At 44.3% G+C, this 121,839-nt stretch overlaps 4 protein-coding genes across 23 annotated transcripts; 3 read left to right on the top strand and 1 right to left on the bottom strand.

The window, feature by feature from the left end:
* Positions 1-5,486: 5,486 nt before the first annotated feature.
* On the top strand, positions 5,487-42,597 carry LOC110490765 (myosin-binding protein C, slow-type). 20 transcript variants are annotated; one of them, XM_036944791.1, is made up of 35 exons: positions 5,487-5,770; positions 13,177-13,200; positions 14,449-14,526; positions 15,428-15,622; positions 16,406-16,807; positions 19,377-19,427; positions 21,560-21,601; positions 22,230-22,271; positions 23,242-23,352; positions 23,610-23,758; positions 23,853-23,970; positions 24,071-24,119; positions 24,908-24,964; positions 25,496-25,504; positions 27,087-27,250; positions 27,434-27,566; positions 29,908-29,916; positions 30,369-30,493; positions 30,646-30,751; positions 30,902-31,068; positions 31,198-31,363; positions 31,595-31,701; positions 31,794-31,930; positions 32,500-32,764; positions 32,849-33,037; positions 33,678-33,812; positions 33,931-34,098; positions 35,795-35,883; positions 35,985-36,180; positions 36,478-36,617; positions 36,790-36,949; positions 37,400-37,536; positions 38,707-38,893; positions 39,638-39,676; positions 41,728-42,597. In XM_036944791.1, the coding sequence occupies exons 1-34, from the start codon at positions 5,749-5,751 to the stop codon at positions 39,652-39,654; spliced, it is 4,146 nt and encodes a 1,381-aa protein (XP_036800686.1). In that variant the 5' UTR covers positions 5,487-5,748; the 3' UTR covers positions 39,655-39,676; positions 41,728-42,597. The 20 variants fall into 20 exon arrangements, with proteins under 20 accessions (XP_036800686.1, XP_036800680.1, XP_036800682.1 ...); XM_036944785.1 differs by lacking the exon at positions 39,638-39,676; XM_036944787.1 differs by lacking the exons at positions 29,908-29,916; positions 39,638-39,676.
* Positions 42,598-43,048: 451 nt separating this feature from the next.
* LOC110490419 (cholinephosphotransferase 1) lies at positions 43,049-61,272 on the top strand. Its single transcript, XM_036944805.1, has 8 exons — positions 43,049-43,521; positions 54,086-54,233; positions 56,278-56,419; positions 56,578-56,662; positions 57,228-57,359; positions 58,605-58,763; positions 59,051-59,176; positions 59,379-61,272. The coding sequence occupies exons 1-8, from the start codon at positions 43,282-43,284 to the stop codon at positions 59,493-59,495; spliced, it is 1,149 nt and encodes a 382-aa protein (XP_036800700.1). The 5' UTR covers positions 43,049-43,281; the 3' UTR covers positions 59,496-61,272.
* Positions 61,273-61,301: 29 nt separating this feature from the next.
* gnptab (N-acetylglucosamine-1-phosphate transferase subunits alpha and beta) lies at positions 61,302-86,913 on the bottom strand. The gene is made up of 21 exons (XM_021563801.2): positions 86,596-86,913; positions 86,413-86,498; positions 86,147-86,266; positions 85,710-85,760; positions 85,025-85,227; positions 84,813-84,877; positions 84,476-84,610; positions 73,162-73,323; positions 72,678-72,857; positions 72,361-72,531; positions 70,623-70,746; positions 70,299-70,496; positions 68,628-69,808; positions 68,182-68,381; positions 67,795-68,014; positions 67,488-67,601; positions 67,303-67,388; positions 66,946-67,044; positions 66,421-66,588; positions 63,598-63,688; positions 61,302-62,907 (listed from the first exon to the last, which is right to left on the bottom strand). The coding sequence occupies exons 1-21, from the start codon at positions 86,725-86,727 to the stop codon at positions 62,836-62,838; spliced, it is 3,858 nt and encodes a 1,285-aa protein (XP_021419476.2). The 5' UTR covers positions 86,728-86,913; the 3' UTR covers positions 61,302-62,835.
* A 1,885-nt stretch (positions 86,914-88,798) lies between these two features.
* Positions 88,799-92,015, top strand: LOC100135998 (VHSV-induced protein-6). The gene is given in 7 exon segments (NM_001124335.1): positions 88,799-89,125; positions 89,858-89,925; positions 90,704-90,846; positions 91,240-91,417; positions 91,510-91,568; positions 91,714-91,806; positions 91,903-92,015. Coding segments are annotated over 7 exon segments (717 nt in total). The 5' UTR covers positions 88,799-88,994; the 3' UTR covers positions 91,948-92,015.
* The last annotated feature ends 29,824 nt before the right edge of the window (positions 92,016-121,839 follow it).

A 121,839-nucleotide genomic window follows, 5' to 3' on the forward strand; every position in this document is an offset into this window, starting at 1 on the left:
CTACAAGGTGTTGAAAGCGTTCCACAGGGATGTTGGCCCATGTTGACTCCAATGCTTCCCACGGTTGTGTCAAGTTGGCTGGATGTCCTTTGGGTGGTGGACCATTCTTGATAAACACGGGAAACTGTTGAGTGTGAAACACACAGCAGTGTAGAAGTTCTTAACACAAACCGGTGCACCTGGCAACTACTACCATACCCTGTTCAAAGTCACTTAAATATTTTGTCTTGCTCATTCACCCTCTGAATGGCACACATACACAATTCTTGTCTCAATTGTCTCCAGGCTTAAAAAGTATTCTTTAACCTGTCTCCTCCCCTTTATCTACACGGATTGGAGTGGATTTAACAAGTGACATCAATGAGGGATCATAGCTTCCACCTGAATTCAACAGGTCAGTCTGTCATGGTTAGAGCAGGTGTCCTTAATGTTTTGTACACTCAGTGTAGTATCCTATAGCGAAAGCCTACACTACATGCCAGTCAGAACAGTTGAAGTCGGAAGTTTACATACACCTTAGCCAAGTACATTTAAACTCAGTTTTTCACAATTCCTGACATTTAATCCTAGTAAAAAATCCTTGTCTTAGGTCAGTTAGGATCACCACTTTATTTTAAGAATGTGAAATGTCAGAATAATAGTAGAGAGAATTATTTTTTCAGCTTTTATTTCTTTCATCACATTCCCAGTGGGTCAGAAGTTTACATACACTCAATTAGTATTTGGTAGCAGTGCCTTTAAATTGTTTAACGTGGGTCAAACGTTTCGGGTAGCCTTCCACAAGCTTCCCACAATAAGTTGGGTGAATTTTGTCCCATTCCTCCTGACAGAGCTGGTGTAACTGAGTCAAGTTAGTAGGCCTCCTTGCTCGCACATGCTTTTTCAGTTCTGCACACACATTTTCTATAGGATTGAGGTCAGGGCTTTGTGATGCCCACTCCAAGGCCTTGATTTTGTTGTCCAAAAAACATTTTACAACAACTTTGGAAGTATGCTTGGGGTCATTGCCCATTTGGAAGACCCATTTGTGACCAAGCTTTAACTTCCTGACTGATGTCTTGAGATGTTGCTTTAATATATCCACATAATTATCCTCCCTCATGATGCCATCGATATTGTGAAGTGCACCAGTCCCTCCTACAGCAAAGCACCCTCACAACATGATGATGCCACCCCCGTGCATCACGGTTGGGATGGTGTTCTTCGGCTTGCAAGCCTCCCCCTTCTTCCTCCAAACATAAAGATAGTCATTATTGTCAAACAGTTATATTTTTGTTTCATCAGACAAGAGGACATTTCTCCAAAAAGTATGATCTTTGTCCCCATGTGCAGTTGCAAATCGTAGTCTGGCTTTTTTATGGCGGTTTTGGAGCAGTGGCTTCTTCCTTGCTGAGCGGTCTTTGAGGTTATGTCGATATAGGACTCATTTTACTGTGGATATAGATACTTTTGTACCTGTTTCCTCCAGCATTTTCACAAGGTCCTTTGCTGTTGTTCTGGGATTGATTTGCACTTTTCGCACCAAAGTACGTTCATCTCTAGGAGACAGAACGCGTCTCCTTCCTGAGCGCTATGTCGGCTGCGTGGTCCCATGCTGTTGATACTTGCTATTATTTGTACAGATGAACGTGGTACCTTCAGGCGTTTGGAAATTGCTCCCAAGGATGAACCAGACTTGTGGAGGTCTACAATTTATTTTCTGAGTTATTGGCTGATTTCTTTTGATTTTCCCATGATGTCAAGCAAAGAGGCACTGAGTTTGAAGGTAGGCCTTGAAATACATCCACAGGTACACCTCCAATTGACTCAAATTATGTCAATTAGCCTATCAAAAGCTTCTAAACAACTTCTAAACAACTGTACCTGTAAAATCTCACACAGCAGGCATAGCTACTGATACAAATCTATAGCCTATAGCCATGACATCATTTTCTGGAATTTTCCAAGCTGTTTAACAAGAAATTTGTGGAGTGGTTGAAGAATGACCTAGGTGTATGTAAACTTCCAACTTCAACTGTACCTGTAAAATCTCACACAGCAGGCATAGCTACTGATACAAATCTATAGCCTAAATCAATTAATGCTTTATATACTCAGTGTATATTTGGGTAATAAGACTCGAGGGGGTGTGGAATATGGCTAATATACCACAGCTAAGGGCTGTTCTTAGGCAAGACGCAACCCTGGATACAGCCCTTAGCCATTGTATATTGGCCATAAACCAACGTAATTAGAAGAGTAAAAATAAATGTTAAACCCTTGGTATAAGGTCTGTTATAACCTGGGTGGTTCGAGCCCTGAATGCTGATTGGCTGACAGCCGTGGTATATCAGACCGTATACCACCGGTATGACAAAACAAATATTTGAACTGCTCTAACTATGTTGGTAACAAGTTTATAATTGCAATAAGGCACCTCTGGGGTTTGTAGTATATGGCCAAAATACCACGGCTAAGGGCTGTATCCAGGCCCACCGTGTTGCATTGTGCAAAAGAACATGTCTTAGCAGTTAAATATTGGCCATATACCACACCCATGTGCCTTATTGCTTAAATATACCACGGATTTCAGCCAATCAGCATTTAGGGATCGAACCACCCCAGTTTATAATATATATTTAATCATATTTATGTTTCATAATGTTTACTTAGGTTTCTTTCTTGTTAAATGTTAATAAAGTATAATAAATCTCATGAAAAATTATACCACGGTTTTCAACTAAATGTAATTATGTTTCTCGAGTCAAATTTCAACATTTGTTGTATTTTGTTTATCGGATAGGATTAAATGAATAAAAAAAGAATGGATTAATCATTGTCTTGAATGGAGACCCGCCTTCTATTCATTCTTTTTTTTTTTGCATTTAATCCTATCCGATAGCCGAAATCCGGATAGATAACATTTAAAAAAGTTTGCCCTGAAGTCAGAGAGACATTTGATCAGAGCATGGGGAGTTCCATCACCATAAGGAGGAAGAAGTGAGTCTATTTATAGTCGACTTTCCATCCTACCCTCAACGTTTAAAATGGGCCATTCTCCTCTGGGAACAGAATTATGCGGTAATGAGCATCACTGTAATAGCAGTCTCTTGGCTGAGTGGGATCCTTTGCCTGGTCTGTGTGATTGTCATCTCTCCTTTTGTGTGAGGTTAATAATTTGATGTAATCATTGACTAGAGTATGTCTACATACTATTGGTCTGCATGTGTACATGCCTGGGAGAATGTCATGTGTATGTGTTGGTGTTAGTTTCATCATGTGTTTATGGGTAGAATGGTAAGAGCTGTTATGCCCTTGTGTGACCAGCAAGGGTCAGTGTAGTTCCACTGTGGGGCGCTGTTTACCCCTGGTTGTTCCTATCAGCTCTCAAGGGTGACCTCATGGCTAAATCTCCCCTGTGATGCCAACTCCTGCCCAGACCAAGCAATTCCAAATGGTTTTGTGTGCTCTTTGTAGCAGACCCACATGATACTGCCCTAAGCCTTGCATTTTCCACTGGAGCCCACTCTGAGTTATAAATGGGGTACAGAGCCTGTGTGTGTCTGTTACCAAGAAAGGCCACATACTTGTTAGGTGAAGGCAGTCACCTAACACTAGGCCTAAGTAAGGACACATTTTTTTCTTCATGAAATCTGTCTGGTGTGAATCATTCAAGTCTTTCATGTTATTAGGAGACAATGTGCGTAGTAGGTGTGCAGGACATATGCAGAGATTCAACAAATTAGTTGCAGGGTTTCTTTTATGAAGGGCTTTACGGTCCCATTTCAATAGGATAGCCTGAAAGGCTGCAGGCAGAGATGTTGTTTCAGATACAGTAAACAGTCTTCTGTGGTCTTTTGTGTTCAATGGACAGGGGCAGCACTGCGCTGATATTGGTCACACCTTGGTATGTTGTTGATACAGTGAATGATAGCAAACAAATGAAGTGTTGGGGAAATGGGATCCTGGTGTTGAGTGGTTATGTTATGTTAAGTCTCAGCAGGAGCCTGGGACTGCCCACAATAAGAAGCCCTCATTGTGTGTTTTATAAAAGCTCAAATATGACCTCTCCTTTTAAGTCCCAACAGCTTTAAGCCTTGTTGACCGAATCGTCACAGCCTCTCTAGAGACCACTGCCTGATTTATCACTCCCCCGACGTGCTAAAAGGTTAATTAGCCTCCTAGCAACCGCACCAATCTCAAAATTCTCTATCAAACCCTCTTTCCATGTCGGATATGTCAAATGTCAAGGTTCATGACAGCTTTCTATCTATAGGCCATATAACCACCGCCCAGGCAGCTCTCCAGTATTTATTGGCCCCGCAGGCAGGCCTACTTACTTGGACAGCATCCCTCGAGGACTACACAGATCTGACACTTGGCATAAAGTCTATATAAGCTTGTCTTCTCAATCTTTTTATGTGCAGCGAACCCACAAAGTCACTCAAATAGCTCTTGGTATAGGCGTAACGAATGTGACTGAATCATCAGGAACTATCAGATTAATCTCACGCCCGAAATGTCTCACTGGCTTTACTGCCCTATTTACCACGGTTCCTAACTGACCAGTCTCCTCCCTCATTGCCTTATTTTGTTCCCTACTGTTTGCATTCCGGAACCCTGACAGATGCGTAGGGTTGCAAAATTCCTAGAACGTTCAATAAATTCCCCGGTTTTCCAGAAATCCTGGTTGGAGGGTTCCAGATTACGGCCTGTCTCTGGGAATCCTCCAACCTGGATTCTGGGAAAACCAGGGAATGTATTGAAACTTCCAGAATTTTGGCAACCCTACTGTTTTTTTGCCACACACACACAATGTCCACCTCATTCAGGGTTGATAGCCTGGGAAATGGCGGCACAAAATGTTGTATTCCCAATGTGCTGTTTATTTTGATACTGTATAGGCAACGGATGGTCCAAGAGCCTCTGTCTGCCTTCTATATATTACAATAATGAATTAAGCCACAGTTGAAACGTTCTGTCCCAATTCTGTTTTTTGAACGTGCATACACGTATTACTCCTAAAAGTGTATCTATTTCGCAAACAGTGTGTTATCTGTACCGGTTTTGACATGGTATTTTAGAGTTCCAGGATAGTAGCGTATGTACCCCTATCAGATTACATCACACCTGTACAGCAAGACATTTGTTGCCACACAGCCCTCAGGGGCCAGTGTGAAATTCAAAGTATACTGGCGGCTGGCCAGTTATGTATGTCATAGTGCTAACCTCAGCATCCTTTCATCTGACAACCTTCAGGAAATCATTAGAAACCAATCATTTGGATCCACCACTGTTTGGACGAGGAATTAGAGCCTTTAGAATAAGAACCACACCTCTGCTAGAGTCTCCCCACCCAGCACCACACCGAATCCCTGGGAGAGTAGCCCATAGAGCTGGCATAGAGGCCAGTGAGGACAGTGATGCTGGGGGCAGGATGGAGCTGTACTGTCAGCTAGAGAGAGGAGGGGCCTGCTGCCCTGCTATATAAAGACAGGAAGCCCGACTCTTCTAGATGTGTCACTGTGCCGCCTCTCCCCAATTGAGATTCCCATACTGTCCCACACTGTGCCCTCCTCATCTCTTCCCATCACTCTGGTCTGAGGGTCCCAGAGAATTTCCCTGGTGGTCGCCCATCTTTATCTCTCTCCCTCTGGACTGAGGGCTCCCACGTCCCACCTGGCCTCCCGTACAATCACGCTGGTCTGAAGGCACCTACCTACCTGCAGCTTTTCATTCGTTGATGCTTTTCTTGGGACCCGGCTCAAGATGCCAGAGCCCACAAAGAAAGGTAGGAGTGCCCCTGTTCTTGTCACTGAGTGTACAGAAAGGATTTCAGCAAACTGTACTGTACAAGCTGTCCTGAAGCAACGCTGCATCTAGGATCCTGCTTGTTTAACGTATTAACAACAACTGATAACTGGGACTGATAATTGTAATGCACATGTTCTTTTACATTCATGTTGTAGTTACTGGTTGATTTTCTCTACTGGCATATACTATGAGGAAAAGTTCCATTAACCCTTAATTCCTGTTTCTTCTGTAAATAAGGGTAAAATATAGATTTTTCATGGTTTATTTTGGTGTTTGTTTTATTCGTTTGTTGGCCTTATTGACTAGCTATTTAGCACTAGACAAAAATAAGTTCTCCAAACTCTACTTTGAGAGTTCCCAGGAGTTTGCTCACGGTAATTGAGAAAGTGTCTTTGGCGACAACTGTATTGTATTTATGCTCGGATGTTTCTACCTCATTTGTAGAGATGGAGATTCAGGAGGTTTATAAAAAAAACTGTTGTTGTTGCTGCTGTTGGCATGATGGACAGTGGTCTCATGGTGATTAGGAGCCCACTGGAGGGAGACGTGATGAGCCCTGTTGGGAGATTGTTGATGATCCCTGGTGCTTGGCGCTGTGCTGAGCTGGACACTAGCAAAGAAGACCCCTGAAGGGTGATGCAATCTGGATGGACTCTTGGGATCATATTGGGATGAAGATGCCTTCCGGATGATGGATACATTCTGTCCTCGATCTTGCTGATGACTGATGAATAGATGGCAGGGTGGATGACATGTTATTGTGCAGCAGAAGCCAAACAAGATCCCAAACCCATCCCCCATATTCAACTCCATATTAATCTCACTCCTCCTCTCTATGGCAGAGCCCTCAATAGCATATTGCTGCTTGTCTGCATAGACCTAATCACTCGGTGTCCGTCTTGTCTGTAATTCTGCTATGCTAGCACTTCTTCTCCATTAGTTCAGGTCTTTAGGAACTTTAGTAAGATATGCCCATGTACAGGAACAGAACAGTATATTCATCGCTTGGACACCACCACAACGGAGGGAATAAAACGTTTTATTATAAACCGTTTACCTTCTGGTGGACTGTAGCTTTATCTGCAGCAGTATTCGCCACATCAGAAATGGTACACACTCTCTTCTCTCCACACATACATCCAAGCCACTCTACCTGTGTATTCTCTCCCCTGCAGGACAATGGGGCCTATAGGCTGGAATGAGAGGGCTTTGCAAGATTGCGTTCATGGAAGTTATTCAATAAATAAGGTGGCAATAAATTTGAGGACTAGACCAGTTATGCAGCAACCGGTCCAATCCACCTTTTGGCATCTTTAAACAGTCAGCTGTGAGCACAAAAACATACCATTCACTTTACTGGCCTCAATCAGATTTCTGTACCAGTTTATTGTTTGCCCGTGTTGCTTTGATAGGGCTCTCAATAAATGTCAACATCTCAATGTGGTGTAGCAGAGGCTGGGTGAGCTAGGAGAAGTTTAACATCTACGACGTCTCTTTGGGGTGAGGTACCATGAGATTGTTGGACAGCTTAGCTTCCTGTTGTACACGTATAACACACACTTTACTATAAAGTGGGTTTTATTAGTACAGGAGAGATGCCTGCAGAACATTTATCCACTATAATAAACATTCATCATCCCGTCTGAGACAAACACACAGGGGAAGGGGAGGCAGTTGCATGCCAGTCCACCGCAACCGCCTTCCATAAATAGCTGCTCTGTTGCAGAAGACTAGATAAACGACTGTGAAAAAAAGTATTGTTGTTATAAATGACTCTGAACAGCTGAATAGGAAGAGGCTGCTGGATGTGGTGTTGGTTTAGACTGCAGACCCAAGTCTTTTAAAAGCAGGATGAGAGATGACGGACTGACTGACTGGCTGGCTTGCTGAGTGACCCTTAGAGCTCCTGGGACCTGGATTCCTTGGTCCCTGAAATAGTTCATAATGAGCGGACTTTTAATCCTCTCTCGCTCGCTCTCTCTCTATTGCGCTCTCACTCCCCCACTCAACACCCGCCATTGTCACACCATCATTTTAGATGATGATTCACTCAGGCCACTCCCACTCCCACCCAAAGTCAAAAGACCAGCATCATCCACTACACTGCCTGCTTTCAGCAACAGTCTTGGGTTTCAGTGGGAAGAAAGCCCACATCCTCACCTCGGTATATTTACAACCGCTCAGCCCCCATCATTCTCCCTGCTCCGTTACCTCAGACAGCATGGTCGTCGCTTTCCGAATTCCACTCCACATAAATCAAGCCTTTAGGTAAACAACACAGGGAGACCCTGTTGGCTGCTAATCACTAAACCACAGCCCCACATCCACACTGAGGTCGTCAGCAGTTCCTTTCTGTGGCCTCTTCACTTCTAGCAGCACTCATTCTCAGCGCTCCTAGGAATCAAGAGTGTCATTCTGCAACGAACGAACACTATCCCTTATGTGGACCGCCGGTCCGACTGACACACAATAGTCACAAAGAAGGGGTGTTGATAAAAGGTGTGCATTCAAAAGTTCTGGGGGTCTATATTAAGAAGAGACGGCAGCTTGGCTCTCGTTGGGGTCACCATGAGCCCATCTGTCTGCACAGCAACAGGGGTGACAGCTGAAGATACCTGCAGCGTGGTCAGCTGCACTGGGGAGTTCACTGAGGTGAAACAAAACCTTTCTCTGTGGTCAAAGAATGCCTCCCTGTAGTGCACATCGATGCGTGTGTTTGTGAGACCCGATAGGATTCTGATGTGATGAACCAACATCAAGTTTTTGGTGAGGTGTGACAATGTCTAAATTTGAACTGGAGTGTCTGATGGGAATCACGAAAGATTGGCTGGACATTATGGTTCTAATAGTGTATGGACTTTGGATTACAGTGTGTACAGTGTTACTGTAATTAGGCATACAGGGATTTAGGAATGAGATATGGATGGGAGTTACTGTATATTATAAAGAGAGGAAATTGGCAAAGGCAATAGATGTGAAGAGAGAGGGGAGAGGACAGAGAAGTCACAATGGGGCATGGCAGACTGTCTTCCAGAGAGAGAGAGAGAGAGAGAGAGATGCTTCAATGGTCCTAGGACTTTGGACAGGAATGGCACAGTAATGCACAGTATTCCTCCGGATCATTAACAAAGGACCGTGCCTGCCACAAGGCAGGGTGGCAAGGCTGGCATCCCTGCGGAATTCACAGGCTGTGGTGCCAGACCCAGTGCTCATCGATGAGTGCCACTCTCTGTGGAAATGGACAGGCTAGCAAGAGCTGTGCAAGTCCACTGTCATCACCTTCCAAAAATCCCCCTACACCCCCTCTTTTTCCTCTCCTTCCCTTAGTCAGTCAGTGGCCATGTCCGATATCTGGCTTGCCTACTACTTGTTTAAACTGCATACTGTGTACTAATTGTACCACACACTCTTTAGCACGCACTGTTTGGTAAACAGTATGCAGTATGCCATGGCCGAAATGTACTACTTTTGGTCCGTTCAAGACAACTGGGAATACGGAAACTAAATAAGCTCTGACTGGGAAAAATCGGAACATCGGTGATCTTCAGATCAAAGAAGTCGGAGCTCAAAGTTGATGCCAGAATTTCTGGCTTGTAATTCCGAGTTACATATATTTTTCCCAATCGTAGCAGGTTTTTTCTCACGTTCCCCGCTGTCTTGAATGCATCGTCAGTTACGTCTTCACATGAACTAGAAAGGATCGTCTGTAAACCCACCCAGTGACTTTTCCGTGTTGTTGTTTCGGGCTTACGTTAGCTAAAAAGTTAGCATTTGGAACAATATATTTGGAGTAAACTTTTAGTGTACCGTAGGCCTATGCATGTATTAATGGAAGAGTCACTTGAAGCTTGAAAGTAATGAGAGATGCAGTAGAGGAATGCAGTGCTGAGGCAGATGGCTCGTAATAAGGAAGACTGGCTACTACTCGGGAACTGTGTGTGGTGAGATTTCTGGCACACAGCGCAACTGAGGCATCACCCAAGTGGGTGCTATACATTGTGAAGGAGAATTCCAGTAGCTACCCGACTCCCAGAGCAACCCACAACAAGATCGTTACCAGACTATCTTCATCAACCATGTCCCTGACCTCCTTCCTCTGATCAAGCCATGAACTTTCCCTCCATCTTTGAAGGATGCATGCACTCAGACTTGGCCTCTATTGGTTGACCTAGCCAACTATAGCTAGGCTACTCATGATGATGTATTGGTTGACCTAGCCAACTATAGCTAGGTTACTCATGATGATGTATGTATTAGTTGACCTAGCCAACTATAGCTAGGCTATTCATGAGGATGTATTGGTTGACCTAGCCAACTATAGCTAGGCTACTCATGATGATGTATTGGTTGACCTAGCCAACTGTAGCTAGGCAACTCATGATGTATTGCTTCTTTGTTTTTTACTTTGTACGCTCTTTGAGATTATGGAAAGCGCTATTGAAATGTAATCAATTATTATACTAAAGATGGTTTATTTAGTTTAATAGAGCAAAAACCTCCGACGAAGGCCGAGAGGCCGACACGTAAGCTTCAATAAAAAAAGTGCTATTAGCGAGAGCACTTTTCGGGTTTCTTTTATTCATCATAAACAACAGTGAAACTAGTGAGAGCAGTGTGCGGGTATCTTTTCTTTCAACTTATTGAATTGTTACCATGCACCTGGAACTTTTAACTCCTGAAAAATATGGAAAAGGATAGCTTCAGGCATTTAACATATTACATGTAAAAGCCTGTAAAAGGTATTATGCCAATTGCAGTATATTTCTCTGGAATACTTGCACTTAAAATGTATATCTTCACATTTACAGTACATGAATGTGCCAGTGAAGCATAGGAAATAGATGGGAACATGTTGTTGCGGACACGACATTCGGGTATTCAGACACAGCCACTCTCATAGTTCCTTTTGTCAATTACTAAGACTCCACCATTTTAACCATCCTATCTACTTTGTGTGATGCAAGTACCCCCCCCCCCACACACACACACACACACAAAAAGTCTGTGTTTTCTTGTACTGTATGCAGATGTGAGTGGTATAAGCGTGGTTATCAGGCTCAAAGTAGAAATCTGTTATTTTTGATGCCAAAGTCCCTGTGGGCTGATATCACTCTTGGTGAAAGTGTTCTTCTTGTAACCTCTATCTGTCACTGTCTGCTGGAGTCTCCATGTCTGTGTTTGCCTGTTACTATGTAATCCATCCTCAGTCTACCAGGCTAATGTGACGATTGGGTGGAATTCCCTTTCCTCCAGTTTGCATATTGACACACGACATCAGAATGGGACTTTGTGAAACTTTCAATAGGAAGAGGAAAGAGGAATAAACACTGTGTTGTGCAAGAGTGGATATTTTCTATCTAACCTTCTGGTAAGAACTAGACGGGAACACACGTGACTCTGTTTCACTAGCCCATTAATAACATACAAGGTAAACGTTCAAACCCGATAGGCTAGGGCGTACCAAGGGATGTATAGAGACTTTGATCCACTGAGGCCTAGCTTTAGGTCCATTAATAGGTTAAGATTGTAGTCTCCAAATAGGTGCCATGACCCGCTGTGCGGGTTTGATCAGTCCAGACAGTGCAGAGTTCAAACAACGTGTGTCAATTGGTACCTTTATAATCAGTTACTACTATATAGTGTCCAGACACAAGGTGCTGTGCACCACAGGGATGATGTGGCTCACTGGGGACAATAGACATAGGCTTATAGCAGTAGCATCCTAGTCATGACACTATACATTAAACTGTGTAGCAGGTGCCTTGTCTTTACTATCATTAACTGAAGACTTATAGTTTTTATCAAAGATTCTCTGTAATTAGTTATTACGCAATCAACTGATTAATCACGTAACTAATTAACTAGGAAGTCGGGGCACCAAGGAAAAATATTCAGATTACAAAGTTATCATTTCCTAAAATAACTTTTCAGATATTTTATCTGATCAATTAGTCTTCGAATTAATGAATTATTTACTTTACCTCACTGTTAGTCTCATTCCAAACGTCGTAAATTGTTGGTTATCTGCACGAACCCAGTCTTCACTATGAGTCATCCATACATCAATTGTCTTAAATCATTTATTTATTACAAACTAAGTAATTCACAGAAATGCATAAACAGACAAACAAACAAACAAACAAGGTAAATGTAATGATAGGAAAATGCACCCTAGTGAGCTAAACCGGCATGGCGGCTTGTTAGACAAAAGGGGAAGTGGGGTCGACTAAGAAGTCACTACAGAGTGATAATTATAACAATTGAAATGCTAATCCTTTACACATGAATGCTCACTCATTCGGGAACTATTGCAATCAATAAATATATATATATATTTACGCTCAGTGTGTTGTCTTGATCGCTGGTGAAAAGTTCATTTATTTTGTAGAATTGTCCATCTCTCTCCCTCTCTCTCTCGGTTGTGGTTAGAGGGGGTGTTCAGATTGACATTCGTTATAGAATGGATGTTTCGGTGGTTGTCGTTCTTCGTGTTCAAAGATGCCTTATTCCTAGCTGCAGCCTAGTAATCAATATCAAAGACTTGTTCTTATTCTGTCGGTATCGATAGTCTAAGAGTTTAACCACGTGGTATGGTTAACAGAATGAGCAATGGTCTACAACCTTTGTTCCCCTCCTAATGGAGAAAAACATGGTCTGCAACCTTTAGCCATCTCGTAATTGAGGTAAGCTCGGTCTGCTGATAATTTCTCAAAGTTGGGTTTTATTCGGAAGGGCCGAAGAGGGCTGTCCCAGGATGTCTGACACTAACTGGGCTCAGGGGCGGTCCTCTGATTTAGTTCAAATCAAAAGGGAATTGTATTTTTCTTCATTAAACAGTCCAAAACCATATTACACAATTTATACAAACAGCATCATACTCACTCATTCATCTAATACAACAATTAGATGTAAACCTCATATCTGAGGCTATTATATAAACAGCGTTATGGTAATGTAGCCACACCGTCTCCCATGAGCTTCCCCAAGTTTATACTTTCCCCGGAACATGAAATGTGTTCGTACCTCAAGTTCTGTGAGGTGGAAGGATTTAATTTGTCCTCTATGAAAGTTTACCCTCTCTCTACTATGTGGCCATGTGGCAGGGTCTTCTCAGGAATTTACGACCTCTGACCACAACAGCCTAGTTGAAGGAGGCAAGGGGGAGGCAGGGAGAGGGGGATGGGCTTGCTCTTCCTAAAGAGGCCAACGTCATGACACAGGTATATATCGGACCTTCTCAATACTTTCAGAAAAACGGTCACATGCTACTCTGATTTGTCCACTTACAGTATCAACATTTTGATAGTCGCTGTGGCGCGCAACAAATTGACTAGATCAAAAATGCCCCCTTTTGAATTGTTCTCTTTTGTCTCTGTTTTGCAGATGAGATGTCCAATGGTGAGAAAGGTCAGTAAAGGGTGATGCCCAACAATGTTCTTTCACCTCACACAGCACTGGCTTTGATCAGAGAAGTTGGTATGAGAGAATTATTATGGGATACTTTAATTATGTCAGGAAGGAGAGAATGTATCCCATATTATGTTGGCAGTTTTGCTCTATTGGATGGTGGAAACCATGTTTGTGCAACATGTGAAGGCACATTAAGGTACTACTGAGGCTGCATGTAATGTGACCATTCCACCTTCGACTTCAGTGTGAATGTGGAAACACGGTCGCTGGTTTAAACACTGTAAAAGTGTAAATGTGAAGGGTCTACATGTCCTTGGCAATATAACTGTTGTACTACTGTGGCTCAGTGGTCAGTGGTGACGACCGAGTGGTCAGAATCTACACATTCCCCCTAGCGGACCGGCTGATCCAGGCCTGTTGATTCAGCTGACGTTCCAGCTGACGTTATTGGCCGCCTGCCGACACCAGGCTTTGACCTTGGGAGCAGTGTCTTGGGCCTGTGGCTTCGTACAGTGGAGGGAATAGCTCTGCTCACACACAGGTTTAGGCTAAATGTATCCCTGGCCGGGCACTGATTTCATTTTATGTACTTCTATGAAAGTATTCAATCGTAATTGTGCCATAAATATTGCAATTGACATAAAGATGAATTCTGAATAAACCTGTCATACAGTAAGTGAAGAACACATTTGAACCCTGTAATATATTTCATCCATCAACTTTGGGGCTGCAGGTAGCCTAGTGGTTAGAGTGTTGGGCCAGTAACCCAAGGGTTGCTGGATTGAATCCCCGAGCTGACAAGGTAAAAAATATTTTGTTCTGCCCATGAACAAGGCAGTTAACCCACTGTTTCCCGGTAGGCCTTCATTGTAAATAAGAATTTGTTCTTAACTGACTTACCTAGTTAAATAAAGGTTCAATTTAAAATACAATTTAAATAAATTCCCTCATGGTCAAGCACCAAAACAATGAATCTGATTCCAGGCAAATGGCTGTAAAAATAAATCTGCATTCAGAAAATATCCCACTTGATATTGTGCATGCGTATGTACAAACAAATTCAGTGGATTTACTGTATGTGTCCCATTTTGTGTGTGACTGAATGGAAAATGGCGAGTGAGGTTGAGCATACAGTGAGTAAGTCTGCCCATTGGTGGGAGAGTGAGTATGTTAAAGGCTAGATGTGGAGGCTTTGCGCTATTAAATGTAGCTCTTCCATCCCTGCTATATTTGTCACATACTCAGAGAGTGTTGCCACAGACAGTAGTGAGGTGCCAATGCCCACACCTGAGATATCCCTCGAGGTCTCACCTCCACCCCCAGGTGGGTAACCATGCACTGGTGTCATGCCCCTCTTTTCTCTCTTTCCAACACGCGTGTTTGTTGTTGTGTGTCCACCGTTCTTGTTTTTCTTCTTTCACAATGGGATTTCTCAACTGTTCCCTCGACGACACACACAAACATAACGCATTTTAGTCAAAGTAGTCTACGTGCAATCCAAATAAGTCAACTTCCTGATAAACAGCCCATATGATGCACATCATTCCGTAGTTGCACTGTTGTACTGCTGCTACTGTAACACAGTCCCGTGCTCGGCGTTGCTGTGATGCTCTGTCCCCAATACTGCCTTGTGCTTTCTTTACCAAGTATGTCACCATTGTGTGTGTGTGTGTATCTGTATGAGGTACTGAAGCATTGTTTTGGAATATGGAGTCATCCACAGGAAGTACATTCAGTGTGAATGAGGAAGTATAGCTTTAATTGTTAGATTCAGCAGGTAGCCGTCATTAGACTTATAATAGATTCCGATGACATTGTCACGTTCAAATTTCTGGGAACTGTTATGATTGGCTATGTGAAAAAATGAAAATCGTTTTTTTTTTGGCTTGTGGTACATTGTAATGAAGTCTTGTTCAAACTTGCTGAATAAGTAAAACTATACTTCCTTGAAGCCTCCAGGACTAGCTATAGATATGCAATGACCAGATTGGTAACGTCCCTCAATTTTACTTGGTAGTTGGCAAAGATAACTTTTTATAATTTCTATCAATTTTGATTGCCTGTCAAGCATTCAGACATGACTGTCAATGGAACGACCCATTCTGGTTGCTGGCTATCTATTCTCATCCATGTCCAGCCAGCACCTCATATGTGTTTTGAGAGGCTGCTAGTGCTTTTGCTCAAGGCTTGCTGCTCCAGCCTGGCACTGTTATCTGCTGTACAGAACAACCGGTAGAGACTGAGGGGAAGGATCCACAGCCCATAGAGGTGATTAAGCCTGTACAGCCAGAACCAGTAGAGAATGGGTCTAAAGAACCAGAACCAGAGGCGGTTGTGGTCGGGGCTAAAGAGCAAGTCGAGTCTGTGAACTCTGAAGTAAAGGAGGAGGCCCCGTCCCCTTGCTCACCCCCACCGCCTGGTAAGTCAAATTCACTCAGTCTCAAGCCATTCACAGTAAAAGTGCATGCTGTTTACTATAACTAAAGCTATAACTGAAGTCCCAGAGTTTTTCCTGATCAGGTCATGTGGTTAGGAAAAACTCCATGCCCTACTCATAAATAGTAACAAGAGCTTCCGTTCAATTGTCCCACTCAAACCATTGATTGAAGCAGTTTGACTCTAGTCTGTAATAGAGTCAGATCCATAGTTCTGGTCTTTACTAAAGCCCTTTATCTTCTCCCAATAGATCATCATATGGGCCAAAGTTCCATTCAAATCAGGCAATGGACTGATAGAGTCTGTATGAATCAGGGTTTTATTTGGATTGAAGAGCTGTTTGAAATGACAGACAGAGACACCTTTTGCCTCTATGACCCAATGCTGCTATGACCCAATGTGATGAATTTCATTGGCATTTACACTACAACAGCCATACATTGGTTCATGCTTTGCTTTTGGCAGATTGTCGACTAGTGCATTTTTTATATACGGTAAGTTCTAATTCTTCTAAGGCGAAAGTGCGCCCAAAGTCGTGTCTGATAGCTTTGTCATGGTCAAACAGCAAATATAGGCTACATGTAAATGCAGCGTGTCTGCTGTGTGCATAGTTCAGTACAACAACTTTACGGCACATACAGTTGGAGTTAGCAGTATTAGTTGGAGTTGTTTGTATTAGAAATTGATGACTGAAAGAAACTTAGTGCTGTGTGAGTGGAGGAGATGGACGGTAACTTTAATCTATGAGAGCCTTGTCCCAATTCAGCAACCGTGACGGAGGAAGCAGAGCCAGTTGTTACGGAGGTTACACAACCGCCAGAGCCTGTTGGTACAGTGGTTACCCCACCACCACCACCACCACCACCCCCACCTCAAGAGCCTGTTGTTACAGTGGTTACCCCACCACCACCATCACCCCCACCTCAACAGCCTGTTGTTACAGTGGTTACCCCACCACCACCACCCCCACCTCCAGAGCCTGTTGTTACAGGTGTTACCCCACCACCACCACCACCACCCCCACCTCAACAGCCTGTTGTTACAGTGGTTACACCACCACCACCACCCCCACCTCAAGAGCCTGTTGTTACAGTGGTTACTCCACCACCACCCCCACCTCCAGAACCAGTTGTTACGGTGCAGGTTACCCAACCCCCACCTCCAGCAGGTCTGGAAGAGTGTGTGTCTGTGCAAATGCACAAACATGTGTATGTGCATATGCAAGAACATGTGTGTATATACAGTGGGGCAAAAAAGTATTTAGTCAGCCACCAATTGTTTATTTGAAAATTATGGTGGAAAATGAGTATTTGGTCACCTACAAACAAGCAAGATTTCTGGCTCTCACAGACCTGTAACTTCTTCTTTAAGAGGCTCCTCTGTCCTCCACTCGTTACCTGTATTAATGGCACCTGTTTGAACTTGTTATCAGTATAAAAGACACCTGTCCACAACCTCAAACAGTCACACACCAAACTCCACTATGGCCAAGACCAAAGAGCTGTCAAAGGACACCAGAAACAAAATTGTAGACCTGCACCCGGCTGGGAAGACTGAATCTGCAACAGGTAAGCAGCTTGGTTTGAAGAAATCAACTGTGGGAACAATTATTAGGAAATGGAAGACATACAAGACCACTAATAATCTCCCTCGATCTGGGGCTCCACGCAAGATCTCACCCCGTGGGGTCAAAATGATCACAAGAACGGTGAGCAAAAATCCCAGAACCACACGGGGGGACCTAGTGAATGACCTGCAGAGACCCGGGACCAAAGTAACAGTCTACCATCAGTAACACACTACGCCGCCAGGGACTCAAATCCTGCAGTGCCAGACGTGTCCCCCTGCTTAAGCCAGTACATGTCCAGGCCTGTCTGAAGTTTGCTAGAGAGCATTTGGATGATCCAGAAGAAGATTGGGAGAATGTCATATGGTCAGATGAAACCAAAATATAACTTTTTGGTAAAAACTCAACTCGTCGTGTTTGGAGGACAAAGAATGCTGAGTTGCATCCAAAGAACACCATACCTACTGTGAAGCATGGGGGTGGAAACATCATGCTTCGGGGCAGTTTTTCTGCAAAGGGACCAGGACGACTGATCCGTGTAAAGGAAAGAATGAATAGGGCCATGTATCGTGAGATTTTGAGTGAAAATCTCCTTCCATCAGCAAGGGCATTGAAGATGAAACGTGGCTGGGTCTTTCAGCATGACAATGATCCCAAACACACCGCCCAGGCAACGAAGGAGTGGCTTCATGAGAAGCATTTCAAGGTCCTGGAGTGGCCTAGCCAGTCTCCAGATCTCAACCCCATAGAAAATCTTTTGAGGGAGTTGAAAGTCTGTGTTGCCCAGCAACAGCCCCAAAACATCACTGCTCTAGAGGAGATCTGCATGGAGGAATGGGCCAAAAAAACAGCAACAGTGTGTGAAAACCTTGTGAAGACTTACAGAAAACATTTGACCTCTGTCATTGCCAACAAAGGGTATATAACAAAGTATTGAGATTAACTTTTGTTATTGACCAAATACTTATTTTCCACCATAATTTGTAAATAAATTCATTAAAATCCTACAATGTGATTTTCTGGATTTTTTTTTCTCATTTTGTCTGTCATAGTTGAAATGTACCTATGATGAATTACAGGCCTCTCATCTTTTTAAGTGGGAGAACTTGCACAATTGGTGACTGCCTAAATACTTTTTTGCCCCACTGTAGGTAGACTACGTTTATGTGCGCATGCACAAACGTGTTGGTGTGTGTGTATGTATGTTTGTGTGTGTGTGTGTATTATTGTGTGCGTGTGTGTGTTTTCTGTGTCTATTCTTCTCAGTACAGTTTACAGACAGTTTAAAGCGGAGGGTCTAGGATTCATAGTGAGGCTATACTGTAGCAACAAGCACAGTGCTGTTGACGGTCACAGCAGCAGCAGCTGATTTAGATGTATGGAAGGTTATAGCTCTCCGATAGTTGTCACTCATCACTCAGCATTGCTCCAGAGCCTTTTTACCACAACAAAGGTCCAGTTTCATATGTCGCTTCTGCTTTACTCAATCCTCACCCCCCTTGAACGCTCTCTCTATGACACCTTTATTTTCAAGAAATAGCACCCCTTGTGTGGACATCCGGTATTATCGTTTACACTGGTACTCTACAAAAACGGTATGAAAATCTGGATACCGCCCAACGCTACTCTCTTTAACGTCTCTGGAGGGGAAGCTGAGCTCAGTTACTCTTTTGATCGACGACAAGCAGAGGGTTTCTCAAGTAACAGGGCTTTTCTTGGATAGTTAGGTCTTTAATCTTTCATTACCCTTGTGGACATTCTTGTGTTCTTCTGGCCGCTGCTTGTCAACTTCAATCTCTCTCTTCCTCTCACAGTGCTTCTCACTTGTGCTTACAGCTTTCCTAAACCAAGCTTGTGGTGTTACGCATAATTCCTTTATCTTACGTACACGTGTGATCTCTTACATCACCGTCCACTCCCATCTCATAGACACTGGTGTGATCTCTCACAGGACACGCTTCGATCTCACCATCAGCACATTTATGGTCTCGTACACTTCATCTATCCATTTCAAAGACATGCATATGTGGTGGTGTTGTGTCGTGTCGGTCCCATGTTCTGTCTTGTCTTGCATGCTTTGTCTTGTGGCTTGTCTTGTTGGCTTGCCTTGCCGGTGATGGACTTGGAGCTTTTAATAGGTGGGTCTGTGTCAATCACACCTTTATTGCAGATAAAGATGATGACGCTACAACCAACACCCCATCACCACCGCCCCCACCAGGTTGGTAACCATGACAAACCATCCTCATTTCTCCCCCCTTTCCCATCTTGTCAAGTCGGTTACCATGGAGACTCCACTATCCATGGAGACTCCACTATAGGACAGTGCTCCCATCAACACCCCAAAAGTACATTTTGCAGGAGTCAGTTACTGTGGGGAAGAGTCTAACTATAGAGAACACTATGGCTAGATGGTGGATGGGTCTCTTACCTGTCTTTTAAACACAAGGTTTTTCTCAGACCTTTGGAATATATTCCTGATATTAATTTAATACTTGCACATGGCAAGTGGTTAGAATATTGCTGGGTAGAAATATTCAGGATCATCTCCTAAACTATTGCAATATATGTTTGTGCATATCACATACGTATGTTGTTTACATGCATGCCAATTCAAAAATGGCAAAGCATAATTCCTACAAGCACACAAACCTTTATTTATTATCATTTTAAAATAAAGGTATGGATGTGAAGATCACATCTGACATGCACACCTTGACTTTTTCTACATTTTGTTGTCTTACCCCCTGAATTTAAAATGCATAAACTTTAGATTTTGTGTCACTGGTATACAATGACAATGATGTCAAAGTGGAGATGTTTTTTGAAATGTTTACAAATTACTTAAAAAATAAAAGCTGAAATGTCTTGAGTCAATAAGTATTCAACCCCTTTGTTATGGCAAGCCTAAATAAGTTCAGGAGTAAAAATGTGTGTAATAAGTCGCATAATAAGTTGCAGGGAGTCACTCTGTGTATAATGATAGTGTTTTGCAAGATTTTTGAATGACTACGCCATCTCTGTACTCCACATACAATCATCTGCAAGGTCCCTCAGTCGAGCAGTGAATTTCAAACACAGATTCATCCAGAAAGACCAGGGACGTTTTCCAATGCCTCGCAAAGAAGGACACCTATTGATAGATGGGTGGAAAAAAAGAAAAGACATTGAACATCCTTTTGAGCATGGTGAAGTTACTAATTACACTTTGTATGTGTATCAATAGTACAACCCGTCAGTACAAAGATACAGGCGTCCTTCCTAACTCAGTTGCCAGAGAGGAAGGATTCTGCTCAGGGATTTCACCATGAGGCCAATGGTGACTTTAAAGCAGTTACAGAGTTGAATGGCTGTGATAGGAAAAAACAGAGGATGGATCAACAACATTGTAGTTACTCCACAATACTAACATACATTACAGAGTGAAAAGAAGGAAGCCTGTACATAATACAAAATATTCCAAAACATGCATCCTGTTTGCAGTATGGGAATAAAGCAAAACTGCAAAAAATGTTGCAAATAAATTAACTTAATGTTCTGAATACAAAACATTATGTTTGGGGAAAATCCAACAGAACACATCACTGAAAACCACTCTTCATATTTTCAAGCATGGTTGTGGCTGCATCATGTTATGTGTATGCTTGTCATCGACAAGGATTAGGGAGTTATTTTAGGATAAAAAGAAACGGAGTAGAGCTAAGCACAGGCAAAATCCTAGATGGAAAACCTGGTTCAGTCGGCTTTCCAACAGATACTGGGATACAAATGCACCTTTCAGCAGGACAATAACCTAAAACACAAGGACAAACATACACTGGAGTTGCTTACCAAGATGACATTGAATGTTTTCACTTTATCATTATGAGGTATTGTGTGTAAATGGGTGAAAAAATAATTTAATCCAATTTGAATTCAGGCTGTAAACCAACAAAATGTGCAATAAGTCAAGGGTGTGAATGGAGGCTTGGAATATACACACATAAGATCCATTCATGCCACTCATGCTCATCATGTATACTGTATGTATATTATATGTTATGTATATATGATGTTATTATATTATACATGTTTTGGTTTGTTCTAGACCTCAACTATGTTGATACCATACCGGTTCTCTTGTTTGGAATTGTGTTATATGTCATATTTAATTCATTGGAGATTGTTGGTAAGAGTAATTGGAAGTTTCATTTCATACTTTTTTCCAATTACAAGGCCATTAAGAACAATTTGTCATACTTTATTTCGTCAATCATCACAGAGGGTCAATAGCAATATTCTTCACCAGAGTCAAATAAATTGACTAGATAAAAACACAAATTAATTTCAGTAATACTATGCTTTCTTTCACAGAGGATGCCAATACAGTCAAGAAACTCTCTATTGAGCTGCCTAGTAAGATCTCTCTGTTATTTATACAACTATAGCTCTGACCAAACGGGTCTTTTTAATCAGAATGTTACAACTGCCTGGATGTAGGAAACATGTTTGGAGACATGTATATTTCTAGAAGGTGTTTTGTGTGATTTTTGAAGTTAATTATTTTTCCAACCGTAAGAGGTCAGATTGTCAACGGTGAAACATGTTGCAAAAACATCATAATTGATTTTTTTGAAAAAGGAATGATAAGAACTTAAGGATTTTAAGGGTCTCCTTTTCTGATATTTTCTGTCTGGCACATGAATGTTGTACATATTTTATGTGAACACATTTGGAATTCTGATCGTAATACAATGATACAGTTTGTATAAAACTTTATTTTACGAAATACAAAGGCATGAAAGAAGATTCAAAACTGATTCTCCTCACTGGTGAAACCTAACAATATACAACAATGTACATAGTTACAGCTTTTGCTTGGCAGATTGCATCATTATGTCAGAATTCGTCAGGGCTCAGCTTGCTTACTGTTAGATGTCTTGTATTGCTTGCTGGTCCTGAATGTTTGTGTGTGCTTGCTTCTGTGGACTTTACAGTACTATTTCTTATAATATGCTGTAAATTTCTCTCTGTCTTTGTTCAGATGATAGCGTCCATGTGTCAGCCATGGGGAGAAAAGACTCAGGTAATACTATGTAACAAAAGCCGTAATAACCATCCTAGTAGAAGCGACGTTTTCAATAGCTTGAGCTCCAGAATAGCAGTATCCTCTCTGGAGCAAGCCCACTCACGAACCGTGTTAGTCTATTAGCTGGCTCTTTTCATTTTCCCCGCATAGCTGGTCCAATGGAACCTGGCTTGGCATACTTTTAAAAGCTCAGGTTCATTTGGACTCATTTGGATGTTCTGCTCCATGAAAAATACTGGTTTCCTAAAATGTCATAGTTCAACTCCCACGTTCCCCTCCAATGCTTGTAGGAAACTATGGGGCTTTTGAACGTCAACATCTTTTTCAAACATTGGAAAATGAATGACATTTCACGTAAGTAAGAAGTCAATTCAATGAATTAAGTGACCTAGTTGAGTGTTAGTCTTTGAGTCAGGGATGAAGTAAAGTGGGGGAGGGTAGCTGGGTCTTTGCAGTAGGTAGCGAGGGGTGGGGCTGAAGGGACTCCCTATGTAGGTATGTCTATAGCAGTTTCATCACTTGTTGAGCATGGTGACTGCTGGCATGAGTCCTATTCCACTTAGTCCTCTGAGATCTCAAAGAAGACCGGAGCATCTAGAAATTGAAGAATGTATCAATCGATACACTTTTGCACACGGTAAAGGAGTCTCTTCCGATATGGTATTCTATCAAAACCCATAACGCTTTTCCCAGTACAGGTATTTGTTCTATGTTCCATGTTCCTATGCTTTCCATGTTGCAAAATGTTATGCTTTCCATGTTGCAGCTGCCATGAACAGCTGAGGAACAGTATGAATGTATTTCTGTCTGTCTATCTACCTTTGGAAGTATATAACTTTCAGATGAATACAGAGAAGTGTGGTGACGGATTGTTGAAGCCATTGAGTACAGTATACAAGGAGTGTGTTGGTCTGTTGGTGTTGAGTCTTTGTGTGATGGTGTGTGTCCGTCTCTCCTGATCGACCAGTGTGGTCTCTGGGAGAGGGACAGGCTCCAGAGGACCTTGACAAGCCCGTAGACACCCCACCGCTGTCCAGCCTGCTCATAGAAAGACCCCAGGGCGGATCCATCACTGTGGGTGAGTGCCTGCAGAGTGAGCTCTCCTCTCACAGCTGCTGTAGACCATAGATGATATCTCACTGCCTCTCTCTCTCTATGCTTCTGTCTCCCTCTATCTCTCTCTCTGCCTCCATCTCTTTCTCTCTCTCTTTCTCGCTCATGCAAATGAATTTATTCTCTCCAAGAGAAGGGACCTCTGGTAACCATGTGTAGGACATCTTTCCACCTCAAAGGCTATTCCCACCATGGACATGCTGTGTTTTACATGTTCACAAGGTGGAGACATCTCCTTTGTTGCCAAGGTGGAGGCCCAAGACCTGCTCCGTAAACCCACCATCAAGTGGTTCAAAGGGAAATGGATGGACCTGGCCAGCAAGACCGGAAAGCACTTGCAACTGAAAGAAACCTTTGACCGACGCACCAAGGTAGACAACCTCCCATGTATACCTCTATGTATGTTAACACACACACACATTGGTCCCCTAGCTGTCCTTCCAATACCTATGTATCGCCCCGCAGATTCACACATTTGAGATGCATATCATCAAGGCCAAAGACAACTATGCTGGAAACTACAGGTGTGAGGTCACCTACAAGGACAAATTTGACAGCTGTTCCTTTGACCTGGAAGTGAAAGGTTTGTTGCACTGTTTGAGTCTCCGTCGTACAGCAAAGAACACACACTGAAACACGAGCAGTAATATACTGTGTTATTGTTTTGCATTATTGTCTTTCAGAACTGGAACAGTCACAGAGTGTTGATATTCGATCAGCCTTCAAAAGAAGGTAATGAGAGCAACACAATCTGACCTTGTTATTTAGATTTTTGAAAACAGACAGTTAATAGACTCGTTTTCAGAGTCAACAACAGAGTGATATTTTTACAGTTAGTGGTTAGATTGAGCATTTGAATAATGAGTATCCTTTTTTCTCATAATGATAAATATGACAAAAGTCTCATTAAACACAAACTTCACTGGTTTCGAGCAAGATTCAATACACATGGCAAATAAACCTGAACATGTACATTTGAGCATCAGATACATGGGACATTGTGGCTCAGTAGGAAATCCATGGCTCTTATCACAAACCAACATGAGAACATAGTGTCTGAAACATAATGACCATGAAATCGGATGTGATTAACCTTTATTAAGGTAATTACCAATCAACGTGTTGAACAGCACAAAGGCCAATGCTTGCATTTGAAACTCCCTCCCAACAATGTGTCAGAAAGCAACGCAAAACATCCCAGCCCCATAGCATTATCCCAACGTAGCTGCTCAGTGATGCTCCTGCAACACAGCAGAAACATTGTGGAAATGTTGTCATATGCTGGCTGGGATCGCTCTCAATACTCCTTACACAAACCAGTTCGTTAGAAGCATTTAATTGGAAATCAATCGAAAGGGTTTTTGTGTAAGCCACCAATCATGTGTTAGTCTGGACCTAATGCATTTGATTGAAGTCAGTAGCCACTGCTTTGCGTTGTTCTTTTAGCATTGTTTATCTAGTTGCCTGTTACTGTTTCTACTCTGATTAAATCTCCATTAATCTCTTCTTGTTAACAACAGCAGTGAAGGACACGAGGATGCAGGGGATCTTGACTTTAGTGGTCTTCTTAAACATAGGTGAGAGTCACTGTCCGTCCTCAAGGGGACAGTCTTATTTTGTTTTGTTTTTTACTATGCCCTTGTTTTGGGTGTTGACCTCTTTTCTTTTGCCCCAGCAACCACCATTGAATCTTTTACTCTTCCAAATTGCTTTCCTATTTTGTTACATGGTTATATGTGCATTACAATATAGTATAATATGTTAAAGTGTATTAAATATAATATATGAAATATAATATAGTACAGTATATTATAGGTGAAGTAACATGTACTGTAAGAGTACATCATTTCCTTAATATTAGGTTTTACAGTGAATCACATACAAAGTTACTATCTAGCACACTATCTACTCTCACATATTGATTTTTGAGTTTCTTTTTTCATTTGTAAATACAAATCTACATTTTTTCTTGGTTCAAACATCAAGACAACAGCATGTTTTTTCAATGTACTGCCAGTACAATAGACCTAGACAGACCGTGACACATCACTGAGGTAAAAATTACACATTTATTTGGGCTTGTCTCTTCTTCTTCCCTACACATTCAGAAACCAAAGGTTAGTAGAGAGAATAACCTAGGTAATTAAACGATTAGACCTTACTGCGGGGTAAGTACTATAATCCTGTAGCGTCCCCAGCATGGAATGTAGCTCTAGGATCTGGAACAAGCAAGAGTGTTGGCCTACTGTAGTACGGTAACACTTCATTTACAGCCGACATTCTCAAATGCTCCATTAACAATCAGTAAGGATGGAAATGGACTTTGCGTCATAACGTCTCTCTGCTGTTTGGGATGACCACTTTTTTGATCAACAGTAGGGGTCAGTAATACTGTGTTTATGAGGCAAAAGGACTCCCATTTCGGATCATTAATGATCTGCTAGTGGACCATTTATAAATGATGCTGTGAAATAGTGTTATCACTACATTGTCATTTTATTTCAACTTAGAAATACAAGACACATATTACAATGTTTATTTCAGTCTACAAAGTAATTGCCTGAAAATAAACAAGAAGAGAGATGCATAAGAATGAAATAATAATTCCATGCTTTTTTACCTCCAAAGCTTTCCGACATTTGGGAAAATGTCCATGAAAGAACGGCCTGATTGAATTATCTTTATTTCGCTGCCTAATGGATCTACTCACGCCCAGGGCAACATGCTTATTAACCTGGATCTCACAGATCTAACATCCCCTATGGACGCCTAGCCTTCCATCTCTAACACGGTCAGAGCGTCTCTGTAGTGGTGATGAGTGAACATACTGAGACACAAGGCAAAGGGATGGGCAATGTGAATAGAAAGAGAAGGAATGTAGACATTATCAGCAGCACATCTTGGAGTAAGATCTCCCTATATTCCTGCATGCAGCACCTAGATCAGTAGTTCTTTCCCAAATTGTTTCATTCTGTTTACCCCCCCTTCCCCAAGGAACAAAAGTAGCCTAATAGCATTTATCCGTTTATGACCTTTTTTGTTATTCATTAATACAGCACTGGTTAAAATGTATTTTCTCTTGCAAAATCTCACCCTAAAGGCAAGTAACAATATCCAGACTAAAAGAACTCGACCCTGGTCAAAACCCCTACCTGAAACATATTCAACTCCCTTGTAATAATCTGATCCCTCTACTTTCCTCAGCAGTAAAACCCTTCCTATAGTATATAATACATATAACACCTCATCCTCTCCCCCTGTAACGCCTCATCCAGAGAGGATGTCAGAGGACAGGTACAGGGCTTCAAACCACGCCCATCCCTTTGTGTGACATGTCCTGAGGAACTCTGTAGGGAGAGAGAGATGGGAGGGAGAGAACGTGTGCCTGATATAAGGAGCGAGGGAGAGAGAGAGAAGAAGATAAATTACTTTTAGAAACACAGCAGATCAGTAGGACAGCGGAGGGAAAACACTCAGTACACACAGTAACACACAGTAATTCAGTAGGAAGTCCCTATCTATAGTAGATACAACTGAGAGTAGTCTTCCTTCAGCGCAGTCACGGCCCCTTTTCTAGTACCCTCTCCAGAACCTCCTTCCCCACCCAATTCCCCCATAGGGAGCAGTTCCTCAGGACACGTCGCGATAGCCCAGAACGTGGCCCCAGCCCTCACACCCTCCCCTCGTGTCCTGCCCCAGGGAGCCCAAGCAGGATGAGACGCCCGAAGTGGACGTGTGGGAGATCCTGAAGTCGGCCAGGCCAGACCAGTACGAGAAGATCGCCTTTGAGTACGGCATAACAGACCTGCGGGGTCTGCTCAAGAGGCTGAAGAAGACCAAGAAAGAGGAGAAGAAGAGTGAAGGTGCTGAATTGAGTGTTTGTCCATGCGACTGTGTATCACTGTTGGGATTATGCTGCACTATGGATTTATATTGTTTAGCTCATAATCAGCTAATCTGTGATTATTCAGGGGAAAGGCTCACGTTTCACTGGTTTTCTATAGGATGCATAACCATTGTCATGGGATATTATCTTTTTTGTAAAGCTTTTGCCAAGAAGTTGGATCCAGCATACCAAGTGGACAAAGGAGGGAAGATCCGCTTAGTGGTGGATCTTGCAGACCCCACAGTAGAGCTGAAATGGTACAAGAACGGCCAGGAGATCCGTCCAACTCCAAAGTATGTCAAGCTTTTTCTTCTCTTCATGTGTTAGTCTTCTATATCTTTTCCTCTCTTTCGTCTTCTCACAAATGAAAGGCATTTTTGGGAGTTCCTCATAAAATGTGTTTCATTCGTGGTTTGGTCCTCATTGCCGGTCCCCTGGTACTTGTAGTTTTTATCTGTTCCTTGTCACATCTCTCAGCATTGAAAAGCAATGGTTCACATGCTAGTGTTTCTGATGGTCTCGTGGTGCAAGTAAGGACGCATACACCCACACGTGCTCATCAAAACACACATTGTTTTACACCAATGATTGCTTTCACATAATGACACACACATACAGCCCTGTGTGAACCCTGTTATGAACAGGGGTTTTCCTCTACTGCCTCAGCTCTTGTCAACCAGGGACAAGTCTGACCCTACATGCCCTTTACACCTATACAGAGCTCCCATTGTGTCCAGACACACACAGCTACAGGACCAGCCCAGATCTCTGCACTGTAAACCATTGCCAGCTGATGCCCAGTGAACAAATAACGTTCTCTCAACACTAATGTGGTGTTGATAAGATGCCACATGCATCTCACCAACGCATCAAGAACGTTATTTGTTTTCTGGGCAGTGCTTGGCGCTGAGCTACATTTGAGTGGAAATGCACTGTTTGATGATTTAAATAATGGTCCTTTGCTATTAACTACAGGTCCTTTTCTGTACAGGGAAATGGCGGTACCTTCTCCACAGGTCTTTAACACTTGGCTTTGTAACAATCAAATGATGATCTATTGTTTTGATAGCTGTGCACTCCACTAATGTTAGTGTACCATAAATATAATTTGGCGTAGTTTAAGTGTATTGATCTTACCACATTGTGTTGTTTTCTTAGCTCTCTGGAAATCATTTGTATAATTAAGTGATAATGCCCGAGAAGCCAGTGTTTCGAGGATATATTGGCACGGGTGTTGTGCAAACTGGCTTCGAGGGTATTATCATTTTTATACAACGGATTACCGACATATTCAAATAATGATTGACATATTTTAATTTTCAACGTTATTTTGATGAATTTATTCATACTATTTCATCCTTCCACTAGATATAGTCCCGACACAAATCTAGGGTTGCTACCCAAGCCGGCTGGTCGTTTGTTCTATTGGATTGGTTGCCAGAGACTCGACCCAGTCGTTCAGTCTTTCTGTTCTGTATCTATGGACGTGACCCAGTTGTTCGTTCTAAATGTTCCATTGCCATACTGGCTGGCAAAGTTCTTATCCCTTGCTTGCTAGCCAGCCAACTACGGCTAACTTACAGTCACATCAAACAGTGCAGCCAGAATAACAACAGTAGCTGCATTTGCATTTGTTTAAGCTGCTTTCTAGTGACATTTATTCAGACACAACCATAACACTGAGCTAATGAGGCGCAATTCGCCTGGCATAGAAAATGTGCTCTCTCGTCAGGACACTGTTGTTCAGAGGAGCTAGCCAACAACAGACTGCAAACTAGCTGCACTTCGTTGAATTTTTTTTGCATAAATCCATAAAAATGATGCCAGCTGATTCATGATTTTGACTGGCTAAGAAACACTGCCTGCCTGTCTGTCTCGTCCCGACTTCCCGACACGTTCATTACTATGTAACAGCTGGAGATTGTTTCAATATTCAAATTCAATGTTGCAAATGTCAGAGAGACAGACAGCAAGGTTTATACACATCTCTGCTGTTAAAAACTAAGTGTTAGTCTAAAATAAATGTGAGATAATGTCTAGATGCTTTTTATAGTGGAGATCCAGTTTATAAAGTGCCTGGTGGGCTGATGAGACAGTGGATTGTGCAGTCAGTCATGGAACAAAGTAAATAGGCATTTTAACATCATAGATTTAGCCATTGGTGATTTGTGGAACAGACACAGGATGGAATTAGACCCACCCATTGTATAACTACTGTTAATACACATACTTTTGAAAGTTAATCTCCTCACTCAATCTAACATCTGTATTACTCGATGTTACAAGACCTCTATGTACCCTCAAAATGGCAAGTGTGTACTTAGATTCTAAAAAGTGAAGGGTCAATCTCAGGCTACTCTCAGTTGAGGTTGTTCGAAGCCAAGCCGAGTTAAAGCCATCTGGGAGGTTATTGCAGTTTTCTGTTCCCTGGTCTCCGGTGGTGTATTTCCCAGGATTCCCTGTTATGAAGATCTCTCGCTCTCTCATTTTGTTGTAACACTATTGGCTGTTACAGTCCCCTCCTCTATCCTTCTGTCCTATTTGTCTGTCTGTCATGCCGTGGTGCTCATCCCTTTCCTCTGCCATAACCACTTCCTCCTCTGGCTCCATTCCGGCTCCACTGCTGACCTTAAGTCAAAGGAAGTAAGTCCACCCGTCCTACATCCCTGACCTCTGGTGTGACCCCAACCCTCTGTCTACTCTATTCCTCTGGGTGTGCACTGACAACCCACGCTGATGCATGTTGGGATGTGTTTGTTTGTGAATGGGGACGGGTCTCTGTATATGAATTTGTCTGTATATCTTCACATTACTATGATTTCAATGACAAAGGTTTTTGATTAATAAACTAGCACAACCTTTTATTCTTAAAATAATAAAATATAAAATAATAAAATAACACATCTATTTCTGCTTTTGGAAGACACAAGTAAGCAAAGGCAACTGTCTGTAGCTCAGTGGATGATATGAAGTCTTGAAATAATTGCCATTCACAAGCATATATGGTATAATATAACTTTCTCTCCAAGCACATAAAGCCAGTCACAGTATGTTGATATCCAGTGATTTGATTGATTGATGCACTTGCTGCATAGGTTTATCTTTGAGCAAAAAGGCACACAGCGGATCATGGTCATCAACAACTGCGGCCTGAATGATGACGCTGCCTATTCCGTAGCCGCGGGAGAAGAGAAGTGTACCACAGAGCTGTTTGTCAAAGGTACCCCTCTCCATTCCATCATCCTTCTCTCTTCATTTTAATGTCTCTTTGAGGAATTAGTGGGACCAGAATGTGGTCTCTCCACAATTTCCCACTTCACTGTTTCTAATTATATTGATGCCTTTTATGATTTGTATCTTACCTTGCTGCAGAGTTACCAGTGAAGATTACTAAAGAGATTGAGGCGGTGAAAACGACAGTGAACGAGAGGATTGAGTTGGCGTGTGAAGTGTCTGAAGAAGGAGCTCAAGTAAAATGGTAGGGCTATGTCAACTTATTGTGTATGTGTTTTTCCCCCCTTGTGTCCCTGTGTGTTTTCCCTTGTGTCCGTGTGTGTGTGTTTTTTCCCCTGTGTGTGTGTTTTCTCCTTGTGTGTGTGTGCCTCTAACCTTTCATCTTCCCCCTCAGGTGTAAGAACGGCGTGGAGGTCCCGACCGGGCCCCGGTCACGCTACCGTGTCAAGTCTGAGGGGCTGAAACACTGGCTAATCATTGACGATGCCTCAAAGGAGGACACTGGAACCTTCTCCCTCATGGCCTCTGGGGGAACCTCTGAAGCCAAAGTCCAGGTTGAATGTGTGTATTTCACTTCCCTCTCCTTTCCTCACACGTTCTCTCTTACTGAGAAACTGTAGATCAACTAAATTGATGACTATTTTGTATTTCTTCTATCCTCTTATTTCTTTCCATTCTTCCCTTCATCAGTGAAGCCACTGAAGATTATTCAGGATTTGCAGGACATGACAGTGCTTTTGGGCCAGCCACTGAAGATGCACTGTGAGATCTTCCCTGGGAATGTTCCAGGTCGTTGGTACAGGAATGGACAGCTGATCCAGTCCAACGACCGCATCAACATCCTGCAAAGAGCCAAGTATGTCACTTCCCTCCCACTCGCCCATCTCCTCAGCCCCATACCTGTGTTCATGGGGGTTTCATACCTGGTCAAGTAACAGAGGAAAAAATTCTGGGCCCAAATCAGGATTCACCATTAGGCCCATGTAACCTGAGCAAGAAAAACTCTGGGCCTTTGCCCTTCCCTCTGTCCTCCTGTCTTTTTCATATTGATTAAGCTGTCTTCTCACTTGTTTTCTTGTTTTGACAGGAACCACCGATTAGAAATTGTGAACAGCACCATTCACGATGCCGGGGATTATACCTTTGTGCCAGAGGGATACTCTCAGAGCCTCTGTGCCAAAGTTCATATCGTTGGTACAGTCATTTTAATGATACAAAACCGTCCGTGGGTTGATAGGAATATTATAGAGCACTTACTTGTTTTCTTCCTTGTCCCGTTCTTACAGATCCTCCCAGGGTGCACCTGGAGAGCTTGAACTTCCCTGACAACACAGTGACCATTGTGGCAGGAAATAAACTCCGCGTGGAGATCCCCATCAGTGGAGAACCAGCACCCAGAGTGGTGTGGATGAAGGGAGAGAGGGTGAGTGCTGACCTGGGTCAAAATAGGCTTCATTGGGCCTCCCGGGTGGCGCAGTGGTTAAGGGCGATGTACTGCAGCCCCAGCTGTGCCATCAGAGACTCTGGGTTCGCGCCCAGGCTCTGTCGTAACCGGCCAAGACCCGGAAGGTCCGTGGGGCGACGCACAATTGGTCTAGCGTCGTCCGGGTTGGTGAGGGCTTGGCCGGTAGGGATGTCCTTGTCTCATCGCGTACAAGCGACTCCTGTGGCGGGCCGGGCGCAGTGCGCGCTAACCAAGGTTTCCAGGTGCACGGTGTTTCCTCCGACACGGCTGGCTTCCGGGTTGGATGCGCGCTGTGTTAAGAAGCAGTGCGGCTTGGTTGAGTTGTGTATCGGAGGACGCATGACTTTCAACTTTCGTCTCTCCCGAGCCCGTACGGGAGTTGTAGCGATGAGACAATATAGTAGCTACTAAAAACAATTGGATACCCCGAAATTGGGGAGGAAAAGGGGTAAAAAAAAAATAGGCTTCATTGTGCTCAATTGTTGTCATAAGTACAGTACAGTACAATCTACTATTTGCCATCGTAGGTAATCCTTGACTCGGGCCACCGTGTGCGAGCTGAAACCTTCTCGGACCACACCAGCCTCACCATTGACATCGCAGAGAAGGAGGACACAGGAAACTACAAGATAGTCCTGCAGAACGAGGCTGGGGAAGCAGGGGCTAGCATCAAAGTCAAGGTGGTGGATATCCCAGACCCTCCTGAAGTTCCCCTAGTCACAGAGGTGGGAGGAGACTGGTGCTCTATGACATGGGAACCCCCGATCTATGACGGAGGCTCACCCATCTTAGGTAGGTGTGTGTGGGTGGTTTTATGCTAACAAGTTGGATATTCTGGTGTGTGTATATGATATAGAACTATGCTTTTTCCCAAAGGCTACTTCATCGAAAGGAAGAAGAAGCAGAGTTCCAGATGGATGAGGCTGAACTTTGACCTGAACAAAGAGACCACATTTGAGCCTAAAAAGATGATTGAGGGTGTCCCGTACGAGGTGCGCGTCTTTGCTGTGAATGCCATCGGTGTGTCCAAACCCAGCGAGCCATCCAAAGCCTTTGTGCCGCTGGGTGAGTTCTGAGTACGCGATGTTCGCTTGGCAATGTAATCTTTGTGACAAAGCCAGTGAGGTGACACTTACAGTACAAAGGCGTTATCCTCTTATGTAAGCCAATACGGTTTCTCCTGTGGTTATATTATATCACGATAGTGGGAGAAAAATGAAAGAGCCGGTACTGTGATACTGTGTGATAGTGCAGGCCATTGTGTGGGCTGCCCTTCCCCTTTGCAGCTGTTCCTCTGATACCCAACTATTCCAAGCATTCCGCATTCTGACTGTGACCTCCACTGGACGTGGCCGGGGCTTTAGGAGATATTAAATATGTCTTTATAATGGCTGCCAAATCATCTAGGGCTTATAGGTTTAGGAGATCAGCCTCCCACAGGGTTCAATATGAGTTAAACGTGATGCAGAATATAAGAATAGACGTTAAGAGCCGCCCCTAATCAGATCTGGTGAACAGATTGATGACATACCAGCGCCAGCTAGAGGGGTGTCCCACACACATGGGCATGGAGGTGTTTCTTACATTGTATGCATTATACTGTTATTATGGCAATTGGAGATCCACTTTTGACAAGGCATACTATGCAAGGAAATGTTTGTGTGAAGTCCAACCGTTGTAACACTCTCACACTGATTGCTCTCAGCTGTGACCAGCGAGCCCACCATGCTGGTGGTGGATGATGTCACAGACACCACGGTGACCATGAAGTGGCGTCCCCCAGACACCATCGGAGCTGCAGGCTTAGACGGCTACCTGGTGGAGTATTGCATCGAAGGAAGTAAGAAGCATTCGATTTTATAACTAGAACCCACTTGATTTTTCATGATCAGGAGAAACTCCTGGCCTGTTAATAAGTATTACCTGCTGTGTTAAGTCTATGGACATGTTCTCCACAGCTGATGACTGGAGAGTAACCAATAAGGAGCTGACAGAGAAGACTAAGTACACCATCACTGGCCTCCCTCCAGAGGCTAAGATCCTGGTTAGGGTAAGGGCTATCAATGCTGCCGGCGCCAGCACTCCCAGAACACTTCAGCACTCTATCCTGGTCAAAGAGGTCATCGGTGAGTCCTAGCCACTCTCCACTTCTCTTTTTGATGTCTGTATGTATTATTTATTAGCAAGGCTTAAGCAACAGGGCTAGGAACATGACATTTGATACACAAGTCCAAAAGACAACAGTTCATCAAATATTTACAGTGCCTTCGGAAAGTATTCAGACCCCTTGATGTTTTCCACGTTTTGTTACGTTACAGCCTTATTCTAAAATGGATTTTAAAAAAAATAAAAAATCAGCAATCTATACAGAATACCCCATAATGACAAAGCGAAAACAGGTTTTTAGAAAAATGTGTGAATGTATTAATATAAAAAATAAAATAACGTATTTGCATAAGTATTCAGACCCTTTGCTATGAGACTCGAATTGAGCTCAGGTGCATCCTGTTTCCATTGATCATCCTTGAGTTGTTTCTACATCTTGAATGGAGTCCACCTGTGGTAAATTAAATTGATTGGACATGATTTGGAAAGGCACACACCTGCCTATATAAGGTCCCACAGTTGACAGTGCATGTCAGATCAAAAACCAAGCCATGAGGTCAAATGAATTGTCCGTAGAGCTCCGAGACAGGATTGTGTCAAGGCACAGATCTGGGGAAGGGTACCAAAACATTTCTGCAGCATTGAAGGTTCCCAAGAACACAGTGGCCTCCATCATTCTTAAATGGAATAAGTTTTTCCTAGAGCTTTTCCTAGAGCTGGCCGACCGGCCAAACTGAGCAATCGGGGGAGAAGGGCCTTGGTCAGGGAGGTTACCAAGAACCCGATGGTCACTCTGACAGAGCTCTAGAGTTCCTCTGTGGAGATGGGAGAACCTTCCAGAAGGACGACCATCTCTGCAGCACTCCACAAATCAGGACTTTATGGTAAAGTGTCCAGACGGAAGCCACTACTCAGCAAAAAGCACCTAACAGCCCCCTCTGAGTTTGCCAAAAGGCACCTAAAGACTCTCAGACCATGAGATACAAGATTCTCTGGTCTGATGAAACCAAGATTGAACTCTTTGGCCTGAATGCCAAGCGTCACGTCTCGAGGAAACCTGGCACCATCCCTACGGTGAAGCATGGTGGCGTCAGCATCATGCTGTGGGGATGTTTTTCAGCAGCAGGGACTGGGAGACTAGTCAGGATCAAGGGAAAGATGAACGTAGCAAAGCACAGAGAGATCCTTGATGAAAACCTGCTCCAGAGCGCTCAGGACCTCAGACTGGGGCGGAATTTCACCTTCCAACAGGACAACAACCTGAAAATAGCTGTGCAGCAAAGTTTCCCATCCAAACTGACAGAGCTTGAGAGGATTTGCAGTGAAGAATGGGCGAAACTCCCCAAATACAGATGTTCCAAGCTTGTAGTGTCATTCCCAAGACTCAATGCTGTAATCGCTGCAAAAGATGCCTCAACAAAGTACTGAGTAAAGGGTCTGAATACTTATGTAATGTGATATTTCAGTTGTTTGGTTTTGTATAAATTATCCAAAAATTCTAAAACCTGTTTTTTCTTTGTCATTATGGGGTATTGTGTGTAGATTAATGCGGATTATTTCATTTTTTTTAAATCAATTTTAGAATAAGGCTGTAACGTAACAAAATATGGAAAGTCGATGGGTCTGAATACCTTTCGAAGGCACTATAGATAAAAAATAATCACAAAATGTAAGTAATCACATTCCATCCACTTATCTGACCTGTCCTCTTCCCAGAACCACCTAAGATCCGCATCCCCCGTCATTTGAAACAGACGTACACTCGTAAAGTCGGAGAAGCAGTCAATCTCGTTATTCCATTCATGGTAAGGCAATAACAGAAAATGGCTCAACTACCTTCAGTGAAAGCCCTTTAGTAAATCATATGTAGTTAGATTCATGCTCCTATGCAATATGTGACATGTAGGGCAAGCCCAGGCCAAAGGTGAGCTGGCTGAAGGAGGGCCAGACGGTGGACCCCACGCAGGTCACTATCCGCAACACAGACTGTGACAGCATCATCTTCATCCGCAAAGCAGAGAGGAAGCACTCTGGGAAGTATGATATGAAGGTGGAGGTGGAGAACCACGTGGACACCGCCATCGTAGACATTCAGATAGTAGGTGGGTCAAAGGACACTGACAGGAAGGATATCCTGATCTCACAGTTAAAGTTGTTTAGACATAGATCAATTAAGCACTTGTATCGGTCATTTTTACAGATTGAATCAAACAGAAAGTAGAAGGAAAAAATACTATAAGAGGGAAAGATCTCATTGTAAAGAGTTGATCGAGTTGAATGTTTTTAGCTTTGTTCTGCCCTTTATTCCCTATCAAATTTTTCACAGCAGCTAATGTCTAGCACATAAATAAGACCCATACTGATGTTAATGATGTCAACGGATTAATCTCTCCACTCAGACCTCCCAGGGCCTCCACAGTGTGTGAAGATAGATGAGGTCTGGGGAGGAAACGTGGCTCTGGACTGGACCCCTCCAAAGGACAATGGCAACGCCGCCATTACAGGCTACACCATCCAGAAAGCAGACAAGAAGACCATGGTATGAGTCTGCTGAATGCATCACTTGGTACTGTACTATATGGAATCAGTATGAGGGAGAGATTTTTACAGGAAAAGTACCTCTGTATGTATTATGCATATGGAATTCAAGTGTATGTGCTACTCAATGTGATCCCCTGCATGTTTAAACGAATCTGCTCTCTATGGGACAGGAGTGGTACACGTGTATTGAGCACTACCACCGCACCTGCATCACCATCACAGAGCTGGTGGTGGGGAATGAGTACTACTTCAGAATCTACTCTGAGAACATGGTGGGTCTGAGCGAGGGTGCCACCCAGACCAAGGACAGCGCCCTCATCGTTAAAGAAGGTATGTGTGAGCTCCTGTGTGTGTGTGTGTGTGTGTGTGGGGGGGGGGGGGGGATACCATATGGAGAGCAATGAAAAATATGAACAGTATGTCACCCCCTCTACTTTCTAATATTATGGACCAACTCGTTCAAAAAGCAGATGGACATGAACATCAGTCACTTCTTTTTTCGTTTTCTTCTTTGTTTTTTTGTCACAAGGTAACGATACATAGTGATAAAATATTCATTTTTACAGAATTGGACCAGTTGCTTTCCTTCAGAGCTGGCTTATACACTACATAGCATGTTTCATTGTACTGTTAATGCCGATGTTGCTGTCTCTGACCGCAGATGATGAATTAAAATACTGTCTCTCCTTCAATCATGATCACAAGGGAAATTCCCCCATGATACAGCCCAGCGCCTGTATCATGTACAACCCCATTCTTCCTCCCTTCCTTCCTCTGCAGGCATGCAACTGAAGAACCCCGAGTACATCGACCACGACTTCAAAGAGCCTCCCAAGTTCACCCAGCCCCTCATCAACACCTTTGCCATCGCTGGCTACAACGCCACCCTCAACTGCAGCGTCCGCGCCAACCCACGGGTAGGTGTAGCCCGGGTCCCAGATCTGTTTGTGCTGTCTTGCCAACTCCATTTCAGCAATTGGAGTTGGCAAGACGACACAAACAGATCTGGGACTCAGGCTAGGTGTGTAGGACCGTACTTAGACAGTGCCTACACCAATTCTCTGGGAATGTTCTGTCCAACTAAACTCCTGGACATGGTTGTGGTATCATTGCTGCTGATGTTCAGTCCTGCCTATTAATTAGTAATTGATTTAGACATGGAAAACCAATTATGTCTTCTTTATTGACTCTGGCCAATCAATGGCATGAATTGATACATTAGGAGTCAAACCTAAAGACTGCAGCCCTGAAGCTGGGACATCCAATGGCCTGGCCTAGTGGGTCATCTTAGGCCTTTAGTCAGCCTGTTCCCCATACCCCTCCAGGCTGTTCCCCATACCCCTCGAGCCTGTTCCCCATACCCCTCAAGCCTGTTCCCCATACCCCTCCAGCCTGTTCCCCATACCCCTCCAGCCTGTTCCCCATACCCCTCCAGCCTGTTCCCCATATCCCTCCAGCCTGTTCTCCATACCCCTCCCGCCTGTTCCCCATACCCCTCCCACCTGTTCCCCATACCCCTCCAGCCTGTTCCCCATACCCCTACAGGATGGACTAGGTCCAAATGGTCCAGGCCCCCAGCTGTATGCTGAAAGCTTTACACCTGCAGCCTGCTCTTTCTGACCGCCTCTCAACCATGGCAGCCTTTACACCTGACAGCTATCCTCTCTCTAACAACACATCTCTAGTCAGCTGCCTGAAGTTTTTTGTTGAGAGGTTGAAAAACTGCTTAAATTAACAGACCATGGGCACCATGTAAATATAAGGGCTTATCTGATTAATGCACTCTTGGTAATAAGATATGACTGTTCATAACAGTGTATCTCTAACTTGAACAATATGTTGGCCCTCTCACTGAGAAAATAGTACCACAGACCAGTAAAACATTGCAATGTATTGAATGCTTCTGAAATAATGTACTACAACATATTGAGTTGACAAATGTTTTAATGATACAGTGGCGAGGACTTTTATACTACTTGATAAACATTATGGGGAGTAACTTGCGAAACATCCCTGACTTAATTGAGTATTGATATTTTAGAGGCTTCTCTGGGAAACGGGCTAACCTTCTCTGTTTTTGACTTCAGCCCAAAGTGATTTGGATGAAGAATAAGATAGCCATCATTGACGACCCGCGCTACCGCATGTTTAGCAACCAAGGGGTCTGCACCCTGGAGATCCGGAAACCCAGCCCCTACGACGGGGGCATGTACTCCTGCAAGGCCATTAATGACCTGGGTGATGCACTAGTGGAGTGTAAGCTGGAGGTTAAAGGTCAGTTTTGGCTGGAGGGTACCTGGTAACCTGCGGTGTATGTTATCCACCTGTGTACAGTGTTAGGTGTCTAGACTCTTTGGTGACGTAGATCAGTACATAGTTTGTTTCAGTGACTACACCACCAAAGGCCCGTCCATATCAGCTGTGGTCCTGTTAGTATCCGTCGTACATATATCGTATATGATATATGCTTATATTGTCATATACAATATCCAGGGGGTTTGTCATTACATCACCCCTGCTACTCCAATGAGGAACAACGTATTACATCACGTGGCTGAATTCAATCTATGCATTTCCTTCTCATTTTAAACATGTTCATCTAGTTACAGGTGTTCATACAAGACTTCAGTAATGTCACTTGTGTTCAGCCAAATCCTGTTCATCTGACTACCACTGTTGAATTTCCTACCACAACTTCAAAGTCGCATCGTCAAATGTAGCATGCTTCACCAATACAGCATGGTCCAATTCTTCCTAAGGCGTCATCACACATCAACACCTCATAACTCAAACGCGCACCAATACGTATTGTTCTAGATGTAGTTCCCTTGTTCGATGAATACTATCTTGTGGCTCCATGTTTTAGTGTCTCCCCTCAACAGATGATGATGTCCCTTCAATTGCGTGTTTAACTCCTCATATAAAATGAGTTCAATAACTGACCAGTATTCCCTGGAGAACACATAACTCCCCCATGTAAACATTTGGATAACCCCTCTTCTCTTCTCTCCCCCCCAGTCCCCACTCAGGAATAGTGAATGTATGTTCTCATCCAAGGTAAGCTTTCATATGGTTTTGGCATATGAAGCTTATGTCATTCATTCTGCATCTGTCAAATGCCAATAATACAGCTTTTCTCAGCAGTAATAGGTGGTCTATTTAAGTTCACGCCCACCCGTCTGAAAGAGTACCAAGGGAAGGAATGCAAGAGTTCAGGGCTTGCCTGCTTTAGTCCAAATGGATGTGTGATATGTACAGTAACATAATAGATTGTGTATGTGGCTCTAGACACTGTATGGACAGTGTTCATTGGAGCCAGTTACTTTCCAATAACACTCTAGGGTTGCTGTCTAGGGTGGCTGTCTAAAGTCAAGCGTACCCCTAACATTTCAGAAGTCTATTTTAACGGTTGGTGTGACGTGCCTGCTTGTATGACCTGTGTTTCCCTGGTAACCGTGTTTGTTCCTCATCTAACATATGCCACACACAAAAGGTGAGTAACCTTCAAAGTAGTGCAAATGGCCTGATTGTGACATCAGAGTAAATACCAACATTTGCAGAGCATGGCTCTTTATTGAAGATTAAAGGTTGAAATTATGCTTACATTATTTTCCAGAAGTCGTTACTCCAGGATGGTGTCCTGTACATATGTGTTATATTTACTGGGGTAATAAGATACAATTCATCCATAGATCACTTTCTGCTGATTAATACATACAGTGGGGCAAAAAAATATTTAGTCAGCCACCAATTGTGCAAGTTCTCCCACTTAAAAAGATGAGAGAGGCCTGTAATTTTCATCATAGGTACACTTCAACTATGACAGACAAAATCACATTGTAGGATTTTTTATGAATTTATTTGCAAATTATGGTGGAAAATAAGTATTTGGTCACCTACAAACAAGCAAGATTTCTGGCTCTCACAGACCTGTAACTTCTTCTTTAAGAGGCTCCTCTGTCCTCCACTCGTTACCTGTATTAATGGCACCTGTTTGAACTTGTTATCAGTATAAAAGACACCTGTCCACAACCTCAAACAGTCACACTCCAAACTCCACTATGGCCAAGACCAAAGAGCTGTCAAAGGACACCAAACACACCGCCCGGGCAACGAAGGAGTGGCTTCGGAAGAAGCATTTCAAGGTCCTGGGGGGGCCTAGCCAGTCTCCAGATCTCAACCCCATAGAAAATCTTTGGAGGGAGTTGAAAGTCCATGTTGCCCAGCAACAGGCCCAAAACATCACTGCTCTAGAGGAGATCTGCATGGAGGAATGGGCCAAAATACCAGCAACAGTGTGTGAAAACCTTGTGAAGACTTACAGAAAACGTTTGACCTCTGTCATTGCCAACAAAGGGTATATAACAAAGTATTGAGATAAACTTTTGTTATTGATCAAATACTTATTTTCCACCATAATTTGCAAATAAATTCATAAAAAATCCTACAATGTGATTTTCAGGATTTTTTCTCCTAATTTTGTCTGTCATAGTTGAAGTGTACCTATGATGAAAATTACAGGCCTCTCTCATCTTTTTAAGTGGGAGAACTTTCGCAATTGGTGACTGACAATACTTTTTTGCCCAACTGTAGATGATATATCTATAGTAGGCCTATATTTGACACAATAGGGTTATTATCATTTGTGTCAATGCACCATCTATTATGTACTAGAGAAGGCTTTAATCCAGTTAATGTTCCTGAGCTTCTTGGTGCATTTTGGGCCTACTTAGTAAATGGCCATGTCATGGCTCCTATAGCTCTGCCACTGTAAGCCTAGGCAGATATAGATTTACTCACAGACTCAAAAGTGACGTATTGCACCTGTCCTTTACTGACACTGTCTCTATTTTCTCTCCTCACTACTATCCACTTTGGTATCTCTTCTTTTTTGTACTGTATGGTGTCTCTCTTCTGTTTCTTTGTTGCAGACTCACCCTCTTTTCGCTGTTTCAGTGTCTGTTTCGATGTTGCACGCTGACCCTCTGCTATTTTCCTGTTGGACTCTTACGATCTTCTCTCTGTTAAAGATTGATCGTCTTCGCTCTCTTTCACTTTCTCTCTATAGCTCCTAACAACAAATTGAGTGTCTCTCCTTTCTCCCCCAGGGGGCTTTACCTTCTCTGAGCTCATGCAGCGTGGAGTGCCTTTACACCTGATCGATAAGTACATGAGCGAGACCAAGGTCGTGGAGCAGCCAGAGAAGTAGTCGGACTGAGCAACCACTGATACGCCTAGGCTGCCCGGAACCTGTTGTCACACCACTAGTGATCTGCCTCTCACCAGCAGTCGAGGGAGGGGCTGGAGGGGGAGGGAGGGTTGTACTGGACTTTGGCATGGCATGCTGTGTGCGGGAGCTAGTTACCATAGAAGAAGCCAATTCATCACCAGCTTTGTGTCATCTCCTAGTATTCAAAAGGCTCTGTTTAAGCTCAGTTGCATGTTGGCAGTGTTTTGGCTGTAGCTTTTTATTTTAGATGAGTAGTGCAGGAAATGTGCAGTAGGACAAACTGTAATTTCCACCTATCTGGACATGTTTTTGTCTCTGTTGGGATTGGGAACTGTGTTTGGGGGAGGGAGCTAATGTTGAAATGTATAAACAATATGGCTTGATGTCTGTAATGCAATGTCTTGTGATTAAAGATTGAACTTCAAAAGATACAAATATTAAACAATTTCTGATCAGGTGATTTACAATAAGAATTGACAGTATTTCGCGTTCTTACAAGCATTTCGCTACACTCGCTTTAACATCTGCTAACCATGTGTATGTTACCAATAAAATTTGATTTGGGCTTTCAAACAGACAGTTATCCACCTTTTGTTTAAGCCTTACACTGCATGACGCTGTGCTTTCTCTGCCCATACTGTACTTCAGGCTTGAGCATATTCTCAGCTGTCAGGCCATCTGCGCATGCTTTCATCTTAAATTTTTTGTTTATGACTCCTGGAATAAAATAAAAACATGTAACATAGCATCCTTTATGTGTAAATATTTTTTGTAAGTGTTTTTCAGTACATAATAGGAACAAATTACAGTATTAAGATGCTTAAAGAACACGCCATATTAACTTCAGAGTGCACTCGAAACTTAAACGTTGGACTCTTACGATCTTCTTCTGTTAAAGATTGATAGTCTTCGCTCTCTCTTTTACTTTCTCTCTTTACCTCCTAACAACAAATTGAGTGTCTCTCCTTTCTCCCCCGGGAGGCTTTACCTTCTCTGAGCTCATGCAGCGTGAAATTACAGTATTAAGATGCTTAAAGAACACGCCATATTAACTTCAGAGTGCACTCAAATGTTGCAACTACAGAATAAAATGTTACAATTTTACGTTCAATGGAGCTATGTAGCTGCAGTAACCTACTGCAGTTGTAGTTCACTGCTCCTAGTGGTCAAATGACTACATTTTATTTGAAATTCCCGGCCTCATTCCCTTCCGGAGACTTGCTTCCTGCTGAAACGCAATTCTCAATCACAAACGGAAAAAATATCGACATTCATGGTTCCGCTCTAGAAAAATTACTATTCACACGTAACTGCCAAATGAGCAAGTATTTTCTGGGAGATCGCGAGAAGATATCAGTGCCTGAAACCCACAGGAACGTCAAAAGTATCGCTGGGTGATTGGCTACTTTTCGTAGCGCCGAAGCTGAAAACAATGCCACATTTCTTGTGGCCGGAGCCGCTGTCAGCCGCACAACTCAAGCGGCTAGAGGAGCACAAATATAGCGCGTCGGGTCGATCCCTGTTCGAACCTCCTTGTCAGATATATTGGAATTGGCTGGTCCAACAAATTCCAACTTGGGTAGCGCCTAATACTCTGACTATAATTGGACTGGTAATAAATATAGTCACAACTGTAGTGTTGGTGTTTTACTGCCCAACGGCAACAGAGGAGGTAAGTGCTTTGCGACCTTGGGGGGAGAAACTTTCGAGTAGCCATGTAGCAATACCCCATGACAGCATTGTAACTCTGAGATCATGTGTAACATTGTTGCAACTCGAATCCATTTACAGCACTTTTGTTATTTTACAACTGCTCAAAGCATCAGAATAGTTGGTGGACAATGTGCACAGTCCACTATCTAATGTTTTGTTCCTGGAAAGTTTGTCTAATAGCCTATGGTTGTTGACTTAATGCATTTGCTTGATTCAAATGCCAAATAAGAGTTAGTGTCAAAGTTGCCACCATGTTTGCTCATCCACTCACAAATCAAGTGAATATTAATTTTAAGGTAACTGGGAGAAAGTCTGGCTGAATGTTTGTTCAAGGAAAACTAAAGTAATATTAACTTTACCTATTGCAAGTTTGAACTTTGATTGGATCATGTAAAATAAGCAAATCGATAACAATAGGTATACAACTTCAACCATAGTCAACAAACCAATAACAGAGCGAATACGTAGGTTTTAACAATGCCACGTGTTCCTACTATGACCTGTCATCCACCTAGGTCGATTCTCTGAAGAGAGAGAGAGGGTGTGGGTGAACCTACCCTTTGCCTGTTTGGCTTCTTTTCTGTCCTTTGTATAGTGTGCGTTCAGGCGCGTGTCTCGGGTATTCAGAGACTAGTTACAATATGTTTATGAGTACTATACCTTTGTCCACCCATCCCACAGTACAGATTGGAATCTCACCACGGACACAAAGTCCAGATTCCATCGAGCTCCAGGCAGGTTTGTGCAGCAGACAATTCAACAAGGGCATTTTATATGCAGCACAAGCTGTTGTGTCAATGCAGCCATGGACTCACATGTAACCTGTCGCCATCTGAATTCTGTACATTCAGTACAGCTTTGAATAACTAGATAAAAGGGCTACCTGGCCTTGACATAAGCTGCAGCATACACCACTGTCACTGACCAACTAAAAATATGTCAAGGGTGACCCTGTACGCCTATACTCCATACCGAACTTGCCTGAGAGCCATGTGACTAAGATGACTACCTGTGTACAGAAAGGGCTTTTTTGGGGGGGCAGGGGTTACTGAAGAGCAGTTTGTTGTTGGTAGAGGAAGGGACTGGAAAACAGCAGGATATCTAGAAAGAGAAAATAACTACTGTCAAAATAGTTGTGGGTGACACACAGGCTAATACAGTAGTGTTGTGTTGAGAGAACACAGGCAAGTACAGTGCAGAGAGAAGTTAGACCAGTACAGTACATTGCAACCGCGTGGGCCCGGGCCCACCTACTGGAAGGCCAGGCCCATCAAATCAGATTGGGCAATAAAAAATGCCAATTTCTCTTTGCCCCATGGTAACATTTTGTAGAATTTCAGAAAGCCGTTTTCATATATATATATATATATATAAAAAATGTATTTATTTATTTAATGAAAAAAAATGTCCCACCCAAATTTCTTGAGGCCCACCCACCAACACATTTCTGGCTACACGACTTGTACATTGTTGTATAGAGATGATAAACACTGACTGTTAGCTCACCCCTAATGTCCAGATGGCTGGGAATACTTCAAGTCCCAGTGGTAGGAACTCACACAGTTAGGTCATCTACTTTCCTTTACCATTCTTTCACTTTTTGTTTCTTACACACTCACACGTGTGTTTGTGGGGGTGTGGGAGGGTCATTCAAATCAATAAGTTATTGAAATGTCTTTATTGAGGTATCAGGGAATGCTGTGTGCAAAGAGAGCATCGCTGTCTTGAAAGACTACAACTTGTCCCTACACTTCCAGACGAAGCATGCAGAGAAATATAGGAATATGTCTTCTTGCCAGCATACTTGGGGTCCAACATGCACGCTGCGGGGGTCTTCACGCTTTTTGATGTATTTCAGAACGGCAGTTTCCTCTGCTTGGAGCAACAGTGAAGTGGGCAGGGCATTATGGATTTATTATTTTACATCTGCAAGTAGAGTCTGAACTCGAGGTCGACCGATTCAGATTTTTCAACACCGATACCGATTATTGGAGGACAAAAAAAGCCGATAGCGATTAATCGGCTGATTTTTAAAGTGTGTGTGTGTATATATAATAATGACAATTGCAACAAATATACATTTTTGTAATAATGACAATTGCAACAATACTGAATGAACACTTTTTTATTTTAACTTAATATAATACATATGGGCTTTTGGATGGGTGTTCTTAAGGTGATTCCACAGGTTGGTGGTATTTTTTGATTTAGCCGTTGCTGACCCCATGCTTACATCTTTATCACAAATAAGACACCTTGCTTTCCCTGGTGCCAATTCCATGTCATTGTCCTACACTGGTGCTCTGCTTTTCTCTGCCATCTGTAGAACACACAAACAGCTCTTAAGTGACAATGATACTGAAGAGTCTGCTTAGGAGACAAATACTCTCAACTGTTTGAATAAAAATAAGAGTTTAAGTTGCCTGTGATGAATGTTGAAAACAAAAACTGTAATTTCTATATGCAGGAAATCCTATTTTAATAATGGACATGGTAAGAATTGACTACCAAAGTGCGAGTCATAATTCCCATGACACCTAGCAAAATCTGAAAAGCGGTTCCTTCATTTATTCCATAGGATATTTTTTAGATTAACTTAAAATAAGGTCTGTGTTTCGTGTAGGCTTACACCACCTTGCCTTTTTTATAACTGTGTAGATATCCATAGGACAAGGTAACTCTGATCAATATTGGCTAAATATAAGCGAAGATCATATTTTTTTTTTTGTGGATTTATGAAAATATTTTAACAAACGTTACTTTATCCTAGTGAGAGTTACACGAGTATCAAAACGCTGAGGCGGTTTAAGCCTGCACGAAACACAGACCTTATTTGAAGTAGATCAAGACATTCTCTATGGAAGACATGAACGGCAAAATAACGAAGGAACCCCTCTCAAGTTCAGCCGCAACTTATTACAGGAATTATAGCGACTATTTCTCTCTAAACCATATACCTTTGACTATTGCGAGCCTGCTGCTGCTGCCACCCCTCAGTCAGACTGCTCTATCAAATATCAAATCATAGACTTAACTATAATAAACACACAGAAATACGAGCCTTAGGTCAAATGGAAACTATCACCTCGAAAACAAAACATTTATTCCGTTCCGTATTTTATCTAACGTGTGGCATCCATGAGTCTAAATATTCCTGTTACATTGCACAACCTTCAATGTTGTGTCATAATTACGTAAAATTCTGGCAAATTAGTTCGCTGCCCAAACTGTTGCATATACCCTGACTCTGCGTGCAATGAACTTAAGAGAAGTGACACAATTTCACCTGGTTAAAATTGCCTGCTAACCTGGATTTCTTTTAGCTAAATATGCAGGTTTAAAAATATATACTTGTGTATTGATTTTAAGAAAGGCATTGATGTTTATGGTTAAGTACACGTTGGAGCAACGACAGTCGTTGATTGTTTTTTTTATAAGATAAGTTTAATGCTAGCTAGCAACTTACCTTGGCTTACTGCATTCGTGTAACAGGCAGGCTCCTCGTGAGGCAGGTGGTTAGAGCGTTGGACTAGTTAACTGTAAGGTTGCAAGATTGGATCCCCCGAGCTGACAAGGTAAAAATCTGTCGTTCTGCCTCGTTCCTAGGCCGTCATTGAAAATAAGAATGTGTTCTTAACTGACTTGCCTAGTTAAATAAAGATTAAATAAAGGTGTAAAAAATAAATACATTAAAAGAATTGGCAAAATTGGTGCCCAAAAATACCGATTTCCGATTGTTATGAAAAACTTGAAATCGGCCCTAATTAATCGGCCATTCCGATTAATCGGTCGACCTCTAGTCTGAACATCAGACAGAATGGCATTGTCTCCCTCAATCTGTGCAATGGCTACTGCTATAGGTTTCAGGTGTTTCAGGCTGCTTGCCACTCTCTCCCGAAATACATCACCCATGAGGATCCTCTTGATGGGGCTGTCCATATCGCCAGACTGTGATATGGCCATTTCTTGGAGACTCCTTCCCCTCTAGGAGACTGTCAAACATGATGACAACGTCATGCTAGGCAGCTTCAAATGTGGTGCTCTTGTTCTTCTCACTTTGCTTGGTGAGGTAGATTGCTGCTATAACTTGATGACCCTTCACATACCTAACCATTTCCTTGGCTCTCTTGTAGAGTGTATCCATTGTTTTCAGTGCCATGATGTCCTCGAGGAGCAGATTCAATGCATGAGCAGCACAGCCAATGGGTGTAATGTGAGGATAGGACTCCTCCACTTTAGACCAAGCAGCCTTCATGTTCGCAGCATTGTCTGTCACCAGTGCAAATACCTTCTGTGGTCCAAGGTCATTGACTGCCTTCAGCTCATCTGCAATGTAGAGACCGGTATTTCTGTTGTCCCTTGTGTCTGTGCTCTTCTAGAATACTGGTTGAGGGGTGGAGATGATGTAGTTAATTATTCCTTGCCCACGAACATTTGACCACCCATCAGAGATGATTGCAATACAATCTGCTTTCTCTGTGATTTGCTTGACCTTCACTTAAACTCTGTTGAACTCTGCATCCAGAAAATGAGTAGATAAAGCATGTCTGGTTGAAGGGGAGTATGCTGGGCAAAGAACATTCAGAAATCTCTTCCAATACACATTGCCTGTGAGCATCAGAGGTGAACCAGTTGCATACATAGCTCGAGCAAGACATTCATCAGCACTTCTCTTACTACGTTCCTCCATTGAGTCAAAAAAAGTTCTGATTCCAGGAGGACAATTAGCTGTTGCTATCGATAAGATTCATCATCATTTTCACCTCGAATAGAAGTAGAGGGACTTTTGTCAGAGGTTGCTTGTGAGTGCTGAGGGTACTTTATGCACTAGGCCAGATGCTTCTGCATCTTTGTTGCATTCTTCATGTATGATTTGGCACAGTATTTGTAAATGTACACAGCTTTTCCTTCTATATTAGCCGCAGTGAAAGATAGTGCCCGTGGCATTTTTCTGTAATGATTAGGAAAAAATGAGTTAAAAAATCCAAATACAATTCCATGTACAGATAAATAGTTAAGCAGTTAGATTAAACAACTCCTTTGTAAGATGCATGTTTTAACCTGTTAGAGCTCTAGGGGCGCTATTTCATTTTTGGATAAAAAACGTTCCCGTTTTAAGCGCGATATTTTGTCACGAAAAGATGCTCGACTATGCATATTCTTGACAGTTTTGGAAAGAAAACACTCTGAAGTTTCAGAATCTGCAAAGATTTTGTCTGTAAGTGCCCCAGAACTCATTCTACAGGCGAAAGCAAGATGATGCATCACCCAGGAATTAGCAGAATTTCTGAAGCTCTGTTTTCCATTCTCTCCTTATATGGCTGTGATTGCGCAACGAATGAGCCTACACTTTCTGTCGTTCGCCCAAGGTCTTAGCAGCATTGTGACGTATTTGTAGGCATATCATTGGAAGATTGACCATAAGAGACTACATTTTCCAAGTGTCCGCCTGGTGTCCTGCGTCGAATTCGGTGCGCAATTGCCAGCTGCTTCTACTTTACCATTTGATTCAGGGGAGAAAGCATGTGTCCAAGAACGATGTATCAATGAAGAGATATGTGAAAAACACCTTGATGATTGATTCTAAACAACGTTTGCCATGTTTTCAGTCGATATTATGGAGTTAATTTGGAAAAAAGTTTGCGTTTTGAGGACTGAATTTATGGATTTTTTTTGGTAGCCAAATGTGATGTATAAAACGGAGCTATTTCTAATACACAAGGAATCTTTTTGGAAAAACTGAGCATCTGCTATCTAACTGAGAGTATCCTCATTGAAAACATCAGAAGTTCTTCAAAGGTAAATTATTTTATTTGAAGGCTTTTATGTTTTTGTTAATGTTGCGTGCTGGATGCTAACGCTAATGCTAACGCTAAATGCTAACGCGAAATGCTAACTCTAGCTAGCTACTTTTACACAAATTATTGTTTTCCTATGGTTGAGAAGCATATTTTGAAAATCTGAGATGAGTGTTGTTTACAAAAGGCTAAGCTTGAGAGATGGCATATTTATTTCATTTCATTTGCGATTTTCATAAATAGTTAACGTTGTGTTATGCTAATGAGCTTGCTGATAGATTTACACAATCCTGGATACAGGGGTTTTTTCATAGCTAAACGTGACGCAGAAAACGGAGCGATTTGTCCTAAACAAATAATCTTTCAGGAAAAACTGAACATTTGCTATCTGAGTCTCCTCATTGAAAACATCTGAAGTTCTTCAAAGGTAAATGATTTTTTTGAATGCTTTTCTGTTTTTTTGTGTAAATGTTGCCAGCTAAATGCTAATGCTAAATGCTACGTTAGCCATCAATACTGTTACACAAATGCTTGTTTTGCAATGGTTGAGAAGCATATTTTGAAAATCTGAGATGACAGTGTTGTTAACAAAAGGCTAAGCTTGAGAGCTAGCATATTTATTTCATTTCATTTGCGATTTTCATGAATAGTTAACGTTGCGTTATGGTAATGAGCTTGAGTCTGTATTCACGAACCCGGATCCGGGATGGGGAGATCAGAAAGGTTAAAATTAAACATGTATGGAAACAGGTGAATTAACACTCCTCAGTTAGCAGGCTCAAGCACGCTAAAACCCACATGGTAGCAAAAACTAACTAGCAGAAATTGTTAGCAATGATTTAAACACACTTTGATGTAGGCTACTATTTACTAGTTAACAAAAAATCATGTATGTCATATTAAATATATTCTTCCCACCCAGTATTGTAATCAAAACTTACCAGAAAGCATGTAGTCCTTGGCTCAGACAGTGTAGTAGTGTGGGCTCAATAGTATCTCATTCGTGTGCAAGATCTTGAGAATCAGCTGTACATGTGATGGAAGAATGCACTGTGCATGTAGAGGGTTGCAATTCCATTGAATTGGGGATAGTTTAACCAAAATATGCCACAATACCTAGAATTGCCTTGTGTATCCCACAAAAAAAGGTTCACTGTTATAAACAAACTTTTTTTTATGAATTTAAGCAAAATACCCCAAATTCAAACCCTTTGCAACCCTAGACATAGTGTGTTGAGGACATCGCAGAGAATATAGAACAACAGTTGAAAGACAAGGTAAAGGATTTCACCTATTTCTCCTTGGCCCTGGATAAGAGCAGTGATGAACGCGACACAGGGCGCAGTTGTTGATATTACCAGGCATAACCCCAGACATTGAAATTACAGAGGAGCTTGCTTCAGAGCAGTCAATGAAGACGACAACCACAGGGAAATATTTATTGAAGGAGGTTAATAAGTGTGTGGCCAAGCTGGGACTGAGTTTTGAAATGTTATCCAGCGTGACCACTGATGGGTGCCCAAACTTGACAGGAAAAAACGTTGGCCTTTTGGAGAGGACACAAGATCAAGTAGCTGAGCTGAACCCAGATCAGAAAATAATTTTCTTGAATTGCATTATTCATCAGGAGGTGCTCTGTCAATGTGTTCTGAAAATGAGCCATGTTGTGGATACATTCACTAAAGTGGTAAACTTCATAAGAGCAACATCTTTAAACTACATGCAGTTTGTCTCCCTGTTGGAAGAGACAGAGTCGGGTCATGCAGATCTCCACTACCACACAAACGTGAGATGGCTGAGTTTGGGGAAGGTGCTTAAAACTTCTTATGGCTGCAGAGGCAGTATTGAGTAGCTTGGATGAAAGGTGCCCAGAGTAAACGACCTGCTCCTCAGTCTCAGTTGCTAATATATGCATGTTAGTATTGGATAGAAACCCATCTGAAGTTTCTAAAACTGTTTGAATGATGTCTGTGAGTATAACACATAACTCATATGGCAGGCAAAAACCTGAGAAGAAATCCAAACAGGAAGTGAGAAATCTGAGGTTGGTATATTTTCAACCCAGGCCCTATTGAATTCACATTGGGATATGAATGAGGTTGCACTTCCTAGGGCTTCCACTAGATGTCAACCGTCTTTAGAAACTTGAATGAGGCTTCTGCTGTGTTGTGGGACTGAATAAGAGCTGAATGAGTCAGGTTACTGGCAGAGAGCCATTTCCTGGTCACGTGCATTCCACATGATATCGACTTGCGTTCCGTTGCTACTGTAGACACAAAGGAATTCTCCGGTTGGAATTTTATTTAAGATTTATGATAAAAACATCCTAATGATTGATTCTATACTTAGTTTGAAATGTTTCTTTGACCTGTAATATAACTTTTAGAAGTTTTTGTCCAAACGCATGAGCATTTGGATATGTGTACCTAACGCTAACAAAAGTAGATACTTGGACATAAATAACGGACATTATCGAACAAATCATGCATTTATTGTGGAACTGCGATTCCTGGGAGTGCATTCTGATGAAGATCATCAAAGGTAAGGGAATATTTGTAATGTAATTTCTGGTTTCTGTTGACTCCAACATGGCGGCTAATTTGATTCATTTTCTGAGCGCCGTCTCAGATTATTGCATGGTTTGCTTTTTCCGTAAAGTTGTTTTGAATTCTGACAACGGTTGCATTAAGGAGAAGTACATCTATAATTCCATGTGTATAACTTGTATTTATGATGAGTATTTCTGTTGAATCGATGTGGTTATGCAAAATCACTGGATGTTTTTGGAACTAGTGAACGTAACGCGCCAATGTAAACTCTGATTTTTTTATATAAATAGGAACTTTATCAAACAACATGCATATATTGTGTAACATGAAGTCCTATGAGTGTCATCTGATGAAGATCAAAGGTTAGTGATTAATTTTATCTCTTTGTGTTTTTTGTGACTCCTCTCTTTGGCTGGAAAAATGGCTGTGTTTTTCTGTGGCTTGGTGGTGACCTAACATAATCGTTTGTGGTGCTTTCGCCGTAAAGCCTATTTGAAATCGGACACTGTGGTGTGATTAACAACAAGATTACCTTTAAAACCGTATAAGATATATGTATGTTTGAGGAATTTTAATTATGAGATTTCTGTTTTGAATTTGGCTCCCTGCACTTTCACTGGCTGTTGTCATATCATCCCGTTAACGGGATTTCAGCCCTAAGAAGTGTTAAAAGGGTGTGGGACCTGAAGTAGAGATTGCTGAGTTTTTGCAAATGAAAGGAAAATATTATGTGGATCAACTGCAAGATAAAGAATGGTTGGCTGACTTTGTCTTCACCGTGGACATCATGGCCTTCCATGAATTAACTGAATTCCAAACTACAAGGGAAGGGCCTTTTGTAACATCATATGTACAGCCTTGTCAAAGCCTTCAAGGGAAAATTACTCCTCCTGACCCACCAAGTAGAAGCCAACAACCTTCCGACACTACTAGTCTGTTCCCTATCAGATGACCTTCTGACACTACTAGTCTGTTCCCTATCAGATGACCAGCGGGAGAAGTATACATCGCTGCTGCGTGCTTTGAACTGTGAGTTTTCTCGTCATTTTGAGGATTTCCAAGTGTTGGAAAATGACATGCTGTTGGTTTCCTCTCCTTTCACCTTCAATGTGGATAACGCTACCACTGACCTGCAACTTGAGCTTATCGATCTTCAGTCTGATGCAGTGATTGGAGAAATATTGAAAACGATGTCACTGACGAGGTTCTATGCATCTTTCGATGAACAACACTTTCCAAAGGTTAGGAGTCATGCTGAGAATATGTTTGTACTGTTTGGATCAACCTATGGATGTAAACAGACATTTTCAGTGATGAAATATAACAAGTCAAGGCACAGATCATCTCTTAGTGACTCTCACCTCTCAGCAATCCTGCACATAGCGACGTCAGAAACTATACCTGACTTCACTGCTCTTGTCAATGCCCATCAGACTTAGTAGTTTTTAAATGTAATTTTGAGCTCTCTCGTGTTACTCGTGTTGCATACCTGTTAACAAGAGTTCTGTCTGTGATGCTGAATGCACAGTATTTCTCCCTCCATGTAGTTCATTGCATGTTTAATAATGAAAATACCTAACAAAATGAGAACATGGATGTCGTTTATTTCTGTGCATGTAAAAAAAAAAAAGTAAAATAAGTGGCATATCTGGATGTGATTTTACAGTAGATACATCTGTCAAAATAATTGCCCAGGCCTGCAATATGCTGTTTTGCCTTTCAAATCATTTTGTAGAAAACAGCTGTAGTAAGCATACGTTTTAGGAAATGTTAGAACGTGTCTGTTAGAGAAAGCAAACTCGTGTTGAAGGAAACTTGTCCAACTCTCAGTTTTGCAAGAAGTGACTCGAAATAAGATAAACAACTTTCCCCGATGTGTGTCATGGCTTTCTTCAATCTTCACTGATTTGGTAATACACCCTGCATCTCATGTAAACAAAGTCTGTTTGTCTTCTGACTTGGAGTTAACAAAGACCGAGATCTTTCTCTTCAACGGGGGATGGTGGAGGAAAAGTTTGTCCTATTTGAAATTGAAACCAGGTCATTCCATCGTCTTGTTTAATCAAATTTCTCTCCCTCCCTTTCTCGCTCTCCCTCCTTCCCCCCTCTCGCTCTCCCTCCTTCCCCCCTCTCGCTCTCCCTCCTTCCCTCCCTCTGTCTTCCTACCTCTTTCCAGGCTCCAGCATGGGCCTTCATTCTGAGTGCGTTGGGCCTGTTCATCTATCAGTCGCTGGATGCCATCGATGGGAAGCAGGCCCGGAGGACAAACAGCAGCTCTGCACTGGGGGAGCTCTTTGACCACGGCTGTGATGCTGTCTCCACAGGTGCGGGCAAAATAATTTTTGTTGTTGCCTGTTTTCATTTGTGGTGCTTTACAGTACCTGACCAAGTGTGTTTCAAGCAGTGGGGCTCCCCTGTACTTTTGTCTAGAGTCTGGACTAGACTGAATTTAGTGTTTAGCTTCATAGCAACCAGTGTGTCATATTGAATGACAACATACATTGTTCTATGCGTCAGAAGTACAGTGCCTTGCAAAAGTATTCATCCCCCTTGGTGTTTTTCCTATTTTGTTGCATTACAACCTGTAATTTAAATGGATATTTATTTGTATTTCAGGTAATGTATATACACAAAATATTCCAAATTGATGAAGTGAAATGTAAAAAATAACTGAAAAGTGGTGCGTGGGGCAAAAAAGTATTTAGTCAGCCACCAATTGTGCAAGTTCTCCCACTTAAAAAGATGAGAGGCCTGTAATTTTCATCATAGGTACACTTCAACTATGACAGACAAAATGAGAAAAAAAATCCAGAAAATCACATTGTAGGATTTTTTTATGAATTTGATTTGCAAATTATGGTGGAAATAAAGTATTTGGTCAAGTACCTGAAACATTTGACCCAAGTTAAACAATTTAAAGGCAATACATACACTAAATTAGTATTTGGTAGCAAACTTCTGACCCACTGGGAATGTGATGACCGAAATAAAAGATGAAATAAATCATTCTCTCTACTATTATTCTGATATTTCACTTTCTTAAAATAAAGTAGGGATCCTAACTGACCTAAAACAGGGAATTTTTACTAGGATTAAATGTCAGGAATTGTTGAAATGTATTCAGCAAAGGTGTATGTAAACTTCTGACTTCAACTGTATACACCTGTTCTGAAAGACCACAGAGTCTGCAACACCACTAAGCAAGGGGCACCACCAAGCAAGCGGCACCATGAAGACCAAGGAGCTCTCCAAACAGGTCAGGGACAAAGTTGTGGAGAAGTACAGATCAGGATTGAGGTTTTTTTATATCTGAAACTTTGAACATCCCACAGAGCACCATTTTAAATCCATTATTTTTTTTTAAATAGAAAGAATATGGCACCACAACAAACCTGCCAAGAGAGGGCTGCCCACCAAAACTCAGACCAGGCAAGGAGGGCATTAATCAGAGAGGCAACAAAGAGACCAAAGATAACCCTGAAGGAGCTGCAAAGCTCCACAGCTGAGATTGGAGTGTCTGTCCATAGGACCACTTTAAGCCGTACACTCCGCAGAGCTGAGCTTGACAGAAAAGTGGCCAGAAAAAAAAAGCCATTAAAGAAAAAAATAAGCAAATACAAAAGGCATGTGGGAGGGTCCTCAAATGTATGAAAGAAGGTACTCTGTTCAGAAATTGAGCTTTTTGGCCATCAAGGAAAACGTAGGGTTTGTGCCAAACAGCGTCTCTCATCACCCGAGGACACCATCCCCACAGTGAAGTATGGTGGTGGCAGCATCATGCTGTGGAGATGTTTTTCATTGGCATGGACTGGGAAACTGGTCAGGATTGAAGGATGGTGCTAAATACAGGGAAATTCTTGAAGGAAACCTGTTTCAGTCTTCCAAAGATTTGAGACTGGGACAGAGGTTCACCTTCCAGGAAGACAATGACCCAAAGCATATTGCTAAAGCAACACTTGAGGGGTTTAAGGGGAAACATTTAAATGTCTTGGAGTGGCCTAGTCAAAGCCCAGACCTCAACCCAATTGAGAATCTGTGGTATGACTTAAAGATTGCTGTACACCTGTAGAACCCATTCAACTTGAAGGTGCTGGAGCAGTTTTGCCTTGAATAATGGGCAAACATTCCAGTGACTAGATGTGCCATACCGCAAGAGACTTGCAGCTGTAATTGCTGCAAAAGGGGGCTCTACATCTTCAAAGTAGGCATGTTGTATCAATCAAACGATACAAACCCCTCAAATCTATTTTAATTCCAGGTTGTAAGGCAACAAAATGGGAAAAATGCCAAGGGGGTGAATACTTTCTCAAGCCACTGTATGACACATTGTTGCTCATTTAGTTCTGTCTCTCTCTTCTCTCTCTCCAGTTTTTGTTTCCGTGGGAACATGTATGTCCTGTGGGATAGGAAGCTACCCTGATTGGATGTTCTTCTGTGGCTTTGTGGGGATGTTCATGTTCTTCTGTGCACACTGGCAAACCTATGTTTCCGGAACGCTGCGCTTTGGCCTGTAAGTAGAAATGATGCCCAATTATATTATTTGTTTACATGTTGCTAGACAGATAACAACCTTTTTGTTTTTGACATAGTACTTAAGTCTAGTCCATCGTGCTTCATAAAATATACAGTCTTGTTCTGATCTGAGTTCTATAAATTCTCTCCACCCAGGGTTGATGTGACAGAGGTCCAGATTGCCATCGTTGTCATGTATGTGATGTCAGCTTTTGGTGGCGTGGCCCTTTGGGACTACAGGGTATGGCTTCAATACATTTATCTATCCATGCACACAAACCTAACACGCACTCCCATACCCACTCATACACTCTCTTTCTTTCCTTTTCTGTCAACTAAGCCGTAGGATTTGGAGACTTGGACATTTTACACCAACATTTGGCACGATATGACGACACAAATTTTACCCCAACATTTGGCACTTTAAGGCAACATAACCAATCCTTAACATGTACTGTATAACCACTCAACCAACCAACCCCACAACAACAATCTACTAGTTATTAAATAGTCCTTTTTGTTTCACTTTCACTCTGTGCAGCCTGTGGAGGCTTAACGACTAAACGTCACAATCAGAAGTAAGAAGGTAATTATGGGTAGCTAATCCATCGTGGCGTAGACATGATCACATGATCTGGCTAGCAAACAGCTGATGTCACCACGCAATATTATTGGCTTCTCCTCCCATCTTGGCCTCAGCAGCATGCCCCGCCCACCCACAGCTTACTGGTGTAAACAACGCTAGCTGCTGTGACAGAAGTTAAGTTCTATTAATTGAAACTCTTGGTTGTTTTACCCTCTTGTAGTTGCCCGTCCTTGGGGTGAAGCTGTACGCCTTCCCCATCATGGGCATCATTGGGGGAGCCGTGTACTCCTGCTATAACTACTTCCACGTCATCCTCAACGGGGGCGTCGGCAAGAACGGCTCCACCGTGGCTGTAAGTATTATTATGTAATGACGTGTTTAGCTAAATATTTGGGTTGATGTTTTTCTATTACGTTTAAGTCTTAACATCCGACCTGGTAGGAAAACGTTACATATACAGTGCCTTCAGAAAGTATTCATACCCCTTGACTTATTCCACATTTTGTTTTTTTAAATGAATTCAAAAAAAATGTTTTCAATTTTTTTTTGCTAATGTATTGAAAATGAAATGCAGAAATATCTCATTTACACAAGTATTCACGCCCCTGAGTCAAGTACTTTGTAGAAGCACCTTTTAAAAGAGCTTTCCAAAACTGGATTGTGCAACATTTTCCCATTTTTATTATTTTCTAAATTCTTCAAGCTCTACCAAATTGGTTGTTTTTCATTGCTAGACAACCATTTTCAGGTGTTGCTATGGATTTTCATGTAGATATAAGTCAAAACTGTAACTCGGCCACTCGGGAACATTCACGGTCTTCTTGGTAAGCAAGTCCAGTGTATTATGTTCTTCTGAAATAGACTACATTTTCTTCATATCATGTTTCTTTAGACCGGTCTAAAATAAATGGATTTATTGTGAATGTGTAGGCGATATTACATGGATTTATTAGAATATTTCAAATGTAGATGTTCCAAAAGTCTGCATCAGTGGCTTGTTTGGAAGCCAGGAGATGCTAAATGTGTTTGTTAATTAACAGTCAATTTCCGTGAGGCCTGCAGTTATTTGCTTGACAATCACCGGCTGATGAAATTTCGTAGCGACTAAATGTGGAAAAATTCAAGCAGTGTTAATTTTTTCTGAGTGCTTTTAAGTTATGTACCCAGTAGGTCCCTCAGGTCCTCTGGTACTGGCCTTTCAACTATCCTAAATCCTAGGACCAAGAGGCAAGGAGAGGCAGACTTTAGGTATTATGCCCCCAGCCTCTGGAATAGCCTGCCAGAGAACCTGAGGGAGGCTGAAACTGTGGACATATTTAAGAGGTCTTAAAACACATATTTTTAGCTTTGCTTTTCCTTAGGGTGCTTTTTAGTTGTTCAGTTTCTGTTTATGTAGTAAATATTTCAGCATTTTATTTTCATTTGTTTTTTTCTGTAAAACACATTGCGTTGCATTCCATGTCTGAAATGTGCTGTATAAATAAAACTGGATTTCATGTGAAGGCACTGTACATTTTAGGACAATAAACACTTTTTTTGGCTTATATTCTAGGTTAACAATTCAAAGTTATTCACTATTTTGCCGTGTGTTCCTTAGGACACCAGTGTGCTGGCACCAGGTATGCACATCGGCCTCATCCTCACACTGGCCTTCATCATCTTTAAGAAGTCATCCAACCAGCTTTTTGAGCTGCACCCCTGCCTCTACATCCTGACTTTCGGCATGGTCGTCGCCAAGATCGCCAACAAGCTAGTTGTGAGCGCTCCATTTAATATAATAGTCTTCACTTTCTTACTTTGCTGTCATCTCTCAATCTATTCATCTCTCTAGTCTACTGTCTGATGGGAAATTCATAAAAAAATATATTTTTCTGTCTTTCTGGAGTGTCTTATCAAGCAAGCAATGAATACTTTTCCTCCCATAAATGGGACCTCTATATGTAACAGTGAAAGCTGTACCAGTATTTACCTTAGCTCATTCATTAGCTCTGCTCCTCCTGTAATATCTCTATGTTCCTTTTTGTGTTCCTCTGTCCTTGTCAGGTGGCCCACATGACCAAGAGTGAGCTTTATCTCCCAGACACGGCGTTCATCGGGCCTGGCCTCCTCTTCCTCAACCAGTACTTCAACAGCTTCATCGACGAGCACATAGTCCTCTGGATCGCAATGGTGAGTTCTCACGTCTTCACTATTCCGTACTTCTGTCATCAAACTGTTTTCGTACAGGTCTGGTGTCATTTTCAACCCACTTCAGTTGATATTTCCACATAGATAGGAGCAGAAGTTTCCCCCAACCACAAACTGCCCGGGAACACCTGCCCTATGTGCATCAAGTCCATTTATCATGCCGGTCCTTGTATTTCCTCCACAGGTCCTGTCGTTGATTGACTTGACGCGCTACTGCACAGGCGTGTGCATCCAGATCGCCTCTCACCTGCGCATTCACGTGTTCAGCATCACGGCGCAAGCTGCCCTCAAACGCAACTGACGTTTTGCCCGGCGGAAGGAGGCGGAGGACGCCGCCCCGCTCTTGAAAGCAGACGACGATGATGAAGAGGTCCCCTCCACCCCAAACCTCAGCAGCCTTGACACAGTGACCACCTCTGACTAAAGGTTGCCTGTAATAACACTAGAGTAATGACAGGAACGACGTAACCACCCCTGATTAGATCCATCGTCAAGGGTAACACTCTGGTCTGTATCTCACTGGATGAGTGCAGAGTAGCTGGCATGGAAATAAGTTGGTTGGTTTTTCTTTGTCTCCGTATAGGAAGTAATCACTACCTGAGGTAATCTGAGACTCAGATTTGATAAATATCATCAGACCGGTTTTAACATCCTCCATTATTTTCAGCTCATTTAATTTAGACTACATCATTACACTATGGGTAAAAGCTACAATACATTTTTTTTGGCAAAGATCAAATGTTTCTCAGTGATCAGATAAAGGAGTTGCTTTGTGTTTTTCCCCCCTTGAATTTGGTTTCTCTCAATTGTTTTAACTTACAATTGATACATATTCCTATCTAATTGACCTATATTCAATGTTGTAAAGTTAGAGGCTACAGTACTAGACACATTTGTCTTTACTTAACAGCCTCTTGTTAAACAATGTGATATCATTGTTCAAATTGATATTGTAGCTCTTAATCATTCACTAGTCATGTTTATTTAATGAATGAGACCCAATCTGACATGAAATGAACTCGATCAGTGCTAGGAAATACAAAATAAATCAACCTTTCAACCTCGGAAAACTTCCAAAAGTAGAATGAGACATTCCTAATGAGGTATGGTACGTTAATTGTCAAGGACTGCAGGTGAAGGGGCAAGGGTCTGGGTTAACGCTGAAAACAGTGACATTTCTTCTACAAGGGCTTCCATCTGACTGTGAATCCCCAGTGTATCCAGCACCATGTAACCTCAACTCTACTCCAGTTGAAGTCCTTGTAGTCATGTTGATGTGTTAACACCAGAGTCCCATCTGCTTTCAACGTTCTTCTCCGTAAAGGGCTAATTATTTGATTGTACAGAATTCTGTTTGGCGCCTTAAATGTTTTTGAATCCTTTGTTTTAATTTTAAAAATTTGAAGCAGTTTAGGAGCAAGTACTAAAATGTTTATTTTCTGCATCACTATGAAACCAGTATTTATGGTTGAAGTATCAGACAATATACGTAACACTGAGAACGTTGTACTGGAACTTATTTTACTGTTTACTATAATTCTGTACTGGAAGCCATCTTTTTTTTCCCCATCACATTTAGAAAATGCATTAGGAAAATGCATTTGGTACATTGTGATTTGTTGAACGGTATGATTCTGAACTGTTTCAGGCCATAGCTGAATGCATTGTTTGACAACTTTAGGATAGACAGACAAAGGGATGCAACGGTGTATTGTTTTGCCTCTGCGGTCATGTAACTATTGGAACAAAGATAAGTAAATCAAGAACCCCTACTCTAGGAATATGCCCACCGTACCATAGAGAAAATGCCCCTAAAAAGGACATTTTGACTCGCAGATATTTCTGGGTAGAATTCCAATGAGAGCCTTCAGATTACGTAACATTTCAATAACTTTGTCTGGAAATAACAGCCAACCTTAAGTTAGCCACCTGTTTTTGTTCAATCAGGGTGTGAACTTAAACTATGCATTAAATGCCACATGCTCAATTTTAACATGGTATTGCACTATTCAATACAAGTGAAACATCTTTATACTAAAGTTCAAAATGATTGTAATAAAGAAATATTTTCCATTCAACAAATTCCATTTCATAATTTAAAGCATAACCAAGTGATTCAGGTTTATTTGATTTTGGGATGAGCCAAAGTGTTGACTAAACTAAAATTGTGAATTTGACACCCCCAAGAGACTCAATTCAAATGTACATTAACTCAATGTCCATGCATACCACCCATTGTTGTAATTCAACCTGGTCTCAGAGCATTTTGTGTTATTCTGTACATAAATCCATGGCACGCCATATAGTACATGTTACAAATTCCAATTTGCAAAGTATTTAAAAATGAGTTAGTTGCCAAAGAGCCAAACACGCAACCTTTTGGGTTACTAATGTTCGCATTATACGCCCACCCCAATTTTCTTAAGTAACCTTGCTACACATCCTAATTTGAGTGTCCCAGATTTATGCTTGCTGTGTAAATCTGACACACTGCATACCACAGTTCAGCAATACTAAGGCAGCAAAACATCATGGTTCTACTGCTGCTGGCAATCATTCACATCAATGCACCGCTTGTGAGCGGAGAGGAGAGCTACCAAATGCAGGCAACGAAGGCTCAACAGAGAGACCATAGAATTGAGGGTCAGTAGTAGAACACTTGTGGAGCTAAATTAACAGTCCGTGGCATTCATTAGGAACGCATTCACTGAACAATACAATCAGATGCTGCAGAGATGTGAATTTCAGACACTAGCAGAGCTATATGTACAGTATCCCACAGACACACTGTGAAACATTCATGATTTTTTTTTAAACAACCGGTGTGCCATTTTTCACCCACAACCCCATGCCTTTGAAAGAAATCACTTATGACATGTAAATACCAAATCCAACCAAGACATGTAAAAAGGCAAGCAGGGACAATGGGTAAACAAGGTCATACAGTCTCATACTTCAGGTAACACTCTTTCAAATAAGGCACTTGTGTTGAATGTAGACAGTGAAACAGGTCAAATGGCATAATTCCTGTTATTCTGATCAACCCCTTCCCTTCCCGATCCCTTTTTTCCTTCTGTGGAATATAGGTTCAATTAAAAAAAGTGTCCAACCTAACCTCGAACGCTTCGGAAGGTTACAGCTCTCATGGTTAAAGGTGCTGTAAACCCACACCAGAGATGGTGTCTCCCGTCAATCGCTTCCAGATCATGCTTTTAACAGTACATCAATCACACTGCCCACGCTGACTGGACTGGAGCAGTTTAGCACATAGTTGGCTCAGTCAGTGTCCTTCTCCACAGCCTGGCGTGTGGGCGATAAGTCCCTCTGGCGCCCCTGGTGAAAGGGAAGAGAAGTTTCTGGCTTTACAGGCTTTGTCCGCTGGCACAGCATCTCCCAGCCAGGTGATGCCTGTCAATCATCTTACCCGCCACACATGATTTACGTTGTTTACCAGAGTTCCCCTCTCCTTGACCCATGCTGACGCAATCCCAGGTGAGGACGTTTCGAGATTTAGGGATAGCCCTCCTCACTCTCCACCTACCCCTGCATGGCCCTCACTTTGAACTCAGCGAGAGGTGGAGGGAGCAGGGTGGAGAGAGGGAGGATGCAGAGGGGTGGATAAGGACGTTTTCCCTCGTTCTTCACACACGCTCTGGGTTGACATCGTTGCTGACCCTGCGTCTGGGAAACAGCTTGCGCTTCAGTAGAATCAGCTGAGGGAAGAAGAAAATACCGCAAAAGAACGGTCACAAAAACACAAACACGAGGAAGCGACATTACTCTGTCAGCATGTGGCTCTGAGCGGGAGCTTTTAGCTGTATTTTTGAACAGATCAGGGCAACAGCATTTCGGGAGAGTCAACTTAAGTCCTGTAAAGTCACCAAAAGTTGGTTTATTGGTCCAAGGTTGAGCCAATAAACCAGAGATGTAAACAGCTCTCCAACTTCAAGAGGCAGTTTACAAACAAAGCACCTGATGCCTATGAAAAAAAAAGGAGGAGCGTAGCCTTAGGCCTGAGGAGACGGATGATTCTTTTGGACAAAGACAAGACAGCGCCATCAGATTCCTCCATGTCCCAATGGCCCAGTGTGGATTGCCCGTTCCTCCACGGTCGCTCTGGCGATTAACCTTTATTAGGAGAAACTTTACCCTGACCCCCTCGGATCTAATGGGTGTCATAATCAACAAAGAAACCATGCAACCACAATCCACTGCTCATGGTCCAAGAGGGACAGGTTTCAGTCTCATTTCAGTCATTCCAAAGCTCAACCGATAGTGAGGGATATGTGCCCCTGTAGAGCCCTGGGGCTAACTAAGTGCTAAATAGCACATCATCAAGCTACAAGTGTGCCGTTGATATTAGCGAGGCGGAAATATACATGACAGTGTAAAGTCCTACTGACCTGCTCGGCAAAGAAGGAGACGACAGTAAAGATCACCAGAGTCACCAATACACAGTGGGTCCAGAACTTCAGCTTGTCCCGATATACTCGCCTGTAAGACAGAGACAAGACAGTAAGACAGCAAAAATAAACAAACTATTTTTGGGCCATCAATGAATTCCTGACAAAGCAGATAGCTCGCTGAAAGTCATCACTCATATTCTGAACCTAGGCTCCAGTATGACATTTGATTGGGTGATGGACAGGGTGAAATGTTTTTGGGGAGTATCAATGAATACAAAAACAGAAACTCAACAAAAGTCACTACTATCATATTCAGAGTCCAGTCTCAATTATGAAATATTTTAGGCTTGGATAACAGGGTTAAAGGTCATGATGAAATGCATGTTGTTCTAGGGGAAAGGACGACAGGGTAAAGGGGTGACAATGTGACCAGACACCAGGGGACCTCTGCTACCACCCACCTGTCACTTCACTAACACCCTTGTGACTCTTGGAGTGTCGTGTGTGTGTGGATCATATGAGTCTAATTTTAAAGTATCGGTATCTGGGAAGATTCCTCCAGCTCAGGCCTGGCGCTATAAGAGCAGGATCCCACTCTGGGATTCCCAGCGATCATTCATGGCAGTGCTGAACACTCGGAGGTGCTGACAGATAGGATCCTTCATTCTTCTCTTGGAGAAATGGGGAGAGACCTCTGTCTCACATGGTCCTGATACAGTAGGACTATGTACAGTGCCTTGCGAAAGTATTCGGCCCCCTTGAACTTTGCGACCTTTTGCCACATTTCAGGCTTCAAACATAAAGATATAAAACTGTACTTTTTTGTGAAGAATCAACAACAAGTGGGACACAATCATGAAGTGGAACGACATTTATTGGATATTTCAAACTTTTTTAACAAATCAAAAACTGAAAAATTGGCAGTGCAAAATTATTCATCCCCCTTAAGTTAATACTTTGTAGCGCCACCTTTTGCTGCGATTACAGCTGTAAGTCGCTTGGGGTATGTCTCTATCAGTTTTGCACATCGAGAGACTGACATTTTTTCCCATTCCTCCTTGAAAAACAGCTCGAGCTCAGTGAGGTTGGATGGAGAGCATTTGTGAACAGCAGTTTTCAGTTCTTTCCACAGATTCTCGATTGGATTCAGGTCTGGACTTTGACTTGGCCATTCTAACACCTGGATATGTTTATTTTTGAACCATTCCATTGTAGATTTTGCTTTATGTTTTGGATCATTGTCTTGTTGGAAGACAAATCTCCGTCCCAGTCTCAGGTCTTTTGCAGACTCCATCAGGTTTTCTTCCAGAATGGTCCTGTATTTGGCTCCATCCATCTTCCCATCAATTTTAACCATCTTCCCTGTCCCTGCTGAAGAAAAGCAGGCCCAAACCATGATGCTGCCACCACCATGTTTGACAGTGGGGATGGTGTGTTCAGCTGTGTTGCTTTTACGCCAAACATAACGTTTTGCATTGTTGCCAAAAAGTTCAATTTTGTTTTCATCTGACCAGAGCACCTTCTTCCACATGTTTGGTGTGTCTCCCAGGTGGCTTGTGGCAAACTTTAAACAACACTTTTTATGGATATCTTTAAGAAATGGCTTTCTTCTTGCCACTCTTCCATAAAGGCCAGATTTGTGCAATATACGACTGATTGTTGTCCTATGGACAGAGTCTCCCACCTCAGCTGTAGATCTCTGCAGTTCATCCAGAGTGATCATGGACCTCTTGGCTGCATCTCTGATCAGTCTTCTCCTTGTATGAGCTGAAAGTTTAGAGGGACGGCCAGGTCTTGGTAGATTTGCAGTGGTCTGATACTCCTTCCATTTCAATATTATCGCTTGCACAGTGCTCCTTGGGATGTTTAAAGCTTGGGAAATCTTTTTGTATCCAAATCCGGCTTTAAACTTCTTCACAACAGTATCTCGGACCTGCCTGGTGTGTTCCTTGTTCTTCATGATGCTCTCTGTGCTTTTAACGGACCTCTGAGACTATCACAGTGCAGGTGCATTTATACGGAGACTTGATTACACACAGGTGGATTGTATTTATCATCATTAGTCATTTAGGTCAACATTGGATCATTCAGAGATCCTCACTGAACTTCTGGAGTGAGTTTGCTGCACTGAAAGTAAAGGGGCTGAATAATTTTGCACGCCCAATTTTTCAGTTTTTGATTTGTTAAAAAAGTTAGAAATATCCAATAAATGTCGTTCCACTTCATGATTGTGTCCCACTTGTTGTTGATTCTTCACAAAAAAATACACTTTTATATCTTTATGTTTGAAGCCTGAAATGTGGCAAAAGGTCGCAAAGTTCAAGGGGGCCGAATACTTTCGCAAGGCACTGTATCTGTCCATCTATCATTTAGGACAGATACTACAATTGAAAAAGCATCTGTACAGGCATCTTGTATTGTGTGCACATTGTGCTTCTGCACTGCCACCAATTAATGGTATAATGAAAAAATAATGTACTAAATGCAGATCACATATTCAACTGATACACTCCAATACATAATACCATTCCCCTCTCTAGTATAAACCACCCTGGTCCTACCATTCCCCTCTCTAGTATAAACCACCCCGGTCCTACCATTCCCTCTCTAGTATAAACCACCCCGGTCCTACCATTCCCCTCTCTAGTATAAACCGCCCCGGTCCTACCATTCCCCTCTCTCTAGTATAATCTACCCCGGTCCTACCATCCCCCTCTCTCTAGTATAAACCACCCCGGTCCTACCATTCCCCTCTCTCTAGTATAAACCACCCCAGTCCTACCATTCCCCTCTCTCTAGTATAAACCACCCCAGTCCTACCATTCCTGGAGCTCTCCCATGTGGAGGAAGCGATTGCGGTATTCTCTGGGCAGCTCGAACTGGGAGGTCAGGGGGAACATGGACTCATAGAAGTCCCTCAGCACCGCCTTGACAGTCCCTGCGTCCTTATGGCTGTGGTCAATGTTGTCGTTTAGACATATGAACTTCCTGTGAGGAAACACAGTGATGTGGTCAAATCATAAATCCACATCATGGTCATATGGAAAGGTAGTATGACAATAAAACAGGAAGAAGTAGTACATATTAATTAGGCAGGCACCTACAGAAAGCACAGAGAGAATGATAATTATTTGGGGGGTGCTTATCTTTGTCCTGTTACACACAGGTATGTAATGGAAATGTGTCTTTCATATCCCAACTCCCCGAGACACCGGCAGGGAGTGGGGTCACAGCTAGGGTCACTAAGTACCTTGCTCAAGGTCACAACGACAGATCTTTCAACTTGTCCGCTCCAGTATTAGAACCAGTGACCTTTCGGTTACTGGCCCAACTCTCTAACCTCACCTGGGGTTCTTCCTGATGTCATCCAGCTGGCCCACCACATGGGACACGTTGGTCCGCACCATCTTAAAGGCTATCTCCTCCTCGCCCATTATCTCAAACCTGTCAAAGGAGAGGTTTCCATGTTTACTGTGATCTTAAATAGGGTCAGGATATTCAGAGAAAATGTAGGATGGGTGATATATATCAATTAAGGACAGTGGCTGATGGTAGAGAACAGGACTTTTATTTATTTATTGTATTTTCATAGACCCAACCACCCCCTCTTCAGGAGGACAAAAATAACGTTTTTACAGCATTTTCTTCTGTTGTTACACACATTTGCCATACATTTTTTTTTTTTTTGAGAACAGGACTTACTTGTACTTGTTCTGGTCTTTGAAGGCCTTGTGGATGCGCTCTGTGACGGCTTTACAGTGGACCACCAGACCTTTAGTGACGGGAGGCTGTGGATTCAAATACATGAATCAGTCTCTGCACCTCAAGTCAACTACAGCTTATAAATGTTGTTGGGCCACAGCAAAGAGGCAGTGTAGAGTAGTCACCATGCTGGCTTCGTAGTATGCCTCCTGTGTAGGGCTAACGATATGCAGCTGGGTCAGGTTGGTGGGCAGAGTCTTAGAACAGTTGATCAGCAGCTGCTCCAGCCCTGTCAGATCCTGCAACACGCCACACGCTAACACATTAACCTCACTGTACCACTGGTTTGAGATCAGCTTTTAAAACAGGAGTAAAACCAGGGTCGGTATTCATAAAGTGTCTCAGAGTAGACGTGCCGATATTTGGCCTTCGATGATAGACAACATGGACACGCGGGGACCTGATCTTCTACACCCAGACTTCTCTACTGACCTGTAGGTTGAGGGGGAGCTCATGGATGCGAGTGGCCAGCGTTCGGATCTCACGGTCAGACAGAACGCCAGAGTGGTCCGTGTCAATCTCGTCGAACACCTGCGAGACGTTGAGCGGCTGCAGGGCCGACATCAGGAAGTAGAAGTAGGAGAATGAAAACTGCATGTCCTCTGGGTGACGCACGCGGTGAGACGACGTCAGGTCAAACGCCTGTGGGAATCTGAAAGGTGGAGACATTCACATATCAGTTTGTTAAGCAACTAATTCACTTTAACGAGGTAAACAAATGAGTGCTCCGGTTGTTAGACAAGCACTCACAACAGCTACTTCGGTCTTCTATATTACTAACCCAGTATTTCCTGTTTGATGACATTTCCTGCTACTCACATGTCCTGGAGCTCCTGCATGATGAGCCTGTCGATCATGTGGGGCATGTGGGCGGGGACCTTGCGGGAGGTGAAGCCAAACTGGCCGTTGAGCAGCTTGTTGACGTAGCGAAGGGAGTCAGCGAAGGTGTCCTGCAGCCTCCGGCCAGCGGCGGCGCTGTCTGCCTGGTACGCCAGCTCTCCCTCCAGACGCTCCTCCTCCTATAGGAGCCATAGAAAGAGCCAGAAAGCAGCAAGATAATACACAATTAACATTCTGATCAAATTCAGATAACATTCAGATACACATTTACATTTGGAACACTAAAAGTTTAACATACAGTTTCGGAGTAAATGTTTGCGTTCAATCCAATGCACGGTTGTTCTCGATTCTATGTTCTTCATCTCAAGAGCCAGGATTCTTCCTGACTGACCTTGTAACATTATTACAACCCAACCCCAGCTCACCTCCAGCAGGTCCTGGAAGTACTTCCGTCTCTCCCAGGGCAGGAAGCCTCTATCTGAGGAGATGTAGTGCTGCAGCTTCCTGCCCAAAGGAACCCCCCGGGCTCCCTCTGCTCCTTCCTCTGGTCCCTTCTCGGCCCCTGCCCGCTGCTGCTGTGATTGGTCCTCTGATCCCCTGGCTTTGGACATGCTGCCCACCAGGGTGCTCAGCAGCTTGGAGGACGGTGGAGGTTTCTCTGTGGGGGTGGTGTCCTGGGCTTTAGCGGCTTTCGGAAACTCCCCATCCACTAGAACTGGGATGGGGGTTGCTGGAGTCTTTTGTGCTTTCTGTTTCTCTTTCTCACCAACGATGCTCGACTTGGGCACCTCTTCTGGTGCCTCGGTTCCCTCTGGCTCTTTGGTCTTCTCTGCTCCGTTTCTTTCTGGAGTGTGTTGTTCTTCTGGGTTAGCCTCCACTAGCTGTGGTGCGTCTACCTCTCTCCTCACCACATGTCCTACTAGGTCTTTAAAAGGCTTGTCCTGGGGTTTGATCTGGTCAGCTGGTGTTAACCTGGGGCCCCGATTGGCCAGAGCTTTGTACGGCCCCAGCAGTATAGCCTTGGTGAGGTTATAACCCTTCATAGTGATGTCACCCACCAGGAGCTTTCCTTGCAGCCTCTGAAGCTCACTCTGCAAGGCCACCGGTAGCAGGGACACGTTCAGCGCAGGCACCTCCACGATCACCTCATTTTCCACAGGTGACCTCTTCAGGACTCGGGGACCTTGTTTCTCCAGAGGGACATCCTCGAAAGGGACCTCAGGCTCTGCGGTGGCGGTGGTGGGCTTGGCCTCTTTGGCTCCATCTTTGTGGAGTGGGTCGGACACGGACACGTTGGGCTGGGGGAGCTGGCGTGTGTCCACAGCCACGCTGAAGGTCAGGGAGAACTCCTTGTCGTCATCCCCTTGGACAGTGAGGTTGTAGTGGACCAGCGAGGCATTGTGGCCCGAGTGGAGGAGCAGGTGGACCGTCTTCCACTTGTTGGCCACCGAGGTATGGCGCACGGCCGGGTTGTCGCTGACCTGGGCCTCGGTCACCCGGCGAGCCACGCCTGCAAAGCTGAAGTACGGCCTGGTCTCACCCACCGGTAGGGTGTACAGGGTCCTGTTCTTCAGCAGGGTGACACTGTAGAGCTGGTTAAAGTGATCTACAACACACACACACACACACACGATTATCACTGCTCTTCCACCTCACTGGATGAGCTAATGTGACCAGACCAGGAAACACACTTGGCCGACATTCTGCGCATTTTCTCATCAATGAAACATTCTCAGTCTTCTCTTCACAAAAGTAGATTTGGAGACTTGAACCTGTGCCAAAGTTTCAAAAATAATTACGTGGTTTAAAAGGAGCTCAAGGGCAAATTGAGTTATTGTACATGCACACTTCACAGAGTAGGCGTTCCCTCACGTAAAATATGTAAATACATGTTACAAGGCGCAAATAGGATCTGGCTAGCTCGTGCTTGGCACTGCCCACCTCTTTGCTTGTTCTGCCCACTGTGGTAATTTGCTCCCATTGTAAACTGCACATCACATATCTTGGGTTAGTTATCAATATTTTAGCTATAAATAAAGCTTTTCCAGGTCAGGTGATTAAGAAAAACTCCTGGCCCTACTTCAGATCACACTCACCTTGTCCACAGTCGCCCACGTCGAAGCCACAGGAGAGCACGTTGCAGGCCTGGTCGCAGAACTTGTCTGCCAGCCAGGAGTTGGCACAGCCTTGGTTACAGCTGGACACGCCCCCGATGCCACCTAGACCTCCTGCAAACTGCCAGGGCTGATTACCCACTCCGCCCACACCGGTCCCAAACCGGCTGCCCCCAGCTCCTGTGTGGTGGGATGGAGAACAGGAAGAATATCAAGCTCAGTGAAGGACGAGTTGTGACGGAGAAGAGAAGGGAAGAAGGAGAAGAGGCAGACTGGTACAAGGAGGGATAAAGGAGAGATTGTCACCCAGGCAGTCGCCACCATCCCAGTCACAGGCGGAGTTGTTGCAGGCCTTGTCACAATAGCCATCTTTGATCCAGGAGCCAGGACAACCTTCAGCACAGTTAGGGACCGGCCACGTGAGGTACACCTGTAGGGAGAGAGGACAGGCGAGGTACAGGAGGGATGTTAAGACAATATTACAATATACAAAATAACAGAACTTTTCCTCAAAACATAACCCAATCTCATGCTAGCGAGATACAGTTGAAGTTGGAAGTTTACATACACTTTGGTTGGAGTCATTAAAACTTGTTTTTCAACCACTCCACACATTTCTTGTTAACAAACTATAGCTTTGGGAAGTCGGTCAGGCCATCTACTTTGTGCATGACACAAGTCATTTTTACAACAATTGTTTACAGACAGATTCTTTCACTTATAATTCACTGTATCACAATTCCAGTGGGTCAGAAGTTTACATACACTAAGTTGACTGAGCCTTTAAACAGCTTGGAAAATTCCAGAAAATGATGTCATGGCTTTAGAAGCTGCTGATAGGCTAATTGACATCATTTGAATCAATTGGAGGTGTACCTGTGGAGACGTCTTCTGTCTCCTAGAGATGAACGTACTTTGGTGCAAAAAGTGAAAATCAATCCCAGAACAACAGCAAAGGACCTTGTGAAGATGCTGGAGGAAACAGGTACAAAAGTATCTATATCCACAGTAAAATGAGTCCTATATCGACATTACCTGAAAGGCCGCTCAGCAAGGAAGAAGCCACTGCTCCAAAACCGCCATAAAAAAAGCCAGACTACAGTTTGCAACTGATCGTACTATTTGGAGAAATGTCCTCTGGTCTGATGAAACAAAAATGAAACTGTTTGGCCATAATGACCATCGTTATGTTTGGAGGAAAAAGGGGGAGGCTTACAAGCCGAAGAACACCATCCCAACCGTAAAGCACGGGGTGGCAGCATTGTGGGGGTGCTTTGCTATAGGAGGGACTGGTGCACTTCACAAAATAGATGGCATCATGAGGTAGGGAAATTATGTGGATATATTGAAGCAACATCTCAAGACATCAGTCAGGAAGTTAAAGCTTGGTCGCAAATGGGTCTTCCAAATGGACAACGAACCCAAGCATGCTTCCAAAGTTGTGGCAAAATGACTTAAGGACAACAAAGTCAAGGTATTGGAGTGGCCATCACAAAGCCCTGACCTCAATCCCATAGAACATTTGTGGTCAGAACTGACAAAGCATGTGCGAGCAAGGAGGCCTACAAACCTGACTCAGTTACACCAGCTCTGTCAGGAGGAATGGGCCAAAATTCACCCAACTTATTGTGGGAATCTTGTGGAAGGCTACCCGGAACGTTTGACCCAAGTTCAACAATTTTTAAGCAATGCTACCAAATACTAATTGAGTGTATGTAAACTTCTGACCCACTGGGAATGTGCTGAAAGTATTAAAAGCTGAAATAAATAATTATCTCTACTATTATTCTGACATTTCACATTCTTAAAATAAAGTGGTGATTCTAACTGACCTAAGACAGGGAATGTTTTACTAGGATTGAATGTCAGGAATTGTGAAAAACTGAGTTTAAATGTATTTGGCTACGGTGTAAACTTCCGACTTCAACTGCATGTTACATTTATATGAAATGATAAAGAGTCTACATTAGCACAAACTTTAGCTAGTGAGCTAAATTCCAGACCATGGATCTAGTAACACTTGAATTTCAGTCTAGACCCCGACCTTCTGTCCTTTGGAGTGACTGAAGAAGTCGTCAGGCCACACGTCCTTCCCGAACATGACGTCGTCGTTGAGGTAGATGAACTTCTGAGACAGGCCTGGGATTCGGTGAATGTGGGTCTCAATGGCAGGGGAACTGAAGGTGGGTAGGTGGGTGTGGTTCTGGAAGACATCCTACACAGGAGAGACAATCATATGGCAACTTGGATTTTTTTTCTTAACTAAAGGCCCAGAATTCTTCCTGCTCCGGTCACAACATACCTTATTTTCTGTTATTGTCAACAATCATGTGAGAGTAGTACTGTAGGTCTCAGGTGTACCTGGTGTGTTACCACGGTGACGCGGGGGTTGTCCAGGTTCAGCCAGGAGGGGATCTGCCCATTGGTCACGATGAAGATGTGCCGCACCCAGGGGGCGTGTCTCTCCACCGAGCGCAGCGAATAACGCAGCTCCTCGTTGTCCTCGAATCGACTGGCCGAGACGTCCTCGTCCTGCTTGGACTAGTGGGGGCAGAGAGCAGAGCAGAGGGGTCTGAGACATGCTTTCACCGTGCTCTGAAAAGAGACAAATCTAAAATGTTTGCACTACATGTCATTGTATTTTATCCTCACGGTCATATAGGTAGAGAACAATGGAAGTTCTCAGTCCAGCAGCTTAGTTCCACTCACTGATACTTACTACACCATGAATGGACAGTGGAACTGCATTAGGAGCGCTAACTCGCGTCTCTTTATCCTGAACATACACCGTTGATCTTCCTTGATAGATAGTGGGTGACGGGACAGAGGCAGAGTGAGGTCCTACCTGTGTGATGGCAGTCAGGTCCCAGAAAAGATACGCAGCGCTGATGGTCAGCTCTTTCCCGTCCAAGGTCAGGTTCTTTTTGGCCTGCTGGGTCAGGTCAGTAAAGTCCTGAGGGCTGTTCAGATGGAGCAGGGCGATACTGGCCTCCGTATACAGCTGGAACTATGGGAAAGAGCGAGACAGAAACACAAACATGTCAGTGTGGCACCAGAGACAGCAGATGCTACTCAGCATAGCCATGAGAAAACAACTCAAATATCACAGCATTTATTAGGAGCCAAGGACACAACAAAACAGATATATTTTTATGAACCACTTTAGACGTAGTGGCCATGTCAAAGGTTATATGGCGCCGGGCCTAAAATCCATTATTGTGACTTTGGTTACCGCTCCTGTCCCAGGGAAGAATTCCGTGTGACAGAGATGACAGAGCCACCACATGACGGGTGCATACACAGACTACTAGGCTGAACGTGAGCTGGGTTCATCAAAATCAAATTGCTTTGTTGACCTATAACCTCTGACCCGTGGCCAGTTTAAAGGATGGACCACATCAAAGCAGAGGAATCGTCACCACCAACCACAACTACTGTACCCTTCAAGAAAGAATACCCCACATTCATGCCACTGGGGATATGGGAACGTGAGTGAGTGAGGCAGGGTTCAAAGGAAGGAAAGAGTGGGGCGGGCTCTTGGAAAATTCTGTGATGTAATTTCTGTGTGGGGGAGCTGGTATTGATCTCATGGTTGGAATGGAAAGCATGGCTCGGTATCCTTGCATGGGTCATCTCAGTCGTTGTGTGCGTGTCTCATCTCAGTCATTGTGTGCGTGTCTCATCTCAGTCATTGCCTCTCATAACCATCTGTCCCGACTCCCTCATCTCCTTAGTCCCTAGCCTTCCAGACAACCCACAAACCACTGAGCCAGAACCCAAACACCTTACTGCTGCTGATCTCCCTCTCAGCCTTCGCGTTTTTTTCTCTGCTCCTGTTGTTATATAAATCCCGAAGATGAGGCAAGGACAGCCAACTGGAGATCACACTTCCATTTTTATTAGCCCCTTTTATAGGATCTGTTAACACACAGCTCCATGTGTCTGTACAAGTGCACGAACACACACACCTCCATGTCACAGTAACACAAAGACAATAGTAAACATGGCTTTATATAGCTTTACTAGGAAAGGCATTGGCAGTATCAACATTCTTGTCCACATCTGCCTGTCAGCAGCCCGTCAAAAGACGCAGGCGTTTAGTTGAAGTATTTAAGGTCTCGTCATACCTGTTATCATGAGCCAATGTCAATAGTGACCGGAGGATCCAAACATCAGCTGCTGTTCCTACTCCTGACATTTAAACTACTTCATTACTTTTAAAAACGTCATTAGTCAGTTGAGACAAAGATGTGTATACATACAAACCACAAATACAGTAAAACCTTGAACCACATGCTCCGGAAGCAAAAAACTGAAGCCTAAATATACCTAACCTGGGTAGCCCAAACCAAATCTTGCGTGTATCACGAGTCTAACACAAACCAGAGTCCAGTAAATATTTTAGCACAACTAAAATGAGTCAGGCTTGATAACGTCATACGATCGTCGATCCATCATCCCTCCACGTCTCAAACTCAGCAGGGATCATCAACTAGATTCAGCTGATTTTGTTCGAGAGGATGGCTAGCGGCCCGGAACAGAGTGACAAATCATTTGTAGACTGCAAGTTGATCGCAAGAAGCCCAAACAGATGCAATATTTGACTAAAACATTATTATAAACCTTGCCTACGTTTGTATACGATCACGTGTCTCTATTAAGAGTGGGACTGCTTGGGAACAGGTTTCCCCAAATTAAAATCACAAGGAGTTCATTTCCTGCTGTTTTAACAGTATTTTCTGTCCAACAATAAATAAATAAAAATATATATAATATTTTGCGGGCCACCAGTTGGGAAATGCTGGTCTACAATATAACCAGGGGTCATTCCAGTCATATGATGAAGGCCAGTGAGGTGAACGGGGAAATGATGCGTCTTGGTGGAATCTATGAATTCCCCGTGGGGTGGCTCGTCCAGGAATATTGTGGCAGCTTCTGGCGCACGTCTTCAATATCAGCAGCCTAGTTCCCTTCGATACAATCTCTCTCCATCTTTCCCCACGGTCATTATCTCGTACTGTCTGTTCAATACAAATCTGAAATACCTAAAAACGATACACATAAAACAAAATAGTATAACTGTGTGACTATCATGGCTTTAAATGTCGTTATACTTTACTGCTTCTATTGATTTACTATTTTAGTATATTCTCTCCATACACACTAGCTGCACATTCTAACCTCGAGTACATAAACAATAGGCTATCCTATACAAGTTAGCTATACATTAATAACAACATGTCAGTTAGAGGAACACACAAACAGAGGGCATTATTTTCTAGGCGACAGTGTGAGCAGATGGGGGTTGTGGGGCCTCTCCCCCCCCTCTCTGTCTCTCTCCCCTGCCGTGTCTCTCTGCATTCTATCCCTCTCCCGTCGTGCGTCTCTCTCTCTCCCTCACCCGCCGTGTCTCTCTCTGTCTAAATTCCCCCCCAACCCCTCCATGTCTACTCATTCTCCCTTCCTCCTCCGTGTCTCCGCATTCTCCCCTCCTCCTCCGTGTCTCCGCATTCTCCCCTCCTCCTCCGTGTCTCTGCATTCTCCCCCCTCCTCCGAGTCTCCGCATTCTCCCCCCCTCCTCCGAGTCTCCGCATTCTCCCACCCTCCTCCGTGTCTCCGCATTCTCCCCACCCTCCTCCGTGTCTCCGCACTCTCCCCCCCTCCTCCGTGTCTCCGCACTCTCCCCCCCTCCTCCGTGTCTCCGCACTCTCCCCCGTGTCTCCGCACTCTTCCCATCCGTGTCTCCGCACTCCCCCCCCCCTCCGTGTCTCCGAATTCTCCCCCCCCCCTCCGTGTCTCCGCATTCTCCCCCCCTCCGTGTCTCCGCATTCTCCCCCCCCCTCCGTGTCTCCGCATTCTCCCCCCCCCCCTCCGTGTCTCCGCACTCTCGCCTCCTCCGTGTCTCCGCATTCTCGCCTCCTCCGTGTCTCCGCATTCTCGCCCCCTCCGTGTCTCCGCATTCTCCCCCCCTCCGTGTCTCCGCATTCTCGCCTCCTCCGTGTCTCCGCATTCTCGCCTCCTCCGTGTCTCCGCATTCTCGCCCCCTCCGTGTCTCCGCATTCTCGCCCCCTCCGTGTCTCCGCATTCTCGCCCCCTCCGTGTCTCCGCATTCTCGCCCCCTCCGTGTCTCCGCATTCTCCCCCCCTCCGTGTCTCCGCATTCTCCCTCCCTCCGTGTCTCCGCATTCTCCCCCCCCTCCGTGTCTCTGCATTCTCTCCCTCCTCCGTGCCTCTGCATTCTCTCCCCCCCTCCGTGTCTCCGCATTCTCCCCCCCTCCGTGTCTCCGCATTCTCGCCTCCTCCGTGTCTCCGCATTCTCGCCTCCTCCGTGTCTCCGCATTCTCGCCCCCTCCGTGTCTCCGCATTCTCGCCCCCTCCGTGTCTCCGCATTCTCGCCCCCTCCGTGTCTCCGCATTCTCGCCCCCTCCGTGTCTCCGCATTCTCCCCCCCTCCGTGTCTCCGCATTCTCCCTCCCTCCGTGTCTCCGCATTCTCCCCCCCCCTCCGTGTCTCTGCATTCTCTCCCTCCTCCGTGCCTCTGCATTCTCTCCCCCCCTCCGTGTCTCTGCATTCTCCTCCCCTCCGTGTCTCTGCATTCTCCTCCCCTCCGTGTCTCTGCATTCTCCTCCCCTCCGTCTCTGCATCCACCCCCCTCCGTGTCTCCGCATTCCCGCCTCCCCCCTCCGTGTCTCTGCATTCTCCGCCCCCTCCGTGTCTCTGCATTCTCCGCCCCCTCCGTGTCTCTGCATTCTACCCCCCCGTGTCTCTGCATTCTACCCCCCCCCCTCCGTGTCTCCCCCCTCCGTCTCCGCATTCTCCCCCCCCTCCGTCTCCGCATTCTCCCCCCCCTCCGTCTCCGCATTCCCCCCCCCCTCCGTCTCCGCATTCTCCCCCCCTCCGTGTCTCCGCATTCTCCCCCCCTCCGTGTCTCCGCATTCTCCCCCCCTCCGTGTCTCCGCATTCTCCCCATTCCCCCCCCTCCGCAGTCTCCGCATTCTCCCCCCCTCCTCCGAGTCTCCGCATTCTCCCCCCCTCCTCCGAGTCTCCGCATTCTCCCCCCCTCCTCCGTGTCTCCGCATTCTCCCCCCCCTCCTCCGTGTCTCCGCATTCTCCCCCCCTCCTCCGTGTCTCCGCACTCTCCCCCCTCCTCCGTGTCTCCGCATTCTCCCCCCCTCCTCCGTGTCTCCGCATTCTCCCCCCCTCCTCCGTGTCTCCGCATTCTCCCCCCCCCCCGTGTCTCCACATTCCCCCCTCCCCCCGTGTTTCCGCATTCCCCCCTCCCCCCTCCGTGTCTCTGCATTCTCCGCCCCCTCCGTGTCTCTGCATTCTCCGCCCCCTCCGTGTCTCTGCATTCTACCCCCCCCTCCGTCTCCGCATTCTCCCCCCCCTCCGTCTCCGCATTCCCCCCCCCCTCCGTCTCCGCATTCTCCCCCCCTCCGTGTCTCCGCATTCTCCCCCCCTCCGTGTCTCCGCATTCTCCCCCCCTCCGTGTCTCCGCATTCTCCCCATTCCCCCCCCTCCGCAGTCTCCGCATTCTCCCCCCCTCCTCCGAGTCTCCGCATTCTCCCCCCCTCCTCCGAGTCTCCGCATTCTCCCCCCCTCCTCCGTGTCTCCGCATTCTCCCCCCCTCCTCCGTGTCTCCGCATTCTCCCCCCCTCCTCCGTGTCTCCGCACTCTCCCCCCTCCTCCGTGTCTCCGCATTCTCCCCCCCCCTCCGTGTCTCCGCATTCTCCCCCCCTCCTCCGTGTCTCCGCATTCTCCCCCCCCCCCGTGTCTCCACATTCCCCCCTCCCCCCGTGTTTCCGCATTCCCCCCTCCCCCCTCCGTGTCTCTGCATTCTCCGCCCCCTCCGTGTCTCTGCATTCTCCGCCCCCTCCGTGTCTCTGCATTCTACCCCCCCCGTGTCTCCGCATTCTACCCCCCCGTGTCTCCGCATTCTCCCCCCCTCCGTCTCCGCATTCTCCCCCCCTCCGCATTCTCCCCCCCTCCGTCTCCGCATTCTCCCCCCCTCCTCCGTGTCTCCGCATTCTCCCCCCCTCCTCCGTGTCTCCGCATTCTCCCCCCTCCTCCGTGTCTCCGCATTCTCCCCCGTGTCTCCGCATTCTCCCCCCCTCCTCCGTGTCTCCGCACTCTCCCCCCCTCCTCCGTGTCTTCGCACTCTCCCCCCCCTCCGTGTCTTCGCTCTCCCCCCCTCCTCCGTGTCTCCGCATTCTCCCCCCTTCCTCCGTGTCTCCGCATTCTCCCCCCTTCCTCCGTCTCCGCATTCTCCCCCCCTCCTCCGTGTCTCCGCATTCCCCCCCCCCTCCGTGTCTCCGCATTCCCCCCCCCCTCCGTGTCTCCGCATTCTCCCCCCCTCCTCCGTGTCTCCGCATTCTCCCCCCCTCCTCCGTGTCTCCGCATTCTCCCCCCCTCCGTGTCTCCGCATTCCCCCCCCACCCCCGTGTCTCCGCATTCTCTCCCCCCCTCCTCCGTGTCTTCGCACTCTCCCCCCTTCCGTGTCTCCGCATTCTCCCCCCCTCCGTGTCTCCGCATTCTCCCTCCCTCCGTGTCTCCGCATTCTCCCCCCCTCCTCCGTGTCTCTGCATTCTCTCCCCCCTCCGTGCCTCTGCATTCTCTCCCCCCCTCCGTGTCTCTGCATTCTCCTCCCCTCCGTGTCTCTGCATTCTCCTCCCCTCCGTGTCTCTGCATTCTCCTCCCCTCCGTCTCTGCATCCCCCCCCCCTCCGTGTCTCCGCATTCCCGCCTCCCCCCTCCGTGTCTCTGCATTCTCCACCCCCTCCGTGTCTCTGCATTCTCCGCCCCCTCCGTGTCTCTGCATTCTACCCCCCCCCCGTGTCTCTGCATTCTACCCCCCCCTCCGTGTCTCTGCATTCTCTCCCCCCCTCCGTGTCTCTGCATTCTCTCCCCCCTCCGTCTCCGTATTCTCCCCCCCTCCGTCTCCGCATTCCCCCCCCCCTCCGTCTCCGCATTCTCCCTCCCCCTCCGTCTCCGCATTCTCCCCCCCTCCGTGTCTCCGCATTCTCCCCCCCTCCGTGTCTCCGCATTCTCTCCCCCTCCGTGTCTCCGCATTCTCCCCATTCCCCCCCCCTCCGCAGTCTCCGCATTCTCCCCCCCTCCTCCGAGTCTCCGCATTCTCCCCCCCTCCTCCGAGTCTCCGCATTCTCCCCCCCTCCTCCGTGTCTCGGCATTCTCCCCCCCTCCTCCGTGTCTCCGCATTCTCCCCCCTCCTCCGTGTCTCCGCACTCTCCCCCCCTCCTCCGTGTCTCCGCACTCTCCCCCCTCCTCCGTGTCTCCGCACTCTCCCCCCCTCCTCCGTGTCTCCGCATTCTCCCCCCCTCCTCCGTGTCTCCGCATTCTCCCCCCCTCCTCCGTGTCTCCGCATTCTCCCCCCCTCCTCCGTGTCTCCGCATTCTCCCCCCCCCCGTGTCTCCGCATTCCCCCCGTGTTTCCGCATTCCCCCCTCCCCCCTCCGTGTCTCTGCATTCTCCGCCCCCTCCGTGTCTCTGCATCCCCCCCTCCTCCGTGTCTCCGCATTCTCCCCCGTGTCTCCGCATTCTCCCCCCCTCCTCCGTGTCTCCGCACTCTCCCCCCCTCCTCCGTGTCTTCGCACTCTCCCCCCCTCCTCCGTGTCTTCGCACTCTCCCCCCCTCCTCCGTGTCTCCGCATTCTCCCCCCCTCCTCCGTGTCTCCGCATTCTCCCCCCCTCCGTGTCTCCGCATTCCCCCCCCCTCCGTGTCTCCGCATTCTCCCCCCCCCCCGTGTCTCCGCATTCTCCCCCCCACCCCCGTGTCTCCGCATTCTCCCCCCCCCCCGTGTCTCCGCATTCCCTCCCCCCCCTCCCCGTGTCTCCGCATTCCCTCCCCCCCTCCCCGTGTCTCCGCATTCCCTCCCCCCCTCCGTGTCTCCGCATTCCCCCCTCCCACCTCCGTGTCTCCGCACTCTCCCCCCCTCCTCCGTGTCTTCGCACTCTCCCCCCCTCCTCCGTGTCTTCGCACTCTCCCCCCCTCCTCCGTGTCTTCGCACTCTCCCCCCCTCCTCCGTGTCTCCGCATTCTCCCCCCCTCCTCCGTGTCTCCGCACTCTCCCCCTCTCCTCCGTGTCTCCGCATTCTCCCCCCCTCCTCCGTGTCTCCGCATTCTCCCCCCCTCCTCCGTGTCTCCGCATTCTCCCCCCCTCCTCCGTGTCTCCTCATTCTCTCCCCCACCCCGTGTCTCCGCATTCTCCCCCCACCCCCGTGTCTACGCATTCTCCCCCCCCCCCCCCGTGTCTCCGCATTCTCTCCCCCCCTCCGTGTCTCTGCATTCTCCTCCCCTCCGTGTCTCCGCATTCTCCCCCCCTCCTCCGTGTCTCCGCATTCTCCCCCCCTCCTCCGTGTTTCCGCATTCCCCCCCCTCCGTGTCTCTCCGCATTCTCCCCCCCCCCCTCCGTGTCTCTGCATTCTCTGCCCCCTCCGTGTCTCTGCATTCTCCGCCCCCTCCGTGTCTCTGCATTCTACCCCCCCGTGTCTCTGCATTCTACCCCCCCTCGTCTCTGCATTCTACCCCCCCTCCGTGTCTCCGCATTCTCTCCCCCCTCCGTGTCTCCGCATTCTCTCCCCCCCTCCGTCTCCGCATTCTCCCCCCCCTCCGTCTCCGCATTCTCCCCCCCCTCCGTCTCCGCATTCTCCCCCCCTCCGTCTCCGCATTCTCCCCCCCCTCCGTCTCCGCATTCTCCCCCCCCTCCGTCTCCGCATTCTCCCCCCCTCCGTCTCCGCATTCTCCCCCCCCCTCCGTCTCCGCATTCTCCCCCCCCTCCGTCTCCGCATTCTCCCCCCCCTCCGTCTCCGCATTCTCCCCCCCTCCGTCTCCGCATTCTCCCCCCCTCCGTCTCCGCATTCTCACCCCCCTCCGTCTCTGCATTCTCACCCCCCTACGTGTCTCTGCATTCTCCCCCCCGCAGTCTCCCTCCCTCTCCCCCCCTCCGCCTCGCTCTCTCTCCCCCTCTGTGTCTCTGCATTCTCTCCCTCCCCTTCCCCCCGCCGTCTCTACATTCTCCCCCACCCCCCGCCTTCCCTCCACCTTTCCCCCTCTGGACGTTTCTTTGCTCCACCCCCCTCTGGCCATCCCCCCCCCCCCCCCCCCCCCGGCCGTCTCTCTGCTCCCCCCTCCCTCTCTCTGGCCGCCCCGCTGCCCCCCCCCCCCCACCCTCTCTGGCCGCCCCCCCCACCCTCTCTGGCCGCCCCCCCCCCCCCCACCCGTCTCTCTGCTCTCCACCCCCACCTCTGGCCGTCTCTCTGCTCCCCCCCCCCTCTCTGGCCGTCTCTCTGCTCTCCACCCCCTCTGGCCGTCTCTCTGCTCTCCACCTCCCCTCTGGCCTTCTCTCTGCTCTCCACCCCCCCTGGCCTTCTCTCTGCTCTCCACCCCCCCTCTGGACTTCTCTCTGCTCTCCACCCCCCCTCTGGACTTCTCTCTGCTCTCCACCCCCCCTCTGGACTTCTCTCTGCTCTCCACCCCCCCTCTGGACTTCTCTCTGCTCTCCACCCCCCCTCTGGACTTCTCTCTGCTCTCCACCCCCCCTCTGGACTTCTCTCTGCTCTCCACCCCCCCTCTGGACTTCTCTCTGCTCTCCACCCCCCCTCTGGACTTCTCTCTGCTCTCCACCCCCCCTCTGGACTTCTCTCTGCTCTCCACCCCCCCTCTGGACTTCTCTCTGCTCTCCACCCCCCCTCATGACTTCTCTCTGCTCTCCACCCCCCCTCATGACTTCTCTCTGCTCTCCACCCCCCCTCATGACTTCTCTCTGCTCTCCACCCCCCCTCATGACTTCTCTCTGCTCTCCACCCCCCCTCATGACTTCTCTCTGCTCTCCACCCCCCCTCTGGCCGTCTCTCTGCCCCCCCCCTCCGTCTCTCTGCCCCCCCCCCCCCCCCCCCCGTCTCTCTGCTCTCCACCCCCTCTGGCCGTCTCTCTGCTCTCCACCCCCTCTGGCCGTCTCTCTGCTCTCCACCCCCTCTGGCCGTCTCTCTGCTCTCCACACCCTCTGGTCGTCTCTCTGCTCTCCACCCCCTCTGGCCGTCTCTCTGCCCCCCCTCCCTGTCTCTCTGCTGCCCCCCCGGCCGTCTCTATGCTCTCCACCCCCTCTGGCCGTGTCGCTGCTCTCCACCCCCTCTGGCCGTCTCTCTGCTCTCCACCCCCTCTGGCCGTCTCTCTGCTCTCCACCCCCTCTGGCCGTCTCTCTGCTCTCCACCCCCTCTGGCCGTCTCTCTGCTCTCCACCCCCTCTGGTCGTCTCTCTGCTCTCCACCCCCTCTGGCCGTCTCTCTGCCCCTCCCCGTCTCTCTGCTGCCCCCCCGGCCGTCTCTATGCTCTCCACCCCCTCTGGCCGTGTCTCTGCTCTCCACCCCCTCTGGCCGTCTCTCTGCTCTCCACCCCCTCTGGCCGTCTCTCTGCTCTCCACCCCCTCGCCGTCTCTCTGCTCTCCCCCCCAATCGCCGTCTCTCTGCTATCCACCCCCTCGCCGTCTCTCTGCTCTCCACCCCCTCGCCGTCTCTCTGCTCTCCACCCCCTCGCCGTCTCTCTGCTCTCCACCCCCTCGCCGTCTCTCTGCTCTCCACCCCCATCGCCGTCTCTCTGCTCTCCACCCCCATCGCCGTCTCTCTGCTCTCCACCCCCTCGCCGTCTCTCTGCTCTCCACCCCCTCACTCTGCATTCTCTCCCCCTCCCACCGTGTCTCTTCCACCCCCTCGCCGGCTCTCCACCCCCTATCTCTGTATTCTCTCCCTCTTTCCCTGTGTCTCTCCACCCCCTCGCCGCTTCTCTCCCCCCTCACCGCCTCTGCATTCTCTCCCCCTTCCCCCATGTCTCCCCCCTCGCCATCTCTCTCTACATTCTCTCTCCCCTCCCAGCGTGTCTCTGCATTCTTTCTCCCTCTCCCCCGTCTCTCTGCATTCTCTCTCCCCCTCTCCGCATTCTCTGCACCCCTCGGGCGAGAGAGAGAGCGAGAGAGAGAGAGCGAGCGAGCGAGCGAGAGCGAGCGAGCCAGAGAAAAGAGAAGGAGAGGCAGTAGGATGATAAGGAGGGCTCACTGTAGTCAGGAGTCTGCAGATCACAGACACTTTCTATTGTAGTGTAGATGAACGGGAGAAGACAGTTTAAAGGAGGATTTTTAAGCCTCGAGACAATTGAGATATTAAATAGGCAAGACAAAATATTTAAGTGCCTATGAACAGGGTATGGTAGCAGGTGACGGGCACACCGGTTTGAGTGTGTCAAGTAATGCAACGCTGCTGCGTGTTTCACGCTCAACAGTTTCCTGTTTGTATCAACAATAGTCCACCACCCAAAGGACATCCATCCAACTTGAGTCCATGTGGAGTCCATGCCCTGACTAATAGGCTGTTCTGAGGGCAACACAATATTTGGAAGGTGTTCCTAATGTTTTGTACACTCCGTGTAGCTTTGTAATAGCCTGTCTCAATGCCTGCGGTGAGACAGAACTACAGTACAGTTATTTATTTTACAGTAAACTATGACTGGATTATTTTCTTTGATTATCTCAAGAGTAATCTGGCTTGTTACTGGCATTCGCCCTCCCGAAACATTTCAGTTCTGATTAGAGAAAATGATTAGATAGACAACCCGTGGCCAAACTAAACTTGGGCTCTTTACTACCATAATAACTTAAAATAGATGGAGACCTCGTCTGCTGAAGCGTTATTACTTATTTAATCCGGTATAATTATATTGTTTAAGGTCTGTGGTTATGGCAGACAGACCGTATCCGTGTTCAGTTTGAACACAATAGATTCTGTCTTGATCCTGTCTGATATACCAACGGTTGGAGCACGGCAATGACTAGCCCATCTTTCACGTCATGATTCTGAGGTACAGCAAGGGTGACATCTAGTGGCTATATGAATGTAGTTACATATTATATTCATTTGTCCTGGAATTGTATATTTTTTCCTAAAAATCTGCATTTCTCATTAAATGTAAATAAAATACATTGTGGCATATCTGTGCCTGGTTAAGAAAACACTGTAAAACTGTATCATGTCAAACACTGGCCTCTAGTGAAATAACAGATACAGCACCCTGTCTAAAATAATACAGTATTTGACTTAGCACTGTGTTTTCCTGCTAGATTATGCCATTTGTTTTCCTTTTTCCATCTAGGTTAGTCTTACCTGTTTGATTTTGCCAGTGACAACAGATGGCAGTTTGACTCTGAGCTGCTCGGTCTCCTTGAAGGATGCTGGGAAGCCACTGAGGTAGGCCAGGCTCTGCATGCGGACCAGACCCGGTGCTTCCTTATCTGTGGTCTACAGGAGGAACAACAACACAGTAGCTTATCGTTACCACATGACCGTGTGTCCATTTGCTTATTCATCCTTAAGGACCAGTGTATCCAATAGGGGTAAATGCTCAATCATATAATTGTGCTGGAATCAGAAAGGTCTCGGAAGTGTTGATTGCGCCTGGTGCAACAGAACTTCTAATAGCATACAGAGTCAGGTAACTCACCAGGTAACATCTAGAGACCGAGCGCTTCAGAGCCTCACGGGGAGCGTCTGTGTAGGCCTTGTCCGCTGTGGGAGTGAGGGGGGAGACGAGACAGAGATTTTGCTGTGGTGACATGATTGGTGTTCTCGTACTGAGTGGGTAGCAGAACTGTGAACTGAAATAGCATGCGTGTCGAGTGCCAGTTAGGAGTGTTAGTATCAATGACTCTTTACCATCAGCCTGGGAGTGAAAGACGACCACAGACACCGTGGTGGAGGGGTGGAGGGGCTTGGCCACCTGCAGCAGCAGCTTGGCGGTGGAGAAGGAGGGCGAGAGCGACGGCAGCTCCTTCAGAGTGACGTTGGCTGGCAGAGCCGGGTCCAGGGCTAGCATAGGCGCTATGATACAATGGGACAGCAGACATTCTAGCTTCACGCTGCAAACAGAAACACAGACGTATAAGGAGAAAGAGGGAGATAAAACAGTCACAAAAAGGTCACCAAACACCAAGATGTTGGATTGGCGTTGTTGACACTGTCTCTACTTCTACCAAACCACTATGGCTTGTGAAAAACCCCGCTCTGTCTTGCTGCAATTTGCACCCCTTGCACAAGGCTTCCTTTGTGCTGTGGTTGCATCTCACGCCTTAATGTCTGTGGTCAGAAGCCAACTGTTGTTGCAGATTGGTCGACTACACTGAGACCCTCTCTCCCAAACACTTAGTTGAGCGAGAAACAGGAAATGTCAAAACCCTTGATCTAAGACGACCGCAGTTTGTGTCTCAATAAGATGGTGCATCATCAACTCCCTGCCCTTAGAGTTTGGAAGCATCCATATTGAGCTAGATATGTAAAGAATCAGTATGAAAACCACAGTAAATCTACAGTAAAGTACAGGTGTTTCTATCTTGTCACTCACCTGTCCTTTGGCAATTCAGTCGGATCACTTGCATTCTTCCCCAGCTGTTCCCTATGGTGAGAAACAGTCCAGAAAGTCAACGCACTGATCAGTTACCGCATGGAATGTGTTGTTGGGGAATGTTCTAGTATTGTGATTGACAATCGACCTTTGAGCTAACACAATCTCCCACTGGAAATATTAGTTAACTACTTATTTGGTGTCCCCTAGTCTTCACAACAGGATGAATGGGAATGATTCAATCACAGTAATCATGTAATGTGAAGAAGTACCCGCTTCCTCAACGTGCTAATGACCGCCTCTCAGAACACTCAGTGGACCACAGTAACCCTCTCGCCGTCCAAAACAAATATGTTCAGCGTGCATTCACGTAATACTATTTGTGTAGCCTAATGTGTGGGACGTGTAACTGAAGTCTCTGTGACCATGTGAAGTACCGCAATGTTCTCTGCTCTTCCTCCAGCTGCTCTCTCACACCACGTAGCTGCTTCATCAGGTCGGTGTCCGTGCCATTCACCCAGGTGTACACCACATCTATGGGCATGGGCTGGCACAACCTACAGCGGCACAACACCATAGAGAAGATACACATCCATTTCAAATCAGTAGACAGACGAAAGCACCATTTGGAATAGTGAATTGAGACAGTGAAACACTGGTTATCCCTGTAGTGGATAGCACTTGGGCAGGGAGGGTTTCTCACCGAGTCTGGAATGATTTCCCAGCTACATTGTCTCTATACGAGTCAAACAGTACATGGTACTGATCCCTACTCCACTCTACCACCACCTACACACACAGAGAGAAAGAGAGAGAGAGGGATAAGTTAACTGCTGCATCATTGCGTTTGACAAGGGTTAGCTTGTTAGCTAACTAGGCTACTTACTTCTCCAAACTGGAAGGCAGAGATGATCATGAGGACTATCCCTCCAAAGCAGAGGTACAGTCCATAGCGATGGGACAGACAGGTGTAGGTCTGTCTCTGCAAGAGTTTCAGTACTGAATTGATTATCACCATGGTTCTCCTTTGCAATCCATATCTCTTCAGTCATTCACCGAAGACGCGGGAGCATATCGGATGTTAATATAAAATAAACACTACAAAACGAACGACGTCTTCTTTGTCACATGACAACTAACAAAAACTGTCAAAACATATGACCAACCATTGCACTTCCTTTATGGTGATGTGCGCCTTGTCTCAAATGTTCCGGGTGCTGCTTTAAGAAAACAACTCAGTACCGCCCTCTATCGACTAGGAGGAGTTGTGCTCTACATTTAGCGCGGTGTGTCCTATACAGGGGAGAGGAGGGGGGATGGATGAGCCAATTAAAATTGATTAGGTGGCCATGATGGTATGAGGGCTAGAGATGAGAATTTAGCGACCACAGAGAGCCAGGACACCTGGCATTGGAATATTGTTTAGACAAAGGAAAGAGTGCATCCTACTGGCCCTCCAACACCACTTCAAGCAGCATCTGGTCTCCCATTCAGGACCAACCCTTCTTCGCTTCAGAGGCAAGCCAGCTGTGGGATGCAGGAGGGTATGCTGCTGATTCTATGTCAACAACACAAAGGCCAAGAAGATCATTAAGGACCTCAGCCACCCAAGACATGGTCTGTTCACCCCGCTATCATCCAGCGAGTTCAGTACAGGTGCATCAAAGCTGGGACTGAGAGAATGAAACACAGCTTCTATCTCAAGGCCATCAGACTGTTAAATAACCATCACAAGCTGGCCTCCACCCAGTACCCTGGCCTGAACTTAGTCACTGTAACTAGCTGGCTACCACCCAATTACTCAACTCTGCACCTTAGAGGTTGCGGCCCTATGTACATAGACATGGAACACTGGTCACTTTAATAATGGAATGCTGTTCACTTTAATAATGGAATACTGTTCACTTTAATAATGGAACACTGTTCACTTTAATAATGGAACACTGTTCACTTTAATAATGGAACACTGTTCACTTTAATAATGGAACACTAATCACTTTAATAATGGAATACTGTTCACTTTAATAATGGAACACTAATCACTTTAATAACGTTTACATACTGTTCTACCCATTTCATATGTACTGTATATACTGTATTCTAGTCAAGGCCATCCTATTCAACTAGTGCTGTACAGATACTATTCTATCCACATATTCTTCAGATATACTACATGTTCTCTCCACATACTGTCCATAATGTCTACACTCCGGACTCCGACATTGCTCGTCCTAATATTTCAAAATGTCGTAATTCCATTCATTTACTTGTAGATTTGTCTGTATTGTTGTGTATAGTTAGATATTACTGCACTGTTGGAGCAAGGAACACAAGCATTTTGCTACACCCATAATAACATCTGCTAAATATGTATATGTGACCAATACAATTTGATTTGATTTGACAAGGTGATGAAAACGTTCCACAGGGATGTTGGCCCATTTTGACTCCATTGCTTCCCACAGTTGTGTCAAGTCGGCTGGATGTCCTTTGGGTGGTGGCCCATTCTTGACACACACGGAAAACTGTTGAGTGTGAAACACCCAGCAGCGTTGCAGTTCTTGACTCAAACTGGTGCGCCTGGCACCTACTACCATATCCAGTTCAAAGACACAATATTTTGTCTTGCCCATTCACCCTCTGAATGGCACCCAAACACAATTGATGCCTTAATCGTCTAAATGCTAAAACATCCATCTTTAACCCGTGTCCTCCCCATCATATACACTTATTGAAGTGGATTTAACAAGTGACATCAATAGGGGATCATAGCTTTCACCTGGATTCACCTGGTCAGTCAATGTTCATGGAAACAGCAGGTGTCCTTAATGTTTTGTATACTCAGTGTAGAATGGTTGCATCCCTCTGCAGGCCTACAACACAGATTAGAATGAATAATAAACAATGAAATTAGAAATTAAGAAATACATTTAGGTTCAGAAGAGGATGTATAGCCATTTTATGTAAAGCTTTGCGTCTTAGTTCCTGTTACATGCGGAAATGATGGGACGAGGTACCGAAGTCAGCCCACACTCAACATGAATGAAATTCAATACTGTCTGTACCACGTGACTGCAAAATATAAATTTACGGTATAGTTTTCAGTGAGGGATGTCACTTTTTAGGTGGCCGATTAGCCAAATTATAATCCTACTTCAAATCTCAACTCTGAGGAATATTGACAGAGGGATTTTACCTGTCAGTATTCTGCAACGTATTTATTCTTTATTTTATTGCACTTAGTTCGGTCTGTCTGCGTGGTAACTTTTCCTTATTGCTGACAAAATGCTTTGGTTCATGGAGGGAATATGCTTTTTACCAATTTCTTTGGTAATCATGTCATCTAGCACGTTTATTGTTTCCTACCTAATTGCATTGTTCGAGCATGATGTGGATGTTATCTTCCCGTATATAAGGTAAGATTATAATTATTTATCAGCAGCCTGAGCATTTTTATTTTCCACGAACTTGCCGTTCTTCATTAAACCGTTATAATAACATTTACTTCTTATTATTTAAATCAGTGTGGGTAATGGTAATAATGTTTCTTTACTTCTAATCATCAAAACCGGCGATATTAACGTAAATCATATCGCATTCTTGCAACAAAAATAAATCAGTTTCGTTTTCCCCACCACAGTTGAACGCTGTACTTGGCTGGTTCCCAGCTGTGTAGTCTACAGCGTAGAGGCCTGTGAACTACTTAATGTCCGGTGTGTGACCTCACTTGACATTTAAACAGCTTATTTATTGAGCAGATAGACATTTAACACATATGCAAACTCAACATTAATAGGCATAGATAAGCAATAAGGGTTTAACTAATTAGCGCTCTATTCAAACAATTAAAGCCCTCTATTCAGTAATATGTCCCGTAGATTATTTGTTTGTCATCAAATGGTATGATTTTACATTTGAAATGCAATTATCTATTTGGTTAATAGATTATGCCAGTGGTATGATTTTGCTTTGATTACATTTTTTGATTTCATTAAATAACAAATTGTATCACTTTCTGTTCTGTTATACTTTAATGTGTATAATAATTTTTAATATAATGTATTGTTTAAATTAAATCCAGATGATTTAAAATTACTTCCAGACATGGCATTAATACACACATTAACCCTGAACTATTCTTTCTTTAGTGACACTGGGGCTGAACCCCCAGAGAGCTGTGTCTTTGGCTTGATGACCGTCATCACTGCATTTGCAGGTGAGCACAGAAAGACACTAAAACAATGAAAGAGCGTTTTGTCTTAGTGTAAAGGGATAGTTCACCCAAATTATATATTTGGTTTCCTTACCCTTTAAGCAGTCAATGAACCATATATGACAGCAATCCATGCTTTGGTTTAGTTTCCCTGGCAATGTTTCTACATGCTAATGTCATGGGATGATGTTAGCATTTTTTCGTGCATCATGTTCAAATCATCTATTTGACTTTGTTGAGCTTCACACTTAATTTGAGATACTTTTGGATGATTTGGACAAAAAAAATGTTGATATTGGTCCCATGATTTAAATGGGATTTGTGCCACAAATGCTAAAATGTTAGCATGTGGAAACCGTGCTAGGGAAACTAAACCAAAGCATAATTTGCTGTCATAGCTTGTCCATAGACTGCTTACAGGGTTATTTTGTTATTTTGTAATTTGGATGAACTATTCCTGTAAGAAACTCTATGGGTTTTTCCAGGTCAGAGACAGTGCCAAGAGCTTTATTCACACTTCCCATTTTTTAGAAAATGAAAGCTAAAATGCATGGTTAGACAGGGCTGCGATAAATGATATGATATTGCATTTGACTGAGTATTACATTTCACTTCACTATATTTGTCTTTCTTTGTTACCTCTGTTTTAAGGTGCAAATAAATAAATATTGCAGCAGATTTCACATAGGCCTACAATAGTCTACTGTGAGCATATACTGTCTAAATGTGAAAAGTGCTAATAAAAACATTCACTCCATATGCCATGCCAAATCCTCTACAGGTATGGCCACCATGTATGCCAGATACAAGTTTGTGGAGAAGCTCAATGAGAAGGCGGGTGGTGTGCCCCCAGCACTGAACCAGGCTGCTTTCTGGATTGGAATGCTTTCTTGTTTGGGGATGTGTTTTGTCGCTACCTTCCAGGTAGGTTGCCACGAAGGCACAAACGTCAGTTCAACAACTAATTTTGATTCACATTTGGCTGAGTTGTCAATTAACGTCAATTCAACAAAAAAATGTCACGGCACAGACGTCAATTCAATTAGCCTATTCAACTTTGATTCAACCAGTGTGTGCCCAGTAGGATGTAATTAGATTTAAGATAAAAGTTGGGTGAAATCCAATCAGTTTTCCATGTTTATTCAATATCATCACATTGAATTTCTTTGTTAAAATTATATGTAAACAACATTGATTCAACCAGTTTTTGCCCAGTGGGTTGTCACCACTTTAGTGAGAAGATGGAGGGGTTTTGTACCATTAAGTGACAGTGTGATATTCAATACATGATCTCTCTGGCGTGTTCTTTTTCCCCAGGAGACAACGATTACGGCAGTTCATGATGCAGGTGCAATACTCTTCTTCGTTTCTGGTGTGTTGTACACCATCCTCCAGTCCATCATATCCTATAAGGCCTTCCCCTATGGATGTTCCTTGGCCTTGTGTCGTGTGCGCACAGGAATGGCAACCATAGCCTTCCTGGCAGTTTTCCCCAGTATCCTTGAAAACAATAGTAACCCTGATCGATTTTAATCATGAATGATCATTGTTTTATCAAAGAAAATATCTCCTTCATTTACCATTCAGCTGTTGTCTGTGCTATCTTTGTGACACAAACCACACTGCATAGAAAAACAGAAGACGAGGTACAGTATGAGCACATCTTTACCAAGAACACCACTCACATAAACAACAAAGATGGACGATATTCTGGATCTATATAGTCTTCATAGGCCAGAGAATCTATACGTGACAATATCAGTCTCTATCCGACTCTCCCTGTCATTACAGGACAATGTGTTCCATCTGGTGAGTGCTGTGAGTGAGTGGATCGTGGCCTTCAGCTTCATCTTGTTCTTCTTCACCTACATCCACGACTTTAAAGTGAGTTTTCAGTCACCGCTCTGTCATTGTGGTGAGAATGATTTTCCTTTTCTTCTTCTTTATTTGAGTTATTTCTCTTTGTCTTGTTTCTTACAGAAGTTTACTCTGAAGCTGAGAACACAGTTTGTGGACTATTCCTGATGAAGCATTGATTTGAACCTTTTAATCTGAATATTTACAAAATAAAGTGTATTTTTTTTCCTACTTTTACAAAGCAAATGTATATGAGATTATCTGAATGGTATGATGTATTTCTTTATACTGTATCCATTGCAACATAACCCCAGCCTTAACGGTTAACCACAAAACAAAACACATCCTGTGACCAGTTGTTGGGTTAATGAAAGAGTTAACCCATTGTTCATCATCTGGTGGGACAAAGGTCAGTATTGCGCAAGAAAATCACAAGATCAAGTTAATATAGAAAATACATTTCACGCATCACCAGTAAATGGATAAGAGGCATACTTACCTACTCCAAGGTTAATCGTTTGATATTACTATGTAAATATTGTTCTAGTTAGGTATTTTGCTCAAGAAGAACTCTTGTTTCTCAGGGTATTGAGGCATATCTATGGTATACCATTGTAATAAAGTAACTCAGAATACATACAGGGCTACTGTATGTGTGAAGTATTTCTGTTCCAAACACAAAACACAAACAGTGTTTGAATAAAATGACGACCACATATCTTTAGGCAAAATATGTTATTTATTTTTCAGGCTAAACTGCATAAACTCTACAGGCCATACTTGTGAACATTAGAAAAAGTTGAAGTTCAAGGTTAAGTTGAAGCATCAGCCAATTAAAATCTCTGACATAGTGGCAAGTGATCAAAGGCTACATATTAGCTGTTCCCATTACATACAGTAACTTTGCACATTTTGCACTATGCTAACCTCACCAGGTGGCTGTGATAGTTTCCTGTAGGACATTCCCTATCAGCCAATTAAAATTGTTGATGTAGTTGGACGTGTTCCAACACTTGTTCATGGAAGCGCACTTAACAGAAGTACAACAGCGCTTACGGATAATCAAAGAAACTACATCACGAGTGTTTGACTGACTGGTCAAATTGCTCTCTGTGTAGATTTGTGGCAAGGGTTCAACTCTCACTCTGAAAAGGAAGATTGTGAATTCATTTAATAAGGAGATACCTCTTTCTTCAGCCTTGCAGACAAACATACTGCTATGGCCTAATAATCATATTACATAAGCTATATTACATGGACTATATTACATAGACTATATTACGTGGACTATATTACATAGACTATATTACGTGGACTATATTACATGGACTATATTACATGGACTATATTACATAGACTATATTACGTGGACTATATTACATAGACTCTATTACATAGACTATATTACGTGGACTATATTACATGGACTATATTACATGGACTATATTACATGGACTATAGTACGTGGACTATATTACGTGGACTATATTACATAGACTATATTACATGGACTATATTACATAGACTATATTACGTGGACTATATTACATAGACTCTATTACATAGACTATATTACGTGGACTATATTACATAGACTATATTACATAGACTATATTACGTGGACTATATTACATAGACTATATTACGTGGACTATATTACATAGACTATATTACGTGGACTATATTACATAGACTATATTACGTGGACTATATTACATAGACTATATTACGTGGACTATATTACATAGACTATATTACATAGACTATATTACGTGGACTATATTACATAGACTATATTACATGGACTATATTACATAGACTATATTACGTGGACTATATTACATAGACTATATTACGTGGACTATATTACATGGACTCTATTACATAGACTATATTACGTGGACTATATTACATAGACTATATTACATAGACTATATTACATGGACTATATTACATGGACTATATTACATAGACTATATTACGTGGACTATATTACGTGGACTATATTACATAGACTATATTACGTGGACTATATTACATAGACTATATTACGTGGACTATATTACATGGACTATATTACATAGACAAATTCCGTGGACTATATTACGTGGACTATATTACATGGACTATATTACATAGACTATATTGCATGGACTATATTACATAGACTATATTACGTGGACTATATTACATAGACTATATTACGTGGACTATATTACATAGACTATATTACGTGGACTATATTACATGGACTATATTACGTGGACTATATTACATAGACAAATTACGTGGACTATATTACGTGGACTATATTACATGGACTATATTACATAGACTATATTACATGGACTATATTACATAGACTATATTACGTGGACTATATTACATAGACTATATTACGTGGACTATATTACATGGACTATATTACGTGGACTATATTACATGGACTATATTACATAGACAAATTACGTGGACTATATTACGTGGACTATATTACATGGACTATATTACATAGACTATATTACATGGACTATATTACATGGACTATATTACGTGGACTATATTACGTGGACTATATTACATGGACTATATTACATGGACTATATTACATAGACTATATTACGTGGACTATATTACGTGGACTATATTACATAGACTATATTACATGGACTATATTACATGGACTATATTACATGGACTATATTACATGGACTATATTACGTGGACTATATTACATGGACTATATTACATAGACTATATTACGTGGACTATATTACATAGACTATATTACATGGACTATATTACATGGACTATATTACATAGACTATATTACGTGGACTATATTACATAGACTATATTACATGGACTATATTACATGGACTATATTACATAGACTATATTACGTAGACTATATTACGTGGACTATATTACATGGACTATATTACATAGACTATATTACGTGGACTATATTTCATAGACTATATTACATGGACTATATTATGTGGACTATATTACATAGACTATATTACGTGGACTATATTACATGGACTATATTACATAGACTATATTACGTGGACTATATTACATAGACTATATTACATGGACTATATTACGTGGACTATATTACATGGACTATATTACATGGACTATATTACGTGGACTATATTACATGGACTATATTACATGGACTATATTACATGGACTATATTACATAGACTATATTACGTGGACTATATTACATAGACTATATTACATGGACTATATTACATGGACTATATTACATAGACTATATTACGTGGACTATATTACATAGACTATATTACGTGGACTATATTACATGGACTATATTACATGGACTATATTACATGGACTATATTACGTGGACTATATTACATGGACTATATTACATGGACTATATTACATGGACTATATTACATAGACTATATTACGTGGACTATATTACATAGACTATATTACATGGACTATATTACATGGACTATATTACGTGGACTATATTACATAGACTATATTACGTGGACTATATTACATAGACTATATTACGTGGACTATATTACATAGACTATATTACGTGGACTATATTACATAGACTATATTACGTGGACTATATTACGTGGACTATATTACATGGACTATATTACGTGGACTATATTACATGGACTATATTACATGGACTATATTACATGGACTATATTACATGGACTATATTACGTGGACTATATTACATGGACTATATTACGTGGACTATATTACATGGACTATATTACATGGACGTGTACACATATTACAATATTTTATATGTATTTTTTATAATCATCTACTTTGTCACATGTGTTATTTGATTGGAGGAAGAAGAACATAAAGTGTACAGTAGGATTGTAGTTTGCACTCTCGTTATCATCCTACAGATGGCAGTATTGCAGTTATTTTAAATAAGTTTATCATGAGTCCAGATTTGAGCCCACGCTACAGTCTTAAATTAACGTAGGAAGACACTTGACTGTATCAGTATCAGATTGTGATTTATTTATATTTGAAAAAGTCATCTAACTCTCTGGTTAGCATTTTATGTACTATAGGAACTCTATAATATAGCTATAGCCTACATTCATTCACATCAGATAGTGTTCTCCTTATGCTATATAACCTATTAATGCATATGTAACTCTGTATGGTATACTTCAATTCGACAATGTTTGCGGTAGGCTATTTGTGAAAACTATGTATTCAATGTAAAAATGCAGACCGCCACATAGGCTACTGGCACTGCTACATACATAATCATCACTAATTTAGTATAGGCCAGTGGCGCAACTTTCACTGGGGACGGGAGACATGTCTCCCCCACATTCTGAAATTGCATTTTTGTCCCCCCCAGTTTTGTAATTGGAATGTGATACAAAACGAGGCAACGGTGTGCTTTAGGACCATGCGGACGCCTCCGTGCGGGCGGCTAAGGTGTTTGGAGTGTTTATCCTAGTGGATAAGAAACTATTTATAATTATGTCCCCCTCCACTTCTAAAACCAAAGTTGCGCCCCTGGTATAGGCTATATTAGATACATATGTAGCAGTGGAGGCTCCTCAGTGGAGGACCATTTAAAAAGTTATCATTTTTAGATAAAACTATACTAGATATAATCACGTCACCAAATAATTTATTAAAACACACTATTTTTCCAAGAAGGTCTACAGTATCCTCAACAGCACTCTGTAGGGTAGCACCATGGTGTAACCGGAGGACAGCTAGCTTCCGTCCTCCTCTGGGTATATTGACTTCAATACAAAACCTAGGGGGTTCATGGTTCTCCCTCCCTTCCATAGACTTACACATGAATTATGACAACTTCCGGAGGATGTCCTCCAACCTATCAGAGTTCTTGCAGCATGAACTGACATGTTGTCCACCCAATCGAAGGATCACATAATTAATCTAGTACTGAAAGCATAAGCTACAGCTAGCATTGCAATGCATAACATGTGGTGCGTACTTGACTCAAAGAGAGAGAAAGACAATATTTGAACAGATTTTAACAAATGCATTTCTTCTAAAATGAAGGAGAAGCCAGAGAGAAATAGAGAAAGTGATTTCATTAAAAATAAAATGTTTAAGTTTCACTTACTTAGCGAGCAAATGCAGCTAGATAGTTTAACCTACTGAAACACCCTGCTCAAACAGCTAGCTGGCTATAACACTGGAACTCTTCCAAGGCAAGGTAAGCTTTTGGTTTTCACAAATGTATTGCCACCAGGGCCCGCCGGTGTAATTGCTTACTGACTGTACAATGTAACGTTACTGCATGATTGTAGCGGGTTTACTAAGGCATTAGTTATGCTTACTATGATGTTACTTAAACTAATATGGTGACAATGATGTAGGCTGTGTGTCACGGTTTGGCTTGGAAAGTTTTTTGCCTGGTCACATACAGCTGATGTGTTGTGCATTGAAGTCCACAAGTGAAGGGAAGAGGTGAGAGGAGGACAGCACATAGATGCCAGAAGGAATACAACGTGGCTGCTATGAAAATGAACTGTGTTTATGCTTGATCAGGGGTGCATTCATTCCACCGATTTTGTTGAAAAATGATTCTTAAACGGAAGCAAATGGAACAAAACGGAGCAGTAATTTACCAACTAGCCTACAGCTAGCCTGGAGAGGTTGCAGTGATCCACTAAAGTGGTCTACCCCACGGTGTTAGAGGTCGGCTGGATTCGAATCTCATTCAGGGCTAGATCCTTTTTTATCTTTGATCTACTCCACTGATGGTCCTCGAGTGAAATAGCTTAATGTGACGAGGTAGACGATTATAAAATATTGTACAATTAAGTACATTGAACAAAAATATAAATGGAACATGGAACAATTTCAACAGTTCATATAAGGAAATCATTCAATTGAAATAAATTCATTAGGCCCTAATCTATGGATTTGACATAACTGGGCAGGGGCAAAGCCATGGGTGGACCTGGGAGGGCATAGGCCCACCCACTGGGGAGTCAGGCCCAGCCAATCAGAATAGTTTTTCCCCACATAAGGGCTTTATTAGAGACAGAAATACTCCTCAGTTTCATCAGATGTCCGGGTGGCTGGTCTCAGATGATCCCACAGGTGAAGAAGCCGGATGTGGAGGGCTGGTGTGGTTACTCGTGGTCTGTGGTTGTGGGGCCAAATTCTCTAAAACTATGTTAGAGGCTGCTTATGGTAGAGAAATTAACATTCAATTATCTGGCAACAGATCTGGTGGACATTCCTGCAGTCAGCATGCCAATTGCACGCTCCCTCAAAACTTGAGACATCTGTGGCATTGTGTTGTGTGACAAAACTGCACATTTTAGAGTGACCTTTTATTGTCCCCAGCACAAGGAGCACCTGTGTAATGATCATGCTGTTTAATCAGCTTCTTGATATGCCACACCTGTCAGGTGGATGGATTATCTTGGCAAAGGACAAAGTGCTCACTAACAGGGATGTAAACAAATTTGTGCCAAAAATTTGAGAGAAATAAGCTTTTCGTGTGTATGGAAAATTACAGGGATCTTTTATTTCATCCCATGAAACATGGGACCGACACTTTACATGTTTGCGTTTATATTTTTGTTCAGTATAATTTTGCCTATAATCATTGTAGTGACTAATATTTCTGTATAGAGCTTGCCAGTTTGTAGTCCTAAAAACCGCAAATTAATTACCTCTGTTTCGTTCAGTCATTCCTATGGGGAAAATTAATGGGCAAAGAATATGGTTGTGGGATAAACGCCCCAAAATCATAAAATAAATGTTCTATGAGATAATATCAGTCAGTTAACATGACCTTTATGAAATATGAAGCCTTTCATGTTTTGTTTTAGATAAATGCCTAGCAATTCAATTTACCACAGACCTTGTTTCCTATGTTTATCCAAAAACCCTAGAAAACCATGATTCCTTTTCACATAGACTTTGTCCAACGAACCATGGTGGAGATAGTGCCTACAAAAAGACGCCATTACTATTGCTCTCTATTAGGCCTCTCCTAATAGTCTGTGTTTAGGTCTGACTAACTCCAAGAAGCTCCTTTCATATGATTCATTTACTACATGTTGCCTTCTCTTCGATTCACAACAAAACCACAATTAGAGTAGGCCTAATAAATATTTGAAGTGTATGCTACACTAAAGTTCCGTAAGGATAGGGTTAAGTTTAGGAGTTGGGTTAAATAGTTAAGGTTAGGGTAAGGGTTAGCTAAACGTGTTAAGATTAGGGTTAGAGCATGGTTAGCTAACATGCTAAGTAGTTGCAAAGTAGCTAAAAAGTAGTAAGTGGTTGAAAAGTAGCTAAAGTTGTCCGTGATGAGATTTGAACTTGCAACCTTTGGGTTGCTAGACTGTTGCGTTACACGCCTGACCAACCACCCTACTTTCATTAATGCCTTATGTAACCATATTATGCAACCATAGGAAACATATCATACTAAATGGAGTGTCTCGGAGTCTAGGAAATGCTCTGAGACCAGGTTGAAAATGGTGTTGATATAAGCTAGCCCATGACAATGAAAATATCTCTATTGTTGACCTGAATGTACAGTGCCTTGCGAAAGTATTCGGCCCCCTTGAACTTTGCGACCTTTTGCCACATTTCAGGCTTCAAACATAAAGATATAAAACTGTATTTTTTTGTGAAGAATCAACAACAAGTGGGACACAATCATGAAGTGGAACGACATTTATTGGATATTTCAAATTTTTTAACAAATCAAAAACTGAAAAATTGGGCGTGCAAAATTATTCAGCCCCCTTAAGTTAATACTTTGTAGCGCCACCTTTTGCTGCGATTACAGCTGTAAGTCGCTTGGGGTATGTCTCTATCAGTTTTGCACATCGAGAGACTGACATTTTTTCCCATTCCTCCTTGCAAAACAGCTCGAGCTCAGTGAGGTTGGATGGAGAGCATTTGTGAACAGCAGTTTTCAGTTCTTTCCACAGATTCTCGATTGGATTCAGGTCTGGACTTTGACATTCTAACACCTGGATATGTTTATTTTTGAACCATTCCATTGTAGATTTTGCTTTATGTTTTGGATCATTGTCTTGTTGGAAGACAAATCTCCGTCCCAGTCTCAGGTCTTTTGCAGACTCCATCAGGTTTCCTTCCAGAATGGTCCTGTATTTGGCTCCATCCATCTTCCCATCAATTTTAACCATCTTCCCTGTCCCTGCTGAAGAAAAGCAGGCCCAAACCATGATGCTGCCACCACCATGTTTGACAGTGGGCATGGTGTGTTCAGCTGTGTTGCTTTTACGCCAAACATAACGTTTTGCATTGTTGCCAAAAAGTTCAATTTTGGTTTCATCTGACCAGAGCACCTTCTTCCACATGTTTGGTGTGTCTCCCAGGTGGCTTGTGGCAAACTTTAAACAACACTTTTTATGGATATCTTTAAGAAATGTCTTTCTTCTTGCCACTCTTCCATAAAGGCCAGATTTGTGCAATATACGACTGATTGTTGTCCTATGGACAGAGTCTCCCACCTCAGCTGTAGATCTCTGCAGTTCATCCAGAGTGATCATGGGCCTCTTGGCTGCATCTCTGATCAGTCTTCTCCTTGTATGAGCTGAAAGTTTAGAGGGACGGCCAGGTCTTGGTAGATTTGCAGTGGTCTGATACTCCTTCCATTTCAATATTATCGCTTGCACAGTGCTCCTTGGGATGTTTAAAGCTTGGGAAATCTTTTTGTATCCAAATCCGGCTTTAAACTTCTTCACAACAGTATCTCGGACCTGCCTTGTGTGTTCCTTGTTCTTCATGATGCTCTCTGCGCTTTTAACGGACCTCTGAGACTATCACAGTGCAGGTGCATTTATACGGAGACTTGATTACACACAGGTGGATTGTATTTATCATCATTAGTCATTTAGGTCAACATTGGATCATTCAGAGATCCTCACTGAACTTCTGGAGAGAGTTTGCTGCACTGAAAGTAAAGGGGCTGAATAATTTTGCACGCCCAATTTTTCAGTTTTTGATTTGTTAAAAAAGTTTGAAATATCCAATAAATGTCGTTCCACTTCATGATTGTGTCCCACTTGTTGTTGATTCTTCACAAAAAAATACAGTTTTATATCTTTATGTTTGAAGCCTGAAATGTGGCAAAAGGTCGCAAAGTTCAAGGGGGCCGAAAACTTTCGCAAGGCACTGTATATATAGGCTAGGCCTAGCATGTGTTACAGCATTGACAGGAAAGGAAGATAGCATGTGTTACAGAATTGACAGGAAAGGAAGATCAGATTAAGGGCTCTAGTCAATCGGGTCCGCTTTAGCCGACATCCACATTTAGGCTGTTTTGGTGGTGTCTGAGGTAGAACTGCATTAGAGCTGTCAAATCCACAAGTGGCTCCCAGCATTATACCTACAGTGGACATCGCCATTGGTTGCACAGAGTCACGTTAACAGAAATTCCATGCAGCCTTGTTTAGGCTACAAATTCGAACACTGGAATGTGAGATGTAATTTACACCTCGATTAAGATAATGGAAATCCTCATTATTTAGTTGAATGTTTATACAATTTCAGCCTAATAATTTCTATATAGCCTACACTTTCTCGCTCTAACCTGTTAATGCCAGTTTACATCGCAACATATTTTATTAAGCAATAGGTCATCTTCACAGTCTGCAACAAAATGTCAAATGTCAAATCCACCTCAGTGGATTCCTGGAATAGCGGCGCCCTCTACTGGACACTTGGTGAACCTAGCCAGACTAGTCAATTACACCTGTTACAAGGTAGGCTAGACAATGATTATAAAAAAACGCATATAAAACGTTCCAGTGATTACCTATACTACCAGTCAAAAGTTTGGACACACCTACTCATTCAAGGGTTTTAATTTATTTTTACTATTTTCTATATTGTAGAATAATAGTGAAGACATCAGAACTATGAAATAACACATATGGAATCATGTAGTAACCAAAAAAGTAATAAACAAATCAAAATATATATTTTATATTTGAGATTCTTCAAAGTAGCCACCCTTTGCCTTGATGACAGCTTTGCACACTCTTGACATTCCCTCAACCAGCTTCATGAGGTATTACCTGGAATGCATTTCAATTAACATGTGTGTCTTGTTAAAAGTTAATTTGTGGAATTTCTTTCCTTCTTAATGTGTTTGAGCCAATGAATTGTATTGTGACAAGGTAGGGTGGTATACAGAAGATGACCCTATTTGGTAACAGACCAAGTCCATATTATGCTCAAATAAGCAAAGAGAAATGACAGTCCATCACTACTTTAAGAGATGAAGGTCAGTCTATCCGGATCATTTCAAGAACTTTGAAAGTTTCTTCAAGTGCAGTCGCAAAAAACATCATGCGCCATAATGAAACTGCTCTCACGAGGACTGCCACAGGAAGGAAGACCCACAGTTACCTCTGCTGCAGAGGATAAGTTCATTAGAGTTAACTGCACCTCGGGATTGCAGCCCAAATAATTGCTTCACAGAGTTCAAGTAACAGACACATCTCAACATCAACTGTTCAGAGGAGACTGCATGAATCTGGTCTTCATGGTCAAATTGCTGCAAAGAAACCACTACTAAAGGACACCAATAAGAATAATAGACTTGCTTGGGCCAAGAAACACGAGCAATGGACATTAGACCGGTGGAAATCTGTCCTTTGGTCTAATGAGTCCACATTTGAGATTTTTGGTTCCAACCGACATGTCTTTGTGAGACACTGTCTGTGTTTATAATTCTGGGCACACTTAACCAGCATGACTACCACAGCATTCTGCAGCGATACGCCATCCAATCTGGTTCGTGCTTAGTGGGACTATCATTTACTTCCAAGATGGCGTAACAGTCGGAAGTGTGTTTTGCCTTGTCCCACTATCGTTTTTTCCCCTCGTTTTTTTCATATATATTTTAATCTCACTTTCCATCTACGGACTGAATATACTCTCCTGCAACCCGCCTCACCCAATGTGGTACGGATCGGTAGGAATCTCCGGATTCCTACCGCAAGCTCTGAAGCTTTACACCAGATCACCGCAGCTAGCTAGCTGCAATCCGAGTGGCTACTCCTGACTAACGTCTCTGTCCTGAAGCAAGAACCAGTTAGCCTTGAGCTAGCCTCGAACTAGACCCATCTCCCGGCTAGCCGAAGAGGTCCACCAGCCAATTCTTGGGATACAATATCTCTTTTGCCAATTGGCCTGGACCGTTTACTGCCGACACGGAGCCCCGCGGATCCATCACGACTGGTCTGCCGACGTAATCGTCCGAGTGTCAGGTGCGTGAATGAGGACCCAAAAGCGAATTAACAAACAGAGTTTCTTTAATGATGAACACATGTGGGCTCAGATGGACAGGTAGATTCCGACAGGACAGGACAAGGTTGCAGCAAACACGATGATAGTCTGGTTCAGGCATGAGACACACAAACAAGAATCCGACAAAGACAGGAGCAGAAACAGAGAGAGATATAGGGACCTAATCAGAGGGAAAAAGGGAACAGGTGGGAAAAGGGGTGAATGAGGTAGTCAGAGAAGACAAGGAACAGCTGGGGGAAAGAGGGACAGAAACGGTAACCTAGTACGACCAGCAGAGGGAGACAGGGTGAAAGGAAAGGACAGAAAGACACAACATGACAATACATGACAGTACCCCCCCACTCACCGAGCGCCTCCTGGCGCACTCGAGGAGGAAACCTGGCGGCAACGGAGGAAATCCTCGATCAGCGCACGGTCCAGCACGTCCCGAGAGGGAACCCAACTCCTCTCCTCAGGACCGTACCCCTCCCAATCTACGAGGTACTGGTGACCACGGCCCCGAGGACGCATGTCCAAAATCCTACGGACCCTGTAGATGGGTGCGCCCTCGACAAGGATGGGGGGGGGGGGGGAAGACGAGCGGGGGCGCGAAGAACGGGCTTGATACAGGAGACATGGAAGACCGGGTGGACGCGACGAAGGTATCGCGGAAGAAGAAGTCGAACTGCGACAGGATTAATGACCCGAGAAATACGGAACGGACCAATGAACCGCGGGGTCAACTTGCGAGAAGCCGTCTTAAGGGGAAGGTTCTGAGTGGAGAGCCAAACTCTCTGACCGCGACAATATCTAGGACTCTTAGTTCTACGCTTATTAGCAGCCCTCACAGTCTGCGTCCTATAACGGCAAAGTGCAGACCTGACCCTCTTCCAGGTGCGCTCGCAACGTTGGACAAAAGCCTGAGCGGAGGGGACGCTGGACTCGGCGAACTGAGATGAGAACAGCGGAGGCTGGTACCCGAGGCTACTCTGAAAAGGAGATAGCCCGGTCGCAGACGAAGGAAGCGAGTTGTGGGCGTATTCTGCCCAGGGGAGCTGTTCTGACCAAGACGCAGGGTTGCGAAAAGAAAGACTGCGTAAGATGCGACCAATAGTCTGATTGGCCCGTTCTGCTTGACCGTTAGACTGGGGGTGAAAGCCGGAAGAGAGACTGACGGAAGCCCCAATCAAACGGCAAAACTCCCTCCAAAATTGAGACGTGAATTGCGGACCTCTGTCCGAAACGACGTCTGACGGAAGGCCATGAATTCTGAAAACATTCTCGATGATGATTTGTGCCGTCTCTTTAGCAGAAGGAAGCTTAGCAAGGGGAATGAAATGAGCCGCCTTAGAGAACCTATCGAAAACCGTAAGAATAACAGTCTTCCCCGCTGACGAAGGCAGTCCGGTGACAAAATCTAAGGCGATGTGAGACCACGGTCGAGAGGGAAGAATGGGAAGCGGCCTGAGACGGCCGGCAGGAGGGGAGTTACCGGACTTAGTCTGCGCGCAGACCGAACAAGCAGCCACGAAACGACGCGTGTCATGCTCCCGGGTGGGCCACCAAAAACGCTGGCGAATGGAAGCAAGCGTACCCCGAACGCCAGGGTGGCCGGCTAACTTGGCAGAGTGAGCCCACTGAAGAACGGCCAGACGAGTAGGAACGGGAACGAAAAGAAGGTTCCTAGGACAAGCGCGCGGCGACGGAGTGTGAGTGAGCGCTTGCTTTACCTGCCTCTCAATTCCCCAGACAGTCAACCCGACAACACGCCCCTCAGGGAGAATCCCCTCGGGGTCAGTGGAGGCTACTGAAGAACTGAAGAGACGAGATAAAGCATCAGGCTTGGTGTTCTTAGAGCCCGGACGATAAGAAATCACAAACTCGAAATGAGCGAAAAACAGCGCCCAACGCGCCTGACGCGCATTAAGTCGTTTGGCAGAACGGATGTACTCAAGGTTCCTATGGTCAGTCCAAACGACAAAAGGAACGGTCGCCCCCTCCAACCACTGTCGCTATTCGCCTAGGGCTAACCGGATGGCGAGCAGTTCGCGGTTTCCCACATCATAGTTACGTTCCGACGGCGACAGGCGATGAGAAAAATACGCGCATGGGTGGACCTTGTCGTCAGAGAGGGAGCGCTGAGAAAGAATGGCTCCCACGCCCACTTCTGACGCGTCAACCTCGACAACGAACTGTCTAGAGACGTCAGGTGTAACAAGGATAGGAGCGGATGTAAAACGATTCTTGAGGAGATCAAAAGCTCCCTGGGCGGAAACGGACCACTTAAAGCACGTCTTGACAGAAGTAAGGGCTGTGAGAGGAGCTGCCACCTGACCGAAATTACGGATGAAACGACGATAGAAGTTCGCGAAGCCGAGAAAGCGCTGCAGCTCGACGCGTGACTTAGGGGCGGGCCAATCAATGACAGCTTGGACCTTAGCGGGATCCATCTTAATGCCTTCAGCGGAAATAACAGAACCGAGAAATGTGACGGAGGAGGCATGAAAAGTGCACTTCTCAGCCTTCACAAAAAGACAATTCTCTAAAAGGCGCTGGAGGACACGTCGAACGTGCTGAACATGAATCTGGAGTGACGGTGAAAAAATCAGGATATCGTCAAGGTAAACGAAAACAAAGATGTTCAGCATGTCTCTCAGGACATCATTGACTAATGCCTGAAAGACAGCTGGAGCGTTAGCGAGGCCGAAAGGAAGAACCCGGTATTCAAAGTGCCCTAACGGAGTGTTAAACGCCGTCTTCCACTCGTCCCCCTCCCTGATGCGCACGAGATGGTAAGCGTTACGAAGGTCCAACTTAGTGAAAAACCTGGCTCCCTGCAGGATCTCGAAGGCTGAAGACATAAGGGGAAGCGGATAACGATTCTTCACTGTTATGTCATTCAGCCCTCGATAATCTATGCAGGGGCGCAGAGACCCGTCCTTCTTCTTGACAAAAAAAAACCCCGCTCCGGCGGGAGAGGAGGAGGGGACTATGGTACCGGCGTCAAGAGCTACAGACAAATAATCCTCGAGAGCCTTACGTTCGGGAGCCGACAGAGAGTATAGTCTACCCCGGGGGGGAGTGGTTCCCGGAAGGAGATCAATACTACAATCATACGACCGGTGTGGAGGAAGAGAGGTGGCCCTGGACCGACTGAACACCGTGCGCAGATCGTGATATTCCTCCGGCACCCCTGTCAAATCACCAGGCTCCTCCTGTGAAGAAGAGACAGAGGAAACAGGAGGGATAGCAGACATTAAACATTTCACATGACAAGAGACGTTCCAGGAGAGGATAGAATTACTAGACCAATTAATGGAAGGATTATGACAAACTAGCCAGGGATGGCCCAAAACAACAGGTGTAAAAGGTGAACGAAAAATTAAAAAAGAAATGGTTTCGCAATGATTACCAGAAACAGTGAGGGTTAAAGGTAGCGTCTCACGCTGAATCCTGGGGAGAGGACTACCATCCAGGGCGAACAAGGCCGTGGACTCCCTTAACTGTCTGAGAGGAATGTCATGTTCCCGAGCCCAGGTCTCGTCCATAAAACAGCCCTCCGCCCCAGAGTCTATTAAGGCACTGCAGGAAGCTGACGAACCGGTCCAGCGTAGATGGACCGACAAGGTAGTGCAGGATCTTGAAGGAGAGACAGGAGTAGTAGCGCTCACCAGTAGCCCTCCGCTTACTGATGAGCTCTGGCTTTTACTGGACATGAAGTGACAAAATGACCAGCAGAACCGCAATAGAGACAGAGGCGGTTGGTGATTCTCCATTCCCTCTCCTTAGTCGAGATGCGGATACCTCCCAGCTGCATAGGCTCAGCTCCCGAGCCGGCAGAGGAAGATGGTAGTGATGCGGAGAGGGGGGCAACGGAGAACGCGAGCTCCTTTCCACGAGCTCGGTGACGAAGATCAACCCGTTGCTCAATGCGAATAGCGAGTTCAATCAAGGAATCCACGCTGGAAGGAACCTCCCGGGAGAGAATCTCATCCTTTACCTCTGCGCGGAGACCCTCCAGAAGACGAGCGAGCAAAGCCGGCTCGTTCCAGCCACTGGAGGCAGCAAGAGTGCGAAACTCAATAGAGTAGTCTGTTATGGATCGATTGCCTTGACATAGGGAAGACAGGGCCCTGGAAGCCTCCTCCCCAAAAACAGATCGATCAAAAACCCGTATCATCTCCTCCTTAAAGTCCTGATACTGGTTAGTACACTCAGCCCTTGCCTCCCAGATTGCCGTGCCCCACTCACGAGCCCGTCCAGTAAGGAGAGATATGACGTAGGCGACACGAGCAGTGCTCCTGGCGTAAGTGTTGGGCTGGAGAGAAAACACAATATCACACTGGGTGAGGAACGAGCGGCATTCAGTGGGCTCCCCAGAGTAACACGGCGGGTTATTGATTCTGGGCTCCGGAGATTCGAAAGCCCTGGAAGTGGCCGGTGGATCGAGGCGGAGATGGTGAACCTGTTCTGTGAGGTTGGAGACTTGGGTGGCCAGGGTCTCAACGGCATGTCGAGCAGCAGACAATTCCTGCTCGTGTCTGCCTAGCATCGCTCCCTGGATCTCGACGGCTGAGTGGAGAGGATCCGAAGTCGCTGGGTCCATTCTAGGTCGGATTCTTCTGTCAAGTGCGTGAATGAGGACCCAAAAGCGAATTAACAAACAGAGTTTCTTTAATGATGAACACATGTGGGCTCAGATGGACAGGTAGATTCCGACAGGACAGGACAAGGTTGCAGCAAACACGATGATAGTCTGGTTCAGGCATGAGACACACAAACAAGAATCCGACAAAGACAGGAGCAGAAACAGAGAGAGATATAGGGACCTAATCAGAGGGAAAAAGGGAACAGGTGGGAAAAGGGGTGAATGAGGTAGTCAGAGAAGACAAGGAACAGCTGGGGGAAAGAGGGACAGAAACGGTAACCTAGTACGACCAGCAGAGGGAGACAGGGTGAAAGGAAAGGACAGAAAGACACAACATGACAATACATGACACCGAGGTGGTTTCAACAGGCTCTTCCATTGCGACGTCGCCGGAGGCCCATTTGCTAGCCCTGGCCCGCTAGCTGTCTGAATCGCAGTGTCTCCAGCTCGCCTAGCGTAGTAGGGACTACTGAATCGGCTCCGTGACTCATCTATTGCTACTCATTGGACCCATTGTAGAATATGCCTTGTCTATTGCTGTTTTGGTTAGTGATTATTGTCTTATTTCACTGTATAGCCCGCAGCCCTGCCAAATAGGCCTTGGACAGCCCTTTTGATCCACCAACCACACATGCGGTGACCTCAGCTAGGTAAATGGTGCCCTAGAGACAAAACCTCTCTCATTGTCACTCAATTCCTAGGTTTACCTCCACTGTACTCTCATCCTACCATACCCTTGTCTGTACATTATGCCTTGAATCTATTCTTCCATGCCCAGAAATCTGCTCCTTTTGCTATCTGTTCCAAATGCACTAGATGACCAGTTCTTATATGCTTTAGCCGTACCCATATCCTACTTCTCCTCTGTTCCTCTGGTGATGTAGAGGTTAACCCAGGCCCTGCAGCCCCCAGCACCACTCTCATTCCCCGTAAAAGCCTTGGATTCATTCCTGTCAACATGAGAAGCCTCCTCCCTAAGTTTGCTTTATTCACTACTTTAGCACACTCAGCCAATCCGGATGTCCTAGCCGTGTCTGAATCCTGGCTTAGGAAGGCCACCAAAAATCCTGAAATTTCCATCCCCAACTACAACATTTTCCGACAAGATAGAACTGCCAAAGGGGGCGGAGTTGCAATCTACTGCAGAGTTCTGTCATACTATCCAGGTCTGTGCCCAAACAATTCGAGCTTTTACTTTTAAAAACCCACCTTTCCAGAAACAAGTCTCTCACCGTTGCCGCTTGCTATAAACCCCCCCCAGCCCCCAGCTGTGCCCTGGACACCATATGTGAATTGATTGCCCCCCATCTATCTTCAGAGTTTGTACTGTTAGGTGACCTAAACAGGGATATGCTTAACACCCCGGCCTTCCTACAATCTAAACTAGATGCCCTCAATCTCACACAAATGATCAAGGAACCTACCAGGTACAACCCTAAATCCATAACCATGGGCACCCTCTTAGATATCATCCTGACCAACTTGCCCTCTAAATACACCTCTGCTGTATTCAACCAGGATCTCAGCGATCACTGCCTCATTGCTTGCGTCTGTAATGGGTCCGCGGTCAAATGACCACCCCTCATCACTGTCAAACGCTCCCTAAAACACTTCTGCAAGCAGGCCTTTCTAATCGACCTGGCCCGGGTATCCTGGAAGGATATTGACCTTATCCCGTCAGTAGAGGATGCCTGGTTGCTCTTTAAAAGTGCTTTAAAAAAACATCCTGTGGCGTTCTGCATTAGCATCGAATAGCCCCCGCAATTTGCAACTTTTCAAAAATAAATTTGCATCCTGTAGCCCTAATTCGAAAATGTTTTGGGACACTGTAAAGTCCATGGAGAATAAGAGCACCTCCTCCCAGCTGCCCACTGCACTGAGGCTAGGAAACACTATCACCACCGATAAATCTACGATAATCGATAATTTCAATAAATCTTTTTCTATGGCTGACCATGCTTTTCACCTAGCTACCCCTACCCTGGCCAACAGCTCTGCACCCCCTGCAGCATTGTTTAAAGTGGCTAGTGATATATTTTACATAATTTCCCATCAATTCCCATTATTAAAGTGGCTGGAGTTGAGTCAGTGTGTTGGCAGCAGCCACTCAATGTTAGTGGTGGCCTTGAGATAGAATGGCCACCACTAACTGATGGCCTTGAGATAGAAGCTGTTTTTCAGTCTCTCGGTCCCAGCTTTGATGCACCTGTACTGACCTCGCCTTCTGGATGATAGCGGGGTGAACAGGCAGTGGCTCGGTTGGTTGTTGTCCTTGATGATCTTTATGGCCTTCCTGTAACATCGGGTGGTGTAGGTGTCCTGGAGGGCAGGTAGTTTGCCCCCGGTGATGCGTTGTGCAGACCTCACTACCCTCTGGAGAGCCTTACGGTTGTGGGCGGAGCAGTTGCCGTACCAGGCGCTGATACAGCCTGCCAGGATGCTCTCGATTGTGCATCTGTAGAAGTTTGTGAGTGCTTTTGGTGACAAGCCAAATTTCTTCAGCCTCCTGAGGTTGAAGAGGCGCTGCTGCGCCTTCTTCACGATGCTGTCTGTGTGGGTGGACCAATTCAGTTTGTCTGTGATGTGTATGCCGAGGAACTTAAAACTTGCTACCCTCTCCACTACTGTTCCATCGATGTGTATAGGGGGGTGTTCCCTCTGCTGTTTCCTGAAGTCCACAATCATCTCCTTAGTTTTGTTGACGTTGAGTGTGAGGTTATTTTCCTGACACCACACTCCGAGGGCCCTCACCTCCTCCCTGTAGGCCGTCTCGTCGTTGTTGGTAATCAAGCCTACCACTGTTGTGTCGTCCGCAAACTTGATGATTGAGTTGGAGGCGTGCGTGGCCACGCAGTCGTGGGTGAACAGGGAGTACAGGAGAGGGCTCAGAACGCACCCTTGTGGGGCCCCAGTGTTGAGGATCAGCGGGGTGGAGATGTTGTTGCCTACCCTCACCACCTGGGGGCGGCCCGTCAGGAAGTCCAGTACCCAGTTGCACAGGGCGGGGTCGAGACCCAGGGTCTCGAGCTTGATGACGAGCTTGGAGGGTACTATGGTGTTAAATGCTGAGCTGTAGTCGATGAACAGCATTCTCACATAGGTATTCCTCTTGTCCAGATGGGTTAGGGCAGTGTGTAGTGTGGTTGAGATTGCATCGTCTGTGGACCTATTTGGGCGGTAAGCAAATTGGAGTGGGTCTAGGGTGTCAGGTAGGGTGGAGGTGATATGGTCCTTGACTAGTCTCTCAAAGCACTTCATGATGACGGAAGTGAGTGCTACGGGGCGGTAGTCGTTTAGCTCAGTTACCTTAGCTTTCTTGGGAACAGGAACAATGGTGGCCCTCTTGAAGCATGTGGGAAAAGCAGACTGGGATAGGGATTGATTGAATATGTCCGTACACACACCAGCCAGCTGGTCTGCGCATGCTCTGAGGGCGCGGCTGGGGATGCAGTCTGGGCCTGCAGCCTTGCGAGGGTTAACACGTTTAAATGTTTTACTCACCTCGGCTGCAGGCTGCAGTGAAGGAGAGGCCGCATGTTTTGGTTGCAGGCCGTGTCAGTGGCACTGTATTGTCCTCAACGCAGGCAAAAAAGTTATTTAGTCTGCCTGGGAGCAAGACATCCTGGTCCGTGACGGGGCTGGTTTTCTTTTTGTAATCCGTGATTGACTGTAGACCCTGCCACATACCTCTTGTGTCTGAGCCGTTGAATTGAGATTCTACTTTGTCTCTATACTGACGCTTAGCTTGTTTGATTGCCTTGCGGAGGGAATAGCTACACTGTTTGTATTCGGTCATGTTTCCGGTCACCTTGCCCTGATTAAAAGCAGTGGTTCAGCGCTTTCAGTTTCACACGAATGTTGCCATCAATCCACGGTTTCTGGTTTGGGAATGTTTTAATCGTTGCTATGGGAACGACATCTTCAACGCACGTTCTAATGAACTCGCACACCGAATCAGCGTATTCGTCAATGTTGTTGTCTGACGCAATGCGAAACATATCCCAGTCCATGTGATGGAAGCAGTCTTGGAGTGTGGAATCAGATTGGTCGGACCAGCGTTGAACAGACCTCAGCGTGGGAGCTTCTTGTTTTAGTTTCTGTCTGTAGGCAGGGATCAACAAAATGGAGTCGTGGTCAGCTTTTCCGAAAGGAGGGCAGGGCAGGGCCTTATATGCGTTGCGGAAGTTAGAATAGCAGTGATCCAAGGTTTTGCCAGCCCTGGTTGCGCAATCGATATGCTGATACAATTTAGGGAGTCTTGTTTTCAGATTAGCCTTGTTAAAAAAATTGATTGTGAGGAATTCTAAATCAGGTGAACAGAAAGACTTGAGTTCCTGTATGCTTTTGTGACCACACCACGTCTCGTTAGCCATAAGGTATACGACCCCGCCCCTCTTCTTACCAGAAAGGTGTTTGTTTTTGTCGGCGCGGTGCGTGGAGAAACCAGCTGGCTGCAACGACTCCGATAGCGTCTCTCCAGTGAGCCATGTTTCCGTGAAGCAAAGAACGTTACAGTCTCTGATGTCCCTCTGGAATGCTACCCTTGCTCGGATTTCATCAACCTTGTTGTCAAGAGACTGGACATTGGCGAGAAGTATACTGGGGAGTGGTGCACGATGTGCCCGTCTCCGGAGTCTGACCAGAAGACCGCTACGTTTCCCTCTTTTACGAAGTCGTTTTTTGGGGTCGCCGGCTGGGATCCATTCCGTTGTCCTGGGTGAAAGAACACAGGATCCAGGATCCGCTTCGCGAAAGTCATATTCTTGGTCGTACTGATGGTGAGTTGACGCTGCTCTTATATTCAGTAGTTCTTCTCGATTGTATGTAATGAAACCTAAGATGACCTGGGGTACTAATGTAAGAAATAACACGTAAAAAAACAAAAAACTGCATAGTTTCCTAGGAATGCAAAGCGAAGCGGCCATCTCTGTCGGCGCCGGAAATCAGCTGGGCTAGACAAATCAGCTGGGCTAGACAATCTGCACCCTCTCTAAAATGATTAGCCGAAATTGTTGCAACCCCTATTACTAGCCTGTTCAACCTCTCTTTGTATAGTCTGAGATCCCCAAAGATTGGAAAGCTGCTGCAGTCATCCCCCTCTTCAAAGGGGGAGACACTCTAGACCCAAACTCTTATAGACCTATATCCATCCTGCCCTGCCTTTCTAAAATCTTCGACAGCCAAGTTAACAAACAGATCACCGACCATTTAGAATCCTCCACTACGCAATCTGATTTCCGAGCTGGTCACGTGTGCCCCTCAGCCACGCTCAAGGTCCTAAATTATATCAATACCGCCATCGATAAAAGACAGTACTGTGCAGCCATCTTCATCGACCTAGCTTTCGACTCTGTCAATCACCGCATTCTTATTGGCAGACTCAATAGCCTTGGTTTCTAAAATGACTGCCCCGCCTGGTTCACCAACTACTTCTCAGATAGAGTTCAGTGTGTCAAATCAGAGGGCCTGTTGTCCGGATCTCTGGTAGTCTCTATGGAGGTGTCTGGTTAGACTGTAAACTCTCCTTCCAAACTCACATTAAGCATCTCCAATCCAAAATTAAGTCAAAAATTGGCTTGCTATTTTGCAACAAAGATTCCTTCACTCATGCTGCCAAACATACTATCCTACCAATCCTTGACTTCGGCGATGTCATTTACAAAATAGCCTCCAACACTCAGCAAACTGGATGTAGTCTATCACAGTGCCATACGTTTTGTCCCCATAACCCCATATACTACCCACCACTGCGACCTGTATGCTCTTGTTGGCTGGCCCTCACTACATATTCGTCGACAAACCCACTGGCTCCAGGTCATCTATAAGTCTTTGCTAGGTAAAACACCACCTTATCTCAGCTCACTGGTCACCATAGCAACACCCAACCTTAGCACGCGCTCCAGCAGGTATATTTCACTAGCCATCCCCAAAGCCAACACTTCCTTTGGCCGCCTCTCCTTACAGTTCTCTGCTGCCAATGACTGGAATGAATTGCAAAAATCACTGAAGCTGTAGACTTCTATCTCCCTCTCTAACTTTAAGCATCAGCTGTCAGAGCAACTTACCGATCACTGTACCTGTACACAGCCAATCTGTAAATAGCACACCCAACTACCTCCTCCCCATATTGTTATTTATTTTCTTGCTCTTTTGCACCCCAGTATCTCTACTTGCACATCATCATCTGCACATCTATCACTCCAGTGTTGCTGCTAATTGTAATTATTTTGCCTCTATGGCCTATTTATTGCCTTACCTCCCTACTCTTCTACATTTGCACACACTGTACATAGATTTTTTATTTTGTGTTGTTGACTATACGTTTGTTTATGTGTAACTTTGTGTTGTTGTTTTTGTCGCACTGCTTTGCTTTATCTTGGCCAGGTCGCAGTTGTAAAGGAGAACTTCTTCTCAACTGGCCTACCTGGTTAAATAAAGGTGAAATAAACAAATTTAAAAAAAAAAATCAACAGGAGAACGACCCAAAACACACCTCCAGGCTGTGTAAGGGCTATTTGCCTGAGAAGGAGAGTGATGACTCCATCAGATGACCTGGCCTCCAAAATCACCTGACCTCAACCCAACTGAGATGGTTTGGTATTTGGATTGCAGAGTGAAGGAAAAGCAGCCAACAAGTGCTCAGCATATGTGGGAACTCCTTCAAGACTGTTGGAAAAGCATTCCTCATGACGCTGGTTGAGAGAATGCCAAGAGCGTTCAAAGCTGTCATCAAGGCAATGGGTGAAGAATCAAAAATTTAAAATATATTTAGATTTGTTTAACACTTTTTTGGTTACTACATGATTCCATATGTGTTATTGCATAGTTTTGATGTCTTCACTATTATTCTACAATGTAGAAAATAGTACAAATAAAGACAAACCCTTAAATGAGTAGGTGTGTCCAAACTTTTGACTGGTACTGTCCATGTAGCCTCATATAGTATTCGTCCCAACAGTGTGTTTGTGAAGATGGCTGAAAAAAGTTGTAGCCCTAGTTCCTTATGAAATTCCTTCTTACTCTTAATTTTTAAGATGATGACTGCACTTTACTTCTAAACACCATACCACAATGAATGTAAGTCCACATGTCAAAGGAAAATGATGACCTCATGGGGGATTGGAATACATCACTTGTGGTTAGAAGTAACCGTGTTGGTTATGTTTCCAACTGCCTCTAAAGAAATGTGTATTTCAATTTCAAGCACTCTTACTGGGTGGTTCAATTCCAATGGCAATAAGGCATGTTGTTATTGGCCCCACAGATAGGGGGCGATCACCAACGTCACGTCTCCCCAGTATGAAAATGTGTCGCAAGGCAAGGTCAAGTTCTGAATACTGTATTCTATTTTTATATTGTACAATGTGTACATTCCTGATTTATACATGTGTGGATATTTGGTACCTGTTAGGGATTGAGGGGCTTTCTGGGATGTGCTTTGGTATATGATTGCTGTGTATAAGTGTGTTAGCTAGCATACACCGATGTAATGGTCACATAAGCTCACTGCTAACACAGTGGTTTACATGCTACAGATTTTACCATCAACATCATTAATAAGCCCTGCATAACTAACGTGCTGTTTCCTATTTAATCACATATAATTAATAATGTTCAATTGGGACCACTGGATGGGGTGATTTCTTTGAACTTTGCTTTAGCATCTTATTTATTAAATAAGTAACTAAGTATAATATACAGTGGTGTGTGTAATCAGTAGAGTAAGTGAATGTTTTGCATGCATGAATGTGATAATGCAGGGTGTTGAAAGATGCTAAAGCAAACAACCAAAAAAACCACCAAGAAACACAACAAAATCCATAAAGGTGTCTTCATGGAGAGTCTCCCCCATGAATGGGGAAGTGGTGTTTTTATCCCGGGAGACACCGGGCCCAGGTGTTTCCAATGTAGCTGACGACCCTCCCAACTCCGCCCACCGGCATCCTAATAAGGAAACAAGAACAAAGAGAGAATACGGCAGACAGAGTGGGAGGGTCGTCACACTTAACTCACTTCACTTCTCTCTGAATTTGCCATTCAGTTTCAGTATGAGCTGATTTTCTAAGTTAATGTCACGGATCCCTCCGGAACTTTCATCACGCACACCTGTCCCCTATTCCCACTGATAAGTATATATTTGCCCTTTGATATCCATAGTCTTGTTGACTACTGTTCCCATGTCCGATGGTGGTGTGAGTACCTATGCGTTAGTGCAGCTGTTATGCTGCGTGCTATATATATTGTGCATTACAGGTATCGTCCCGTGTTGGTCAACGAGGTTTACCCTCGCTCTTTTTGTTTGGGTCCAGCCCAGTGTTTTGTATACGTGTTTGTTTTGGGTGTATTAAAAACCCCTATTGTGTATTCCTGCACCTGTCTCCAAAATCCTTTATACCAGCGTGACAGTTATTTGAGTCTATCCTGGCTCACTTTGTAGTGAAGAATAGTCCAGCACAGCTAAAAAGACGCTCACAGGCGGCAGATGCAAGGCAGGCCTGTGTTGAGTTTGAGGGACAACTTCTTTATGTACAGAAACAAATGAAGTAAATCCATTTTGCCCGACGGACTAGTAAGATACCCATCCAGCTCCCCTGAACTTTCTGACCATTTCCCCTGTACCTTCTAATCCTCTTCATCAGATGAATGCTGCCTTAGATGCTCAGTCTCATCCTGTATGATTGTGTCAAGATGATTCTTCAGGTACGCCAAACCTGTACATTGGAAACAACACAACGTTCACATATTCAGTGTTTCAGCAAACTCTTCTGTATGTGTCTGGCAACACACAATCATATTATTGACATTGCAATAGCTCTAACACAGACTTACGCACTTGTTATTCTCAGATACTGAGATTGATTTGAGTCGTTCAAATACATTCAGACCTAACTAATTCTCCAGTCAATGTCTGGCTGTACCCAAACATAGTTATATGCAAAGGTTGTTGTCCAGCACCTGTAATGCAACTTAAATAATGAAGGAAAAGAAAAACAAACAATTAAAGAAAAGACTCAAAGACCAAAAGACATCATCATATGGACAATGAGGTTAAAACCTTTAGGAGTAAAGAAATCATACTGGCTATGATAACATCAGCTTTGTCAGTCCAAAACATCTTGAACTTTGGCAGAAGCAATAAGCTGTGGCTATTCCATTTCTCCAGAGCGCTTTTGGAGACCGCTCTGAATGGCTCTGATAAGTGGTAGGCACATTTGGAAAGATGCTAACAGCCTTTGAAGTTTTGTTTTTAGTAAGAAGATCACTGGCAGCAGCCACCCCATGTGCGTGTTGTTCTCAGACTGTAGACGACTGTAGATGAAAATGGACAAACTAAAGGGTGTGCAATATAGAAGGGTAGTCAGGGGACATTCTGAACCTTCTTTGAGTCCAGTAAGTGACATGACCAAGGAGCTATTGAAATGTGAAAGTTTACCATTTTAATGTAAAAACGTGTGAGATGAAAATGGACAAACTAAAGGGTATGAAATGTGTAAGCCCACGGAGTGGACATTCTGAACCTTGTTTGAAGTCAGTCGGTCATATGACCAAATTAAAAAATGTAAATAAATTATTTAAAATAGTGCAAGATGTAAATCGACCAAAAGAAAAGTGTGTGCAATGTATGTCTATGCCATCAGGTTAGCTACAACCAGTTTTGAAAGTTTTAGGAGTAATGGTTAAAGAGCTATTGAAATTTGAAAAATGTGATTTATCACTATGTTGATGGTCCATAACTGCTATTGGTGGACGTAAGGAAACTACAGGCGAATATTCAACCTGAAACTGTCTTTACCTCGGTTCAGCATCGTGGCTAACTTGGCTAGGTTGGCCTATGAGAAAAGCTTGTAGCTAGCCATTTTAGACCAATATTTTTAAAACCATGGTCTCTAAGCAAAAGTTCACAAGTACGGCCCCCATGGGTTTTACAAGGTTTGAGACTGTGCCTTAAGCTTTAGTCACACTTCCCATGTTGAGAAAATAAAAGCAGAAATGCACGGTTAGACAGGCTGGGAGGTCACATCCTGTGACCAGCAATTAGAGAAGTTGTTGGGTTAATGAAAGCGTTAACACATTTTTCATCGTCCAGTTGGTACAAAGGTCAGTATTGTGCAAGAAAATCACAAAATCAAGTGGATATAGAAAATGAATTTGAATGAAAATGATTCACCAGTTTATAAGTCTACACACAAATTCTACAAATGTTAACAAATTAATAAAATGTAATATCTAAAATGTAGTTGTTACAAAAGTATTCACCCCTTTTGTTTAGGCAATACTAAATTAGTTTAGGAGTAAAATGCTTCATAACAAATTAAATAAATTACATGGACTCCTCTATGTGAAATAATATGGGTTGACATGATTTTTGAATGACTACTCCTTCCTCTGTCCCACATAGTGCCTTGCGAAAGTATTCAGGCCCCCTTGAACTTTGCGACCTTTTGCCACATTTCAGGCTTCAAACATAAAGATATAAAACTGTATTTTTTTTGTGAAGAATCAACAACAAGTGGGACACAATCATGAAGTGGAACGACATTTATTGGATATTTCAAACTTTTTTAACAAATCAAAAACTGAAAAATTGGGCGTGCAAAATTATTCAGCCCCTTTACTTTCAGTGCAGCAAACTCTCTCCAGAAGTTCAGTGAGGATCTCTGAATGTTCCAATGTTGACCTAAATGACTAATAATGATAAATACAATCCACCTGTGTGTAATCAAGTCTCCATATAAATGCACCTGCACTGTGATAGTCTCAGAGGTCCGTTAAAAGCGCAGAGAGCATCATGAAGAACAAGGAACACACCAGGCAGGTCCGAGATACTGTTGTGAAGAAGTTTAAAGCCGGATTTGGATACAAAAATATTTCCCAAGCTTTAAACATCCCAAGGAGCACTGTGCAAGCGATAATATTGAAATGGAAGGAGTATCAGACCACTGCAAATCTACCAAGACCTGGCCGTCCCTCTAAACTTTCAGCTCATACAAGGAGAAGACTGATCAGAGATGCAGCCAAGAGGCCCATGAACTGCAGAGATCTACAGCTGAGGTGGGAGACTCTGTCCATAGGACAACAATCAGTCGTATATTGCACAAATCTGGCCTTTATGGAAGAGTGGCAAGAAGAAAGACATTTCTTAAAGATATCCATAAAAAGTGTTGTTTAAAGTTTGCCACAAGCCACCTGGGAGACACACCAAACATGTGGAAGAAGGTGCTCTGGTCAGATGAAACCAAAATTGAACTTTTTTGGCAGCAATGCAAAACGTTATGTTTGGCGTAAAAGCAACACAGCTGAACACACCATCCCCACTGTCAAACATGGTGGTGGCAGCATCATGGTTTGGGCCTGCTTTTCTTCAGCAGGGACAGGGAAGATGGTTAAAATTGATGGGAAGATGGATGGAGCCAAATACAGGACCATTCTGGAAGAAAACCTGATGGAGTCTGCAAAAGACCTGAGACTGGGACGGAGATTTGTCTTCCAACAAGACAATGATCCAAAACATAAAGCAAAATCTACAATGGAATGGTTCAAAAATAAACATATCCAGGTGTTAGAATGGCCAAGTCAAAGTCCAGACCTGAATCCAATCGAGAATCTGTGGAAAGAACTGAAAACTGCTGTTCACAAATGCTCTCCATCCAACCTCACTGAGCTCGAGCTGTTTTGCAAGTAGGAATGGGAAAAAATGTCAGTCTCTCGATGTGCAAAACTGATAGAGACATACCCCAAGCGACTTACAGCTGTAATCGCAGCAAAAGGTGGCGCTACAAAGTATTAACTTAAGGGGGCTGAATAATTTTGCACGCCCAATTTTTCAGTTTTTGATTTGTTAAAAAAGTTTGAAGTATCCAATAAATGTTGTTTCACTTCATGATTGTGTCCCACTTGTTGTTGATTCTTCACAAAAAAATACAATTTTATATCTTTATGTTTGAAGCCTGAAATGTGGCAAAAGGTCGCAAAGTTCAAGGGGGCCGAATACTTTCGCAAGGCACTGTACATATATCTGTAATGTCCCTCAATCAAGTATTGCATTTTAAGCACAGATTTAACTACAAAGACCAGGGAGCTTTTCATAAGCCTTATAGGGAAACAAAGATTGGTGAATTGGGTAACAATAACAAATCAGACATTGAATATCTCTTTAAGCATAGTCATGTTAATAATAATAATAATGCTGTGGATGATGTAGCATACTAAACCACCCAGACACAACAAAGATATAGTTATCTTTTCTGAACCGAGTTGCAGGACAGAAATGAAGCTGCTTAGGGATGTCACCATGAGGCCATTGGTGATTTTAAAACAGCTACAGAGTTAATTGGCTCTGAAGGGAGAAAACGGGATGGATCAACAACATTGTAGTGACTCCACAATAAATACCTAAACGACAGAGGGAAAAGAAGAATATAAATATACAGAATATGCATCCTGTATGCAACAAGGCACTAAAGTAATACTGCAAAAAATATATATACACTTTTAGGCCTTAATAAATCTTCTTATGGCTGAGATCCCGCTAACGGGATCGATATGACAACAGCCAGTGAAAGTGCAGGGCGACAAATTCAAAACAATAGAAATCCCATAATTAAAATTCCTCAAACATACAAGTATTTCACACCATTTTAAATATACACTTCTCGTTAATCCCACCACAGTGTCCGATTTCAAATAGGCTTTACGGCGAAAGCACCACAAATGATTAGGTTAGGTCAGCACCTATTCACAGAAAAACACGGTAATTTTTCCAGCCAAAGGGAGGAGTCACAAAAATCAGAACTAGAGAGAATGAATCACTAACCTTTGATCTTCACCAGATGACACTCATAGGACTTCATGTTACACAATACATGTATGTTTTGTTCGATAAAGTTCCTATTTATATAAAAAAATCTCAGTATACATTGGCGCGTTATGTTCAGTAGTTCCAAAACATCCGGTGATTTTGCAGAGAGCCACATCAATTTACAGAAATACTCATCATAAATGTTGATGAAAATACAAGTGTTATACATGGAACTTCAGATACACTTCTCCTTAATGTAACCGCTGTGTCAGATTTCAAAAAAGCTTTATGGAAAAAGCAAACCATGCAATAATCTGAGTACGGTGCTCAGAGACCAAAACAGCCAAACAGATATCCGCCATATTGTGCAGTCAACAGAAGTCAGAAATAACATTATAAATATTAACTTACCTTTGATGATCTTCATCAGAATGTACTCCCATGAATCTCAGTTCTACAATAAATGTTTGTTTTGTTCGATAATGTCCATCATTTATGTCCAAATAGATCCTTTTTTTAGCACGTACAGTTCACAAATCAAAATTCATGACGCTCGTTCACTAGGAGCAGACGAAAAGTCAAGAAGTTCCGTTACAGTCCGTAGAAACATGTCAAACAATGTATAGAATCAATCTTTAGGATGTTTTTAACATAAATCTTCAATAATGTTCCAACCAGAGAATTCCTTTGTCTGTAGAATTTCAATGAAACAGAGCTCGCTCTCACGTGAACGAGTGTCACGAGCTCATGGCATTCTGGCAGACCTCTGACTCATTAGGCCTCCCTTCACAGTAGAAGCATCAAACAAGGTTCTAAAGACCGTTGACATCTAGTGGAAGTCTTAGGAAATGCAACATGACCAATATCCCACTGTATCTTCAATAGGGAAGGAGTTGAAAAACGACCAACCTCAGATTTCCCACTTCTTGGTTGGATTTTTTCTCAGGTTTTTACCTGCCATATGAGTTCTGTTATACTCACAGACATCATTCAAACCGTTTTAGTAACTTCAGAGTGTTTTTGCAAATGGGACATATATTAGCAACTGGGACTGAGTAGCAGGCAGTTTACTCTGGGCTCCTCTGGGCACCGTATTCATCCAAGCTACTCAATACTGCCCCCAGCCATAAGAAGTTAATGCAAAGCCTTATCAGAAATGTCCAACATGCTAACTGGTTGTAGTTACACACGTCGAAATTGCACAGTTGCTAGTTCCGACTAGGAGGTGAACATGGCATAAACACAGGCAGAAATCCTAGACAAAAAAAACCTGCTTCAGTCTGCTTTACACTGGGCAAGGAAT

The sequence above is a fragment of the Oncorhynchus mykiss genome, chromosome 15 (assembly GCF_013265735.2).
Source record: "Oncorhynchus mykiss isolate Arlee chromosome 15, USDA_OmykA_1.1, whole genome shotgun sequence".
Classification (NCBI taxonomy): Eukaryota; Metazoa; Chordata; class Actinopteri; order Salmoniformes; family Salmonidae; genus Oncorhynchus; species Oncorhynchus mykiss.

Bases quoted from the DNA above. Each gene is read 5' to 3' on its own strand.
- LOC110490765 (XM_036944785.1), top strand. From the start codon at position 5,749: ATGCCAGAGCCCACAAAGAAAG. The intron at 23,759-23,852 runs GTAGACAACCTC...ATCGCCCCGCAG, and splicing joins CCTTTGACCGACGCACCAAG to ATTCACACATTTGAGATGCA. The intron at 30,752-30,901 runs GTAGGGCTATGT...CTTCCCCCTCAG, and splicing joins GAAGGAGCTCAAGTAAAATG to GTGTAAGAACGGCGTGGAGG.
- LOC110490419 (XM_036944805.1), top strand. From the start codon at position 43,282: ATGCCACATTTCTTGTGGCCGGAGCCGCTGTCAGCCGCACAACTCAAG. The intron at 54,234-56,277 runs GTGCGGGCAAAA...CTCTCTCTCCAG, and splicing joins CTGTGATGCTGTCTCCACAG to TTTTTGTTTCCGTGGGAACA. The intron at 57,360-58,604 runs GTAAGTATTATT...TGTGTTCCTTAG, and splicing joins AGAACGGCTCCACCGTGGCT to GACACCAGTGTGCTGGCACC.
- gnptab (XM_021563801.2), bottom strand. From the start codon at position 86,727: ATGGTGATAATCAATTCAGTACTGAAACTCTTGCAGAGACAGACCTAC. The intron at 86,499-86,595 runs GTAAGTAGCCTA...CTGTGTGTGTAG, and splicing joins CTGCCTTCCAGTTTGGAGAA to GTGGTGGTAGAGTGGAGTAG. The intron at 69,809-70,298 runs GTGAGTGTGATC...TGTGTGTTGTAG, and splicing joins CGTGGGCGACTGTGGACAAG to ATCACTTTAACCAGCTCTAC.